At 41.4% G+C, this 144,179-nt stretch overlaps 8 protein-coding genes across 12 annotated transcripts; 4 read left to right on the plus strand and 4 right to left on the minus strand.

The window, feature by feature from the left end:
- Positions 1–6,623: 6,623 nt before the first annotated feature.
- On the minus strand, positions 6,624–14,760 carry edn3b (endothelin 3b). Its single transcript, XM_071516306.1, has 4 exons — positions 14,694–14,760; positions 14,354–14,576; positions 7,875–8,033; positions 6,624–6,678 (listed from the first exon to the last, which is right to left on the minus strand). The coding sequence occupies exons 1-4, from the start codon at positions 14,758–14,760 to the stop codon at positions 6,624–6,626; spliced, it is 504 nt and encodes a 167-aa protein (XP_071372407.1).
- Positions 14,761–29,711: 14,951 nt separating this feature from the next.
- On the plus strand, positions 29,712–33,989 carry ttll9 (tubulin tyrosine ligase-like family, member 9). Its single transcript, XM_071516330.1, is given in 14 exon segments — positions 29,712–29,726; positions 30,018–30,064; positions 30,191–30,283; positions 30,449–30,560; positions 30,697–30,882; positions 31,050–31,118; positions 31,278–31,371; positions 31,627–31,667; positions 31,803–31,890; positions 32,187–32,245; positions 32,396–32,592; positions 33,082–33,195; positions 33,549–33,673; positions 33,919–33,989. Coding segments are annotated over 14 exon segments (1,311 nt in total).
- Positions 33,990–34,564: 575 nt separating this feature from the next.
- fam217ba (family with sequence similarity 217 member Ba) lies at positions 34,565–38,405 on the minus strand. The gene is made up of 4 exons (XM_071516307.1): positions 37,959–38,405; positions 37,776–37,875; positions 37,569–37,633; positions 34,565–37,476 (listed from the first exon to the last, which is right to left on the minus strand). The coding sequence occupies exons 1-4, from the start codon at positions 38,063–38,065 to the stop codon at positions 36,021–36,023; spliced, it is 1,728 nt and encodes a 575-aa protein (XP_071372408.1). The 5' UTR covers positions 38,066–38,405; the 3' UTR covers positions 34,565–36,020.
- A 415-nt stretch (positions 38,406–38,820) lies between these two features.
- ppp1r3da (protein phosphatase 1, regulatory subunit 3Da) lies at positions 38,821–40,886 on the plus strand. The gene is made up of 2 exons (XM_071516324.1): positions 38,821–38,973; positions 39,306–40,886. The coding sequence occupies exon 2, from the start codon at positions 39,334–39,336 to the stop codon at positions 40,255–40,257; it is 924 nt and encodes a 307-aa protein (XP_071372425.1). The 5' UTR covers positions 38,821–38,973; positions 39,306–39,333; the 3' UTR covers positions 40,258–40,886.
- Positions 40,887–41,538: 652 nt separating this feature from the next.
- Positions 41,539–67,176, plus strand: sycp2 (synaptonemal complex protein 2). The gene is made up of 47 exons (XM_071516321.1): positions 41,539–41,613; positions 41,806–41,946; positions 42,048–42,176; positions 42,305–42,409; positions 42,528–42,552; positions 43,074–43,159; positions 43,257–43,351; positions 43,504–43,538; positions 43,621–43,763; positions 43,914–43,966; positions 44,420–44,465; positions 45,293–45,397; positions 45,575–45,635; positions 46,016–46,164; positions 46,560–46,634; positions 46,893–46,982; positions 48,955–49,063; positions 49,617–49,774; positions 49,993–50,061; positions 50,304–50,370; positions 50,484–50,535; positions 50,693–50,772; positions 50,967–51,394; positions 51,512–51,639; positions 51,829–51,865; positions 51,964–52,034; positions 52,139–52,184; positions 52,290–52,330; positions 52,437–52,497; positions 53,027–53,195; positions 53,286–53,371; positions 53,483–53,650; positions 54,492–54,662; positions 55,577–55,735; positions 56,376–56,526; positions 57,782–58,092; positions 58,855–59,145; positions 59,434–59,485; positions 59,612–59,746; positions 59,966–60,118; positions 61,095–61,297; positions 61,588–61,682; positions 62,016–62,115; positions 62,362–62,420; positions 65,926–66,004; positions 66,431–66,487; positions 66,729–67,176. Exons 1-47 carry the CDS (start codon positions 41,590–41,592, stop codon positions 66,798–66,800), a joined length of 5,220 nt encoding a protein of 1,739 aa, XP_071372422.1. The 5' UTR covers positions 41,539–41,589; the 3' UTR covers positions 66,801–67,176.
- A 183-nt stretch (positions 67,177–67,359) lies between these two features.
- Positions 67,360–99,412, minus strand: phactr3a (phosphatase and actin regulator 3a). Its single transcript, XM_071516328.1, has 12 exons — positions 99,307–99,412; positions 81,223–81,387; positions 79,199–79,366; positions 77,803–78,018; positions 76,294–76,522; positions 75,494–75,744; positions 75,047–75,200; positions 69,873–69,928; positions 69,293–69,354; positions 68,895–69,035; positions 68,426–68,502; positions 67,360–67,988 (listed from the first exon to the last, which is right to left on the minus strand). The coding sequence occupies exons 1-12, from the start codon at positions 99,410–99,412 to the stop codon at positions 67,973–67,975; spliced, it is 1,641 nt and encodes a 546-aa protein (XP_071372429.1). The 3' UTR covers positions 67,360–67,972.
- Positions 99,413–100,554: 1,142 nt separating this feature from the next.
- Positions 100,555–109,917, plus strand: pigt (phosphatidylinositol glycan anchor biosynthesis, class T). 5 transcript variants are annotated; one of them, XM_071516312.1, is made up of 12 exons: positions 100,555–100,992; positions 101,789–101,966; positions 102,769–102,896; positions 103,094–103,194; positions 103,381–103,555; positions 103,679–103,776; positions 104,385–104,541; positions 105,452–105,457; positions 105,661–105,861; positions 107,354–107,519; positions 108,220–108,303; positions 108,479–109,917. In XM_071516312.1, exons 1-12 carry the CDS (start codon positions 100,563–100,565, stop codon positions 108,726–108,728), a joined length of 1,974 nt encoding a protein of 657 aa, XP_071372413.1. In that variant the 5' UTR covers positions 100,555–100,562; the 3' UTR covers positions 108,729–109,917. The 5 variants fall into 5 exon arrangements, with proteins under 5 accessions (XP_071372413.1, XP_071372412.1, XP_071372415.1 ...); XM_071516311.1 differs by lacking the exon at positions 105,452–105,457; XM_071516314.1 differs by lacking the exon at positions 102,769–102,896 and having other exon boundaries at positions 101,789–101,927; positions 103,095–103,194.
- A 743-nt stretch (positions 109,918–110,660) lies between these two features.
- On the minus strand, positions 110,661–112,270 carry wfdc2 (WAP four-disulfide core domain 2). The gene is made up of 4 exons (XM_071516325.1): positions 112,126–112,270; positions 111,724–111,867; positions 111,345–111,482; positions 110,661–111,148 (listed from the first exon to the last, which is right to left on the minus strand). Exons 1-4 carry the CDS (start codon positions 112,226–112,228, stop codon positions 111,015–111,017), a joined length of 519 nt encoding a protein of 172 aa, XP_071372426.1. The 5' UTR covers positions 112,229–112,270; the 3' UTR covers positions 110,661–111,014.
- Between the last annotated feature and the right edge of the window lie 31,909 nt (positions 112,271–144,179).

The raw sequence follows: 144,179 nt of genomic DNA on the forward strand, positions 1-144,179 counted from the left end.
ACTATTATTCTAAAATGTGAAAAATAGTAAAAAATAAAGAAAAATGTGTGTATCCAAACTTTTGACTGGTGATGTATTCACCAATTCTAAAACAGAATACACAGTATGCCGAAAGTTAACGTGATATCGCTGTGCATGCAAATGCTTGTGCTGAGCTGTGGGTATTCCCTTTCAATCATCAGCAACCAGTGATGGTTGACTGTATAGCACAAATAGGCCACTAATTTAACGAGCAGCAGCTTGTGAACCTGAACACAAACAATAACCTGGCCGTGCCTTGAACCTACCAACGCACGGCCTGGATGTCTGCACGGAAAATCTTTCCCAGGGTACACTGTGGGAATAAGGCCTTGTTTACCGAACAAGACTATTGGTGCTCACTTCAGAAAGTTCATGCTGAGGCTCCAGGGAGTATTTAGTAGGCTTAGTGGGACATTCCAAGATGATAGGTGGTATTAGTGCTCCAAAGGGTCCAGTTGGTCTCATGTTCTGTCTTTTGAGGTGTTTGTGTGGCAGAAATGAAGCTCTGTGATAATAAAACACAAGAGGACCTAAAATCTGCTTCTGTATAACTTGCACATGATTTTTCATGATCATTTATGAAACCTCAGTCATTTTTCTCAATGAAGAACAAGAAAGAAACAACATTAAACTGAAGATGAATGGAGGATACAGTGTAATAATTGTTTTATTAGTTTGTACAGACATGCCTTGGTTCATGGCAAATGCATTGCTCATTCATAATAAGGCACCAGAAAATCGGACCAGAATGCTAATTGGTTATAATCAGCAAAATACGCAAGTACCATAATTCACTTCACTTCCCATATTATGCACATTACATTCAAAAATCTATTAGATACTGTACAGTGCACCAGCCCACGGGCTGAGGTAGCCTTGAGATTGAACAGCAAGTTTATGACTGGAAGGTGTCAGTTCAAATAGTCCATAGACAGTAAGAGAATGTGGGGTAAGTATGAAACTGGAGTCGTGACAATCACAAACGCTAGTCAGTACCTGTGAATACTAATAAGAGCAAGGCTTAAGCAAGGCTTTTAAGCACCAAATTGCTTAATTAGAGTTACTCAGTTACTCAACAGTCTTCACTGTGGTTCCATCATGCAGCTCCCAGGTAAGAGCATAATTATTCCTCCAGGACGTTGCTGCAAATGTGTTTTTTTGGACATTTTAATCAGGTAAAATGAGGGTTAAAGCACTGCAGTTGACCTTGCATACATCTAACCCTCAGACAGCTTTTGCAATAAAACCCCAGGCTACCCAGCTGTGCAGCGTACTGTACCTCCCCACATGAGACCAGTTTTTTTTTTCCCAAGACCAAAGAAGCTCAGATATACCCATGAAGCAAATTTGCTTCACTGGAGCCCTTTCAAGTCAAAAGAGTACACATATCCCAGTATACAATCAGTTTTCATTAATTATAAAAAAAATAATAGCTTCAGAAAATGTGACTGCAGGAGTTGGGTACTTGTGGTTGGTGTATTTTCTCTGGCTAAGTGGAGTAATTTTAAACCAGAAGGCTGTAAATTATAGGTGACATAAGAGGAAAGAAGAAATATATTAATGTTGTCTATATGAAGAGCATAGTAATGTAAATCAGATGAACTGGTCAAAAATGTTCAGATAAGACACAGAATCACCCATGATCTATTTCTTCAATACGCAAAACTTTAGTATTCAGTATATTTGCATGTATATTCCTGTGGAAGGCATATTCTTGCATTGGCTTCCATGGCTTATATGCTTATATCACAAGACATCAGAGAAATCCAGGAATAGGTGAAGGCCTAGGTACAAACCCTTTCCACTTAAAAGTCAGATATCACTGTATGCCCTGTTCTACAACCAGCCGTTTTTATCATTTATTCCCAAAAAACACACTAGTCACTAAAAATTAGCAAGGAATACTTATTTTGTAGTCACTAGTCAATATTTTGCCTGTTACTAATTTTACTAGTTGCTTTATATAGGATACTAGATCCAATTTAATGAGGCAATAGAGACTAATTTTGTTTTTACTAGTCACTAAAAATTTGGCAGTAGTAAGCTACTTATTTTTTTGTCACTAGTCACTATTCTGCCATTAAAAGGCACTAGTCACTAGTACTAGTTTAAGGAGTCATACTTTTCAAGCGATATGCCTTCTACATGTTATTTCATGACTTGCCCTTTTGCTGCATGTGTTGGTAACTTACTTTGGCTCTGAAAGTCTCAAAACCTTGAATATGAGGTTAACATGCAAAGCAGTGAATAGAAACTATTTGTGCAGAATAAACTCAAAGCTTTTGGGTCTCATATGTTTTTAACCTTGTGCACTGAGTTTTCAACGTGCCATGGCAGATCGAGAAGGCTTTTGTTAATGAACATTCAGATCTTACTGTTTTGAAGATTTAAAAATTATATATTTTTATATAATTTAACCTTATATCTTTTATTGATATACTGTACAGCACATTGTAAAATATAACCTATAGCCTTAATATAGAAAGTAACTGTCCATTCCTCTCCACTAACACTAATGGGTAACACTTTATAATAACCATCATTAATAAATGGTAAATTGATAGTTAATTAAACTTTAGTTAATAGGTATTTTACTGTTAACAAACAATGAAATGATCATTAATAATGTTTACTAATTATTAGTAATGCTATAATTTATGTTATTTTATCATTAGTTTGTGTAATATAAAATCATTATCATAGCTGATAAGAGACGGTAAAAAGGGTAAAAAGCTATGATACAATATATAATTTATAAACAAATGATTTTATATTACACAAACGAAAGATAAATTATAGCATTACTAATAATTAGTAAACATTATTAATGATCATTTCATTGTTTGTTAACAGCAAAATACCTATTAACTAAAGTTTAATTAACTATCAATTTACCATTTATTAATGATGGTTATTATAAAGTGTTACCCACTAATGTTATATTCATTTTCAGAATGTTCTACAAAATGTCTTGGAGTCACTTAAGTGTTACAAAAGTAAAGTATCGCTGCCCCATACAAATACAGGAATACATACACACACACACACACACACACACACACACACGCACACGCACACACACACGATTTGTTATTATTTTTTAGCCTCTGTAAGAACTACTACAAATTCAAAGACATTTTTACAAATTTTCATAAGAATACAATTGAGGATTTTTTCATCCAGTTTTTCTTTAAAATTGTATTTTTTATTTTGTTTTTTCTTTTTCTTTGCTTACAACGCTGACATGTCATGTTTCAGTGGGGGTTTTTTTATAGGATTTAGTCTTCTAAACATGGTTTAGAAGATATGAAACTACAGTTCCTGGCAAAATCTTGCAGAAATCTATACTGGTGGGAACTGAAATGTACGGAGGCGTAATGCATTCACTTGAGAAAAAAAAAAAAGCCCTGTTTTTCTGAATTAACAAGATAATTATCTCCGAATTCTGAGAAAGTTTTCATGAAAAAAAAAAAAATTCTGCTCTGTTTTTCTGAATTAATGAGATATCTCAGTTTTATTTTGAATGGGCTTTCCGTCGGAACAACCGCAAAGTCCTGAGGTGCCTGCACAAAGTCGACAAACTAATAACAATACCATCTATATTACTTAAAGACACAAGTATCTCCCAATGTTTCAAACCAAAAGCAAACTGGATTAAACTAAACAGGCGTTTGCTTCCATGAAATCGAGCTCTCAAGTAGGAATGAGAGCTTCTCTTGGGATTTTGAGATATCTCATTAATTCAGAAAAACAGAATTATTTTTAATCCATGAAAACTTTTCTCAGAATTCTGAGATGATGGCCAAGGCTGTTGTTTTAAAGTGGCATGAGAAAAAGTGGCATAAGAGATCATGCGCGACTCAGATCTGGTAGTGACTCAGATTGGGTAGTGACACTCACCATTTGTTTTGTTCCCAGCATTCTCAGCTGCTAGGTTAAGCTGATGACATCACACAAACAACAAAAACTCTCTCTCTCTCTCTCTCTCATATACACATACACACACACACTTCAATGTCTCTCCGCAGTTATTTCTAGCCTATCCGCCATTGTAATTGGCTCGCTTAAAAATCTTAAGATGAGCACAATACTGCGGCGCTCTAAGGCAAACACAAGTTGTGGGAGTGAGATTTGCGATTCTAGAGTGACATTGTGCTGATAATACTTTAATTTATAGATAGCAAATTTGAGTAAGAACATAAACTAACTATTGTTTCTTGCTGCAACACACTAACAATGAGCTGAAACCAGATGCTCACTTGCAGCCAAAAAAGCTCCAGGCAATACCGTCAATACTAGCCAAGTAGTTGGAGCTACCGTGTGGAGTCATTTTAGGCCTGCTCCTTGGCTTCTCTCCCCGCAGAGAGCTGCGGTGAAGCAACAATTAGCCAAACGCTCCACATAGCCTCAACTGCTAAAGTTAAATTAACTGGATGGACATTAAGACAAGGAAATACACTGTGTTCAAACTGGGACAACCCAAGACGTCTTGAAACTAGGCTCAGTCAAGCAGTCACCAAGGAAAATTCCAATACATTTATTGTATTGGCGATTAAAGTATTTTTTCTGATTCTGATTTTGATTATTTTTTGTCACTAGTCACTATTCTGCCATTAAAAGGCACTAGTCACTAGTACTAGTTTAGGGAGTCATACTTTTCAAGAGATATGCCTTCTACATGTAATTTCATGACTTGCCCTTTTGCTGCATGTGTTGGTAACTTACTTTGGCCACCACCCAAGACCGAGACGTCTTGAAACTAGGCTCAGTCAAGCAGTCACCAAGGAAAATTCCAATACATTTATTGTACTGGCGATTAAAGTCTTTTTTCTGATTCTGATTCCTGTTGAATGCTTATAGATCTCATTTTCCACTCTGCTGTACATTTCTGAAAAGCAAGTGTAAAAGTAATAATTCTAACAAATAAAATGAACACAACTGAGATGTATTTTATTTGTAGCCCACTATAGTTTTTAGAATGTCAAAGTTAATTCTTGATGGTGATTGATTCGCCATCTACTGACCAGAATTGCCACAGATATAAGTGAGTGACAGTGAATGAGCATCCAAAATGAATGGAAGTCAATGAACACTGCTTCCCCAAAATGTCCTCCATATGGACAAATCAACATATAGAAGCTATCCACCTAATGGCAAGCTTAAATAAAGGGAGACTGGGCATGAAATTTGACACATTCAATCTACAGTGTTTTTAAGCCTTTAAAATTTTCTTTTTAAGATCATCAATTTATGTATTTAGGCCTATAGGTCCAATATAATTAACACCACTTGACTGAATAAACATGGCAGGATTAGACTATACCAAAGTCCATCTGTACTGAGCAATTGCGATTTCATAAAATACAGCTCCCCATCAAATCAAGATGTATTCTGCATACACGCTGTCACTTTACATTTCTTTAATTCCTCAACTACTAACAGTTAATAACCGCCCCGCAGCTACTGGACAGGACGGCTCCATGTGCTGCTCTGTATCTAAAATGAACTAAAACTGCAATGGAAAATAGAACTGTGAGAGTCTTTTTTTAATTTCATTGAGATGCATTAATTTGTAAGTAATGTCAGCTTTGTTAGACACACCCATGGATGTTTAGAGAAAACACTGTTTGAAAAAGCCTTCTTACAGCTTAACGTTCAATTCAAAGTTTTGAACGAGGCTGGAACTAAAGTTGTCATACGTAGAGTCATTGCTAGCCAATGGAGATGCGGAAAAAACACATGGTATATGACTGGTAGTTTAATTGCAAATATATCAAGTTTTGAATAGAATGAAGAATATGATTCCCTAAGGAAATGCAACCCTATCAAAATGAGAAGTGAAGAATCTGAAAAAGTGAAAAAAAAAAAAAATTCCAGTTGAATATACTAATATAGAAGGAAACGTATGAGATAAACCTTTTTTGTAATCACTTCTAGCACAAAACAATATGCAAAAAGTCAGGGGGTGAATGCTTTCCAGAGTGACTGTAAATAATCTCACCAAACATCAATAGTGTGTTCCATGATACAGATTGCCAGGAGCTTCTCTATTTTTTGTATTTTGATGCAGGAAGTGCTGAAAGGCATCAGTTATGCTAAAATAAATGCCTTACTCCCACTTCCTATGTCGTTTCATGACTCCAAGATTGTCCTGTTCATCCTTTATAAGTTGATATAAGCATATTCATCTCACTGTATTGAAAGATAGTCAGGTAGGACAACAAAGTGCACAACAACTCTCTCTTACTGTGTATGGATATATAGGGTCTGCTTGATCGTGCCCGGTGGATGTCATGTCTTTGGCTATTATATTACGATAAAAGTAATCCTGATGCTAGTCTCATGAGGGAGCAAAACAGGGGATAGCCTCCAGGGATCTGTATCCAATTTGCTCCGGAGTTCACGAAGCCGCTCGGCCTGATGGAACTTGTTCCAAGATTCATGGTGCCATGGAATGTCGGCAGCGCCGCAGTCCAACGTTCTTCCCTTGAACGTGAGTATACCTGTGGAGTCGCTTGTGCCAAATGGAGAGCTGGGGGCAAAGAGGAGGGAGGGTCCGTTCCCCCGCAGAGAAGAGCTGAGGATGGAGAGCCACCAAGTCGTCACCCGGGGCCGCGGACCCTGGAGATGGTCCTGTGTGGTGCGCTCTGCAGGGCGCTTCAAAGAAACATTTGGGATTAGAAGAATAAAAAAGGACTGCTGCACACTGCTCCTCAGTAGCTGTGTTTCCATCTGAGTATTGCTATGCAAATTATGATACATCGAACTAGAGAGGATGACAAAAAAGATTTACATTAAATTTATTAGGTGGAATTTTGTTTTGTTAAATAATTTAATCAATGAATCAATTTTATTGTTATTATGCCATACATGGCGTGAAAATATATTTGTGGAACAAATAAAGATGTAGCGTAAAGACTCTCTGTATGTGTTTTTTCTGATGCAGCTACATTCTACGTTCAGGCCAGCTGCACACCAGGTGCCATTTCACAAGGCAAACAGTTCGCCTTCATTGATGGTCTGTGAGAAGTGAGTGATGGGTTAGGTGGCAACATGAACCAGGCCCACAATGCAACAAGCAATAGTTGAAAAAGTTTAATATTATGCAAATGAGTAGGCTGCATACAGAGTCACGGTGTGAGAACCAGTCACATTTGGGCAAAAATTGGGTTCTTCCCTGTCCATAAATTTGTGTTGTTATTTCGACTTTGTCTTTGAATGGAGAATGGAAGCGAGAATTATTCTTATAATTATTACTTAATTATTACTACACATCATGTTGATTTTTATACCTTCTATTGTCTCTCCAAAAGTTATTTGTGCAGGAAGATGTCCCATTCGATGTTAATTTTGTTTACATCATGTAGATAGCTATCCCATCACATCCAAATAGCTGTATCCACTAGGGTAAAGCAAAACTTCAAGATTGCCTTTTCAAGACATATGACTAAGGTTTATATTTGGGCAAGATGCAATAAACTGCTAAACTACCAAATAGGTCTACATACACAAATGATGTTAAACAAACTGAGAATTCGCTCCAGTGTTTGACCCCAGAACACGCCCAGTGAAACGCCCACAAGCAGCGGCTTCTCATAGTGAAGGGACATAAAAGCCAAGTGGTTGGGTTTTGTCTACATGTACGGTCAGGAAGACTATTTATTCACTTAAATCCAGTTGATGGAAACTCATCTAACTGGCATACTATTTTCTTTGACATTTCAAAAGTTTGCTTAAATTGGCTTGACAGTTGGATGGAAACATAACTAATAAGGACAGAGATTGAAAAGGATCCAGTGGCTACTAGAAAAAAAAAGAGAATTCCACTGCAGTCATGGGTGAGACAGACTTACCTTGACTGACAGAAGTCATAGCACCCAGGATCTGCCTCAAGCCCAGCACAAACGCAGCGCTGGGTCCTCGCCCCCTCATGTTCGATGGACAGTCCACCAGCAGCACGGCGGAGTCGCTGAGGTCCGCGGTAGCTCGACATTCCATAGGGCACCATGCGTCTAAGAGGCGGAAACATGAAGCAGAAGCCATATTTGCAGGAGTAATGAAAAATAATGAGCCCAACTTGGTCCTTAATTGAGTAACTGGCAACTTTACGAAACCACATAATGATTGCCTTGTGTTTATCTTCACAACACAGATCTCTAAAGAAGTCAGCAACTGAATTCTAGAAGGCAATATCCCACTTAGTTTTAACATGGGGGTATTTGGCACTTGACCGCGATGAAAACCAGAATATAAATTACTCCCCAAGATCCAATGCAGCTGGGATGAGTTTGTAGTGTTCCAATTTTTACTTCCCATTCATTTGAATGAGGCCATGAAAAGCCTGAACACCTTGGTGAACATATTCATGGTATATTGCTTTAAGTATTCAAGGCTTGAAAGGATAGGATCTTATCTAAACAACTGACTTTGGTCAGTACTAGTGCATGAGTGTAAACTAGGGTTAGACCAATATTGTTTTGCTGATATATTGGGTTAATATTGCCATTTTGTGAGATATGGCATTTTTGCCAGTTATGTAATCCATTGATTAAGCTTCCTCCCTGACTACAGTTACATATAAACAAAAATAAACCTACAATATTTTTTTTCTTTATTTTCTTTTAAGGAGCTTCCTGTCACCTAAAAAAACTTATTTACCATGGAGTTTAATGGAGTTGTGTCACTTGATGGTATAAAGGCTGTTTCCACCCTGCCAAGAATACATTTTTGGGGGAAACACTGAATCCTTGTAATTTTCTGCAATTTCTTGGGCATGGAAATGGTCAAATTTTAAGATATTGAATATCGTCATCGGTATGGGTCTTGGCCTTCAAAGGCCCATATCGGACGAACCCAAGTGGAAAGTATTGTATGGGCAGCTTCAGAGAAACATAAAACCTGGAAATGTTTTCCAGTGACCCTCAACAGGTTGCCATTCCTCGGTCCTCACTTTCCACACTATGAAGAATGAAATCTAAACCACATCTGTCTGTGGTTTAGATTTCAAAGGAAGATACACTATACATACACTATCACTGAAACACGTGAATGAAGGCAAAGTGATACATTGTGCCATGATTTGTACAGGGAATCTCTCCCACTTTAACATTAGCTTACATTTAAGATTCAGAAAGTTGTACATTTGAAGTCATTTTAAAAGGCTAAGTAAATTGAGTTGCATCTAGGCCTATATGATCGTCCAGAGACAGTAAAACGGTTCTATGAAATCTGTCTTATACATTTGTTTTTAGTTAAGTGACCATTGGAAAATGGTAATGGAAAAAAGCAGACAGGCAGAAGGTTTGGTAAGATTGAATGATAAGCTTGAAATATAACTTTCAGAGATCAATTTTATTACATCAGAGAAACCATCACACTACACATACAGCCATCTGGATGGCACCCTCTACTCTTGGAGTGTCAGGCTGGCTTCACCTCCCTCTTCTTTCCATCCATCTCTTTGACAATCCCTCAGGGATTAAACTTTGGAATTCCTGTTCTCTCAAAAACAAAAGGTGTTTGTGGCTTTAGGAGTTACAGGCTTAGATGAAAAACAAATGTGGGTATCTTTGTGTTGCTTTGGTTTCCTGAATTGAAACATTATGTCTTCCTTTGTTTTCTATACTTTGCCACTTTTAATTCCCTTCACAGACATATACGACTAATGGATAATGAATTCAGACTTCACCTCTCACGTGCACAAAAATGCTCAGCTTGAGCCTATCTTTATAGTTTATAGTACATTTTATATTGATATTTTGAAACTGAATGTGTTAAATGACAATGTTTGCAAGTTATTGCGGTACATAGGAAAGCTGCAGTATGTTACTGACCTAGGCCAGAGAAGAAATTCATTGTTTTAAAGTTCACTGCCAACCCCCAGGATTATAGTTTTGGTTAGCTGGTTAGCTTGGTTTGGTTGCGTTTTTCACTTTTCTGACCACCATGCACTGGGAAAGAATTTATATTACACTTATAAAGGACTACACAGACTTTTTGGGAGTCTGGCCCGTTGGTGACCTTACCCAACATCTGACGAGAGGATTAGTACCAAAATCATCTCTGCGTCTCCAGTAGATAGCTATGCTTCAATCTCAATCTTCAGCATAAGTAAAGTGCATTACGAATCAACAGCGCAAAAAACTTTAGCTGTCTACAAGTACACAGATTCTCTCCCACTTTAACATTAGCCTACATTTCAGATTTAGCTGACAAGTTACGCAAAGTCTCATGGGAAGAGAGATCCTTTTCCATTCAAAGTGGATTTTTTGTCCAATTTTCTGTCTATTTTACCAATCTCCTAAACAAGCCTGGCAGGTTTAGACATGTGTCATTAAAATGAAATAATCATTCAGCATTAGCGCTACAACAAGTTCTCATTTTCTTACTTTTAGGATAACACTAGTAACAAGCGCTAGCATGCCCACCGGACAGAACTAGCTACTGGAGACACAGAGAGATGATCTTGGTAACAATACTCTTATTATGGTAAGGTGACCAATGGCCAAAAAGTCAAAGTAACAAAAAATTTGACTGCATACAGTATGTAATTGTGGACAGCTTTCAGCCCTAATTATATGTCTATAGTTCCTGAGAAAAATAATTTTTTGGGGGAGAATTTCAGAACTTGATCTATCAGTTTTATAACAAGGCTTTAACACCCCCACTGTACATGTATTACCCATGTGCAATAAGAAAACAAAGTGTGCAGTTTTTCCAAGTCATCTGTATCTCAGAACTTGACTTACAAATTCTCGGTCCTGTGTGTGTGCGTGTGTGTGCGTGTGTGTGTGCGCACGTGTTTGTGTACGTGTGTGTGTGTGTGTGTGTGGCCAAACATTAAGCAATTTCTCTCTTGCCATGTAGACTACGGCCACAGCCAGACAGAGACAAACTGCTCACTTAAATTATATCAATTTCTGCATTGTGCACTAAATTGACCACAAATAGATGATTGCCTGCATGCACACATTATTCTGTCTGGAATTGGATTTGTTAGGTTTGGTTTTTGCAGTGATTCAGTGTTTTTGAAAAAGAAAAAAACAACAGTCAAGACAGAATCCTTCTTACCTGTGGTTTGGCAGGCATTTGTTGTCACATAGGTACAGCAAACAGAAAATGTACACTTGATATTGACTTTTTCCATCTACTTTGAGTGTCCATTTAATAGAAAAAACGGGCAAGACTAAACATAAATCAGCAAGGAAGACAGTTTAATGCTCAATTTGACAAAAAGAACATTCTGGTTCTGGTGGAAATTTAAAAGAGCAAAAATAGAGGGATTTGTGGACAATTCAGTCAGTCTAACAGTTAGGAAGAAGGGAAGATTAAAAGCGTAAAGTAATGGCTACATGTTAAAGCCAGCATGGAAATATAAAGGCTGTGCAAGTATGAAACAAAAATATATATTTTCACCAAAATGGAGTGGCAGCTATTTGGATACCCCTTCAAAAAAAAAAACGATTGGCTGCAGCTTCTCTGGCCACAGTCTCCAGACCCTGAACAGTGAGAGGGGGACACTTGCAGCACTCTGAATTTACAGTGCAGCTGTTCCACAGACTGCTCTGGTGCTCCAATATACATTCACATGTATTTCATGAATCCAATGAGATCCCCTCAGCTCTCGCCTACTGTAGTGCAGCTCATAATGTAGTCCCAGAGGTTTTTAAAGGTTTCAATGAACTACTTTAATCGTCATTAATAATCGTCAACAAGTTATGTTGTCAAAAGGCTTCTGACAGGTACAGACACAGCTCAAGGCACAAGTGTGAGAAGGGAGAAAAAACTTTGACGAAACTGTTACACAACCAGGCAAGCTGGCTAAAAGCATTTTTATTTATCATTGTACTCTGGGGGAGTAGTCACAACAGAAGGGAGAGTGACATATACACACTTACACTAATTACCACAGTCTTTCACTGTTAGCCAGTGAGCAGTTGGGGATTAAATGTTTTGCCCAAGGCGCTTCAGCATTAAGGTAGGTTGCGTGCTCCTCGTTCACTTTCCACACTCAGATTTTCTGAACTAATCTTTGACTTGATACAACCAAATAATTTCATCAGCAGCATATACACACTTGTCATACGTAGTCCTGCTTTCAACATTATGTGACAACACACGTTTGAAAACACTATATGCCCATACGTTAAACTATATGCCACTATACCACTCAGCCTTTAAAGTATGTCAATTTGTCCCAACTTGCTAAGCAGGAATAAAGTGGGCCGTGTACCTGAAACAGCCAACGGCAGTCCTGGCACAAAAAGAAAGAAGAGTAAAGAATGCTTTCCTAGTGTTTTGCCAAGGCTTTTAATGGGCGGTAGGAGTTGACAGAACAAAGAACCGTTCCCTAAATCAAGGGGGTGGAGAGAATGATGTGTTAAGGTAGCATAACTAATCTGTGGTATGTCTGTCTTGAACACAGGCCATGTAAATACAATCAGGCAATGTGAACAGCTGCAGCTAATTATGCTAGTAGGTAGCAACTTATTATGTTGTTTCATGGTTTGTCAACACCTGTAGGTGCAACATAAATCGTTGTGCAGGAACAGTCAGTGTGCCTCTCTGGCTAAAATTTATTGGGAATGGCTAAAAATTCTGAGTCACTTTTAGTCATTTCTAGCAATTCAGTTCCAGTAATTAATTTTACGTACTGACGAAAACCTGCAACCATAGATCAAAATAATTTGACAATAAATTTACAACACAGTGACATACAGTAGTAGTAAAACGTAATTACCTGGAAAACTCCCATGAGGGGACTTCCAACAAACCTAACTCCCAGTGAGCAATAAGTAGACCATTATAGTTATAATCAAGTGTACTATGAAGACTAAGAAGCCTATCCTTCACCTTCTGTAGATCATTACCCAGCTCTGCATGACAGACCTGAAGTTCTCTCTGATCTCTGTCCATTCAGCCTCATGGCCTCTCTGCCACAGACAAATGGTATTTCAGCTCCCTGGGATCCATTAGACCGGTCAGCCGATTTAGTTACTTTCATATGTTCATTGAACAAGTCCATACCACATTCTCTCTTACACATGAATAAATGTATGGTTTGCCACAAAGTGGTGACTGCTTGGCATGAGCATTTGATTATTTTTGATTGTAACAACTTTTGATTGACATGTATTCAGATGTTTATCATGGTTCGCCGATGCCTATTGCGCATATGAGATGCTAGCAAATGAATATGTGCACAACTTCATTAGAATGTTTTTTTTTATCTATAGTGGTAGTGGAAAAGTTTTAATGTGTCTGTCATGCAGATGGATTGCATTTTGGCAGGTATTTCCCAAGTTTCCCAAGATTTAAGTAAGAGTAACATGTGGAGGGCAGCGGAGAAGATTTAAGCCTGGTATCAATAAATGGGTTTTATTGTCCTTTTATTGCTGTTTTTATTGTCCTGTTAATGCGGGTGTAATGCATCCAGCACTTTATTTCTACTTACTTTAGAAATTAAGTGCTGTGTGCTACTTTTTTTCTTTATTCATGTGTGATTTTGTAAGAGCCAGGACACAAGCTTTCATTGTATTGAAATGTATGGACTGTAACCTATTTTGAAACTTGAAAATACCCTTTTCTGTTCTGCACATCAGCACCATGGACAGTGACCATCATAGAAAGCAGTAAGTAAATAATATGACCATACAGTTTGAGCACTCATATAATAACACATGTAAGTAAAGTGGTACATGAGTGACACACACACACACACACACACACACACACACACAGGCGGGACCGAAAATATATAGATCATACATTGTACCGGCAGTCATCAAAATCCCCTAGGAGGCATGAAAGAAGGATGAAGTAGGCTATATGGAGTGAAGAGGCAGAGGGAGAGAAGGAGGGGCAGAGAGAGAGAGAGAGAGAGAGAGAGAGAGAGAGAGAGCGAGCACATTTGCTCTTGCAACAACAAGCACCACTTTGCTTCTCTAATGCAAAGCTTTGGCCTTGCAGGGCAATTATTGCTGTTGGACTTGCTATGACTTGAACTGTGACTGTGTTTGGGGCCTTAGGGGAGCAATTACTGGACATTGTTTCTTATAGCTAATGTTTTGGCTTTGGTGCATAACTCAACTTTGAGTTGCCCAAACCAGACTCCCATTATACTTTTTCTGTTATAAATGTGCTGACATAGGCTACAGGTCAAAGGCAAACACTAAAAGCAGCAATCACTCTTTATCTTTATGGACAATATTGCAGACCCAATATTGCGGCAATTATGCTAGTTATTGGTTTGAGTTATTTGATAGACAGCTGGAGAAATCCTCCTCCAAGCCCATATGGGCTTAAAAAAATACTTAAATAAATAATGTCTTACTCGGGAGTGTTGATCCAGATGATATCCAAGTGACAGTAATAGACACACTCTTTATCCTTGTAGGAATAACAGGTGCAGCGCTTGGACCTTGACTTTGCCTCAGACTGCGGTAAAACCGTGGATCCCCGGGAGCCAAACACACTGCGAGATCGCTCGTTCAGAGAGTCTGGGAGAGCTGCAGGTTTGACTTCGGGTCTGACCAAGGCACCCGACGCCAAGACACCTTGTATAAGAAATGTGTAAAAAGAAAAACACAAAAAACAAAACGTTCTTTAAATCACAAAAAAAACCTATGCATACAAAATAAGATGTGAAAGTTTGTTGTGGAGCTCGTACATACCTTGTAAGAGAATTAATGCCAGTAGTATGAAAAGCATGAGTCTCGGGTCGATGGATATCCTTGCCATATCAGATATTCCCCAAATCAATCATTATGAAGATGCAGCACACATGTTAAACGAATCTCCAATCAGTAAATCGAGTAAAAATCCACAAACTTCTCTGGAGATGTTCATGTGCCGCTCACTCATCTCATATGATCCAGACGTAAAATAACCCCTCGATCAGCGGATAGCTTTCGCACAATTCCTTTCATATTTGGCGTCCTGTCATAAATCCCGTGTGTGACCTGCAGACGAGTGTGAGGAATTTACACTTCCAATAAAGCAGGCTATGGAAAGCGGCTGCTAAAACCCCGAGCCAATTAGTGTGTTTTTGTAAAAGTGACTGAGTGTGGAGCGAAGAGAGGAGTGATGCTCCTCAAAGTCACTCTGCCTTCAAATAGCCCGAATGAAAGATAATACGCTTTGCAGAGGCTATAGACTACACGCCCACACACCCCTCCTCTTTCGGTTGCAGAAATAATATATGAATGGAGTGCAATAGAATGAGCTCATCCAAAAAAAAACAACAACAACAAAGATGTACAAAACAAACACTTTCACAGAAGCAGGAAGATATACTGTCAAAGAGATCTGTATTATAGAGCAGTTAACAATATGGTCCATTAACACTATTCAAATTTGTCCATCCATTTGCTATTTTGATTATGAAGGCCTATCTTAGGGATGGGACCATATCTCACGATACAACTCGATATGCGATATGGGGTTCAGGCTTCGATACAACCACGATACACTGTAATAAATAGAAGTTCCGCGAATTGTTTCTGAGCACATTGCTGGAGAGCTTGTGAAATTGTGAGGGGCAAACTGTCTCATTTGTGATTAGTACTACAGCAGAATAAAATGGAGCTAATATCTCAATTCATTTTTCTGGCCCACAAAACATATTGTCACTTTTTTGCATTGCGATATATTGAATTTCGATATACTGTCCCATCCCTATACTGTATTTACATTGTTTTTATTGTTTGTAACTCCTTCTGTATGTGAAGGCGTTTCCCTTCTTTGTTGTTGTAAGAAGCTTCTAGAAGAAAACAACCACCTACAAAAAAAAACACATGCACGTGCACACGTGCACATACACACACACACACACACACACTGACACACCCTTGAAAAAGTGAGGATCAGCAAAACTTCCTCACATATTTTTCATAATCTTTTTAGGATTTTCATAATCTTTCCATCCTTGGGAGGACATTTGATCCTTACAAGTATAGAAATACAAGTACACACACACACACACACACACACACACACTTAAGTAGCCCCTTGAAAAATTGAGGATTGGCAAAATGTCCTCACCTTGGAGGATTTTCATAACCTCATAATCTTTCTATCTTTGGGATGACATTTTATCCTCAAGTATAAAAGACACACACACACACACACACACACACACACACACATCATGCATAGGATTCTGGTTCAAGGTTAAAGATGGCTGTCTCCACGGTGTGTCATTGAAAACACGGACATGAGGGTTATCTCTGGCCAGTTTATTCTCAGGACAGACAGGAGTGTGGTCTAAACAGAAAAACAACAACCCTTGGTAATAGGTAATCACATAGGTAATCTATCAAGCTGTATAAACTATTATCTAAAGGTGGACTGTATAGTATTTGCTCTAACAATAACACATTCCCTGTATCCAGACCTACAGCAAAATGATTATAATAATTATACTATATCGCAAGAACCAAAATAATTAAAGAATGGTATCTATTTCACAGTTACAATAACAAGATAAATAAATAATGTACTCAAACAGCATCACTGCCTCACTCTCCATGTGACCAGTTACTAAATGGATTGTGATATTCTATCAAAGTTATGCCAACGGTAACAGTTACACATCAACAAATTCACACAGCAGTTTCCATGCAGCAATGAAAATGACACATTACAACAAATATGTCTTAAAAGGCTAATTGGTTACTCACCCTTTGTCACACATGCACACTCTTAACAGAAAAGTAAATTGGCGTTGTATTTACTGTCTGCTCTCTCCTCTCTTCTCTCACTCTCCTCCTGCTAGCACTCTTAATTGGCTAGAGCGGCAGCAGCATGCTGTGAACATGAGGCGTTCACATGCTGCAATTAGTGTGTTAGCCTCTTGAACAGCCGCCCCTCCATTCACTATGTGAAAGTACATCTCAAAGAGGCTATTTAGGTCTTGCAGAGGTAGCGATCTCATTATCTTCAGGGATTGCAGGCAGCTTTATGAGACGGCTACTGCTCGGTGGTAGACCTTATCCCTGACTTGAACATCTGCAGATCGTGTGTGGCCGTCAGAACTGACGTGGACCTCCTTCACCTTGCCGACCGGCCAAAGAGCCCGAGGGAGATGATGGTCGACAATCATGATCACAGTACCAAGTGCAAGGTCTCCTGTACCTGTTTGCCACTTCTGCCGGGACTGCAGGGTCGGTAGGTACCTCTTGATAAAATGACCCCAGAACTGATCGGCAAGCACCTGACTATGCCTCTATCTCCGTCGGCTTAATCTCTCGGATTCAGGGTAGACGACCTGAGGTAACAACGCATCAGGCCGCCCCATCAGGAGATAGTTTGGGGTGACTGGGTCTGGATCCGCGATATCCAACGAAACATAGCCCAGGGGCTTGCTGTTCAGGATCCCCTCCACTTCGGTCAGTACGGTTCTGAGAACCTCTTCGGTGAGGGTTTGAGTGCGGTGCGTTCAGGGGGGTTATAGCAGAACCTTATCTTCTGCTTGGCAAGCTCAGTCTGTAGAGTAGGGCTCATGGCTGTGAAGCTCTCCTGATGCTCCTTGTCTCCTCCACGGAAGTTTGTCCCCTGGTCGGATAGGATCTCGTAGGGAGTGCCGTGGCGTGTGACAAAGCATCTGAGACTCATCAGGAATAAATCACTAGCCATCAAACAGAGGAGGTCAGTGTGAATACAGCGTGTAGTCATGCATTTAAAGACCACCCCCCACCTCTTCTCAGTGTTCCGTCCCCATTTCACTGAATAGGGGCCAGAACAGTCAACCCCCGTGGAGTAGAAAGCAGGCTTCAGAAGACATAGTCGGACTGGGGGGAGGTCGGCCATCTTGGGCACCTTCGGTTTGGCCCTCCACTTCTGGCACTCTGGGCAGTGGTGCTGGTGGTGACGGACTACTACTCCTCTGATAATCCAGAATTGTCGTTGGAGCTCTGCAAAGACCCGTTCAGGTCATGGGTGGCATAGCTTGCTGTCATACTGCTGCAGGAGTCGAGTCACTAGATGTTTTGGGTCAAGTACTATCGGGTGCACCGAATCTGTGCTGAGGCCTTCAGCATGCTGTAATCGACCCCCAACATGAATTAACCCTGTGTGGGTGTCAAACTCAGGGGACAGCATGATGAGGCAACTACTGGAGGAGAAGGACTTGTCGGAATGTAGGGCAACAAACTCCTGTGGGAATCTCTCCCTTTGTGCTCTTTGCAGAATACTGTCTTCCGCTCGCTGGTAATTAGCTGCACTGAGCTGGGAAGCCACCCCATTTAGGGACGTACAAGTAGCCTCCACCAGATCCTGGAAGGTGGATTACTGGCTGACATCTATGGCGGAGGGGTCAACGGTAGTAAACCCACAGAACCCTGAGTTCTGCTGGGCCCTCTAGGGTCACTGCTGTAGGGGTTACCGGCCATAACCCAGGGCTCTGGTACAGGAACTCTGGCCCTTGACTCCATCTATTAGGCTGAGCCAGCTCCAATAGGGTCTTCCCCCAGGTTATGTCATCCGCCGGGTTGCTAGACGACTCAACATACCTTCAGCAGTGTCCAGGAGTGAGCTCCTGGATTCCAGCAATCCGAGTTCCTACGAACACTTTGTATCTGCAGGATTCGGACTGCAGCCACGTGAGGACAGTGGTGGAGTCTGTCCATAACACTGTGTTCTTGATCTCCACAGTTAGCTCGTTGTGAAGAAAGCGGGCTAGCTGGGCACCAGTGAGGGCTGCGCTCAATTCCAATCTCGGCATGGAAAGTTGCCGCTTAGGGGTGACATGGGATTGTGCAAGTACAAAGGCTAGCTGAACTTGCCCTTGCTCATCCTCGGTACGGAGGTATGCCATGGACCCATAGGCCACCTCCGAGGCATCACAAAAGATGTGCAGGTCTCTACTCACTTTGGCTCCATCCAGCTCAGATGTCACATAGCACCGAGGTAAGTGGAGTTGAGGTAAGTGTTGGAGCTCGCCTTCCCATGTCTTCCATGCTTGCAGTAGCTCGGAGGGTAGTGGGGGGTCATCCCACTCTCTCTCCTTAGCCCAAAGACGTTGCACAAGCACCTTAGCCCTGGTGGTAAATGGGAGTATGAATTCACATGGATATTCCAAGACAGAGTACATATTGACTGTAATCTGTCTTGGAATGTCCATGTGGATTCTGTATGCACTAGGATCCAACAGTGACTCTACTTCTTGCGAAGACTCAGGGTGTTTGGGGTTAGACAGAGTAGAGTATTGATGTTATTTTATCATGCTGTGATAGAGAGTATATTATGTTACGGAATCTTAGCTTGCTTCGGTAACATATCAGTTAAGTTAAAATCACAAATAAATAGACTGGTCCACACAGCAATTAAAGTGATGGGGGTGAGGGAGCATCCCTCCCTCCAAATGCTCTTTGAGACTATAGTTAAACAGGCTAGGAAAATTATCGTTGACCCCTCCCATGTCCTGTATTCAGAATACGAACTGCTCCCATCAGGTAGACGCTACAGGGTTCCAATTAAATACAGGAAAAGATACCTGAATAGGTATAACAATTCTTTCATCCCTCTATCAGTGAATCTCCTAAACTCAGGACATAAGGAGGGTGTGAAATGAGGTGCTGTGTTGCATGTACTTGAATGCACTTATGTCTGCACTTGTTTGTGCTATGCAATTTGTGTCTGTTACTGCACTATAATTGTACGTATTTTTAAGTGGCAGCCTTTATGTCCAAGACAAAATCCCCTACGGACAAATAAAGTCATCTTGAATCTTGAATCCGAGTGGATCATACTGGCTTGAGTACACGGTAAATATTCCACATAGTCACTTCTGCATAAGGAGATGGGCAGTGTTTGTAGTGCAGGTTATCTGGAGCACAATGCCAGGTTAACCCAAGTGCATGCTCTTGAGGATCGGCTTGATACTTGGATATCCACAGCTCCGTACTTGCGGATCTCGCCTCCTTTGGCAGATGACTGACCATGGAAGCGTCATTGCTCGCCATTGCCTAATTTCGAAGCCACCGGATGCCAACAACTCTCTTAACTGGTCCACCAGGGTCCGTGCCTCCTCTGGTGTAGTGGTGCTTAGCAGGCAATTGTCGACATAGAAGTTCCTTTCCACTGCATGTCGAACTCCATCCCCTGGCTTGCTGTGACTGAACACATGCCTCTGGAGGGCAAATGTGGCACAGCATGGGCTGCAAGTGGTGCCGAAGGGGAGGAGTTGTCACTCATATACTTCCGGGGGTTTCCTGGGTTGCAGGTCCCGCCAGAGGAACCTCAGAAGGGGCTTGTTATGTTAAGTTATGCCAAAGGTAACAGTTACACATCAACAAATTCACGAAAATTACACACATTACAACAAATATGTCTTAAAAGGCTAATTGGTTACTCACCCTTTGTCACACATGCACACTCTTAACAGAAAAGTAAACTGGCGTTGTGATAATACTAGGAACTAAAACGTAACGTACACTCTTAATAGTATTTACTGTCCGCTCTCTCCTCTTTTCTCTCACTCTCCGCTCCTACTGGCACTCTGAATTGGCTAGAGCGGCAGCAGCATGCTGTGAACATGAGGCGTTCACATGCCGCAATTAGTGTCAGACAGCCGCTTTCTAGAGCCTCTTGAACACATACCACACACCTTGAAAGCGAGAGGAGGGAATTAAGCAAAAGCTACAGAATAGTCAGTCTGGAATTCATCACTGCCAGCCAGAAGGCAGAGATTAAGGCGCTGTCTACCAAGTTTAATTAAAAAGGTTCTGTTGCCTATCCTGGCAGTAGAGGAGAGGGAGTGTGCCCAGATCAGCACCACCATGACTCAGAGGAAATGCTCATAAACCCTTTCTGGAATATTTGAACGGTTACATCAGGTAAAGGATCAATAATCAGCAGCCATGCACGGCCTATAAAAACTGTTGCAGTTCATGCATCAGTCCCCCAGGCTGGCAGTATTCCTCCACTTTATAACTCCAGGGTCTCAGGGCCTCGAGGCCTTGGGGCTACCACTTTGAGGCTTGTAATCCTGCTGATCTGGACAAACTCACCTCAAGGCCACCCTTGCTGCATTTGAAATGAACCAGACCAGCCTGTTAATTATCCTATTATACCAACTCCAATGCCACCTAGCATACAACCCAGCAAAGAACTTACAATCACTTTTTGTTATTTTCTTCTTCAAAAATCATTGTCAGGTGTCTTATTTTTTTAATTTCCCTCTGTACTCCATCTATGACTTTTCTTGCATCTTAGGAAAGCTATACATCCAGTGTTGCAACACCCACAAAAGCGTTTAAATTCAATGTTTTCAGTTTTCCGGGTCAGACAAATTGTAAGCAATTACAGTTAATGATTTTAGTTAGACACTGACACCAGAGTAATTGTGCTCATTGTTTACATTACTGAGAACATAGGCCAACCATTCCTAAGTTATTAGCTCATGTTTTAAAGGTAGTTCAAAATTAGACACATTCCAGCCTATTGTAAAACAAGTAAACAAACAAACAAAAAAAGAGTTGATATGGCAGAAATGTGTACAAATCATTATGCTTATCATCTTGGATGGTGGTTTTATTTTGCTAGTAAATGGTTGTTGATTTTTAGTGTGATTGTCTAAAATGTTCTCAATGACTGATGACAACCATTAGACTACACTGGAATCTGTGTGTGTGGTGTGTGTGTGTGTGTGTGTGTGTATGTGTACAGATGTTGATTTGAAAATGCAGCAGCATGCACAGAGAAGAGTCAGTTTCCCCCCGCCTCTTCTTTACTAGCTGCCCAAGTATATTTCTAAAAGTGAACAGGCCACATTTTCATACAGTATAAAGCAAAAAGCCAAATATTGGTTAAGGGCAATAAAATGATTGGCCTGATGTGCGTATGCATACTTGAATTTTGCCAAAATATTAACCCCAAGGATTACTACTGTTTTACATATGTGGTGCCGTAAAGAGACACTTTTGAGCTTTACAGCGACACCCTTGAGGTACAAACCCATGAGCCAAACCGGGGGCAGGTCTGTGTGGGAGGTAGAGAGATCGGAGCAGACATATTATAAATGTTGGCTGGGCTTGTTCAACTGGATTCATTTCATTGTTCACTCACATATCTAGCCACAGGGGCCCCATTTGGGAATGACTGTAGCTTTATAAGCCACAATCTGACCTTTTGGGGCTTTGAGGCTTAGTTTCTCAGTATATCAATTTTGAGCGGATACATGGATTCTCAGTGGGTATGGGTTTAAGCTTAAACTTAGGGACTTAAATTTAAACCCATAAAAATAAACATTTTGCAGCTTTTTCATTTCATAGTGTTATGTGATGTATGATTTCAATTCAATTCAATTCAGTTCATTAGGTTTATTCACTGTGCATAGTTATGAAAACTATGCCACTGTGGGATGTGTGGTGGTGTGTCTGTTACTAACGTGTTGAGTCGGTAAACACGAAACAGTCACAGTAAATAAATTGTGATTGTTTGGAAGTTATATGGCAATACCTCTGGGAATTCGGGTGAGAAAAGGGACCTTCCTACTTCCTTAGGAACCTTGCTAATAAGGTTCCTTCTTTGACCACAGGTAGCTGAGAAATAAATAGTCTGAGGCAACCTTCCTAGGCAACGTCATGTGACTGCAATTAACATTACACTCCGCCAACAGCCAGTATGATCAAACTGCTTTTTCAAAACACTTTAAAAGAAATTATATTGGTAAAGTAAATACATGTTGGTTAGCTTTGTGTACTTTTGTGTATTTTTTCCGGGCATATGTTCATTTTGGAAAACTTTTTGTCAAATGGGGTTATTGGGAAGTTTCATTCTTCTTTGCTGATGTTGCAAGGTATTGGATGTCTTACTCCTGAGGAATCTTTGTACGCTTCCTTCCAAATCGGCCAAAACAAGGAACCTCAAAAAGATGTGTCTATGTGTCTTACATTGAGACAGTACTACAACTTGAAAATTTTGGCTTCCTACCTAGAAATGCAACCTAAGTAGGAAGCTTCCTCGGGTTTGAGACAGCCCATTGTGTGTAGACAGAAACACTCAAGCAGCGGCAATAAGGCCCACAGGGGATTTTATGAGGGTTTACCTAAAGCTCCCCTTAAATCACTATTATGAAAACATACCTACCTCACTGAGCCTGTAACCCCAATTTCCTCTCACTTGTGTTCCCTCCTGGAGTAACCACTGCTGTCAAACACCAGACTGTCATAAAGTTGAACAAAGGGAAAGTATGAAACCGCCGTATCATTTACTTTGAGCAAAATGAAACTTCTTGTTGTACATGATTTGTAGTGTTTCTGTATGAGTTGTTGAAATAATTGCCCAAAGGCGAAGTAATAACCGTACGATGAAAATCAGTATAACTGTAATTATGTAATAAAAGAGTGAGGCTTTCCGATTGTGTATGAGGTATACACATACAAAGCACGCACACACACACATATAAAACACACACACTCCTAGAGGGTAAAAATGCGACATTTAAGGTGCTCTTGCGTGATGAGCCAAAGTCCCTTACACACCTTTTCATCTCTCTGCAGGTTATATAAGTGTCCTGGACATGTACTTTCCTTTGGAGGTATCCAGTGAACCCTTTTTTTTTTTTTTTTTTTTTTTAAATCTTGACTCATGACCACCCTCTGTTTCCTGCCCAAATTCCCCAGGGCCAGGGTTTTGTGCCATACCCCAATCTCTAGCGCATTCCCCAGGCTGGGAAACAGAGAATTCCACACAAATGAAGACCATATTATGTTTTCACTCCCCTGACCATAGTTGTTGAGACAGAATGCTGTCTAAAAGTTGACTGCATGTGGTTTAGTGGTCACATGACACGTGCATGCTTGCAGGCTATAGTTTTTTGGGGTTTTCTGAGAGGGACCTTTTGGTGATTCTGAGGTTAGAGGACTGTGAATGGATATGATCATGGATGATTATGTACATATAGGCAGTCAAAAATGTACAGCAAATCTCCTTGGATACCTAATTGCTCTGGCATGGCTGATCATGACAACGAAAAACATCAGGTTTATGAGAGTCAAACGTGATAACAAGCCTTATTTAATTTGCTTTTAATTAATGTCTGGTATTTTTACTGTTTACCGCATTGAGTTTTGTTTACAGGAAATTTGCCGCATAGCTTAAATTAGTGTAATAAATCTACATATACTGTCCTGTGAAGTGTTGTGAAGCGGCCCTTGATCTAGAGAGAAACTCACTGAAACCGTGAATCATATGGGAATGTAATCTATTTCAATAGGATTTCAGCTGCCACTTTGTCCTGTTTTTCTTGGCCTCCTCACGTGTTTTATCACAAAACATTTTGGGGTGAAAAGCCAGGAGATTTGCAAGTTCACTAATACTCTCCTCCCACCAAGGTGGGAGGAGAGAAACAACAGACAGGAATCATTAGCACCTCAGAAATGACTTGTTCCAGCAGTGGAATCTTTGGTTTCTGTGCGCACACACACGCACGCACGCACGCACGCACGCACACAAACACACACACACACACACACATACATACACACACACACACACACACACACACACACGCATACACACACAACTGCATTGCGCTGGATGACAGAGGAGATTTTTGTTTTACACGTAAAATCAATATGTTACAAATAGGACCCTCACACAGACACGTAAGTCTCTAGTATTTAATATGATGAACCATGGTGTAATATATAGATCTATACATCTCATAACCAAATATAGCATTAAATGAAGGTGGATTTCAACTAATATGTAAAGTCACTACATAGCCACCTTTTTCACTACAAACAAAAGCCATGGCCGGTGCACACTACATGTTCTCTCTATAAGGCCTGCCCTCCTGAAGGGTAGATAGAGGTTACTCTCTATCTCAGAGGGACAGTGCTGATCATATAGCAAATTATTAAGTGGACGCTTTTATAGACAGTGCCTTAAAGTACCATGGTGTTTTTGACTGTGTGCATCAGAGAGATTTAAGCCCCAAACCCTGGCAGTGTCGGTGGCTTGCTCTACAGAGCCGGGATACACAGACCTGAATGTGAAATCACAGGACTGAGACAGATCCTGTCATGTCAGGATAGCAAGCCTGACCTCAAGCTATATGCATTACGTCATCTTCCCCTACATGTGGGGTGTGGCTTGAACAGCCTGCCCAGACCCTGAACTTTCACATTTGCACGTCCACCAAAAAGAAATGTGTAAACAAAGGTGAGGGTTATCTCTCTAACCGTCGTTCAAGTTCGCCTGGATGTCTCCCTCGTAAAATAACAGCGAGTGTCTCAAGATCCCACAGATTTCCTGGTTTGTGGTCTGTGTTGGGGAGCATCTGGCTTACCAGGTCTGATAAGCATTACCCACTGGAACTTGACAAATGTACGACCTGCGGTATGCTTCGCAGTGAGTGGCGCCATTGAGATTCACACAAAACCCACACCGTGATGAAGCCAGCGTTGCCAAACTGGGCCATTCATGGAAGATCTGTCAAAGAAAAAGTTCCGCATTAAAAATGACAATCTGAAGTGGTGAATAAAAGTGGAATTCAACTTGAGATCCCTAGACAATCTCGGCTGCAGGTTTGAAAGAGACAAACAAACACATGAGCTGATCTTCAAAAACAAATTCCATTCCAAGATATTGGTAATCATAGAGTATTTTTTTATGTTGCATAAGGATAAAAACACATGAGCGGTTAACCAGCAGCAGCAGCATAATAGGTAAAACTTCTATTGGAGACTGATATAAATTCTCAAGAGATGCGACTGCCAAACCAAAAGCCATTGCGTGGACACAAATTGAAGACATCTGCCTTTGCTAAGACAAAAACTTGTTGAGAGGTTGATCCATTATTGGCGCATATGGCTTAACCAGTTATTAAGGCTTAAGAAATGAAATTCTGCAGAGGTAGGTGAACGCCAAGGGGTGTAAGAAAGGCTTTAGGGTAAACGAAATAAGCACGTCTCCCAAGAAACACAGAGCATACATGTACTATACTTGGCAATGGAATTTGTGTTGGTGTGTTATGAAGTAAATAAACACTCTGGGCACAGAATACTGCTTTTAATTTGAAAGGGTACACCACCGTACAGCCAGGAAAGTGTAATAGACAATCTGGCTAAATTGTGTTGATAAACAAGGGGAATTTGTGGTGAGACGAAATTTTACGCAAAACGTGTGGTTTAGATGCTCTGATGCCCTTTAAAAATTAGTCCTGCTGCAAAGGAAAAATATTTATGTACAGAATTACACCTACTTATTTCTGTTTACTGAATTATTTTAAAGCATATTTCTTTATAATGGGCGATGATGCTTTTTGACTGAGTGTTTTTTTTTTTACTGTCCACAATATATAGGCCAATTTAAACACACACCACTAAACAGATCAGTGGACTTGGGCAAATATACTATCATTTTGCAAAAAAACACAAAGTACCTATGAATTTAATCTATATGATTTATTTATGTGATTGTATCATCAAAGCACCATGTGCTATAGCTATTTAGATTTGATTACTAGAATCACATCCTAGTTTATTTCCAGTAGCCACCATTAGATATGTGTTGATATCTGTACAAATTGATCTGGAGGACATGCAATGTTTTATTGACACAGGCTTGGTGAGAGATTAAATGAACACAGTGGCACACCGCTGGAGCACAGCGCAGATGATATGATGTGAGGAAAGTTTTCTTGTCTAAGGCTTTCCCAAGCAGTTGATGTTTATGAAGTTAGAAAAGAAACTTCATACTCTCTTAACCAGTGGCACTGGATGTGACGAGGAAAATTTCCTTGATACTGAAAACTGATGCATCACATTAGAGTTTGTTGTCTACTCTCTGATTTCCCAACCAACAATATTCTAATATGACAGTAATGATGAGGAACCCAATCTATCAAACCATTTGTTCCAACAAGTACGTAGCTGTAATTTCCATAAAATTACATACATACACAACACTCTGCAAAGGTTTGATTCTATAACTTATCTGCATGGCAGGAAGGTGCTCAGCTAGTAGACCACCCCTGTTTCCCCATCTGAGAGACCAGGCCTCTATTGTATAACACTGGGCAAGTTAGCTTTGCACACAAACTCTTTGGTAGCTAGCCAAATCATACAAAAAAAATTCAGGTTTAAGCCCTCTTAACTCTTCCCCTGTTGCAGTTATTTATGTCCGAGTCTAAAGTATGGCTGGATGTTTTACTAGTGGTGGGTGGCTGAAACAGAGAGGGGCTACAGCAAACATCTCAGGAGATGGTAGTCCAGCCATTTATTTAGCTTTGCACAGGAATCTGACTTCTGTGTTATCTCATCATTAAGGCACTTCTTACAGTAATTACAATAATAATGCCCTAATGTCTACAGAGTTTGTTGATGTAGGAAGACAAGATGGTTGAGTTCACTGCATGCAGGGGTATAAGCTTAAGCGATGCCATTCAACAGTGATGTAGAGGGAGAAGAAGATATGGCATGTCAGCAGGATATGTTGCCACCACCGAGAGGAATCCCATTATTAAAGTGGTAATCTGTGAGTTCCTCATCTTGTTTTATTTTGGTGATATCTTCGGTGATAAGCAGTCATCACTGTGGTGTTTTTTCACTGCACTTCTCACTTCGCAATCAAACAGTTTGGTCTGTACTGCAACATCTTTTTCGTTGAATGTTCTGTTGATAAAGTTTCTAGGGTTTCTGGAGTTTCTAGGTACCGGTCTTTCTTTGTCTGTTCAGCCATGGTGGCTGGCGCTGCTCAAGCTGACTATCCAGTTCTTCTTCTGTTTATTCCAAACAAATCGTTGTTGCTGCTGCCAGAAACATAAAACACATCACTTCCTTTGCACCAGAGCACCTACCTGACACCGGGTGTTTAGAACAGTAAATGTTAATGCTTTCATGGACTGAGTATAGGTTGAATCATTATTGTGTAGTATCAATTGGCAATATAATAATGGATATTTATTTACATGAAAATATCACAGATTATTACTTTGTCAGAACAAGACAGCAGTAAATGAGTTACATTCTATGTATGAATGCTGCTATATAAATAAATAAACTTATGTCACCCCCACAAATGATACAGTATCACTCACTGTAATGTCTCCCTTGGGCCTATCAGTGTAGTTTTGAAAATGCTCTAATGCAGCGATGAGAAGCAATTTCCACAACTTTCGTTAAAGTCCGATCAGCGGTGTCTGAGAAACCGTGGGAGAATATTGATTGTATTGTTAGGGGTCATTGAGATGTTTTACAGCTATCATCCATCTCTCCATTTTTGGAGGAAAGCAGGCCTAGTGTACCCTATGTTGAAAAGGGAGTGGGCTGCTGTCTCCAGAAAACACGTGCAGGCTAGATGCAACACATTAATCACTGGTTGATCTGTGAGGTGGTGAGAGGTCAAGATGAAGAATAGGCAGAGCAGTATGTTTTTTCAATGAGCATAAAAGTGTCCCTCTGAAGGCTCACAGCAAAAGGTCACAGGTCAAGCACACTGTAGCTCTCTCTCCCCCCCAGATTGTTTCCCAATACCAGCAGAACTCTAAGAGCCACCATCATTCTACTCAGATGCGTTTTTGTTGCCACCAAGTGGCGATTTTCATTGCAATATTGAGAGTTAAGTAATATGCCTTACGTTTATGATCACTGTATATGTAGGTGGGCAATGCTTAAGATGTCAAAATTAGCTTTGTAAGGCACTAAATAAATAAACAGTGGCTCCCTTTCTTAAACTAATTACAGAAATGTGGATGATCAACATTCAGTTAGAGAACAGTGGGCCCAAACAATTTCTGCACCCAGGCCAATCATGACCTTGATTTGCCAGTGTATGGGACCAATATTCACTCAGTCTTCTGGGAATTTTAAGGCACTTAATATTTCACCCAAAAACCCTGTTAGGACTTTGGGTAAAGAACATAATCTATGGATCCCACTGAGCAAGACCTGTCCATATCTGCAGCCAAAACAAATAGCAATGTCATTCCAAGGCTACTGTAATAAACCTATATGATTATTGGTTGATCTTGTAGATTCATATCTGCTACTTTCATTGTTATTTTTTCCACTGACTTGTTGGTTTTTTTTGTATGTACGGCAAATTGTACCCCAGTTTTGAAAAATGATGTGGAAATAAACATTATTATAATAAGTCACATGAGCAGGCTATTATCAATAATTGTCTAACATTTCATAGAACCTCTTTGGTATTAGGCTATCTTAGTAAAACAAAAAATATTTACACATGTAGGCCTACTTCTCTAACTTCCTTTTCTAACTATTCTTTCTGGTATAGCTGTAAATGTAAAATGCCTGTCTAACTAGGTATGTCCCTCTGTATCTGTGTGTATTTGTAATGATAACCATCTTTTTTTACTTTTTCTACGCTTTGTTAATGGTTACAAGGTCGTGCAGGAAAACAACTCTCGGTAATTTCGGAATAGTAAATACATAGACCATTTTTGGTGGATTTATCGACGCCTCAGACCCTCAGACAGACCATGTAAACAGCACACTGTGGTATTCATGCTCAGATGCTACGGAAAGCGACATAGGCCATTCTTTCTGTCTGTCGAGACCTCGAGACTATGGTTACCATGACAACAGCTGTTGTCAAACTCCATTACGAAGCATGGTGAACCCTCTTGCTAACACAGCCAGCTGCTATTGCGTTACTAACTTACGTGTCTAAATGAAACGTTATGTATTGATTGTTGTGTTATAACCAAGGTGTGACCAACCATGTCAAAGAATAAGGTAAATAAGAGAGCATGGTGCTCACGTAATTTTTTTGTCGGGTCCAGATTTCTGTTGACAAGCTTGCTAATAGTTAAAATAATTTGGTTAGCGTTCACTCTAACCTAGCTAGCTGGTCGTGGCGTTAGATAGTGAAAAAGTAGTTCTACAACATCACTACGTTAGTAATAGTTAGCAAGCAAGCCAGAGGCGTTACTGATGGGTCAGAAGACTTGCAGTTCTCTAGTCCTTATTCATTTATGTTGAGACCATTGTGAATTAGTTCTTGCATTGCTTTCTTCACCTTTGCAGACACCTGGATACAAAGGTCCACATGACTATCAGAAGAGAGGGGAGAGGTGAGTCTGGTGTGCTTAATTTGGATGTAAATAGATAGTTGGTTACAAACAAGGTGAATGTTGCCTCAGTTGTATCGGGATAACAGATAAGGAGAAAAATAAAAAAGTGTCCAAATATCTCTCCAGGGAAGGAAGAAGCAGTGTGCGCTACAAATGTGGCCTTCTCAACACCATTCAGGATGTCCTGCGCCAGAGACCAGGCTGGGTTGAAGTCAAGGAGTGAGTGGCTTGTGTGTAAAAAGTGCATCATCAAAACAGCTCTCTTGACTTCTGTGTGGCTCCTTGTGAATAGTTTATTCACACTGGAAAATACAAAATTTCAAGGGGATATTTTAATCCATCTTGAAAACATCTGTACATGTGTATCCTTTGTTTTCTTAACAGTGATGGAGAGTGGGATTTCAACTGGTGTGATGTGGGCTGGCTGAGGTAGAATTTCGATCATTCCTACATGGAGGAACATGTAAGGATATGCCACTTTCGCAACCATTACGAGGTGAGGCAGTGTCATCCATGCATGTGTTGTGAAACTATAACCTGGAGATTCCACTGTATAGCACAACTAAGGTCATCAACACATCATTCAAATACAAGTCATGCAGTGTCTTTTGTTTCTGTGTTTTATGTTGCAGCTGACACGCAAAAACCTCATGGTGAAAAACCTTAAAAGATATCGCAAAACCCTTGAAAGGGAAGCCGGGCGTATGGAGGCGGCCAAATGTGACTTTTTCCCCTGCACCTTTGCACTGCCCAGCGAGTATCATCTCTTCGTAGAGGAGTTCAAAAGAAGTCCTGGCAGCACCTGGATCATGAAACCGGTTAGCTATAGTGGACCCCAGACTCAACACATTATAATAATGTTCCCTTATGGAGAAGAACACACTATAATATTACTCAAACTGCTAATGGTAGCACACTTCATAAACTAGAGTAAAGTTACCAAGCTCCACTGAAGTCATGAGATTTAACAGGTGTGTTTGTTTAGGTGGCAAAATCTCAAGGGAAGGGTATTTTCCTGTTCAGGAAACTGAAAGACATCATGGATTGGAAAAAGGTAATGTGTGCTACATCCTATTGGTCAAAGCACTGATGTTGATTTCATAAATGCATTGGCCTCTGTTTGTCTCTCACATAACCCTGCCACATACACACACACACACACACACACACACTCACACATTCAAACTAATAATAAATCAATGTGCTTACACAGGATGGCACCCGCTCAGAGGAACAGAAGGATGCAGCAGCTCAAGTGGAAAGCTATGTGGCACAGCGCTATATAGAGAACCCCTACCTCATTAGCGGTAAATAAGAATAATAATAAACTTTTGTTAATCAGTCTTCAAAACATAGTTATATTGTGCCTAGCGATAATAATAATAAATAATAATAAAAAAAGATAAATAATTAAAATGCCAGATATAAATTAAGAAAGGGTTACAGGAGAATTATAACAGGCAAATAAAAATTTTAAATTAATGGCAGCACACTGTTTCAGCATGGATTTTTTAAGTTGGCTGCCCGTCCTTCAGTACTTTATGTACTTTTCCTCCCCACAGGCAGAAAATTTGATTTGAGAGTTTATGTGCTGGTAACATCAGTGAGTATTGAACTTTATAAATCATGATGACTCATACTGTTCTCTTATCCCTTTGGCAAACTAACTTTGGGTGTATGTGTGCGTGTATGTGTGTGTGTGTGTGTGTGTGTGTGTGTGTGTGCGTTTGCCTTTCAGTATATTCCTTTGAAGGCTTGGTTATATCGAGATGGCTTTGCCCGCTTCTCCAGCACCCGATTCTCCCTCAGCAGTATTGATGACCAGTGTATCCTTCTCATGGTGTCATTTTAGCCCTTGGATAAAGCACCATTCATTTGAACACATGGTTTGTACTTACATTACAGTCTGGTCTTGAGTTTTAAGTAGCAGTAGTGTGCCAGTCATTCCCTTAACAAGTCAGAGTTCTCTCATGAAATATTCAAGCGAGTCAGTTTTTAATAGCCTGGTTTGACCCAATTACTGAGGCCGTTGTTCCAAATAGTGTCTCTTTCATCCACATCCCCATGGAAGGCTTGATTGCATCGTGAATGTTCACAAATTCTCCTGAATGCCTCTATTCAGATGTGCACCTCACCAATGTAGCTGTTCAGAAAACAGCGCCCGACTATGATCCTGAAAAGGTGTGTAATTCAGTAAAGCACAAGTGAAGAGTAATAGACCCTGTTATATTTTTTCCAGGTTTTCTGAGAGTTTTTTTTTTTCAAATTTCTGGCCTCTAACCAATCCTGTCTCCTCTTTATACCTCCATCCCTTTATCCGTCTCTGAGTAGGGATGTAAGTGGCAGATTCAGCAGCTTCGTAGATACCTGACTGCCAAACACGGCGCAGAGATGGTAGAAACCCTGTTTAAGGACATGGATAACATTTTTGTCCGCAGCCTGCAGAGTGTGCAAAAGGTCATTATCAATGACAAACACTGCTTTGAACTCTATGGCTATGACATTCTACTGGATCAGAACCTCAAACCGTAAGAGCTCACACAAACACAGACACGCTGTACACACGCATACGCAGTGCATGGTCACCCGCACGCAAATGCACATACAGTATGCACACAAGCATGCATTCACACACACACACAAGCACATGCACACAGCCTCAATTTCCACACACTTGTGTTGCATACTTGGATGGAGCAAAACAAAGCAGTAAATCTGCCAGTGCTGAGCTCCAGAATTTACCATACACTGTCACTAGCTACATAAATCTGCACAGCGTATTGGAAAAACTGGCAGGTACGCAATGATCCTGTTGTAAATAATAACAAACATGTCATTAATGTCAACACCTCAATCTCTCCATTCAAATAATAAAATATTAATTCACTTATTTGTGCTACCTCACAATCCGTACTGAAATGGTTGCTATTTCTGATGGGATCGGGCTAATGCTTGGTCAAAAGGCTAGGTCAGTGTTCGGTGAATGTCATCATCCTCCACTTTACATGTCTTCGTAGGTGGTTAATTGAGGTGAATGCCTCTCCGTCACTCACAGCCAGTAGTCAAGAGGATTATGAGATGAAGTGCCGGCTGCTGGAAGACACGCTACATATTGTGGATATGGAGGGAAGGTAAAGTCCTCTTTCTGCAGAGTCATCATGTCTTTGCCTATATGTAGGTCACAGGACGAGGTATGTGAACTCTTAAGGTAATAATTTAGCGACTTTACACCTATTAGAAACCCCAGAGAAACATTACTTGCTTTATTAAATATGACCAATCTATTATAAATCCCTAATGTAATCTTTTGGAACACAGGTGGCAAGATAAACCGACCGTGTGACAGCAACAATAAATAACTTACTAACATAATTTCCCTCGGGTCACTAGGTGAAAACAATACAACGGAGGATTAGTGAGTTCCTTTTACCTCTTTTGGCCATGCTGGAACTGCGTCCTAATCAGCTGTGGTTTGTCTCATTAGGCTGACTGGCAGGGAGAAGAGGGTGGGTGGCTTTGACCTCATGTGGAATGACGGGCCCGTCTATAGAGAGGACGTCAACCTGGAAACACTGGGCAGTTCATGTTTCACTGCCAACACACACTTAGGTAACCTGAATGTTGCCGCTAACGCAAACGTGTTGAAGCAAGAAGTGTCCCTATTTGAAAATGTTTGAGAGAAACATCATTCAGTGTGTGATGTCAGGCATCGACTTGTAAATGTGCAAAAGTATACGTATTATTTGATTACTGTGGTCTGTGATCGTTTGGACACTTGTGGAAGAGCCTGTGTGGTTCTATTGTATTACGAAATACTTAAATCTACACCTGTGTGTGATTGTTCTCTGCTCCAGGGTGTGTGAATGACAGGGAGAAGCAGCTCCGCCAGCTGCTAAAACCATTTCCAGGCCAGAAGAGGATATGATGATATGCACAATTTCTATATCCTGCCACCATGGTACATGATATGCGGGACATAATGCTGCCAAGATGGCATCTGTGTGTAGACACATTCTTGGGAACACAATAACTCAGGAGCAGTACATGACAGAAATGTCATACTTACACCTCAGGTTCCCCCTATAGGGGAGATGATCTGATTAGATATTGGAGCACCTTGCTGCAAACATTTGCATATTGAGATTAATGAAAAAAACGGAACTGTAACTCCTTAATTCTTTAAGATACAGAGTTTGTTACATTAACATATAAATTAATAAATAAATAGCCCATGTGTTATGTGAAGACAAGTACTGTATGTTGACAGAAATATTTGCTAATATGTTTATTAACTTCATTTATGACCTCATCAGCATAACTGGTTATGTTTAATATATCATGATTTTGGTGGGACATTAGGCAGCGTGCCTCATTAGAAAAGTAATCAAATGTAAACTGTGCATAAGTTCTTTATGTCAAATAGATTTGATTTATCTATCTACTGTTTCATTTTCATGAGCTCCTGATTAAGAATGACAAGTGGACCAATTCCAATTGAGTGCAAAACATATTTATTTCTATGCCTTACAAATACTTGCATTCAACATTGAGAAAATACATACAACAATCTTTCTGCGTGCGTGTCAACATATTGTACACATTTATAATAAGATCGCCACTCCTGTCCCCTGATCTATGGCTTTGATACTTGATACATGAATATTAAGTGAAGAGGTGCAATCTGAATACACATCACAACATTTACATTGATGTAGTTGTTCCCATGAATCAAGTGCACATGATAAATCACAAGAAACTGATAAGACACACTAATGTAAACACGGTATTCTAAAGACTGTTCAAGTATGCGGTGGAATACTAAGGTGATATGTAAGACATTTTCCATGTTACAGCCTAACTGCTATGATGTGGACTGCATTTGAAATTCCACTGAATCACAGGATTGACCAATGGTACAACACAGCAGACATACGGAAAAAGATACATTCAGCTCTTTCACTAAATACTTTTCCTTTTCTGCATGGCAATGTAAACATAACAATGACAATGATGAATACAAGTCCAACACAACACCTTTCATAAATAGAACTATGGTATACAAAATTTGGAAAAATATGCATTTACATTCGTAGCAAACATTACATCGTCTCTCTCAAACAACAGAAAGAGCTCAGCTCTAGGCAAAATATATTGTCATAGACTACAATTCAAGCCTATTCAAACATGATCAGCCCTTATAACGAAAATTTCAAAACCGTTGCACAAGTACATCTGAAAGAAATTACATTACTTCAATACACCATTTATTGTACCTCTTTCTTTTCAGCAAATGATGCTATAATTGAACACATATCTTAAAACATGAGGCACCAAAGAAGAGATGGAAAGCAACATCAAGGAAAAAGTAAGAGCATCTGAGAACAAATACATTCCAACATCAAAAACAATCCACTAGTAATGGCCATGGTCTTACTCAATGACAAAAATGCGATGATCTGTGTTGAACTTCACTAAGGATTACTTAGATTTCTACTGTTGAAAGCTGTCAAAAGGTAGATGTCTATTTTATATTTATTGCAACATTAATAGCGTATACTGACAAAAATGACTGTGCAGTGCAAGAGAGTTTACATAAATGCTGTACTTTGAGGATCCTAGTAGTGTCAAGGGCCATGATGGGTCTTCTCTTTCAAAATGGATTTGTTACAGTGCAACTTCATGATTCTACAAGTATTGTACATCTTGAATGAGATATGTGTATCTGTTCTACGAAAGAGTGTTATAACACTTTGAAATCATAGCTGTTTTATCACTATCGTAGCTGTTTAATTACTACTTGTTCTGACCTTTTGAAGGCTGCAAACAACTGACTGATTTAGACTGCTGTGGAACAGTTATAACATGTTAGTAATACACTGATTACACAGAAAGCAAGCATAGGTTCAAGCTCCTCTACCAAGTAACCACTAAGTAAAGCTCTATGGGTTTATAGGGGTTACTTTGCAACAAAGTGCACATTTTTTGCTTTGCCATTCTGCTTACTACCCAGTGGTGCTTTGGAGAGAGACTGCGGCTCTTTAGCAGCTCTTTTCATGCCAGTTTTAGTGGCCTGACCTCCTGCCTCTGTCCTCTGCCAGTCCTTCTCTACTCTCTTGGAAGTGTTGACCTCTCGCTTACTTGCAGAGAAAACACGTTTCTCTGCACTAGCTGCTTTAGCGCCACCAGGCTCCTTTTTCACATCTGTCTCAGAGTTAGCTCTGACACGGCCCTTCCTCACCTGACCTTTACTGTTAGGGTTGCTTCCTGGTTCCTGGGAGTGCTTGCGGACATTGCCCACTGCCTGCATGTGTTTGAGATGACTCTTTCCTGCCGAGGGGCTAACTGGGGTCTGGGCTCCTCCTCCACCTCCTCCTTGTCCTCCTCCTCCTTGTCCCCCTCCTCCTGTGCCTCTTCCTTCTGAGGAGGTGGCCCGGCTCTCACTGCTGCTCCTCTTGGCCGGTGCTCCAGGTCTGGCTCTGCGCTCAAGCAGCGGGCTGAGCCGTGAATGGCGCTGGTAGGCGTAGGCCGAGCAGCTCCCGTTGCACAGCGGGTAGCGAATGTGACAGTGAGGACAGACTGGGAAGCGGGAGAGCTGGTGCTGGGTAGAGGCAGGTGACGGGGGGTTGTTGACAGGAGCGAAGGGGAAGGCTCGCTGGCTGTGCCGCAGCCCTTTAGGGGAGTTGAGTCGGGTGGGGGGAGCGGTGTGAGGCCTGGGTGGGTGGGCGGTGGTGGCAGAGGGGAAGCCTTGTGGCCTTGTACGGCTCCCAGGCGGGCGGCTACTCTCTGCTTGCACCGTCTGGATCTGGAGCCACTCCAGCTGCAGCAGCCTCTCCAGGTACTTCTCCAGGGGCCCTACAGGTTTGGGCCGGGGGGCGCCGCGGCCCTCGGTGTGGAGGAACACCGCCAGCTGTCGCAGGCTCCAGCTGTTGAAGGGAGGAGGCAGGAAGTCCGGGTAGCTGTAGCTGGGTTTCTCGCTTTCGTCTCCATCGCCCACGGCCCCACGGGGTCCTGGGAAGTCCGGCGGGAAGTCATTACTGTTGATGACCTCGGCCCGGAGGTTGAGGTGAGGAGGGGTGCAGGGGGTGCAGGGCGAGGGCAGTATAGGCAGCCTCTCAGAGTCTGATAGATCACTGGCGCTGTCATTGTCATCTTCCCTCTGGTTGTAGTGCTGTTGTAGTACATCTGGGGTGGGGGCTGGGGACTGGGTTTGGAGGTGTGTTGGCATCTGGCGCAGCCCTGCAATCGGGGAGAGGGGCAGGGAGAGGGCTCGCCGATTTTTGCCCATTCCCCCGCGATTCTGGTCAAGCTCGTTGCAGCATTGCGAAATCCGTTGAGTTTCTCGTTTTTCTTCCTTCCTTTGTACGGATGAGTGTTTGCGGAGTTGAGGTCTCAAAACTCCATCCTCCTCAGGGCTGTAGGTTGAGAAGAGTGTGAGGGAAAGATGATATGGGATTTAATGATAGCAAAGAGTTAAAAAATAATCCAAACCATTCTCCACACATACCTGGATAGTTTGCTTGTATTTCGTGTGGTGCCAGATTTGACCCTGCCCCCTCTTGACTGAGAACCCTGTAAAAAAAAAAATCATCATCATGTGGAAAATGGGGTGATTATCTCTGTCACTGACTTTTATGAAGCTTATAACCCTGAGGACATTGGTGCTGCAATATTGTCTTCCTATAATTCACCAGCCAGTAAGGCAGTCACTCACCCTCTGGACTGCTGGCACTGTGTCCTTATCCTGACCTGGCGCTGGGAGGCCGTTTTTCACTTGGCTCCCTGCCTTCTTCATCTTGTTACCTTTCTTTGTACTATGGAAACAGGAGAGTGGTTCGTCAACCGTTAAAATAAAAAGGCTAATCCTGTCTTAATTATATTGTGGAATTAGGCCTACCTGGTCACTGGTCCGGTATTTTCAGCGTTTTTAACCCGAATCTTCTCTTTAGAGACGACGCGTTTCAGTGTCGTGGATGCTGTGCGCTCCTGCATGATGGGTCCCATGTTGCAGGTCGCAGGAGGGATGTTGTTTTGAGTCCAGTACAAATATTAATAACACTGTAGCTATAGAACCCAACCTACATCTCGAATCAGAGACTCTATTCTTAGAATGAGGCTAAATACGTCCATTTTCTCAAAAGTGCTGCAGTGCATCATGCGCAGATGTCGACAGTCGATTCCCTACTGCACGGATAAACTGTACTCCTTCTCGGGGGTATTTGTCGTCGAGTAGCGTCTCTGTTCAGTCGCAATGCAACAATTTTTTTTAATGAAATGGTGAGTGCAAACGTCCCCGTGTTTCGACTGACATCCTCCTCGGCATTAAAAATGCAAGGCGGTCAAACAGCGCATAAGCTTTGTTTGGCTCGCCGTCCCTGTCAGATAGGTTTGTTTACCTGCTGCTGACTGGCTCGCTGCCTGCCTCTAGAGTAGGATTACAGGGGCATTGTGGGAACTGTAGTGCAAGCAAGCCAATCTCTCTTACAAACGAAATATACAGACCCTTTTTTGATTAATTTGTTAACCGTTTACAAACAGTGGCACATTCAAGAGGGAAAGGGGCAACCCGCGTGCTTTAAAAACTGGAATAATGGGAACAAATGCACCTGTTACATCTTGTATTACTCAATTTCCCATGCAACCTCATTGATATTCTGGTCCATTCGCAACCTCACAGGAACTGCGCGCATGTTTGCTGATCTCCAACGAGACCATGCTGAAAACATGTACGTGTGTTGGATAGGTTTGAGCGATGTTGACAATTAGAAATCAGGTGTGCGTGGAGGCCGCTGGCGGAGGCTTCGTGACGCACGGAAATGCGCAGCTCTAATGAAATAGTACTGTAAATGGAGGATCAGGCTTCGGCTTCAACCTGCAAAATAGATTTGACAATCGCTTCATATCATTTAATGGTGAGGTGTTGCGATGTTAGCTGATATTGCACCATAATAAAGCCAGTAAATTTAGATATACCATAAATGTATACGGAAATAGCGCGATATACATTTAGACACGTAGCTTCCCTGAGTACACGCCCACTCTCTTCCCTACTGAAAGTGACTGTGATGAAGTTGTTGGGAAATTAAGCACCAAGAAGCCGAATTTTGTGGTTAAACTGTGGTTACACTTCATGGTAATCAGCGTGAAAACAGCATCAAATATGCTTGTAATTACATGTTTGTGATCTTTTATGATTTTTTGTGTGATGTTACTAATGATTTATGCAACTTCACCTTCTTCCTAGGTGAGCAGGACACCAGCTATTCCAGAACATGGATAAAGGGTGGTATATTGGACAGGAGAGGATTTCCCCAAGGAAATCTGAGCAGCAGTATTCTAGCTCCTACAGCGGTGTCTCCAGGCCCTGCATGACTATCAACCTGACTGAAATGCTCAGGGCCAATAAACCTGATGCAGAGAAGAAGCCAGTTCCAATCCGGCCCCCAAGCCCCAGAGTCTCTCAGCCCAAGGAGCAAGAGTTGCACCGGAGTCTCTCCTGTGAGCCCATACCCAAACCCATCATCCGAACACGCTCACACTCTCTCCCCTCTGCCACAGAGAAGAAGAAGCATTCCAGAAACGCTGGGGTGCGTTTTGTCGACTCTCTGGGGCTCGACCTGGAAGACATCAAGCTCTTCAAAACTGGAGATGATCCGTTTGTACCACAACATGTCACCTTTAAATTATTGATGGGTGCAGAGTTGGCAGATGGAAGGCACTTGGAGATCTCCTTGCCGTACCTGAAGCCTGTTTTTACCCAGCAGCCTGGCGACCAGCCAGAGTTCCTGAATCGCCTCCAGTGGCAGAAAGTGTGCTTGGAAAGAGTCTTGTGTTTTGACCTGGGTATCATTGGAATCACACAGGTCCTGAATTTAGACTTTGAGAAAGAAGTCAGAGCTCGCTATTCCTTCACTGAGTGGAAGAGCAGCACAGAAACAAAGGCCTCCTGGGTAAATACAGCCACCAATCCATGGGATGGAGGAGGAGGCCAGCTGAGTTGTGATACTTTCCGTTTCCACCTGCCTGTTCCACCGTTTCTGCAGCCTGGGGCAGTGTTAGAGTTTGCCATACAATACAAAGTGTGTGGGGATGAATACTGGGACAACAATGATGGGCAGAACTATAAGTTAGTGTGCCATAACTACAAGCTTACAGTGCCCAAGGAATGTGAGGATAGCATGGTGCACTTCATTTAGGATGCTGAAGGAAGTGAAGAAATATATTTTTTTTAGAGCACTTTATGACTGCTGTCAGCTATTGATAGTTTATAATTACATTGAAACATATGATGTTTGTTCATTTCTATTACTAGGCTAGTGCTGACAGAGGATTTGTTTGAATCAAATTCTTGTAGATTCAGGGTAAATTGATCACTGTGGACTGAGTTAGCCAAAGTCAAAGTACCACAATCCAAACACCACCAGTGCACTGTAACTTTAGTGCCATGCTTTTACTTTGGTGCTATTTGTCATTACAAGTTGCACAATATTTCATTGGAGTCCAGGCTGTTTTTTGATAAAATTGCACTTTATTGTAGGGACATCTAATGGAACTGACACCAGTGAGAATAAAACACCCACTGTTAAATATTCAGTGATATTGAAATCAATACGCTTCTTTCTGTTGTTTCTACCTGTTGGGTAATTTACTTGGAAAATGTTTTTATGAAATAGCCCTACTAGGCATAGCATACTGAACTGTTTGTCTTAAAAGCCAATATTTCTGTACAGTTCAATACAGTTTATTTCTGAGGCAATCTTGATCAAGCCAAATATCCAAACTATGCAATAGATATACTTGTAATATAGTATATTAACTCCGAAATGAATACACTGTGTATTTTAAGATTAAAGCACACTTATAAATAATATTCTTTGTTTGCGTTTCAGTGTCTTCTTGTTTTATTGATTTGCTTTTTATGAAGTTGCTGGTCTTTCAAGGTTTAATTATTATTATTGTTATTATTATTATTATTATTATTAGGCCTACTGCTGTTATTAATGTAGTGATCCTATGGTAGTGATGCGTAGTCCATGCGCGCATGCGTGTTGAACGTGACAATTTCGCGCGTTCCACACTAGACAGAAGAACTAAGGAAATCTAACAGGTAGCTTCTTTATGTTGACTTAATGTCTTGTCTTACGACGTTATTTAATTCCACAGTGAGTATGTTAATCGATTCCTATAATACGTCATCTTTTCCTCAATGATTGTACTCATTCAATGCCAGCTTTTAATTAGTAATATGGTTGGAAATAACAGACATTAGCTAGCGTTGGAAGCAAGCTAACGTTAGCTAGAAATAGGGAAGCTAACGTAGTTACTAAAAATGGTAAAGGTTATGGTTAGGTAGCATCTTTGAGGGATAAATGTGACAATGGTTAGCTCAGAATACCAAAATCAGTCCAACTCAGCCTAGTTGCCTATGTCAGTGATTAGCTAGTAAAGGTGGTATTTGCTCTTTTATTTTTACAGTTAATGTTAGCTTGAAGGGAAGGAAGAAGGGAGAAAGGTTCTCAGCTGGAGGAATGGCACCCGGTCAGGACCAACAGGTGAGAATACAAACTTGAAAATCGCATGTAATGAACTGACACAGCCATACTCTTACCTAGCAGATAACGTCAAGGCTAATTCAGCCACACTAATTCAGCCAAATTATTTTAGATAACTACAACATTTGTTGTTAAATTAATGTTAGTCTTAATGGTGAGAAGCAGATTTTGATTGACCATTTTCATGTGAAGCTGGAGAAACTTGTTGATGAGGCGCTGAAGAGCAGCAATTTCCAAACATTGGATGTATTTTTGCAAGAGGACATTCATGAAGGGACCACCTTAAAATGTTCCAAACAGTTCCTCACCAAATTGGACAAACTTGTCAGCAGGGTAAGATCTGCCCCAGCACACTCATTAGTATGCCATTGTTCTGTATTGTAATTGTATTGTATTGGAAATGGAAAGAAACAGTGTCATTACTTTTTATGTAGAATTTAGATCAAAAGGATGCTAAATCTGCCAGTTTGGGTCTCAGTATCCTCTACAAGTGTGGGAAAAACATGTCGCTATCTGGAGGTCAAGGGCTATCAGGAGTCATAGCTCAGGGCCTTGTCAAAAAGATAAGTATTTAAACACAATCAACAGCCACACACCTATTACTTTAAGGCACACAATGCATGAGCACTGTAGATTTATACGTACAGTGTATGTACTTGGCAAGTTGTTGATAGAAATGTGTTGTGTGCACATGGTACATTGGTTTGAGAAATGCAGGCACCTGTGGATCCAGGGCGGCCCACAGAGGGATGAGACGTTGCTGAACCTTTCGGAGGACTTCTTTGATTCATTAATGGTGAGATAATCTACAACAGTAAAGCACACTTGTTTATGATGAAACACTGTAGAAATTTGCTTCACCAGCCTTGTTAGTGTCTGTGATGTAACATTGTATTGTTACCCCTTTCTTATAGGTTGTTCATGAAGCATGCAAAGAGGGTATGTTTGCACTCCTTTGAAATCTACAATTATTGATTTGCTTCTCTCTTGTTTGTTGATGAACTATTTGTTAGAACTAATTGGATGCTAAAATGAACATGCACCCATTCCATTTTAAATTTTTGAATGTTATAAAAACATAAATTCTCAAGTTAAACTTCCTTGGATTATTTATCTACCAATATGTAAACCACTGGAATCTTGCTGATAGTTTTGTGATAGATAGGGAGAGGGCTCACTTCTCTCCACACTTGTGTCCAAATCGGTGGTTTTGATTCCGCTGATTTTAGTTAAGTCTATGTGCCACGTTTGGATTTTGTTGGAGGGCACTGTCTCCAATGTGTCCTTCACACACTGTATAATCATAGGAACAGTGTGTTGGAATGCTTCATTTATCAGACAAGCCAAGTTTCCTACAACCAATCTAAAATTTTGACATTCATCACAGCCATGATAAATGTCAGTATTGAACAGAGAGCTTTGCTTCTGTGTACAGTGTTGACACAATATGTCTTTCACAGGAACATACGAAATCACTGAATCCCTTCTGTATCCCATTGGCCAGTTGGCTGCGGACCCCAGAATCTACATCCTGATCCAAAAAGAGGTGTGGAGCGGTTTTAATGAATATTTTGTTGCAGTGTCATTAAGTAAGATGGGTCAGGTTTTACTCTGAGATTAAAATGCTAATAACCTCCTCATAGGCTATTCGTAAATTCAACATCATTCTGGACAAAATCCCTGCCGAGCTTAAGAAAGAGAAGAAGATCCTATCATCTCAGGAGGCCTCAGATGTCATGTACGTGGTGGGAATTACTTCATAGAGACGATCTTTTTAAAATGATAGATATTGCCTCTCTATGATTATGATGAACTGCACTGTCATTTTTTACAATAGCCACACATTCTTTGAATTCCCCTGATTCCTGCTTGTTTGTCATATTTTCACAGGCTAAAGCTGGCCAGCCAGATATTGGACGGTGGTGGTAAGTTTTTCTGAACACATCTCTCTGTAATCTGAACCATACTTAAACAAAAACACATGCAAACACAGTCTGTTTGTGTCAGATTATGACTTGCAGACAGCCCTGATGGAGGCGCTGTGCAGAATGGCCTCTCCTGACCAGAGGAAGGAGCTGGCAGACCGCTGGTTCAACATGGAGTATGTGGCCAGCGCCTTTGTCAAGATCCGCGATTCTGAGTTTGAGACGGTAAAAAAAAAAAATGCAGTTCAGCCAAGAGCATCACCTTTGCCTTTGAACACCAGCATTTGCATTTTGTTACGCTACAATGGTATTGTAAAAAATATTCCAACAATAATTCAGTAACACAGAATTTAATGTGAAAGTGTGTGATTTCAGGATTGCCGCAAGTTTCTGAACTTGGTGAATGGGATGCAGGGAGACAGGAGAAGGTATATACATACTATAGTGCATACCTCAGTGCTTCCCAAAATAGGGTCTGGGGAACTCTAGGGGTCCAGAGGGTTGCCAGCAAAATGAGGAATAGTTCAATTTCAGTATTTTTTCACTCAGTAGACTCTAGCACAATGAGAAAATGTATTAATAATGACTATTTTGATCATAGCTTTCCCTCTCTCCCCACTGATATCAACCTACAGAATATACAGTTATATCGTTCTGTGCAAAATCATATGTAACAACATTATCTTTTGCTTCACTATCTTCTCATATGGGGCTCCCTAGGATAAAATTGTATTAATTAGGGGTTTGTTATTTAATGCATATCTGTTTGAGGGTCCTTTTTGGGAAGCCATGCCATAACTGACTCAAGAACACTTTGTTTGCTGTCGTGGTGCTCATGACAGATGTACGTTACTGAATAACACTGTTCTCTCTGCCTTCAGAGTCTATTCCTACCCTTGTTTGGAGGTTTTTCTGGACAGACATGAGGTCAGTATCAGCAGGGATTCCATAGTTACAAAAACTGGAAAAATCATGGAATTTGAAAAATGTGTTTTTCTTGTGTAGAAAGAAATTGACATGATAAAGCCTAGATTGGAACTAGTACAAATTTTGTGCAGTCCCACAGTACATCTGAGGTGATGACATAGACATAAATACATACATGACACAATTAATTAGCATTTTATTTGCTTGGCTTTGTGGTCAAACAGCTGCCTTATTATTTTTTCAACATACATACATAGAAACATTGTATAATTGTAATTTATTATATAATGCCAGATAATGTTGTGTTACGATCATCAAAAGAAGTAGCTATATTGCTATATATCACTACCACAGTAATCCATTCAAACTAATAAATGAAGAAGCCAGACCTAGGTTCTCTATTCGGGTAGTGTCATTAAGTTTTATTTGCTTATGAGAAGAGAATTATGAATTGCAGCTAAGATGTGAAGATTGATAGGTAAAATGAAATTCTCACACTAATACGCTTTTATAAATGAGATACTGCTCAATATAGAACCGAATTGATTTGTAGAAAATTAGTTTTACCACTTTGTGATGAAGTTTGATAGCAGCCAAGTATAGAGGAGTCCATGGCACTGGTGAGAAAAAGCTAGCTTGCATGTAGAGTGAGATGTCATAGAAGTGATTTGATTGCACTGAGTGATGTGGTTACACTTATCCTAACCTGGTCAAGATTAGTCAATGAAAAGTCACAAACGTGGATTTGCCAAAATGTATGTGGAATCCATAATGCACTCTAAAGTTTTTCAGTGGGTGTATTGAAAGGAGTGTGTTTATGTTGTCAGCTGCTGATGCCCTCTGATGAAAAGCTGGAGGAATACTGGATCGACTTCAACCTCGGCAGCCAGAGCATCTCCTTTTACTTCTCTCTGGCTGATGAGGAGGCACAGGTACCTTGTGAAAATCAATATTCAGACAAGGGGCTGGTGATTTACATTTACATAATCAACAGCACAGGTTGAAATAACCTCGGGGCCCTTTGCGTTAGAGACATAAATGGCTGTCATGTCTGATGAAGACTCTAAAGTTCTATAGATAAAGTTTTGTGTGTTTTTCCCTTTACATAGGAGGTCCAATGGGACACAATATGCATCAATGAGAATGAAGTCCACAGCTATACTGTTACAGGTAATCAATGCACAATGATCACTGAAACAGTATTTACTTTATTTACATTTACTCAGCCCTTTAGCTGTAGTTAGCCCACAATCAGGCAATGCAATTATATAGTACCTTCCAGTAGCTTTCCAACAGGCATAGAAAAGTAGGACCTGACTGTTAAACCACAGTTGTAATGATGTATGAATGAACCTTCTAGTTTATGTAACTTTTAAGGCCTTGAGGTTAGTAAGGAAAACAGCATAACAGAGAAGAAAAAAATCAGGTATTTTAGTCTTGACAAGACAGCGTCCTTTTGATTCCTATGTGACTGTCCTTGTGTGCCTGTGTGTGTTTGCTCATGTACGTGTGAGTGTCTAACAGTCTAACAGAGCATTGTTTCGCTCCAGAGGAGGGCAGGAGGCATGTGTTGAGGCTGAAGCTGTCAGAGCTGGTGGGTGTGGGTGTGGTGGAGGGGTCCAACCTCACCATCCACTTCAGCTCCTCCCTGGACATCCTGCAGGCTGCTCGCAGAGTCTACGGACACAGCAAGAACAAAGTAGAGTCCATGGCTTACTCACTCCATGCTAATTGACCACAATGCTGAATGCTGAAGAATATTTCTTCTGTTTTCTTCTGACACAATGCAGTTTTTATTATTAAATGTGAAAAACAAAACGACCATTGAATTGTAGAGATACAGTAATGGCATATAGAAGAAGTTGGCGTCCTTTGAAAAGAAAGAAGGAAGTTTTGACACAACATGTAGTTTAATTAATTTGTCAATCTTACAGTTTTGTTCAGTTTGATGTTACTTGTATCAGCTTGCATAACCAGAAAAAAGCAGCATTCCTGCCTCTGCTCCAAGCAGTCAAGAGTGTGTTCATGTTAAATTTAGTTTTGTTCCTTCAACTCATGTGAAACCGTATCTTAACATGCTTCTCTCCCTATTAGAGCTTTGTGGGCAAGAGTAGTACGTCAGTAGTGAAGACCACAGTCAAGATCATAATGGATGAGAGCAGCTCCCAGGTAAACTATGGCCTCAAGCAACCATTTATATAATGGCTTTCAAGACAGTGCTTCTCAAGAAAGAAGAGTGGTCATTACAGATGTCAAAACATATCAAATTGGCTTCAGTTAGGAATGAGGTTTATATTTACTGTGATTGTACTGTATCAGAAATGCTTTGAGAATTTGGAAAAGCCCTGGAAGTGCAACACAGTATTGCAATTATGAATAGATTGTGTGTTAACAAGAATGCTACGGCATGCCACTGTCTCCATACAGGCTGTTGTTCCAGAGAGCCAGGTGTCTCTCAATGAAAGTGAGGGAAATGACGCCCCCTACTGTTTACCTCGTCCAACTGCACCCTTACAGGTGGAAGAGATTTGATATTTCATATTAAACCAAATATTTGACAATATTTTAATAGTTCTACCATATTGCCTGTGTGTGTATTCAGCATATTATACTGAAATGTTGTTATTTCAGTCACCACTGTGGTTATTCTGCAAGGACTTTGGGTGGAATATTTCATCCTAAAACAGAATTCACAATATTACAATGATCTTGGACAGTTCAGTGAACACATACACTTAAACAACCAGTCCCTCCTGGACTTTTTGATTTTGCAGTTGCAATAATTAATATTAACAGTAATAATTAATTGATTATAATAATTAATTCATAATTAATCAATCCCAACAATATTTACGAGAACTTGCAATTTCCCCAAATTACATAAATTTTTAGCCAATTATCACGCTTTTTTTGCATGAAATGGCCCAATCAAACCATACATCAACAAACTGTCTACCTTGGTCTTCTTATACTACAACCAATGACTCCTCAGTGGAGTGTTTCAGAGGGACGAGATAGAGCATGATTCAGAGGACAATGAGTTGTAGTTTCAAACATGAGTTTTATGAGTTTTATTCATCCCTTGAAGTGCACTTTTTTTAATTTAACCTGCATCATTATACTTTCAGTTTTATCCTGAGCCTTTGGTTTTGCATACTATTAGTCAGAAGAACACAAAGTCTACCTGAAACATAAATTGGCACTTTTTAAATTAAATTATATTACTAGTTGAAGGTGTTTTTTGGTTGGAACCTAGCACAGTATTTTGCTTTGTTGTAACTTATATTATTTCTGTTCAGAAAATAAAAAGAATTAGTACCAATGTTTTTCCAACAGTTTCTGTGATATGCAGTACACTCGTTATCACAGGAAGGGATGATAAAGTATATGACTCTTAATGGGAAGTAGTTATGTATAATCAATTTTTCAGTTCAGTAACTCCCCAACTCACAGTTTTTACAAATTCACACAATTTTCTTGCAAAAAAACACCAATTGCATCACATTTTTTGACAAAAGCCAACAAAATACAGCATTTTTGGTCACAATAATCACAAAAAAACACAAAATCCTGTAGGCACTGAGCCACTAAAGCTAGAACTACTAAAGCTAGACTCCAGAGAATAAAGAGTCCAGTTACAGAGTCCAGTCTTCACCTGAGGGAGTTGTCGCCCTGCATTATGTTGAATTATTAAACCAAAACATGCAGTTAAATGTGTCTGCCAGCTGTTGTAATGGAAATCACTTCTGGGGCCAGTTGCATAAAGCTAGTTTAAGACCAGTCTAAGTCTTAGACTGGTCTTAGATTCTCAGGGTGGACTAGTCTAATTAAGACTATCTGTTACTTAAATATTACAACTGATTTATTTTGAGGTAGGAAAAGTTAGCCGCCTTCCCCCCTGGCTAATCTTGAATTAAGAACTTTGTTGTTATGGCAACGAGTCGGCCTAACTGTCAGAGTGGGAAGTTTAAATACTGAAGCTGTTTCATAAAAGATGGCAAATATTTGTTTTTGGAAAGAGCCTTAAGAAGGGAGCGAGTGTTCAGTGACAGAAACAAGCCATTAGAGATCTACAACAATCAAGAAGTAGTAGGAACAGGTAAATATAAGTGTCTATAGCAAGTTTGACTTAAGGTCACATTTAAGTCTAAGACTAGGTCTATCTTTATGCAACTGGCCCCTGGTGTCTCTGTCGCTGTGATCAACTGTCAAAGGAAGTAGGGGGCGTAGTGGGGAGACTAATTATTTTCGGTTCAAGCCATGTGTCGACCAGTATCTGCCCTGCTAAAAGGTCCTTGTGCAAGAAACTGAATCTGTATTGGCCGCATTGGCTCTGTTCTCTTCTGTAGCCTGTGCTGTGCCTCTCTGTGGAGGGGGGCAAGCAATGAGAGAATTTCCCTATGGAGATCAATAAAGTCACATTAAGATGGTCTAGTTCAGGAGGCCACATACCTACAAATACACTTAAACACTGTGATTCTCCGTCCAGATGGTGACTCCAGCCAAGAGAAGGATCTCAGAGTCCACCACCTTCATCACCAGCAGTGCAGGAGGAAGCGTGCGTGGTGCCAGTCCCTTCTCTGTTGTTATGCCATCAAGTAGGTGACACTAGAAACTGCCTTACAGAGAGTGCTGTAAAATCAGGTCTCCTCATCATCGTCTTATGCTCAGGGTATCTGCAGGTCCTTAAAATGTCTGAAAAAGCTTTAGGTAAATTATCTAAATTTAAGACCTTTAAAAGTATTAAAATGTCCTAAACACAGTTGTAAAGATCCTATTTTAAGAAGAAGGGGAGAGTTGATAGAGCACATGAGGAGCGGTGGGCTGAATCACAGACAGACCCTTCTGTGTCTGTTGGGAACTGGTTCAGTTTGTGTGTTTGTGTGCGTGTGTTGATGTCTCTTCATTTGCCAAATTCACTGTGTTTAAGGTATGTCTATTTCACATTCATCAATATCATTTTCTTATTTAAGTAAGAAGTACCCAAGTTGTTTTTTTAAGATCCTTGGAGTTTTTATTTTTGTCTCAACTGGACAGTTTGTATTTCTTTTCTCTTTGTCATCTGTGTGTGCAAATAAACTAAATCTAAGCTTTAAACAAAGAGCTACGGTTTAAACCTAAACTATCACTTTGTTCTGTTCTCCCTGTCAGATACTCCAAGCAGGGGCAAAGGGAAGCCAGCTCTGCAGATGGTCCATTCATGTGATAGGCAGGGTGAATTTTACCTGGGAGAGCTAGGGACGACTGCTAAGACCTCCGGTCATGGCACAACCCCTAGCAGCACAATGACAGGTGGCATGATAGAGCAGGTAGGACACAGGACACATAGAGGATGCACATACTACATACCGTGAGTAAGTGTTAAAAACACACACACCCTATTTAGTTCTTAATGGCTTCTCGCACTCAAAGAAAAGCACACAATGTGACATTATAATTAACTGTAGACAAGATGTGATATTGTTTGTACTTTTGGATTCATTTGACAGTCCCTCTAAATATCTTCATTTCACTTTCTCTGTCTCAGAGTGATTCTTCTCTGCAGAGCAGAGCTTCCAAACAGGCCACCAAAAAAATGGCTGAAAAATACAGAAAGGTATAATCACCAAATTATCATATTTGTACCCCTAACCCATTCTCCCAGATAATCTTTGCTGACCATGGGTCCCAACCAAGCCTTCGATCAGGATTACCCTTCCAGTTGTCAGAGAATCTGGTGTAAATCATCCCGATAAACCTCTCGTGTGGATAGCCTGACTATTTTAGTGGCAGTTAAGTTGTATTTATCCCGGAATATGTCATGCATCAGCATTTGTTGGTTCTGCGCTCGTCCTACAGAACATCCCAGTGGAAAAAGCAGTGGAGATGGTTCTCGCTGGACAGGGGAAAGAACAGGAGCCTCTGGGTACTGTTTCACTAGACTGACTTTGACTGTAACCCAGCACAGAAACATAGCCATGGTGTTATTGAACCAGCTATGCCTCCTGAACCAATCACTGACCATCTTTTTACTTACAGAGCATAGTTTTGTGCCTGACTCCCAACCCACCATGAAGACTGAGAGAAGCATGTAAGCACTGTGAAATGCCTCCACACTGCTCACAAATATACTGCCATCACAGTAACAGTGTTCTGAATGGTGGTGTGTGCGTGTGCCTGTGCGTATGTGTGTGTGTGTGTGTGTGTGTGTGTGTGTGTGTCCACATGTGCTTGTATTTCTACACTAGATATTCTCACTGGAACAAACTGTCAGTGTCTGAGATGCTAATGATGCCCACACAGAGAATCAATACTCTGCCCAGACCTGGTAAGGAAATAACTCATTCCAGTATTTGACTTGCATACAAGCCACTGATAACACATTCATACAACAACATTAAAGATGTTGGTCCGTTCACAAAAAAATGCTATTTGTCCTGACAGCTAGGTACTTTTTTGTATTGAGGTATATTATATACGTCAATAAACCTTTTCTCTGTTTTTATTTTATTTTATCTGTAGGGCCCCGTCCAAGTTTGGAGCAACAACAGGAGCGTGCATTCTCCTCTGCCCAGAGAGTTTCAGTTCCAGGCTCAGGCCCAATCAGTCGCAAGCAGCTCCACACAGAGCTGACCCAGCGCCTGCAGGAGGTCCTCAACGAGATGAACCAATCTCCTGGGCCTCAGGAGCCAACTGAATCCCAGGGGAAAAGGTCAGAGGTCAGAGAGGAAGGCAGAGGCTCCTCATGGTGTGCTCCCAAAGAGCCCCAACAGCAGCAGGTAGGGAGAAAGGGCCTGGCCAAAGGGAAGAGCAAAGATCAGAAGTCTCTGGAGGCAGATCCGGCTCCAGTCAAAGCTCCAGTCAAAGTTGCCCCAACTCAAGTCCTGCAGGAGGGAATAACAGCCAACCTCAAGATTAAAGCTACTGGGGCCCTCTCCAGCAAAGAGAAGGTATGAGTTGTATAAGTGTTTCAGAGAAAAGTGAGCAGCTTAATATCCACGTGCAGCTTCTTAATGTTGTATGAGCATCTATATGGTGTTTCTTATGTCTCTACTGTCTCCACCCAGAGAGATGCAGAGGTTGCAGGCAGCATGGTGCAGCTCATCTCTAGCCATTATGAGAGTAACACCTACTCCACAGCTAAAGCCACAGCAGACAGCATCCCTTCATTCTGGATCCCTCCACCTGTTAACAAGTAAGTACTTTGACGATCCAAGGGTCACATAATGTTACACTGTAGTAATATGCTGTAGTAAGTGAACAGAATTTATGTCTAGACAGACAATGGCAATAGTCGACTGTTGGAGTGTGTATTCTTGGTCAGAATTATGACCTTGCTATATACACCTACAATATAATTCCTTCCCTTGCTTGTTTGTAATAGGTCAATGTTTGATAAGAGCTGGTTGCCAACTGCTAAAGTAAGTGATCATAAGTTGACTCATGCTGTGTAATACAGTAACTTGAAGTTCCTATTCCTCTGCTTGATTTACTAAGGATGTGTTTTTATCTGTTGTAGAAAGAAGTATCTGGAGCTGCAAGCCTAATGAAATCCCACAACAAACCCAGAAAAATGTCTTTGGAGCAGAGGTAATATAATTCTGCAAAACGATTTGAGATATTTGGACATTTCAGTTGCTCTCAGTGCATTTTAGGGTTTATCTCATGCATTTTCTGTTCTTTTTGCTGTACAGAGAAGACATTTTTGCATTCAACGTTGATACACCGTTGAGTATTGGGGTAAATAATACTAATGTCAGTTTTTTATAAGCCTATATCTATAATGCTTAATTAATTGGCATGCCGTTGCAGTGGTGTATGAGGTCTGTTTTCATTGCTCTTTAGGGAAAAGGCAAAAAGACTGAATCCTCTGTGATATCGAGCAGGTAGGTCTAATGGTTGAGACTGGCCCATGGGCTTACAATGTTGAAACAGCTCCATGTTGTGGTATTAAAAACTGTTTAATTTAATACTGGCTACATTGTTTAACAGTGGCATCCATGACTCGTGGACACACCCCAGCACGACCAAGAAAGGACAACCTGTGGCAAAAGTATACTTTTACTATAGTAGTCTCATAATTAGAAGGTGGCGGAGACTACGTTTGTCTTGTTTGTTTGTGTGTGTGTGTGTGCGCACATGTCCATGCCTGTATGTGTGCGTGATGTGCATGTGTGCATATGCTCCTGTGATTCTCATGTACAAAATCTTCCAATGTGAGTTTTTTTTTTTTTTTTTTCAAAGGTGGTAGCCAGTAGACTACTTAGCAACTGTTGCTATGTTGCCATAAAAAACCTAACCAAAGCATACTATGTTGCACATGGCAGTTAGACAGAGTTCAAATACAAGTTGCACATTGCAATGCTCCCAATGCTTGTGAGGAGTACCGGTTACACTCTACATACATAAATGTGCGTTAGCATTTCCACTTTGGTTTGTCATTGTGGTCGCTACCTTGAAGTTTGAATGTTGAACTGGTGAAGTTTAGGGTTAGTTTATAGAAAATTAATGTATAGAGTGGAGGTCCTCACAAGGCTTCCTATACGTACCTCCCTTTCCCTCATTCTCTCCCTTGTGTGCAGCAGGGGAAGCGATATGTGAAGAAGCACCTGTTCAGTGACACAGAGACAGACTATGCTATGACAGAGGTCAGCTGGTTGAGGGAGTCCAGCAGGAAGCCCAAACCCAAAGTTACCAAATACTCCAGGCAGGCGCCTGCCAAGCCAGAGCCTCTTGCTCCTGATACTACATGTAGGCTTTACTGTAGACAGAATATTGATATAATCATTATTTAGAGAAATGAGAGTTTCCATAAAGAGAATTTGCTCTAATTCATTGCAGATGAATCCCCAGATTTACCCACTCTCCCTCCAAAACCAGTAAAGGAGAAGACCAAACCCAATAAGGTAAGGCAGTGTAGTTGTTCTGTAATGTTGTGTATTGTCATCTGTACATAATGTGCCACAAGCCTGAGATGCACTATCCTAGTCAGCCACAAGATGTCATTGTTGTTTTACCAGAAGAGGCCCTTTATGAAGGAGGCAGTGGAGCAGCCAGAGAAGACAGTGAAGCCAGCAGCAGCCCCCAACAGACCAGCAGCAGCAGGCAGGAGGCCCCAGAGAGCTGCAGCCATCACTACCAAGAGCTACAGGGAGCCCGACACTGATGACAGCCAATCAGAATCAGAGCAGCCTCCTGCTTCCAAGGCAAGAGCTTTCCCTCCCCCTTATGTCACCTACATATATCTTTCAAAAGTACATGAATTCCTTACCGTCTTTTGAAACAAAACTGAAGTAATAACTTACTCCTTGATATGCACATGCATGTTAACATTGAGTATTTTTGTTTTTTTGTTTAGACAGTTGGTAATTTGCAAGGGAGACAGAGTAGTTGAGATTAGGAATGTCCTGATCAAATTTTTTTGTCTCCAATACCGATCCGAGTTATGAAGTACCGAGTACCAATCGGATATTTAATTGAAAAATTGTTATTTTTACACCACACTTTGTAAAGTAAAGCTCAAATTAATCCAGTGCGTGGTCAGATTTAGCAGTGACCTGGAGCAGATGTCTGAACTCCAAATGTCTGTAGTGAAACTAATTGTGGCCACATCTTTCATGCAATCCAAGCGGTGTTCACATACTTTGCTGTATAAGTACTTTGCTGCTGTTGCGGGAGGCCAGTCTCTGAAAGGTAGTGTCAAGAGGGCAAACTACAGCGTGGCTCCAAATGCTCCATTAAACAGTAAAACCATTCATTTTCCACCATCAAGAGAGCTGGTCATCCAGTGCAATAAACAATAATCTTCTCTGTTATTTATTTTTTATTTATTTTAGCTTTCTTGCTGCCGTGGGGTAATTTATCTTGTTTTTCAGCGCATGCTCTAATGTTTGCAGCTTGGGTGCAGATTTCCTCTGAGCTACTGTCTGTGAGAACTTGTTGTACTCCTCCGAATGGTGTCTCTTGAAGTGCCTGATTAGTTAGTAGTATTGTAATGACAGATAATGCCAATGCTACAACAGACTAATTTTCTTTTTCCTCAAATAGAAGTACTCCTGTATTGATCAGCTGCAGAAGACTGAGAAAACTTGCCATGAGGCTGCTCACATGAAGAAGAAAAAGACTGCCCCCAACAAGCAACCCACCAAAAGCTTTAGGAAGCTAGAAAGCGACCATCATAGCAGCCAATCAGAGACAGAGCAGCAGCCTGCTCCCAAGGTGGAAGTCCTCCACTTTTCTCATGCCATGTACTTTAAGCTTTTGAGAAGCATTAGATTGTTAGATTGAGCTGATATCTAATACTATCCTGATGAAGTGATTATTATTTTACATGCCGCACCGCATCTGCATTTGTGACTACATCAAAAAATATGTCACCGTGTGTTTTCACTGCAAGCCACTTGGTTGATGGGTTGCTCTGTTCTGACTGACTGTGGGCAGTGCAAGAGGCTCTGTGCATCTATGTAATGATGTCGTCCAGCTACAAAGTTTGGAACAGGCAAATCATGTATTTTTTGTTGCTTTTGCCTTTAGTTGTTATTGCCTTTCATAATGTTACATCATTTTAATAAGTTAACATAGCAAGCTAGCCAGTGCTAATTAGGTTGCATTCATCAAAAATAAACAGAAAAAAGTTAATAGAATTACTTCAGAACTTACCATCAACGCCAACGATGGATGCAACCGCTCTCCAAGCATTGTGTAATCTTTCAAATAGAAGTTGTAGAAAACTGGGAAGCTTTGAATGGCTGTAATCAACTTCTCGTCCAATTTGCAGTTGCCAGACAGAGCAATTGTTCATGAAACAAAATCACATTAGTAGGGAAACGAGTGGCAGAAATCTGTTTGGCTGTTGGTGGCCGTGAAAAATTTAGCCATGGCCAACTTTTCTTGACTGAAAAGCGTGTTGACTGTCCATGTATGTGCCAAGTTTCCCTGGTCACTGAGCTCCATAGGAAATTAATAAACTTCTGTTGAGTTGCTGATTGTGTGGCTTGCAGTGTGAATGCACGGTAAGGGTCATTTTTGCGCATGCTTTTTTTGGGAGGCCTTTACACATTATAAATGTGTTGATAGGCAACTGTTGCAGCACATAATGTCCCATAATGACTTTTTTGTTTGTCCCCTTATAGAAATATTTTGTGGGCCAGCAGAGGAAGAATGAGAACACTTGTCAGGAGGCTGCTGAGATGAAGAAGAAAAAAAACGGTTCCTCCAAGCAATTCACTGAGACCTATAGGGAGCTGGACAGCGACAACCAATCAGAATTGGAGCAGCCACCTGCTCCCAAGGTGGGAGCCCAGCCCTATTCTTATGTCATCCCATTTTACCTTTTGGAAAGGATGAGGCTGTATGAACGAAGCACTCCTGAAGATAGATAGATCATAGACTGATGATGATGTATAAACTCTAATGGTTCCTGTGGGAAAAGTGGGGTATTGGGTCTGCAGAGAAAAGGATAGAGAGGAGAATACATAAGAAGAACATATAGATAAGAATAGAAACAAATAACAAATATTGCCTATAATACAAGTAATTACAACAAAAAAAACATATTATATAACAGATGTCTGTTATAGGGTCTTTAAGCTATACAGAACTCATATGGGTTTGCAAGAATTCTCATTATGTTGACAACTGACAGATTTGCAGTTTAGCAGATCTTGGCAGTTTACAGATTTACAGCAAAAGAGCAAATATGTACCATTGACTCTCAACATAAGACTCACAGAGCAGCTGTGTAAGTGTGCCTTGGTAGCTGTTCACATTATCAGTTATACAGATGGAAGAACATATGCATCCCTGAGAGTGTAATGATGTGGTGATTAATGTTGACCTTACCAAGTAATGAATGCCATACTACATTTCATCTGTAAGCATTATTATGGAGTAAATGTATTTTTGTATTTCTATCGTTATGTTGTCAAGCAGCACAACACTGAGAAGACTCGTCAAGAAACTACTAAGTCAAATAAGAAAAAGTTCACCCCAGCCAAAGAACAGATGAGTGTACCAAAGGATCCCTGGGCGGCCTGCTTGACCTCTTTCTCTCCCTCCCCTCCTTCCATCGAGAGGATGAGATGTAAGACTGTTTGTGGAAAAACACACATACCAACGTCAGAGTTAGATAATAGTCATTTGACCCCGTTGATGTCAGCTATGGCCAATTTACTGTCTGCTAGGCAATTCATGGTTGGTTACATGGTTTGGTTTTCTATCACAGTGGCCATAGATATAACTGAATAGCCCTTGTGACACTTTGTTGTATAGGAAAAGCGGGGATTTAAGTTTCCCACCACTAAAATGAATTTCCAACGCTTGGATTGCAGTAAACTATATGAGGTTGTATGAGGTACAGAAGAATGAAGACACCTCCATCTAAAATACGAAGCTTATTCCATTTACTTTGCAGACTATTCAGGCAGGCGGAGGGTCTACCTGCCCACATTCATCTCGAACAAGCCTAATGACTGTCTACATATCTAGACTTGTACAACATATATTCCCAGATGAATTAATTCTCTAACATTTTCTTTGGGCCTATATTTTATGTAGGCTATATGTTATGTCGGCTATACTTTATGTAAGCTGTTGTGCAAGATGATAGTTGTCATGGTCAAACCCCAATTGTGGGTATGGCAATAAAACAACTTTTTTTCGTTGTCCCTGTCTCACCCTCTGAGTTGAATGCTTGGATTTTCCGCCGTGAAATGGTGGAATGTCACCAGTATTACAACAGTATGCAAGAGATTAAGTCTCTGCAAAACACTGATAACTGCAGGTTATTGATCTTATTAACTGAGTTGCAGTGTGGTTCTTTACAGTCTACTGAACAAGCACATTGTCATTTCTTTCTCTTGGCCAGTAACTGATTGTTGCAGGCTGCACCATGTGGTAGGTAAAGTTAAGCCCTGCTGTAAGAGAATAATAAATTATCTGTTTAAATGCCCGAATAACTTGAATTGGTCAAACCCGCACTGGAGTACATGTACAAAAGAATCTTCTTGCCAAAAATCCTAATGGTCACGCCTATTTTATATCAAAGTGGAGGTTTCAGTCATGAGATTGTTTTTTTGCTTTAACCCTAAAAGCTTGACGCATGCCTGTAATCTACTTATGTGCTACATGCATTTTTACCCTATTTCTGAAAGATTTCTCTAATCACCTTCTCACAGTAAACTAAAACAAAAATTGAAAATTGTTATATAAACGACCTGATTGCTCTCCAGCCTCTTTACTGTAAACTGATATGAAGAAAAGCATGTATATATCGACCTCTATCTCCACCTCCTGAGGCCAGCTGTCTGAACATCTGTGCTTATTTTGGCCCCTTACAGCTGCTGAGAGGTCGGCCCCAACCTTGGCTCTGACCCGCTCCCCTCTCCTCACCCCGCGGGGATCCCCTCTCCCTGTCTCCCCCATCCCCCCCTGCCAGGACACCCCCTCGCCCATCCTGCAGCTACCCAAACCTCCTCGCTCTGCAGTCAGCGGTAAAGGAAACTTCAAGCCCTCCTCCTTCTACAGTGCAGAGATGAAGGGCAGCGCATCCAAGAACCTTTCCCTCCACTCGCTCCCCTCTCTCCCTTCGCTCACCCCCATAGGTCAAACCCCTGCACCCTGTGCTGCCAAGAGACCAAGTGCACCTGAGGTAAAATAGCACCTTACTGTAACCTTATTTATGTCTTGTGGCCTTGGTTAGAGTATGTATTTGGGGTCAGGGATCACTTTTAGCTTGAAAGGTCAGAGATATATTGAAGATTCAGGGAAAAATTAAATAACATGTCCCCTTTGATTTACCTTCCCATTATATAGCCTAGAAGTAGCCTAGAAGTTAGAGAAGCAAGCTTGGGACCAGAGGATCGCTGGTTAAAATCTCCAGACCAGCTGGGAAAATGTGTGTGGGGAAAGTTCAGAAGTAATGCTCTCCCCTCCCTTAACAACAACAGATGCCTTGAGCAAGGCACTTAACCCCCAGCTGCCAACAGTAGTTAGGGGTAATAGTAGAAGACTTGTACTGGGCAGCTCCCAGGTGTGAATGTATGTAACTGTATGCATGTGAAGTGAACATTGATGAAAAAGAACAAGTGTGCTCATTTGACTTTCCCTGGATAAACGCATTATATAATTATGCATATGATGTTGGAATTACACATTATGTTAGGAAAGATTAAGTAGCTTGATTGAAGTGACCTATTTAACACCAGGCAGAGCAGAAAATAGCGTCGCAACTCTCCATCTGTCCCTCTTAATGCATTGTGGAAAATGTCTTTATCATTTAACCGTCACTAATCGGTGACAGGCATGGTGATTAGATAATCGCTAAATGGGTTGCCACATTTCTCCCTGTCCATCATTCTCTCACCAATCTTTCTGTCCCCCTCCATTTCTTCTTCCTTGTCTCTGTCTCCAGATGAGTCCAATCCAGCAGCCCCTCTCCTCAGCACCCCAGTCGCCTTTATCCCTGTCCTCTCAGCACCTGTTGACCTCCACGGCCCTGGAGCTGGACAAGTCCTCCATGCCCTCCCCTACCCAGTTGCAGACGCCTGGGGACACCCTCAACCATGGCCTCTGTTATGACTCCATTAAAGTGTCTCCAGTATCCCGGGTGTCGCTGAGCCAGTCCTCCACTAAGTCATCGGTGCCCATCGCTAGAGTGAAAGGCAGCGCCACTGCTGCCCTGGTTCTGGTTCATAAAATGGAGGTATGGAGGACTTTGCTGCACCTTTACTTTTACCTTGAAGAACAAAATTTTAAGGTAGCTACAAATATATGGGAAACAGTGATCCTGAACAGTGCTTGTAGTACAAAACGCATCATATCTGCTTTGCATTTGAATGCAATTGAACTTCACGTCCCTTACAAATTAATTTTGAGTTGTCCTTTTTTTCATACCACCCTTTTATTTAATTTTGGTTTGCTGAGTTGAGTAATTCTGAAAAAGCTCTAGCCATCAGACAAATGACTGATGCGTCACTGTCTATTCTGACAGAACACACCATCTTCAGACAGAGAGCTAAAGCCTCTACAGCATCATATCTCAGGTAAAAGACATTTTTCTATTCAACTTGATGCTTAAAGCCATTTTCACAAGCTGCTACCAAGGTAGATGTGTAGTATAACAGATAATATATTACAACTTACTTCAAAATTAACGGTTCTTGTTACAGGACCCAGTCGCAAGCGCCACATCTCCCACCCCGTGTCCAGTAATTCAGAGGAAGATGAAAAAGAAGAAACGAAGAAGGACAAAAGCAGAGGGCAACATTCTGCTCGAATGAGGCCCAGGAAACTGTTCAAGTCCTGTAAGACATTGTAGATGAATTTAATAAACCACAAAATCAGTCAAGAATATCTATTAGAGTGGAACAGCATCTATTGAGAAAATTGTACGTGGAGTGGTTTGAATCACGCCAGCCTAGTAGCTAAAAGTATTGGGTTAAAGAACCTTACTATTTTAACTGTTTCGTCCCTATTATTAGAGATAACTCATGTGGAATAATATGTATACTTCCTCATTTCAGCAATCAAAGGTCATGGTCAGGCCCAGACCTGGGGAGAGCAAAGCAGCTTGGAAGAAGAAGATGAGGAAAAGAAGGAAACCAGGCCAAAGGATAGTGCTTTCAAAACTACCAAGAAAGGCTATCAGAGCATCAAGAAGACAACTCGTGGCACAGGTACCCATTACCCCAGTTTTTACTTTACATCACCTTCAGTGTCAAGTGACAAGGTGATTTTTATTTGGTGCCCTCTCTTTCATTTCCCATACAGGCAACCTGACATATCCCCAGTATCCAGGTCATAGGTTTTTGGGCCAAAATGTGTCCAGAAAAAGAGAGCAACCAAATAATTTTCTTTTGAATTTTCTTTAATTTCAACTTTATGACATATGAAATACATCATTTGAATGTAGAATCCAAAACTGTTTAAATATCTCAATATTTGAAAAAAAGATTTCGAAAAATATAACTTCTAGCAGCAATGAACAGGTTACCACAGCAAAGAATGCACTGAGTTCCCTGATTGCCCCACAAGGCATTATGGGTGTTAGAGTTGTTATCATCACAACACAACAGAAGTTCAAGTGGCTGTATTTTCTTTAAATTTCAACATATCGCAACAATCTCAACATATATCATACGGTGGCCAAAAAGTTATGGAAGTTTGTGGGTTTTATCCTGTAATGAAGGGCAACTCTGGATAATAATATGTTTGATCTTATGAGCTTCTGCACTGTATTTGGTAACAAAATATAGATTATATGTAGTCTCTTGTGGTGTTTCTAAAAGATCTTACCGTTCAAGGTGTTGGGCCTTCAGCTTTGCATTTTGTAAAACTTCACTTTTGTTTCCTTTGCTCAAGAATTGAGCCTCCAACTCATTTGGCTGTACATAAAAATCATTGTCATCATTACATATTCTCTGTTTTCTTTGATACTGTCCAGATGGGATATTTTCCATCTTGTTCTTCATGCAGTTTGATGTGCTACTCTCTGATGAAGGCCACAGCATGGCCAAAATGCATTGGAGCTGGTTTTCTGTTCTCTTCTGTTGAGCTAGGCATTTTTATGTTTTTGCTTGAAGAGTGCCTTGGAGAACCTTTTTCATGACGTGTAATCAAAATTTGTCTCTTGACTGTCTACGTCGCCATCAGTTATTGAGGTGTCTCCTGAAGGCGAGGTGAGCCGGGTGGTGTCCTCCTCCCACATGGTGAGCTCCAGCCACTGGGAGGCAGAAGTGGAGGACGGAGACGTGGACTTGGACGAGGATACGGAGCTGCCAGACATCACGGTCAACCCCAGTGACATGGGCTCCATGTGTCGGCAATTCAGCTCTGAGCTACAGAGGAAGTTCCAGGTTGGATGCCCACACACACACTGACACTCATTCAAACACAGACAGCCAGCAGGGCAGGAAACACTGCAACAAAAAATGCATTACCGCCACATTTATTCTATATTTGGCATGTGGCCTATGTGTGTTTGAGAAAGCATTCAGATTTTTTTTTTTTCTTCAGACTATTCTCACCTGAACCTCTCGGAGACTAAATGTGCCACTCATTTCAGGTCTTTTTTATACTCCTGAGCCAGGAAAATTCTATGAAAGGATGTCCTTACTGAACTTCTTTTGTATGTGTTTGTATTCAGAACCGTTATAGGCTGATGGAGGTTTACAACAAGCAGGCTCTGAAGGCTGCCCAGCAACATGTGTCCTCCCTCAGCATGCAAGTCAACAAGTACAGGTCCGTTAGTATGCCAGTGTTGTAAGAAGAGCAGGAAGCTATCTTTTCCATCCACTGGTCTCAATGGCTAACAGATTCCAAAATTAACCTGCAACTTTCAGTTTATCCACCATCCAAAAACGACATGAACTGGACCTCTGAATGGTGGCTGGTGTTAAATTCCCACCGTAGTTGCAGGTTTACTCTATTATCCAAGTACACATCTATTTTATGGGCTCCAAATCTGACAATGTTCTGTTTTCCTGTAATCTCAATCCCCCCCCATCTCATCTGTCATTTTTGTTTTCTACTTCATTCCTCTATTTTCTCTCCTTTATCTGTCTGTCTGTGCAGGACTCAGAGGATGGAGCAGGTGCGGGGAGCCCTCGTGGAGGAGATCCACAACTTGGAGCAGGACAATAACACACTGAAGAACATGGAGAAAGACCTGACTGTAGGTATCCCCCTCTCTCTCTCTCTCTCTCTCTCTCTCCCTGTTGGAATGTGTCTTTTGCCAACCAATTGCTTGGCTGAAACTACCATTTGTATAAAATCCAATCACATTTTGGGAGTGAATGTTGTGTATAAAACACAATATCTTACCAAGCAATATTCTAAGCATTAGTTGAGAATGTTGTCCTATATTGTGATAATGATTTGACCAGTGTCTGATCAGTGTTTTGTCTCTGTTTTCTCACAGATATACTGGAAAAAGCAGTCCATGGCCTTTCGTTCTTACCAGGAGAAGGAGACCAGGAGGTGTGTGTGTGTGTGTGTGTGTGTGTGTGTGTGTGTGTGTGTGTGTGTGTGTGTGTGTGTGTGTGTGTGTGGGTGTGTGTGTGGGTGTGCGCACACACGCACACATGTTTATGTGTAGGGCTGTACTGAAAGGACCATGTTGTTATTTTGATGCTTTTGCCGTGCCACACTCTAATCATTGCAGTCCCCACAGGCCAAACCCAAATACTCTCTAAAAGGTTGAATAACACATATCCTTATCTTCAGAAACATGGATTAAAACAGCATGACTGGAAAATACAAGTTTCCCTTGGGCTTATGATCATAAGTTGGATATGCACCCTAGAGCATAAGCTGTTTTTGTAGAAGGATGTGGTTAGTGCATGCCTCTTCATATGACTGAGCTGAGTTCAACTGGTTCAGTATTCTTTCGCAGGGTTTCTCCTACCAATCTCCAGCCATGGTGGTGCCACCCTGACTACGAAGGGGCCACCCTGGCTACTAGGGATGGGAAGATATATCGAAATTCAATATATCGTAATGCAAAGTGATAATACGGTATTGTGGCGATATGGTATTACATATCGTTATCTACATTTTATTCTGCTGTAGTAATCACAAATGAGATGGCTTGCTCATCACAATTTCACAAGCTCTCTATTGAAATTATATTATTTGCACTTTGTAATGACATTTTTAAATTGTTGTTTACATTCTAGCAAGCCAGTGCCATTGCTAGAAAGATTTGCGGAACAGAAATGTGCTCAGAAATGCAATTCTGCACATAACTTTTATATATTACATTGTATTGTGGTTTGTGAACCCCCATATCGTGTATTGAATCTTATCGTGAGATAAACATATCGTCCCATCCCTACTGGCTAATATACCCAGGATTGCCACAATCTTTGAAAACTGGTGAAAGTTGGTGGGTTTAAGAAAAATAAAATAAGGCTTTAAAGGTTAACTAACCCTAACCCTAACCCTTTTGAACATGAATGGATGGCCTTGAAAGCACTTGATTTTTTATGGAAATATAGCACCCAAATTCATCAATATATAGCTCTCTCCATTCTGGAATCAACACTTAACACCCTGAGGAAAACCGTACGATGGTTGTTTGGGTTGTTATAGCAGCAGTGTTCAGCTTTAAAATGAATGATTTCACCATGATTTCTTTACCTGACAGGGTCATGAGTAAAAAAAATGACACCTGTGATGTCTGATTTTGCCCAATGTCATGTCTTATCCCAAAACATGCCAATTTTGAGTCCTTGAATTTACTAAACAAAACATTGAAAGTCCTTGAATTTGATGTCCAAGTGAGTGTGGGAACGCTGTATACCTGTACACTCTCCCATTTGTTTCCGGGATTCTGGTTATATAACTCTTTCTGCCATTGTGTTCCTATGATGTCGTTCCTCTCCGTAATCTCTCATATTTCAGAGAAGTTCTCATTTATAGTTAATCAGGCTTTGCACCAGTCATTTGTGCTCAGAAGTCATTTGAGTTGTGCATCACGTATGCTCTTTGTTCGCAACATGAATTTCCCGCGCGTTCCTTCACACATTCCTTCCAACTAAAGGATAATTGAGACTGGGGACATGCCTAAATAAAGTCTAATAACCATCAAAATGTGATCTTCAGGAGAAAGTTAGTCATTAGATTTATTGAGTCACAAAACTGCCTGAAATAAGACTCACTTTGTTTGCCTTTTTTGAACATTTTATTTTGCCTATTCATTTTATAAGATAAGAAGCTAGGAACCACACTGAGATCCCAACTGTGGAGTAAAATAAAGTATATTCAGCGTAGAAATTGGCATTCTCTCATATCTAAACGTAAATAAGGCCTCCATTGTCACAAAAAGTGCTACCAATATCCCATTTACAGCTACAACAGTGATCTCTATGTGTGTGTGTGTGTGTGTGTGTGTGTGTGTGTGTGTGTGTGTGTGTGTGTGTGTGTGTGTGTGTGTGTGTGTGTGTGTGTGTGTGCAAAATGTCAGCAGATATGGCTTTGAGTCATTTTCAATTAATCTGTTAACATTTAATTTTATAAATAACCTGTAAATAAAAAATCCACTTTGAGATTATGGGATATTGTGTGTAGATCAGTAACAAAGAATCCTAATTTAATCAATTTTGAATTCTGATTGTAGCACCGCAAAACCTTTTACCTTAACATAAAAAAATGTAAGAACTCACCTTTGCCACATCAGACAGTGTTGCCACTTTTCTCAAAACGTTGGGGTTAAAGTTTTGTGGAAAACGAGTATTGAATTAGCTGACGGTGTGCTCACGATCAGGTTATGCAATGCAAAGGAAAACAAACTCCTGGATGGTAGTCCAAGAGACAAAGGAGTGTGGCCTCTATCACTGAGGTCATCAGTGAATCATGCTCCTGATATAGTTTGGGCTGGTGATGTGGTTCCCCCGTGACCATCCTCTACCAGTAAACACACTGACTCATTTGTGATGTCATTGTAAGATCTCCATGGGTTTTTGATGAGCGGCAACTATATGGGTTGAAAAACACTCACCCCACACTAAAGGTTGTGTCATATTTTTTTTTTAATTAAAATCTTGTCATAGCTATCTTAGAGGCTTTTATTAGAGGAGCCTTAACCTGTAAAGTTGGCTGTGACAGTAAGTGCATAAAAGGAAGTCAGTATTTGGAAAAATCAGGGGTTTGACTTGGGGATCTGTATTTGATGAATAGATCAGGGTTTGATAAATATTTTATTGTTGGTTTATAAAAAGCAGAAAATAGCATTCACGTTAATGTTACAGGCAGAGTGAGATGATATATCCATTTGCCGATATATCCGGCCGATATTGACCTTTTATTAAATATCAGGTATTGGCCAGTAATGCCGTCCACTACCAACATGACTCAGGTTGCTCCTTGGCTGCAGCAACATAAAAACAATCTGTAAAACCTGCAATGAAATGTTCTTAGTTTTTCATTTCAATTGTTCAGTATGTTTTTTTGTAGATTTGTACATTGAATAGGTGAGGTGGGTCACTCTGCCTTAAGGAGCTGCTAACCCACCTGAAAGAATTTAATTAATAAGGGTTCCAATGGAGAGTTGTGGTGTCCAGTGACCAGTGGTCCCATTTAAAGATATTGAATGTCACCTCAAAATATGGGCTAGCGGCAATTTCAGTCTAAAAATATCATCTGCTTTCAAAAACCCTTTTAAGTCAAAACCTAGTTACAGGTGACATTTCCTCCTCACAGAGCATGAAAAGAGCTCTGTTTGATGTTTTGCTCTTACTACTTCTTTTTTTGCCATTCATCACATTAGATATGAGAGACTATAAAACATTTTGGCTGAGTAATCACTGTAATCAGGTGAAGAAAACATCTAATGCGTTGAATGTTTATCCGTATCTTTTATGTTCCCCACAAACCCAAACCTTTTATGTTCCCTTTTCCTTTACCTTTGGCTTGTTTGCTGTCTCAGCTTCTTCGCCTCTCCTCCTTTCGTTGTGTGACTGTTGTTCTTTCTCCTTCCCTCCAGATTTGAGACCCTGAAGAGTGCTTTCCAGAACAATGTGTGTCACAGCTTGGAGTATGAGGAGAGGATATTCACATCCCAGGTGTGACCCTGAGGCCTAAACCTCACAGTTAACATCCAATATGCCCTCCAGTGTGTTGCTTAGGTGTTTGACTTCTAAGTCAGCTGTGTAAATTAACAGTTCTGATAGTTTTGGATGGAGAATGGTTAAGTATAGAGCATGCTGCGTTTTTGCATATGATGTGCATTCTTCATTTGGCTCTCCGGTCAGTTTAGCAGTCAATTTCTAATCTGAAAGTGGAACTCAGCCGGACTTGTCTGGTTTTTAAATAGAGCACTTCACCGCTGCTCGTCAAGCCGTCTGTCCAATCATTTTGTGCTGAGTGGCCTTTAAAACAATTTGCTTATCTCATTGTCTCGTGTGTCAATTCGCCCCCCGGTTGTCCTGACTGTGGCATATTCTCTGTTCCAACCCATAAAACCCTGCGGTGCCGCCTGCTGTCTTCAGATGTGCCTGATGAGAAAAGACATGAAGTCGGTCCAGGACAGGCTCCTCAATGAGATGGTGAGCTGACACGACACCAGTGACCCTTCAGCAAAGCTTACAACAAAACAATTAGGCCGACATTTTTTCCCTTTCATTTATAATGTTTTTCACTGTGTCAGCAAAAACGGGGCCTCCTTTGAAAGCCCTCACACAAAGTGCAGTCTTGAGAGGGAGAGCGCATGACCCTGGTGATGCTGTATGAGGCTTTAAAAGAAAGTGTGTTTATTATATATGTTCTTGTGCTTGTGTACCTTTGTAGCAAGAGGAGGAGATGCAGAGTGTGAGGAGAGGCCTGCAGGCTCTGTTTCTGCCTGAGGGAGCCCGGTTCTGACTCCAACAAACCTACGCCAAAGGTCCCACCCCTTTAAACAAGGTTATGAACTATGCCATACTGTGTACACTGTGCTGTGTACATCAGCTGATTTCAAAAATATTTCTCTGATGCGTTCATGTTTCCAGGTTCTGCCTTCATTGTATGTGGATGTGTTCATTTTATGTACACCTGGATGTGTTGTTGCTATTTGTTAATTTTTTTGAGCAATGTTAATTTATTCTGATATGTAATTCAATTCAGGTGGTGTTTTACACCAGTATTTTATAATACTGTTATAATATTATATTACTGTATAATATTTTTAATGCAAATTATTAACTTATTCATGTAGGTCAGTTGAGCACTGAAAATGACCTACTTGTTTTGAAAATTTTAAAGCAATAATAAAAGCTGTTTAATGACCCACCAAATATATTTCAAATGTGAAATGATGTCTTTAAATACCTCTTTAGCCTCAACTTCAACCTGAATGCTTGTGAGTCTGATCTGATTCTTAATTGAAATTATAAATTATTTATAAAAAAAAAATAGGGAGACAAGCCATTCTTAAAAAAGACCTTGTATTTTGAAGACAAGTAGTGCTTACAAAGGTATTTTTCTCTTTTCAGTGAAGACATTGACAGTCCCATTCAGATTGACATACTGTATATACAGTTAATATCAAATTCATTCCCAACACCCCCTCCCCCAGACTGCACGGTCCCACAGAGTCCAAGTGACACATTATTCATCAAATAAGAAAAGGTGAAGCTGGTCACATGCACAACTTCCTCCCACTATACGGATTCACACCGCCTTGTCAAAGGAGTCCATGAAATAATACAAAAAAAACAACACTGACTGAATGACAAGATTGTTTTTCCTCCGCTCTTGTCCTGAATCAGAGGTTTCCACTATAGTCCTCTTCCTCCAGGCAGCTTCCACATGGAGACATACAGCAGTCACCCGGGACACACTGCCACAAACATTACCGTCCACCTCCCTCTCTCTCTCTCTCCCCCACCTCTGCCCCCATATTGATGAGGGCCCGGGGTGCCGGAAGAATGCTAAGGACACCCTGAAGACGAAAAGGCTCCAGGCTCTTTGAACTGTCACCGCCGAGCAGCTTCTAGCAGCCCGAGAAAAATTCTAAGCTCAGCATTTCTTCACAGAAGAAACTCCCTCCGCTTTCACGGCCGGTGGAACCTGCAGCGACAAACAAGGGGAGGAGACAAAACAGAGGGGGAGGAAGTACAAATCGTGAGAGCAGAAGGTGCCTTTGTCATCGTACCAGTTATGATTGCAGCTATTAATCAGCCAGCGGAGCTATTTTTAGCACAGCTATTAGGTGCGCTGGAGGGGGTTGGAGGCTTACTCTCTTTTCCATCCTCCCTCTGGGTCACTGTTACAGAGCACAACAAGGACCCCTGCTTTCCAAACAAGCTTAGCCAAGGACACCACAGCATTTATCATTTCTCTGTGCATAGCAATACGGGCTCTCCAGAGGACAGCCTCCCCCTTCCTACCCATCTATCTTTAGCTCCTCGGTCTTCTCTGGATGAACACAGAGAGCTAAAATTAGACCGCCGCGGCCCGGAATAGCACGCACATACATTTCCAAACACACACTCCAGGATACTGACCTCGTTAGGTGTTTGCTTGAGGCATGCACTTCCATCTCGGTGCTTTTGAACTCGTTCAGCTCTTTTCGGATTGCAGCCTGTGGAGAGGTGGCGGGGGAGAAATGGCATTAGTGCATCCCTAAGTGCATGCAGCGCCATGGGGTACTGTGACCTTTGAACAGCAAAGTGACAGCAGTAGAAAAGAGAAAATGTAAACAACCTGAATGCCAAAGGAGAACATGGATTTTGTGAAATGAGCTGATAACGGCAACATGTGATGCTGATAGTATTGATGAGCAACAGTTCAAATAATTTGTGGAATTTTGTTAACAGAATGACTCAAATAAACAGCTTGTTTTGATGAGTCTGTGGGTAAATGGTGGCAAGTCATGGATTTTGACGGTTTGATTTTACTCAACATGGATAATGGGTGTTCTTTTCAAATGTGCAAAGACTGTCTGACAAGTACAATTTCACATGTTCCACACACCTTGTCTGCTGCTGAGAGCCGGGTCCAGGGCTTGTCTGCTCTCCTGTCATAGTCCTGAGCTTTGGCCACTTCCACATAGTCGCTGAAGCGGATCAGAATCTTTCTGTCGCGCAGCTCGTCTACCGTGGGCCGCTGGTTCAGCTGGAACACAATGAAATAAAACAAATATTACAACTGTAACTGGTTTTAAGTCTGGATACACTAGAATTACCATATGCTCTTAAACTGTCCATTCTTCATACCTATAGTGTAATACTGGTGTATCTTATGGTTTTGGTTTTAATCATCTGCTGCATCAGAAATAGCACTTGTGGTGCTTCCAAGTACATGGAAAATACTGAATTCATAAAAGGATGATTCAGCTTGTAGGAAAAGGTTCAAAAACTACAATTTTGTACCTTTCTGTTTAGCCGCTGTTTGATCTCCCTCCTCTCCTCTTGTTCTGTCTGGTCGTTTCTCTCTGAAACAAAAAAATTGAACCATTAGTCAGCCATTAAGAGATAAATGCATGATCTGTCAGCAAGTAAATGACCAAATTAAATCTGTTTTCATTACTAATGAGACTATATAGGGTATTTGTTGCCACTCAGTCTGAGCAGTTGCAAAATTGTGACAAATCTATTTGTCATGTCATCCCAAATGTAAATTAATGAGCCACAAAAAATAAAGTGATATAAATGGCTCCGTGAAAATATGTATATCTTTATGATGGAGAACCTTTATACAAATTTAATTTCCACCAACTTCTTGGGGGGTTACAGAGAAAAGAAATGTGCACTCATGCGTTCTTTTGCTCCTGAATGTTGCATGAATAATGTACACATGGCAATTTATGCTATCATTAATGCATCATCTGCCATGTTTTTAGTATTTTTGATCTGGGCATTAATTTCACATGATTTTATAAAAATGGAAATGACAGTCTATTCAGGTCAAGAGATATTAGTTTGGAAAGAGAACTGAAGTGTCTCAACTCACGTTTGAGGATATTCCGACTTTCCAACTCTTCTACATTCGGTCTCTGGCTCAGTCTCCTGCGGAAAAACACCAAAACCACGTTTTGAACCATTTTGGTTTGAAGTTTCAACGTCCTGTCCTCTTTAAACCGGCTGTACTTTCTTCACTGTGCGCGTTCTCGAGAGGAACCCCCTATGTTTCCATCTCGCATCCAAACCCCGGCTGTGATGCTTTGGCAGAGGCGCTCCCCACATCTGGAATAGTCAAAGAAGCGCGATTCCTCCTATTGTTTGAGAAGTCTCCAAATTATTTCCCGATGTCTAGACGCTGCATCTCAGGTGAAACTGCCGTATCGTTTTACTTCACACCGCTGCAGCTCGAGCGCTTCTCTGCCATCCGCTACAGACTACAGCCGCTTTTGAATTGGGTCGTGATGCGCTGCCTGGGCGCGCCTCCCCTACTCTCCCTGGCTACTGCATGCATAATTTGTAAGAGGCGGCGCATAACAGGCTCCTACTCACACGGTATCCCCAATCTCCCTCTGATGTGCACTGGGCTACTGGCACAATAAAATTACCCACATTGTTGCACCAACCCATTTTAATTCTGGTCACATAAACACACTCACGCGAATATTTTTCGTAACATACTAGAATCCCTGATTGGTTTGACATTTTTATGATTTATTATATTTCCAGTGTAATCTACTATTTGGTTTAAATTTAGCCTACTCTAATGAATATGTTCAAACATTCAGATTACACTTAATACACCTGTTTCATTAAAGATTTCATGTGGTTATGTTCCCTCACCATCAAAGCATCCAAAAGGTCTCCAAAATCCAGTATTTTCTTCACCTGTGCATGTGAGCTATTCAGTCTTTGTATCAATAGTAAATGCCAGCTGCCTGACAGGGCTCAGCTCCAGACAGCATGTGGCAAAACCCACAGCGCACCTCCACCTAGAGGTGGAAAGGCCAGACAGTGCAGAATGCCGCCGCACAGCATGACTCTCTTCATCCCCACACCCTTTTTAGTCCACAGCTTAACATTGGACACTTTGTAGTTCTGTGCTATAAAGACCAAAGTTAGGTCACACACACTGAGAACCAGACACCTATAAAGCAGTCCTGATGGACCAATGTGTGTGTGTGTGTGTGTGTGTGTGCGCCACTGAGTGGGTTGGCAGTCCCACATGCCCACAGTTAGCTAATAATATAATAATTTTGGGCAGCTGATTCTTGATATTGCTGGTTAAGTGGGACTTAACTAACTGCAAAGCCAATTAGTGTAATAAATGCCACTATCTAAAATCATCAATACTCCACTGTATTATGTAATTAATGAGCACAGTATTAGCCTTCAATTTGTTTCCTTCATGTTACCACTAAAATATTGATAACATTGACAGAGAAGCAGGGTTCACAGAAGCTTACTCACACTTGTAGATATATATATAGTATTTCCAGCCCCTCCCAAACACTGTCACTAGTCAATACATGTCCTAATGAATACAGGCAAGCAATCAGTCTTTGTAAATTAGCACGTGTGACTAGGAATCTAGGAATAGTGTGTGGAATAATTCATTAGTTTAGCATCTCCAGGGAATTCTCCTGTGAGAAATGAACTTCCAAATGGAACAGAAACACCAAGGAAATAGCTCTGGAGCGATGTCAGCATTTTGCACATAATCAGAATACAGTAATACAGTATACAATACAATATACAGCTACTGTAACACAATATATTGCTCCTGTTTGCAATTTCATCCTAAGATTTCTGATATCATTTAAAAAAGAAACAAAATGATTCTTGTTCCATTGTGATTTTTGTCTTTTTTTTTTTTGCCTTTGTTCAGAATTTCCCATTTTGACTGAAGTAATTCAGATCAAATCAGGCTTGGGAGATAATCTACTGCACTATCTTAAAATACTATCTTTAAATCCAATCAGTCAGAGATCCACCCGACATGACCAACTCTCTTGCCCCTGCAACCTCGGCACAACTGAAAGAGAAAGCATTCCAACATTTGTGACTGTATTAAATTTTCAACAGATGAAATGGAGAATCACTTCCCAAAGCCCCAACGGACTCAACATCCACTATGTTATTGACCTGGTCGCCGAGTTGCTTAGCAACAACACTTGATATCTTTGAGACAATGGAGTCTTCCCGCAGAAACCCTCACTTCTCCCTAGCAACACACTAATGGGGATTTCACTATTACACACAGAGCTGCATACAGGGAATCTGTTGGTATTTTTAGCAACAAAGACATTGATTTTTTTTGTTTTGTTTTCGGTGAGCTAAATTAATCAGGGTTCACTGTCAAAATCTGATGCTATTTTGGCAACAAAGTCTTTTTTCTTTCTTGATGAGCCAAATGAATCAGGAAATATAGTCCTTTACTACCCTAGTTTGTTCTCAGGCGATAAAGGTTGATGGTTTATTTGAACCTTTAGTGATAACTGACTCGCTCTACTAAAGCAGTACCGAAATACTGCATTGTTTTCTCAACCACTGCTTTTCTATGAACACCATTATGACGCAGAAACCGCTTTTGGCATAAGAGTTTCCATTTGCTTCTCTGTTCTACAATAAAACGAGTTAGAATAGAAACTCTAACTATGCCAGCCAAAGGAAAAATGAGAAAACCTTGAGTGGGTGGCAGAGAGGCATTTCCTCTCCTTTCTTCTCTATTCCAACTACCTACTGCACAGAGACAGAAATGGCCATACTATAAAGCACTCTTCCCTTGCCAAGTACCGTAGTGTGCCCCCACCTGCTCCTCCCCCCATTATTTCTGCTGATATAACTCCCCAACAACACACATTTGTGGAGAAGGGCGGGGGGGAGAGGGGAGCGCACAGGAGATGCATTATTCAACAGTCTCAGAGGCTAAGATTAGAAACAGTGGAGCGCCGCTGCAGCACAAGTGCTGGGTGGGGAGGCTCTATAGATAGAAAGGTCATCTATCACTGACATAATGGATAGACAAGGTGTCATTATCTGCCATAAGTCCTGATGGCATTTTCTGCTTGCTCTGCAGCAAATACAGCAAGAGTTTCCCCTTTGAGCTGCAGATAGGAGGAAGAAAATAGGAGATTGAATCTAAGCTGGGAGTCATCCAGGGAGATCCAGAGGCATTTGTGATGGACTGTTTTGTCATTCAGTTTGAGTACCCAGGGAAATGAGCTTTTCTCCGCCTGTCTCAAGTGTTCCCTCCTCTTCACCACTTCAGGGCTATATTTAGCCAGGATTTCCCTTCACCAAAACGGTGCAGTATGCCACCAATTTATGTGTCAGTGTATATAGGATGAGAGCGCACCTTCTTATGTCAGCTCGACACTGTAAATCAAACAGCCAACCAAACAGATCTTTAAATAGTCACAGATCGTTTTATCTCTTCTAGATAAGTATAGAGCTTTACATTTTATGGTGGTGATAATGACTCCAGACAAAACAATGCAGCATTGTGAAGCCATTTACAGGTGTGTACTCCTCGCTACACATAACATTTACACAGCCTCTCAAAATTCTTGAGCAGTGCAAAGGTTTTAGTTTTTTTCCAGCAATGACATCATGAACCCTCCCAAATGGAGGGTTGTGGATGCTAAAGAAACAAGAGATTAATTGGTCAGTATTGTGGGATTACTTAATGTAGTCATTCATTTATTCGGTACAAGTACAGTGGAGCATTTTAAATGGCTATAAACCAAAAAGAGTAAATCACATCAATATGTTATAGGGTGTAAACATTCTGAGATATCTTCTTTCCTCTGCTTGGTCACCTGTGACTTCATGCACATGAGCCATAAATGACCCCAGTGGTGTGACTTTGAGGAACTAGATCTTTATAAAGAACAGATGCCGTTAGCCAACAGCCTCTCGCACCACTGTGCTAGAAGGGCAACCTCTGCCTTCAAAACACTGTCGCTGACCGTGCAAGCTCTTATGCAAGCCAGAGTCATGCTGCATTCTCGCCCTTATATAAGCTGTTTGCTCGCAACTTGTTGTGAATGCCCACTTGTTATTGAACGACAATATTACATTTTCTCGTGTCGTCGAGTCGTCGTGGACCTAAGAATAGATCCTGTAGGCAATTATTCCTAGTCGTCTCAGAGACAGACGATAGATCTCATTCCCTGAAAGGTGGGCGGCACTGTGCGCTCGGCTGTGAGTTATTGCTCTGCGGGTTATGTAACGCTATAGTGCACCCCTGTTTGATACACTGGTGTGAAGTAACCTAGGTCTTGTGATACATTCACACACCAGACTGCTGCTGTCTGTCACACTTGGGACATTAATGCAGTTTCTCAGTTATTTTTAAAAAGCAAAATGTTCTATGAATGTTCTGGCATGGACGTGCAAATACAAACAGTGTTGCTTCTTGTACAAGGAGGGTTCCTGGAAGCAGTGTCTGTACTTGTTGCGTTCCAGAAATGTTCCGGGCCCATGCACTATGAGAATGATTGATATTTTGAAGAAATTCAGGAATCTACGCAATACTGTATCGTGCATGTTCTTGGTACCAAAAGCAGCTTGGTAGCGGATTTCACTCCAGTTGGCCATCTCACCAGTTTAAATGGTCGTCCCACTTCCCCCACTATGAAGCAGTTCAGTTGAGGGCTTGATTAGTTAAATCAGGTGCTAGGCTGGAATAAATTCCCACCCCAGCACAATAGAGAGGCTTTCCAGTATCAGGATTGGCCTGGAGGAAAGCATCACACCCAAATAGTACGCTCTGAACAATGGCAGATTATGTAATATAAATCAAGTCAATGCAAAACATGGAGATAATCCTTTTAGATCAGATTGTCTATCTCACCTCCGCCTACTGTGGAGTGTTGTGTAACTAGAGCCATTAAGCTTATAGGTTTTCCCCGCCCAAGCATTGCCCAGATCTGTGTCGTGGGTTTGCGCTGTTGTACCATGAATTAAACAGGAAATCATTATTTAATTGCAGATCTATGCGATATTACAGGGATTGCAGCTAGAACGATACAGTATTTGTGCAGGGACAAAGTGAAGCTCTATTACCGATATTATTATAACATACTTCATATTTCCATCACAAGACAACACACATTATCCCAAAAAAATGGTTTATTACAGTTAATGTCTATTATTTCAACAAATAAATCACTACCACCCTGGAAACACAGATATCCAAGTAGTGAAGACATCATTGCTTACTTGGCAAGTTTCATCTCAATCTGCTGGCGAATTTCCTGGCGCTCCTGGTCGCTCCTTGCTGGGAAGATATTCCTGTCCTCTAGCTCCTGCTTGCTAGGCCGATTTCGTAGTTTGACAGCCAACAGCTCCTTCCTTAGCCTGCGAGGAAGTGTGCCTGCACCCACGCACGCATGCATACATACATACACATGAACATGGGTCATGAGTGATCAGATGGACACAGGAAACTCAAACTTATAAGCATCTTTCTTAGACTCTGTTTCTAAGATGCACAAAGTTAGTGTTCAAATTCTTTTTTCATGTCCCACCAAAACAAAGACATAAACCAAAGAAGCCTTCCAATCCCTCAGTCCCAAAAATGCCAATGACCATTTAATCTCAAAACAAACATCTAAACCGAGATCAATAACTACAAACACATTTTTTGGGTTCCAAGAAGGGACCCACCAGAGATGACGGACTCGTTCCAGCCTTCCAGGTCGGTGGGGAGGCCTGAGGTGTTGGAGAAGTGTTGGTCCAGCCGCACATTCTCCTTGTTCTCCTCTGCCTCCTTCTTGGGCCAGTCGGCCCCTCCGCCCCCCCCACAGCCGACCCCTAAGGCGGATGGATGTTGGTTCTCAGAGCTACAGGAGCGAGAGAGCCGTCCGTCAGAGCACCACGGCCGCGGGGGCGAGCCCGGCTCACACCCTTCATGCACACTGAGGGGACAAGGAGAAGAGGACAGGACAAAAATGTAGGATTAATGTGGTAAGGGAGGCAATGTGAAGGCTATGGGGGTGAAGGGGTAACAAGAGTTGGATAGCATCTGGATTTAGGGTAGAAGATTTGAAAGATTTCAGTTCTTAAAGCTATATATCCACTATCAAAATTAATTCATTCATTTTCAACCAAAATATGAACAACACCTATGATTCTATCCTCAGAAACATTTGTAAGCAATTTTCATAAAATGACTCATAACATTATTAGTAACCCATAATCTGCTTTGCTTTCATGCCAGCAATCATTTTGAAAGAATAGCCATAATTTTTTGGTGGTGGTTACCTCATTTTTAATAAAGCTCAACTTTCAACATAGAAATGAACATCAAACTAGATGTGAGCGTTTGATCAAAGCCAACATTAGCTTTGATATCAGTGACAGAGAACACAGTGATATATTTGGATTTCACAGAAAGAAACAGTCCCATTACTTCTGAATGGGGAGGTTTGTATGAATAGATGGATGGGTCAACCTGACTCGCTCACCTCTCCTGTCTGTTCTTGGAAGCGAAGGCTCTCTGCAGTTCCTCCATAATGCAGCTAGGGGGCATGGGAGGGTGCATCATATTGCCTAGATGGGGGGACCCTGAGGGGTTGGAGAGGGGGCCCCGGAGCGGCAGGGCCATCGGTGCCAGGCTTTCTGGGGCCCTGAGTGGAGGCTCCTTGGGGAGGTAGGAGTTGGGCAGGTGAGTGGGGAGCGACACTGGGCCTGAATCTGAGACGGAGAGATAAACAGAAAAACAGCAGAGGTTAATTAACATGAGTATCTCAATTCATTCATTTTTTTTAACCGCTTATTCCTTTGCAGGGTCATAAGCCTGGACATGTTGCCAGTCCATCGCACACACATTCATAATTATGGGCAATTTAGAGTCTCCAATCCACCTTGTCTAGTCTAGTCTTGTTTATTTATAGTCCTTTATCACAAGAATGTCTCACAGGGCTTTACATAGCATCATATACAGTACATGTCAAATATATACTACATCACATATACATACTACATACTGTATATACACATAATATACATCCTATACTATGTGATATACTGTACATACTTCATATACATCATTAACTACATCATGTACATACTATACATCATACGTCATATACATCATTTTACTAGATTATATCCATCATCTATCGTCATATACCATACTACACAAACACACTCATGCCTATGGGCAATTTAGGGTCTTCAGTTCACCTGACCTGCATGTCTTTGGACTGACTTGCCTGACTTTCATGTCTGTGAAATATGGGAGGAAAGTCGAGCACCCAGAGGAAACCCATATGAACACGGGGAGAACATACAAACTCCACACAGAAATTTGCTGAGAGGCAACAGCGCTAACCACTGAGCCACTGTGCTGCCAATAGAGTATCTATGCATGTGAATTTGATTGGGAAAAAAACATTCAGCTCCATGAATGTGCACATAACTGTCTGCAGGTTACAGCTCAGTTTATTTCACTTTTGGTTTGAAACAACGTACGGACACCAAACATTCCTCCAGCTTGATTTATAGTTTCTACTGTACTCTACTTAAAGAGATTAGTGCCAGCAGAGATTGTATTTGAATTGTATAAATATGAATTTGTCATGCCCATATTGAACTGCTGAATTAAAAAAAATGAATTTGTTGAATAAATTCAAAAATTGAATTTGTAAGGCACAAGTTGAAATTGGAATACAATGGCTTGAAACTTAATTAGATTATTGCTGGATGTAAATTATTAACTACAATTCTAAATTTGATTTTCCTGATTCAAATTCTGTTTTCCAAATTCATAATTCAGATTGAGACACACCTCTGGGCAAGGCTTCCAACAGTGTACTAAAACAAATTCAGTGCTTCAATATGAGCATGACAAATTCAAATTTATGCAATTCACATACAATCTCTGGTGACAAAAATCTCTTCCCATTCTTATTCAATATGTGTGATGTATAATTATGTCAATCCATGACCTCCCTTAAACTGTCAGCACTCACCTTCTCCAGTGCTCAGCTGGGGCAGCAGTTTGGGAGGTACTTGTGGTGGGGAGGTTCCTGGAGGTATCTCCTCCTCTGGTCTCTCTTCCAGCTGCTCTCCTGCCTCCTGCAGGCCCTCAGGTAGGTCTCCTGCAAGAGCCGCCTCCTCCTCTCCCTCCTCCTCTGGTTGCAGCATGTTGTCCTCGACTCGTTCACAGTCCTGGAGAGGGGAAGCTACTGGAAAATACATCAACAAAGGGAGAAAACATTTTAAAATTCAGGTCAGATATTTATTATTGCACAAAATGGCAGAGTTCATGCTGATATGAAAGGAGTGGCATCTGGTGGAAACAAATGTGATGAAGTGAAGTTTTGAGTATCAGGTAGCTTATGCTTTAGATACATCACAGTCAAGGTTATAATTAACTGAAACAATTCTCAAAGTAGAACTACACTTGCAAAAACGCATCTTAGTAAAATGAATTTTGTTCCAAAATGAACAAAAATGAAAACATAAATAATTATTTTCAGTAATAAATTTTTGTGTTTTGATTATTACCATTATGTGAGCTTGTATGGATAAGCAAAAGGGGTATTACAAACACATTCTCACAGAAATTACTGCTGAAACAAAGTCAAATAAAAATCAAAGCAACATGTCTAAGAAACAAACAAAATAAGACTTGCAAACTTCCAGTAATAAAACTGAACAAAATGAAAATCAGAAATGAAAAAAACAAAAACTGATGCACATTGTAAAGTTGTGGCAAGGTGATCACACTGATGTTAATCACATTATATAATGTCCATCATGGACATGTTACCATATTGTACATTAAATTATCATGTGCCTTTCTGTCAGTGGTCTGGTTTTCTACCAAACACATACAGTACATATCCAGTGACTAGACTTGTTACATGGCAGATGAGGGTGGTGCCAATCAATGTCATTGACACGTTTTTACTGCCCTCTAATGGTACATGTGTAGAACATATGATTCAAACAAAAATGTCTTTCCATTTCATCTACCCAAATAATAGCTTGCATTATGGATTGCAAATATAATTCATTACAAAATGAGCATAACAAAGTCAGACCTTACACAGTACATACATATCATTAACTTAACATGGGCAATACACCAAGGTTTTTAGTATGCATCAGTTGTATGAATTGAAAATACAATAAAAAGCACTCCCATCTCATTCAGTAAATAGATTGTTGCTGGAAATTTCATCAAATTGCTCACAGCGATCTTATACACTCCCGTAATCGATCTACTGAGATTCATGACTGAGGCTCACACACCCAGCCACTTACCAATCCATTTTTCTTCCTCATCCCTCTATTTCGCAGCTCCAAACTAAAACGTCCATTGATTAGTTGTCTGTTGAGTACAGTGCTGGAACGTCCTACCTGGAGGGGGGTGTTCCTCCTCAGGACCCAGGTATTCCACACTGCTGACTGTGAGGTTGGGGGTCAGAGGTCCCCCGAACCCTCCGAGCAGGACGGTCCCGTCTGAGCAGCAGCCCTGGGAGGGGGAACTGGGGTCGTGGCATAGAAGACCGCTGGATAATGCTACATCTGTGGGAGGGGTGTAGGTGGGGAGGAGTGGGCTGTTGTTAGGCGTTATAAACTCACATAATACACAAGAAGATTTGTGTGTTGTGGATAAACAATGTTACATGGCATTCATTCACGTCAACTCCAATACGGCTGCTGTACCTCTTAATTTGATTAATCTCTTCTATTTTCCTGTACAGTGCATTGGGTGACCCTAAACCCTAGACCAGTGTCTCCCAATCCAGCCTGCAAGTACCGCCTGTCCTGCAAGTTTTTATTGTTACACACCTGATCCAATTAAGGCTTACACACTGGGTAAATCCTAAAGTCTTGTTTCTACTCCTTCATTCCTCCCATCCCTCACCGCCAGGAAGTAAATGGAAGGAGAGGAGGAGAGGTATGGGAAGAATGGAAGAGTGAGGGAAAGTGGAGGCCATTTGGGACAGATTATTTGCTACTCCATCATCAAAAATGGACGTCTGCTATTGATGAAGTGGCCCTATCATAACTGATGTAGGCCAAGCCTGAAATACGACTTAAAGGCTATCAAAGTTTTTCTGCACACCCAGCGCAAATCATGCGTACATTAACCTGAAGCTGCTGATGTTAACTAGTAACGTCACAAGTTAGAAAATAACACTGACTGTAATGTTATCTGTGAGTTATGTTAACTGTTTTACTCACATTTATGAGCTGGTAATTCCCCTGACATGTTTGTCAATGATGTCATATTGTGGGCGTGGTCACAGTTAGGTTGACCCCCCCAAACTGAAAAGACAGTATCCTCCCCGGGAGACTTCTGGAGTGGCTTCTCTTGTCTCCACTACTGGTACAGCAAGCAAACATGGTGGCACCATCATCAATTACCAGGTCACATAGGAAAGGAGGAGAGATTTTCGGAGCTGTGGGATTCACCCACTTTCATGCTGGCCCTGTTCAGGTGGAACACTTTCTACTGCTCAACCAGTAAGCATTAAGCCCTTTGGATCAGGTGTACAAGAGCAGAGCTGGAACAAAAACTTGCAGGGGGCGCTTGAGGACTGGAAAGGGAAACGCTGCCCTAGACCTCTTAACGTGACCAGCTGTAATTGCCCTCGGCGTCATTCACTCTTTTAAGTCACCTTGGTTCAATAGCACTCTCCATTACTGTGACAGCATCACATTTAGCCTTGTGTTCAGCAAATATCACATTATGCACAGGCCACTGCACTGTATGCCCTCTATGCTGTATTTCAGCTTTTTAAACCTTTCAACGGCACCGTGCCACTTGCGGTTTACAATGAACTACAATTCAATCGCTTTACTTAACCGCAGCTATTATTCCCAGTGAGTTCATAAGTTAAAGTTCAATTAAAAAAGCACTTGTTAGAATCCAAGGTGTGTGTATCAGCAGTAAGCCAGGGCTCATGCTTGCTATGGAGATGAGATTTTTAAATTGTACACAATGTTGAGCTATGCACTTTTATGGCTTCAAAATAGTCTGAATATTTAAAACACTTCTCTGGGGTCGTAATGAATTGATGAGGACAGACTTAATTCAAAGGGTTGGAGCATGACTAGCCCTGTCTTTTTACTCACACCCTCTCATTATCTCTTCCTGACCTAATTCTTGAGAGGAGATGAGGGGGAAATGTGTGTGTGTGTGTATGTGCGTGTGTGTGTGTGCATGTGTGTGTGCACGCGCCTGCTCGTTGGTGCATTTGCTCGCCTGTGCACATGTGGATATGAGCCTGGAAATCTGCAGCTTTTCTCCACTCCGCGCCACGTGTGTGTGGCCTATTAGCACCCGCCCACACACCCCACCCCACACACACTCCCCCCACACACACACACACACACACACACACACGCACACTCTACCCAGCCCAGCCTCCTACCTGTGGAGCTCTGCTTGAGCTTCTCGTTTTTCTTTTTCCTCCACTTCCAGGGCTTGAAGAGGCGTCCCAGGGTGGCCAGCTTGCTGTTGCGTCGGATGGGCGGAGTGTGGACCCCCGTCACCAGACAACCCGTCCTCAGCACCCTCTGCTGGTCCATCACCTCCACTGCAGCGGAAACAAGAGATGGAGATGAAGCCCGGAGAAGGGTGGAGGGTGTTGGACGAGTGTGAAACAGGAGGAAGGAAGGCATGGGGGGGGGGGGGTGGAGAGGAAAAGGATTGGGAGCGGGGAAAGAAGGCGAGAGAGAGGGTGAAGGGGAGAAAGGATGCAGAATGAGTGGTTGAAAGTAGAGAAGCGGGGATAAAGACAAGAGAACAGAGATGAGCAGAAGGGGAAAGGGAAGAAGAGAAAGCAGAAGACAATTAGAATGCCCACCTTACTGAATAAACCATGATGGACTCCCAGCGCTGTGAACTGATTGAATTAGAAAGACTGATTTAATCAAGGCAGACTCCCTCGAGACTGTCATTTCCCTACGAATCCTTTCCCTTTGAGCCGTACGTCACACATCAAAATAAATACATCTCACAGAAGAACACACGGACACAGACAGCATCGTAAGACTACAAACGGCGCATTTCCCCGGAGACCAACAGGTGCGCCAACCTCCAGAAAGAAACGCATTAGCATGGGCCGCCTGTTAAAACAGGGCCTCTCTGATTGTTTCATTGTGTCGTCCATTTTTTCCTCTAATACACTGATCCTCTGCTATACGTTCTCTGTCCCAGCACTCAAGTCATTATAGCGGGATGGAAAACATACCTGGTAAGTGAGCGGTGTTTTCAGATGGGGTGAATATCAACAACCTGTTTTTGTTTTCTCTGGAATATGTTCCATAATGCCACCAAACAGGCGAGCAACACTGGCTGCGTACAGTGTATTTTTGTTATTCCCTCTCATGTTGGTGGTGATGATGGGTGCGTTCATGTCTGTGTGTCTATGTTGTTTGTGTCGGTGCATGTGGTTGCACACATGAACGTGCACATGTGTTGTTCTGCATGCAGGCAGATAAAGGGAGAGCAAACAAAGAGAACAGCATGTACCGATCTATGAAGAGTACAGTGCATGTTATTTATTTATTTACTTATTTATCATAATGGATGAGCTGTCCCCAACCACCACTGCCATCCCTGCACAGACAGCCCTTCTCTCTCTCTCTAAAAAGGAAACTTGGGTATCAATGAATGGCGACTGTGACTCATAGCAGGCAGTGTGTGGGCCCACAGCGTCATGTACGTACATCGCTGCTGTGTTTACACCCGCTTCTAGTCACAAAGGCGGCCGAGGAAGAGGAAATGTACAATAAATGAGATTTATTTAAGAGGTACATACGTCAATGTGAGAAAACCGGAGCGATATGTGCCTTCAGGAGGCTGATATCTTTGTTCAGATATTCAGCTGAGGAGGCAAGGATTTAAAAAAGGGGGGTGGGGGCGGGGGGCAGTGGTGGGGGGATTTGCAGACTGGCTCTGGGTGTGATGTAGAGTGATGGAGGAGGGAGGGCGGGTACAAGCTACTCCTTTTCATGCTTTTTGCAGTCCCTTGCTTCTTCCCTAAAGCACATGGGCAGGCAGTAGTAAGCGGATGGTGACTGATTAGAGAATGAGAGAGTGAAAGAAGAGGACAGAGGGGTGGGGAGGGGTGGAGGGAGAGAGCTCCAGTTTGGCATTTGACCCTAAAAGCGCCTGGAAACAGGTCAGTTGACCGCACGCACCCGTCCGCCCAAGTCACCATCACAACTGTCACACACACACACACACACACACACACACACACACAGTGTGGCAGACGTAGCGGCGCACGCAGAATCCAGGTCAAGCCTGAAGGAAACGCACCCAGTCGCGCAGAGAAACAGAGAGAAAAAAAAGCTTAAGAGAGAGAAGGGGAGGTGGGAGGGGTAGAGGCGTATGTCTATGTGTGTGTCTGTGTTTGTGTGTGTGTGTGTGTGTGTGAGAGAAAGAGCGAGAGAGAGAGAGAGAGAGAGAGAGAGTGTGTGTGGAGGGAATGGAAGGGGGGGGAGGTGGGGTCAGGCCCGCTGCTGTTGCCATGGCGACCACATCCAGATGCTGCCGCAGCAGTGCGAGCCAGCGGGAGGAGCAAGTCAGTCTGTAGCTAGAGGAGAGGAGAAGAGCCCCCTTCACAGACAGAGCCACATCTAAAGCCAGTGGCAGCCCCAGTGCATTGTGGGTAGGGGGTGAAGCCGCATGGAGGACGAGATCTGTCTGCGTTTTGAAAAAAGAGGAGGGGGTGTTGGGGTGGGGGGGTGGGGGGGGGAGGAAAGGAGAAGGGGGATTCCAGGGAGGAGAGGAGAAGAGGAGAGATGGGAGGGGGCTGTTGCTATACGGAAGAGCTCGCAGGAGAATCTGGGCTCGTCCAATCAGGGGGCGGCTATTTATAATGTATATCAAGTAACTCTCCATTTTTCATAGAAGGGGAGGTTGTACACAGAAAATGACAGGAGTCTGGGTGGAGTACAGGAATTGGGTGAAAGCTAAGCACATGGAGATTTCTTTTATCCACAGGATGAGGATGTATCGAAATGTGTGTCAGATAAGCATGAATGGGCTACATGCACCATGTGGTGATGATGTGCTATTCTGATTAATATGCTAATGCAAATAGGATTTATTAAATCCATGTGTCATGTCGATGCAGTGGACCATTAGGCTCTTTGCTGCATGCCCGTAGTCCCTATCAACAGAAGTCTGCACACACTATAAGTCAAGTTAGTTGGTGTGTGCTTCAAGGCTTTATGCAAGATTAAAGATTAAAATAATATAAATAAATAAAATAATATACTTCATAAACATCATATGCATGAACAAACACAGGCAAATATACGGCACTAATGTTATACTCTTCTGTATATATGCAGTGTAAACACAAAAACGATTTAAGAGTGGAATAAAGTATGCAGTGTGATAGTTATTTAGCAAGAAAGCTCAAGCTGAGCTTCAAAGCCCATCTGTGTGCCACCAGGGACCCCACCCCGCTTAACCAGCCTGTCAGCACATTCAGAAGCTGAATATTTCTCCCCACATGTATACAGTGAGCATAACGCTGCCATGCCCCCCCCCCCTCCCCCTCCCCCTTCCACACTACAGTACCTGAGCTGAGAGCTAGTCAATGGGAAATAAACGTAGGGCTGGGCGATATTAACAAAATCAAATATCACAATATTGTAGACCGAATACCTCGATATTGATAATGTGGCGATTTTTTGGGGATGAGTATTCGTGCTTTCATAAGATATTTACACACAAGGAAATTCTGAAAATTAGTAATGATCATCAGTAATCAGTAATGCGTAATCAGTAATAAGTCATGTTGATATGATGAGCAGGTAAAGCCAATTATTGTTCATTTTACTCAGCCAGAACAGGCTAATAAGTTCAGAAAATTGTATCACTTTACTATAACTCAGACTTTAAGACCAGGAAGAAGTAACATTTAAGTTATTTCACAATATTACCATAACCAAAATCCCAAACAATTAATTCCAGTAACCCTGAATGAGTCATTTTATCATTCAAAAGTGCTTTACCAACAAATAAGTGCAACACAGTCGATTTTGAGATTATATAGCCTTGTGTAAATATGGCCGCTACAACAAGGCAAAGAAACACAATAGTGAATGTTTATATGACCTTCTCAGATTATGCCGTGAAAGGGCTTCACGCTGAGTACTAGGATGACATCGACGTCACACTTTAGACAGTGTGGCATTGTAAAAAGCAAAGCCTTGCTCTCTCGCTGCTGAATCACCTGCTAGGCACATCTGATGAGTGGGTGTTTTTAAAGTTTCCTCTGTGGTAATAAAGCACGAATCAGAATTGAATATTACCTTGTTATAAATCTAGTGCACTAGATTTATAACAATATGTAATTCAAAAATAACGTCAATAGCTTGTTTGCACCTTCTGACTGCATTACAAGGCCGTGACATGTTTCAAGTATTCTTGGTGTCACAAGTCAGTCTTTTCTATGTTGGCACTAAATCTCAAACACACACTCATACACACATACACACACACACAATCAGTACACTGATGCCGCAGTGAAACAGCTCATAGGAAACCAACCAAGGACTAGCAATAAAAAAACACATCATGGTGTAAACTCACATGTGCACACACACATGCATTCCTACTAACTACACAGAATATCTATTTGTGTCTCAGTGCTCCCATCATCACGGCTATAAATAACAGCAGACCCGTGACTCCCAGCATCCCTCCACATCCCACAGAGCCTAAGTTCGCTGCTCCAGTCACCCTGCTGTCCTCCACACAGGGACTGACAATGTGCCCTTGAATGGACCACCTCCTTACCCGCTGCCATGCCAGCTAACCTCCTCGCTTTACCCCCCTGGCACTGCAACTGTGCTGCCATCTGTCTGTAGCCCGCTGCCTCGGGGGCCCTGCCACAGTCAAGACGCACAGCTACCAACTAGCAGGGAGACAATGAAAAGGAGAAGGGCTGAAGCAAAGTAAGACGGGAAGCTGAAAAGGGTATATGAATGAGAGAAAGGCCGATATCAGGACTGAATGAGAAAATAGCCCCATCAGTGTCTCACAGTGGCCAGCCGCAGAGTGATTTATTAAGGGGGAAAAGAGTGAGAATAATGAACAGCTTCACAAAATGACTCTATTCAGCCTCTAAGAAGAGTCCACATTAACAACTTGTTGCCTGGATTGTCTATTGGCATCACTTTCAAGCCTTGTGTCATAAAGCTTTTTTCCCGTCTATTAGATTTATCTTGCCATTGTCCTGAACCTAATCTCATAGAAAACTACCCTCTCTATGGTTATTGTATCACTAATATTCAGCCATCAATACTGTGCTTTACCAACACGTAAATGATAAAATTACTAATGAAAAGATCTTTCTTATTCTCGTCCAAGACACTTCTGAGCAATTCTATATAACCATATTGCACAATTTTGCTACCATAAATGCATTTGTCCATATAAAAAAAAACACTGATAATTCTGTTCTGAAAAAAACAATTTGGTGAGCGAAAGTCATAAGATGGCTCATAACACTGATGGATGGATGATGCATAACTCGTTTGGGAAACTCTTTTTTTCTTTTCTTTTCTGGGAAAACAGACTATCCTGATATGAAGCCACAAGAGCCTGCAAAGGTCAAGCACTAGATCATCAAAGTGATTACAGAACAAGTGTGAAACTCCGATGTGTGGGCTACATGCCGTTGAGCGAGTGAAATGATGTCAGTGAGGCCAGCAGCCAATAGGAAACGCCTGAGGGCCTTGTTTGTTACCATATGTTGGTGTGGAGAATGAGGACTAGTGGGTGGCTTCGCTTGCAGACCGCCTAAGCCGTGCTGCAGCACTTACTGTAGAATCTAGTTCATTCTCAGCACCTCATGAAAGGCTTTTTTTTTTCTTTTTTTACTTCTGCTAAGGAGGTTATGTTTTATGTTAGTTTGTCTGTTTTTGTCTGTCTGTCAGCACGATATCTCAAAAACCTATGAAGGGATTTCCATGATTTTGGTGGTGATCCAGATCTGGGATTTCCACCATTAGACGATTATAACTTCTTAGCCAAAACTAAGACCGTTTAGCCATAACTATTTTTAGCCATAACAGAGATAGAGATTTGATTACAAATCCTGTGAATATTTTTGCAGGGTCAAGAAATCAGTTTAACTTAAAATTGAAGTCTTTGGGTGTAACAGCAAGTTGGAGAATTATACAGCGTTGATGGAGGTTTGTGTTCTCCAAGTGCCTTCTAGTTTTTTAAATTGTTTTCTGTCTGGACCATGATTGAACATAAATGTTGCAAAAGCTTACAGCTGCTTGCACAGTATGTATGAATGATAATACATAGACACACTCACACACACGCAAGCACACATATAATCACACACACACACACATGCACAAGCATACATACACAAAATACACAAACTCACACATAGACACGACTCTCCCACACATGGCATTTCACACCAAAAGCAGACAGGCTCTCTGACCGCTGTGAAAGCCTTGCGGCAGCCATCAGATCCACCCAGTGGGCTGAACATGTTCCTGCTAAAAGTGCTTTTCCCGTCACCCACACAATAGGGCCAGCCTAAGAAAAGATGTGTCATTACAACCAGCTTCTCAATGCTTTCCCAGCAACAATCACCAGAAGAAGACACTGAATGTATCTAGGTACTTCCAGACTACACAAGCCCACTGCTTAAGTATTGGGCTAAGTTCCCGCTGTAAGAAATCTGATCCTATTCCATCAAAAAGCTCTCTCCAATCAGGTAATGGAAGTCTTGGTTCACCCCGCCTATGTCGGCCTGTTCCTCCAATCTATCACATTAATCTAACAACTGCGAGATTCATATTGACTCATTCAGCTCCTTTTCTAACCTTGCAAGTGCTGCTTGCAAGAGATTCACTTCTTTATAGAGATGGTTTAATTATAAAAGTACACTCTTGCTGACTACAAGGTGGCAAGTGGCCTAGTATTTAGAGAGACTATCCTGTAACCGAAAGGTCACGGTTTCAATCCCTGCAATAGCCAATGTGTCCATCAACAGTTTTCAAAGTGTCCTTGAAGAAGACATAGAACCCCTACTTCCGGATAAGAGCCTCAGCTAAACGCCTAAAATGTAAATATACTTCAATACTTTCAAAGTGTAAGCACAAGTGAGTTAGCTGTGGGTCTGTACTGGGGTGTGGGTGTGTTTGGTCAGCGAGGCTAGTTATAGACTACAGCAGCAGGATCAGGTGGGTGTGCAATGGTGTGTAATTTATTCCTGTTATTTCCACTGATTTAGGTCAATGCCTGAAAGATTTATATAAAGCATACTGAGTGTGTGCATGAGAGAGAGAGAGAGTGTGAGTGAGGGAGGGAGAACAGAGGAAGAGAGGAGTTATGCGAGAGTGAATACTCACTGCACCCACAGTATGTGTGAGTGTATGAGTGTGTGGGCCTCTGTATGTGTGTGTGTGTGTGTGTGTGTGAGTACATGTTTGTGCGTCTACACTGGATAGCTGATAGCTCCATTCCATTGGGCCTCCTCCACTCTACAGGGAGGAGAGCACATCATGGTCTCTAGGCAGGAAAGACAATGGGAGGTACACAGAAGAACAGAACAAATCACCACTGTTAGCTTAGTAATCTCCAACAAGCCCCCTCACTAAGGACACCACTCTCATTTGGATTCCCTCAAGTGCACACCACTACAAGCATGGGACGAATCGAGCCTATTAAACACAATATGATGTAAGAGTCCAAGCAATAGCTGGGAACTTAAAGTCTAGAAGTCAGGGAGCCATAGTATAGTGTTTGTTTGCAAAGCTGCTGCTCCTCAAGGGAAATAGAAATGTGTCTCCTGCTCTTTTGATGACATGTCTAATGTTATTATAGTGTGACAATTTTCTCCATGTCAGTGTACAATAAAGCAAGTCCCTATATTTAGGACCTCACATTGAGTCCGGTAACCTCACTTATATAGACCAGATGTCAAGTGCATGGTCATGTTTGTCATTATACGCTGTAATAACCAAGTCGATAGCCATGTCATGCATGTTATGCCAGACATACTGAGGACATGGGGACACATGCACACAGCTTCTATAAAAAGATGGAGGTAACCAACATTATGTGTGTTATAATGACACTGGTACAGTCACAACTACAGCTAAACTAAGGCCATAAGTTACAGTTAAGACAGAGCTTCTGTTCCCATCTTAGTTCCAGAAAGTGTTTTTCATTTTTAGCCTAGATTTCAAGAATAGTTACAGTCCCATGCATCCAACTGATTAAAAAAGAAAAAAAACCTCAGGTGATCAGGGTAGTATGACAAGTTAGCTTGTGTATCCTTTGCTAGAAATGATGTAGAAAAAATCACATCTGATTGTTGTTTTGAAAATTCAGCATCATGGTTTTTTAATTAATCAAAAGGGAGCAAAAATGAGTCTGCTCTATAGTAAACTATGGGTTGGCAAAGACTGAGAAGAGGGTTTAGGGCTGTCTGGAGCTGATGGCAAACAGAAGCACTGTCTGCAAAGGGTTGTGCCCAGTTGCAGAAACACATTTACTGGGGTCACATAAGCTTGCAGGGGTGCTGAGGTGGTGAAAAACACACTGTCTGGCAGTACAGCAACAGGCCCGAGCAGATCATGGATGAGGGTTGAAGAAGTTGTTGCTAGAAGCCGCTGCTCATTAATCATGCCTATGAACTCTGTACCACAGGCTTGGCCACAGCTCTAATAGCAGTTTTAATGGAATTGGATTGGAGCTTTTGGCTTTCATGAATGTATGGGAGGATTAAATTAAATAGAATTTGTGCCTGGATCTGCACATTGTGCTTTCCTCATGAATGTGTCATCGGTGCGCAGAAAAATAGCCCGGCCTCTTCTTCGCCAGCGAATCGAGAGCCCGGTTGAGTCGAGGCATTTGTCAGGCCGGACTTATCTGTACCCCGGCCACGGCTCCTCTGGGCTCAGCAGCAATGCAAGCCAGGCGCACTGTCCATGGTGCTGAAATCCATTCTGATATAACACACTAAACTCTCTCTAACCCTTCACTCACATTCCTGGATACTCTCTTTCGCTCACTCTCTCTCTCTCTCTCTCCCTGTAAAAAGAGAAGCACAAACAGGTGCTTCGGCCCACACAGTCTCCCACACGGCGGTCCAACAAGACAATGAAAAGCCTCGATTCATTTCCTTTTTACTACTGTATTCCTTCTAGTGCCGTCATCTGATCTGGCTATGTATTTAATTTAGCATCTCCTGAGAGGCCCTAGCGGTGTTCAATAAAGCTCCAGTGTAAGTGCCTATCAAGCCAACAGTCGCTCTAAGAAAGGCCTCTCACCAGCCTCTCTCAGTCTGTCAGTCTGCCTCCTCGTACCTCATCTGCTTTGGGCGCACGGCTCTTCTCCTTTCTTCCCTGCCTCCCTTCCCCCCTCTCTCTCTCTCTCTCTCTCTCTCTCACTCCATCCCTCCTCCGTGTCTCCTTCCTCCCTCCTTCCTCCCCCGTCCCAGACAGGAGCGTTTATCGGTGATGGGGCCTGGGACTCCCCTCTGCCCTCATCATCTATCTCTGACAGAATCTGGCAGGTCCACCAAGAGGGAGGGACACTGCAGCTAAGAACAGGTGTGTGAGGATACAATATGCTGATATATATTTGTCTGTGTGTGTATGTGTGTGAGAGAGAGAGAGAGAGAGAGAGAGAGAAAGAAAGAGAAAGAAAGAGAGAGAATGAGTGTGCTTGCATGCATGTGTGTCTTATTTGCCTTCTTGCAACCTCACTGATTGGGAGAGGTTGCAAAAGGGAGAAATAAGATGGATAGGGCTTCCCATACTTCCAAGATGGCTTATGGGATTCTGTCACATGGTCTTACTTAACCAATTAGAAATGGGAAGAAATGAGGGAAATGAGGCTTCGATGGACAGGTGAAAAGGGGAATATGGCCTCCTCTGTTTTATTAGTCCAGGTGAAACCGGGTACGTACTGTAGCTCATGCAAAGGCTTTCCACTGCCTCTTTGTTAATGGTCTCCCACAGACTATCCATCATCCCACCGTGGCCGGTTAGCAATTAGGACAACTTCTTGGCTTTCTTTCAACGAAAAGACCGCCGCCTCCTCATCTCTTTCTCTCTCCGCTCTGTTTCCCTCTCCTCCATCTCCACTCTAATTTAGTCTCCTCTCCTTTTCTTTCCAGCACTTTTTCGTTCTCCTTTCCTCCAACATGGGTCTTCTCTATTTTACAGTCTCAATGCCCAGAGGAGTCTTCCCTTCTTAGCTCTCTACCCCCCTTACAGCATACTGCGTACAACTTCCTGAACTCCATTTAACCTCAGCCGTTAAAGGCTAAATAGCTCCATTACATACTGCCTTTACGCCGGGGTCTTTGACAGGTGTTCGGAGCTGCTCGGGTCCTAGTTCTCTGGTCTCCGAGGGCTGTCTGCCCAACTGCCTGACTGCCTCGTCTCCTCGTTCCAGCACATTCCGGCTGTGATTTTTTTTTTTTCCTTTTTTTCCATTTCACAAGCCTGCACAGACCTGCCAGTTCTCCAGCAGATCAACGCACACATGGATGCACAGGCCAAAATCACACAGACACGCAGGTGCAAGCACATACACACACACACAAACAACAGCAGCAGCAGCAGCAGCAGAAGCAGCAGCAGAAGCAGCAACACATGGCTCAAACACTGTCAAATGCCTAATCTGCTCCCACATCCACAGGGACCAGGCATGATGTAGGCCTTTTGTTGCTGTCGTCATTGTTGTGCTCCCATTTTCATGGCCGGCTGAAAGACAGTGAGGGTTCCTACAGAGAGAGCGGAGCCACGCGAGGCGTCCAGATGCAGCTTATCCCCATTCACCACTCAATGGTCTCGGATCCACAATGAGACAGAACAACATGCAGAGACGCTACAGACAGAGACGAGAGATGAATGATTTCTTATGTTGAGACTCGTGTTAACACAAGCCTTCTGTTTGTGGTGACATTTGGATCAGAGCAGAGAGAGAAGTACCTGACAAATTGATATGATTGCATCACATTAATAATCATTAGCTCCCATTGCTCTCTATCCTTTAGATCAGTGATTCTCAACCTTTTTCATATCAAGGACCCCTAATTCAGTACACATTAGTGCCATGGACCCCCATTTGAACAGATTTTGTCTCTCGGACGCAAATCTGAGAATATTTTTTATTGTTATAGATATGATTTAGTCCAGATATGATTTAGGCAGAGAGATAACAGTGAAACTATGATCAAAATAGTCATTCTTCTACATTCTCCAATTGTGTTCTTGTAAATGAAGTAATGGTGAACTTTAACACTTCACCAATTTGCTGGGGACCCCCTGGAACCACCTCAAGGACCCCTGGTGGTCCCCGGACCCCATGGTGAGAACCACTGCCTTAGACGTACACAGGACTTCATGACAATCTAGCAGATACACTGAAGGTTATCTATAAAATGAATGAATGAATGAACAAGTGAGTGACTAGAAGATGCTGCTCCTGCTCATGGACTGGAAGTCTCACTCAAAGATATGTATCACTGTGTCTAAGTGACAGCTTTAAGAGACACAGTCGTTCCTTTTGCAAGACTTGCTGTCCACCGTCCTACCTACATCAATGAATAATAAATAAGAGTAAAACTTTCATGATGGTAAGAGCAGATATTTTGTCAGGCAACCAGGAAACAACGCTCAGCGTTACCTCTCCAGATAGCTAAGTGTGTCTTCCCAGCCTCTATGGGGACAGTGTATCGTTGAAGCAAGAAATGAATAGCTCTCCAGTGGCTACTACTAACAGGTGGCCTTGACTGGCTCACAGTCCCTTCAGGCCGGCCATGACGAATGAGTCGTGATCTGACTATGGCATGAATTACAGCTCCGCTACTGAAAATAGGGAGTAAGAACTTAATTAGACTGGGCTTCACAGTGGTGCAGGTGGCTCTTGTGGAGACCGAATCCAACTATATCCCGACTGTATTCAGCTACTGTATGCTTACTTACATCTACCTCCTGTGTGTGTGTTTCTTTCAGTATAGTTTGATCTGTTCTTGTGCTTTCTTGTGTGCTCCATGATGCGTTTGACGACCAAAGTACGATTCAAAAACAAAACAACACAAGGACGGAGGACGCATAAAGATCCTGGAAGTGTAGTTGCCATCCAAGGATGCATCGGATGGTGATTTAGAACAAATGGAAAGCCCCATGATACTTTGCAAGAAAGGTGCATCAAGGAGCCGATTGAAACAGCTGGGAAAATGAACATCGGTGTGTCTCACAGTAATTCATCACATGACTTCAAGCACACAGCCCATCTCAAACTGTAAAGATGACCTCTCTGTGCTCACATTCTTGAGAAGTTTGTTCTCTCCAAGACAATTTAGGATGAACGTTCTCCGCAAGGACACAAGTACTGACTTGGCATTCTTGGTTTTGATAATCATCTTCAAGTAGAAAACACTTTATCACTGTTTAAAAACAGCTACTGGCGATGTGCATTGCATTTCTGGGGCCATTTTGTTGTTTGGTGGTCTATTTTTTCTTTTTCCCGCAGATAACTGGACAAACGTCATGTCAAGATATTTCCAGTGCAGCTATAATGGAGTTTAATAGCAGACACATTTTTCTTTTTTTCAACTAAAACATTCACAGTAAACTTAAGGTTTTGATGTCAGTCCCTCAGAATCAAAGAGCAAGAGCTTCTGTCTAGATTCACCATTTTGCACCAACAGTAGCCTCAATGGACCATAATGCAATGCAATGATGCTGCGTTTTTGAGTAAGGGGCTGGAAAAACTCGCTGTCACTATCGTTATCGCTCTCTCCACTTACATGTATAACCCACAGCTGAATGCAACAAGTTCACGCCCGTTCTCTGGAGGATGTCAAAAGTAATTCTGGGAAATGTAGGAAATCACTAACTGAAGCAGAAGTAGACAAGGCAGGTTAAGGGAAAGTGGTTACACACACACACACACACACACACACACACACACACACATCCTCCCACCACCCCACCCCCAAGCCACACTGAGCCTGCAATGAGAGGGCCAGTGAGGGAGAGAGGGGGGATATGATAGGGGCAACTCAATCGATGATAAAAGAGAGAAAGTGAAGACACCTAAGAGAGTGAAAGTGAAGCACTAGCAGACCAATAGAGATGGCTGGAGGAAAGATGAGGAAGGAGATGATATATGTAAAGGAGAGAGGAACCAAAATGAATGAAAATGAAAATGAAAGTGAACATAGATAGATAGATAGATAGATAGATAGATAGATAGATAGATAGATAGATAGATAGATAGATAGATAGATAGATAGATAGATAGATAGATAGAGATTCTGCACAGTCTGGCAGCCAGCTGGATGCAGAACAGAGGCAGACTACAGTGTGCACTGACCCAGCTGGATATCAACACCGCCTGCATGTAAGGTCTGCAGAGCCACAGGTCCCCCTGTCATAAAAATGTAATGAGATTCACTCATATCATTTTCAGTGAAACCGCACCAACCAAACAACTTTCCACAACCTCAGACTGTCGACTCTCGAGAGAAAGGCCACAGATGAGAGCATCACTGGATGAGAAATGTTAAGCGTAACTGGAAATGTAACATAACTCTTCTCCTTGGTTTCCACATGCTTTTGTCCCGTATCAAGTTGTCTAATAGATGGAGTGCCCGTCCTTCAACCACACTACCTGGGTTCAAGCACCCATGTCGGCAACCGCCTGCGCTGCTGAAGTGTCCTTGAGCAAGACACTGACTCCCTACCAGCAGCTGTTCTGAAGCTGACCCTGACCTCTGACCTCTCTGTAGAGGCGGGGAAAGGAAAAAGAGAATTGCACTACGGGGATCCAAGTTTAAAGTCCCCATGAAATGAACTCCCATTACTTTTATTTCCTGGAAAACAGAGTATATTTAATGGTGACCTCTTGCTGCACCAGTAGGCCAATAAAACCATCACCAGATTTTTGAACAGTCCCGCCCCTCCGCCTCTCCCATCAAATTAAACTGCCTTTCTCTCCCTAACGAATATCCCATTGGCTTACACTTTTGAATGATTCCTTCACTGCGTTATGTCACACCCCAACAACATCGGGTCTTTAACCGACCTGCAGGCCACCAGATTTGTTTCAATTTGTTTCAAGGTTCAGCAGCGTAAAGCATCTACCTACAACAGCGGTGAAAAGCCACACCAGGCACAGCACCACTTCCGGCTCTTCTCTATCTGTCTCTCACACACCGTTGAGCGTACTTGACTGCCTCATTACTGGGAGGACAAAAAAGATTCTTCTTGTTCAGTGCCTGTCAGCTCCGGGTTGGTGTAAAGACTCCCCTTTGTAAGAATTTTTTCCACATGGCCAGCTGCCACTGTACCATCTACCTCGGCCTATAGGTCTTCACTTCGGCCCTCCAAGGTCTGTGTGTTCCTGCTCCCTCTCTTCCAGCCTGCTTTTTCCACTGAAACACAGGCTGATTTCCTTCATTCAGATTCTAAGATCTCTGAACGCTGAACAGTAAGGCAGAGAGGAGATGCTGAAGGATGTTGACATGTCCGGAGGGATGAGGCAATTAATTGCTTGGGGTATAAATGTTTTGCAAGATAATTGAATGCGTGTATTTATGGTGGGGTAGGATTGGTGCACATGTAGAGCGATTTCATTTGCATCTATGTATGTACGCTTGTTTGTGTGTATATAACTGTGTATATGCGTGCATGGTACAGTATATACATGGAATAAGCATTCTATCATGCTACTACTCTATGTAATCTAAATAAATATTTGTTTTTTCATGTGGCACTAATACCTTTTGCGTTTAACATTACTTGCTCATTATAAACAAAGCTTTGTTAAATAGGGAGCACATTATGTAAGACACTCTGAGTCAGAATTTCCCCCATTTATTCATCAAGGTCTGAGCATAGTGTAGGCATTATCTATAAGACCTTGCTCTGGGTTAGAGTGAGTCATCGTCGAGGCTCAGTAACAGCTTTTAGAGGGTTTGATAACTCCTTGTTCATTAGGGAGTTCCACTCATACCTGCTGTCCTTGGAGCTGCTGTGCTGATTCTACTGATCTCAGATCTGAAAGGATTATCCAGGTATCAGCCAGATTGGTGGAGGAGGATGAGACGTTTGAAAGACACTGATCAGTTTTTTGGGGAGGCGGCAGGGTGGCCTAGTGGTTAGAGAGGCGGTTCTTCGACTAGAGAGGATTCGGGTTCACAGGTTCAACCCCCCTTATCGGCAAGCATCTATGGAGCTATATTTCCCCCAAAACAAATCGTATGTAAACTCAAGATTGTAAAATGGTTCAATTGTTAAAAAACTAAATTGAAAACCAAAAGTCAGTTCTGTAAATCTATAAACACGATTGTAATCCATGTTTTACAAATTAAATCCTTAAATTACGACTACAAATTACTATTTATGGCTTTAGTTCTCATTTTGCATCCGGGTTTATATGTTTACAGATATCTTTTTACGTTCAGACTTTTGGCTGTTTGTATCCTCACTCATAAAACACGTTTCCGCCTTGACATTTTCAAAATAAAAGTTCTGGTTTAACCGAGGCACTTGCATTAATATACGAGTACACCAGAAAAACTGAGGCAAAAATTAGACTTTTACACTGAAAAATCCCAGCATTTTCCTTTAAGCTTATCATTAGTTCCTGTTGTCGTTTGGAGTTGTAGGCTAAAAGCGTCTTACGAGTTACGCTTCTCTTATAGCTCAAAACTCAGAGCCGTAATCAAGTCTTTCCAGTAAAACACAATCCGTGTCTGTCTGTGATTCGTAATCGTAAACTGAGGATTGTACCTGCAAAACACAGACTACAATCCTGTTTATAAATTCACAGAACTGACTTTGGGTTTTCAAATCACTTTTATACACTTGAAGCATTTTACAATGTTGAATTTACATACGATTTTGTTCTGGGGGAAATATTCTGTAGCTCCATCTGCATCCACCCTGCTGAAGTCTGAAGCAAGACACTGACACCCTTCAAGCTCTAGGGGCGTCGTTCTGTCGCTGAGCCTGCACTCTGACCTCCCAAGAGGGGGGGCAAGCGAAAAGTGAATTTCCCTATGGGGATTAGTAAAGCATCTTATTTTTGTTTTGCAGGGTATAATACTATAATACCTATAGGGAAACCTGTATTCACTTAGGGAATAGTTGTTCATCTGCACCGTCCCCTTCTAGGAAACAATTTGTGCGTTTACATTGGGTTAATGTAGATTATTGGCACTGATATTTCTGTTCAAACTATCCTGATGTGTGTCTGGCCCGTTTCTCGGCAGTATGTAACTCTTTCCGAAACTTTCTGCCTAAATCTACATCGCCAGTGTCTCTCAAGCTGTGCACAAGGATACTGCTATGAGACAGAGGAATTGCTACATGGAAGGGAGCCACAGGGACAGCCCGGCCTGGACACTCTCCCTGTCCGCTAAGCTTCAAGGTGTCCTCTCCACACCATTACCTCGGTCGACACTCTGCGATGACTAAGTGGGACTTTGAGTGAAAGTGACGTTTTATTAGCAGGAGAATCTAAAGGGCTTTTGCCTGAACAAACTAACTGAACAGTGGGAGGTTTTTATACCGCTGCTCCTGTTGTCAGACTTATGTTCCCCAACCTGCTTTATGATAATATACCTCTAAATCAGAAGCTCTAAGAGGACGTCTCCATCCGAAAGCTGTGCAAAACAAAGTCTCGGAATAAAAAGGTTATAGCAGCGATAAGAGAAAACATTGCTCTGGTTCTCAATGATGGTCAACTGCGGCTGCTGTCTCTATTGACTCTTCTCTCCAGTGTTGAGTAAGTGGATGAATACAGTGTCAGCCTCTGCAGCTGCAAGGGCCACTGTGTTGGAAAAAAAAGCCTAAGTAATCCTTTGGCAAAGACTGGTGCCCCAGACGCTAGCACAGTGACAATCCACACAGAGAGGGCGGGCAGTGTGTACTTTGGGTCACCAGACACTGTCACTGTCCTTGCACTGGCAACTGTATTTACTGTGTCTTTCATTTGCATAGATGATAGACAGTATATTCACATCCTGGACAGTAATGCCGTTGTGCATATTCAAGTGTGAGAGGCCGATTTTCATATTCCCAGATGGCTTCGGCTCTCATCACCGCCATAGCGGCTCTGTCAAGGTTCTATGTTGTTTAATCAGGTGTGTCAAGGGCCCAGTGTGACATTATCACATCCACCTATGTGTGAATTAAATCATCCATAGGAGGCTTGAATTCAGCAAGCGTTCATTGGAAACCGCGCTATGGGTAGTTGAGGAGTGCAGACAGGTGTGAATTCAGAGATGTGAAAAACACGGGCCTCATTAGAGAGCGGTTGAAAGGTGAATGGCATTGTTTTGTTTCTGAATCATTCACTCAAGCATCCTTCATGTGTGTCTCCATGTGTGGGAGAAAGCAGTGACTGGTTGTAAGCCCACACAATATGACCATATATAGCTTATATCAAACTACATAGATGTATTGAAAACCTATTGTGATCATAATGATTACAGGTTAAAAATAGAAATATCATAACAAAAATATGTTAAGTCTACTTGCATGAGTTCATCAAAAAAAAGTGAAGAACATGACTGCTCCCTGGTGTTCTCCTGTTATTAATGGAAGATGAATTCATTATTCCTTATGCATAGGGATGACTAACAGACCAGTGAGAGATAAACAAGGGATCCATGTTGGAAAGCACACCTGCATGATCCATGCAACGGTGAATCGATCCCCTCTGAGTACATGGCTGCACTGAATTGGAGGTCTTTGCACCTATAGGCTACATCACGTGGAAGGCAGCTAGGTCATTGATCATAACACTGATCGGTACAGCATGGGGGCCAGTTGACGCTGTCAATGCGCAGTGACCGGGCAAGGCTTAGGATAAGATATGCATGTAGCTCTAAAATGAGATATGCAACACCCAAAGCCCCATGTGGCTCCTGAATAACGAGGGATATAGCTGTGTATCCGCCACCAATGCTGAGATTGATGATAGACCAGCGTGGTAAATACGTCTAGACATTTAGCCTGAAATGATGGACCACACCACATGCGGATTTTGTGACGATAAATATACGCGCCAAATAAAGGGGGAAACATTTATGCAAAAAGCAATAATAGACTGGTGTTGTGTGCATTTTTTGTTCAATATGGCCTAAGCCCAGATTTCAAAACAGTATAGGCTACTTGCAGCCATAACAGCCCAATGGGCTACAGGCGTCTTTTTAACGCTCAAATCTGGAGGGGCATGCATCCATTCATGGACGCTGAAAGGGGATATGGCACATTACTTTTCAATTTGCATCCCCACGTTTCAATATTACAGCCGAGCTATATTTTCCTTCCAAGGTTGGAAGCATATGCGCTAATTATCCCTTGGTGTCCTAATATCCCACCGAGCAGGGAAGGATGCCTTTTGGAAACCGCTGCATCGCCAAAGAAGTGGCAGTGAAAGACTATATGGCAAATACAACACCCAGACAATAAAACATTTCTCTTACCTGTGCTGTGCACCAAATCGATGCCAGATTCGGTGAGTATGTTCGGGTCACTTTGAGATCTGCCTCGTTGCAGAACACAGCCGTCTATTCCATCCGATGTAGCCATGGGGAGAGAGCACAGGAATCCTGAATAAAATATTGAAAACCCTACCAGAGGCAGGCAAGGTCAGAAGTAAGCAGCGAGCTAGTGCCGATTTAATTCGCTCTGACAACAGCCGCTTTGAGCATCTACCAGGGAGCCATGGTTGAGCAGAAATTCCTAGTGTGTGTGTGTGTGTGTGTGTGTGTGTGTGTATGTGTGTGTGTGTATATGTGTATGTGTGTGTGTGTGTGTGTGTGTGTGTCTGGGCTGAGTGCGCGATGTGTGGATGTGGGAGGGGTGATGTGCCCCCGATGATGCCCGTCCCTGTCCAGCAACACGACCAGCCAGCCACACACCAACCAGCATGCTGCACACATCTATGGGGCTTTTCGGGTATTTAGGGTATTTAGGTCCAGCGCCACACCGATATGACAAAGCCTCTGTGCCAGGTCTCCTCCTTGCATCGTTTATTATGGCGTCAAATTGATAGGTTTAAGCGTGCAGGCCTACATAGGGAGGGTGGATCCATATGCAATGTCAGATAGAGACGAGCAAGCATCATGATAGTGATAAATGAATCGAGAAATTATATGGCATTGCCTAATTGGTTAATTAGGTAATATAATGCACCAATGGGTTATGACACTGGGTCAGCAAGAGTGAGGAACGTTTGTTGGACTCACAGCATACAGAAGAAAATTAAATGTTATTAATAAACCGGTAGCTCTTGTTAGTGACAATAGGTGGATAGCCTAGACAATTTATTATTAGGCTATAACAGCAACCTCTTACTATTTTTTCTCCCAGATCTCCCTAAAATTTTCCTAACTAGACTAGGTGCTTATAATCTATCTTTGTTTGCTTAGAAAAATATATATGCTTGCCAGTTATTATGTGCAAAAATGTGGTCTAAGTCGGCATATTGTTAAATGTCCTATATGAAATCCCCAAATCCAACCCAGTGCAAGGAAAGCGACACTAAAATATTATGTTATGCTGCTGCTTTCGCGTTAAACGCTGGCTTGTAAATTGTCTAGATGAGGAAAATCTGTGCTTAAAACAAAGCAGATTCAGTTCAGTGCGACAATTCTCCATACGGATGAAGCCCATTGGTCGGCTGGACGTATGACGCGCCAATACGGAAGTGGAGGGTCGTCGTAGGAAGGAGGAAAAAATGGCAGCGCACAGGTGCAACTTCCCGGCGCTGGTGTTTATTCTTTGTTGTTTGTCAGTGTTTATTGTCGCAGACGTTCAGGAAACAACCCCTGTTAGTGAACCTGATGGTACCGCGGTCAACAACCCGCAAACTGTGCTTACAAGCGACCCACAAACAGCCGCCGACACCGGGGAGGAGACGCCCGAAGAACCGTTGGTGGAGGAGAAGCGATGGGAAGCAACCGAGGTTGAAGCAGCGACTCCCGATGATGCTCCAAGCGACAGCCAGGCCGCCTCTGATCCTGAAACCGTGGTCAGCCCACCAGTACCACAGTCTAAAGACGATTTTCAGGAAGAGTTGGTTATCAGGCCGCTGCATTCAGACGATATTTACGCCAGCTTCCAGTTCCGCACCCTGTGGGATACAGACTTCATGGGAGGAAACAAAGGTACTAAAGCTGCTGTTGACCGTGATTAAACATGATACAGCATTTGTCAAAAACACAGTAAGCCTATTCACCTGATGCTAGAATGTATCTAGACACCCGTATCCTCAATTCCTTGGTTATTTGCAACTGGAAGCAGGCTTTTGTTCCTGCATGCATGCATCACGCAGTTATTGATGATTGTATGGGATTAAAGTGTCTATTCATGTATAAGTAATGAGGGAGAAAGATAGTTCAATCAACCTCTTTAACCACCACACTTCACAGACATAGGCACTGGTAATAGATTATAATATAGAATAGACCTGTAATTCCAGGATTACCCAGTATTATCTGTTGTTAATCCATATTCACATTGTTAGACAGGAAATGTATTCACTAGAGCTGCAACGATTAATCGATTAGTCAATTAGTCGTCAACTATTAAATTAATCGCCAACTATTTTGATAATCGATTAATCGGTTTGAGTAATTTTTAAAGAAAAATAAGACAAAATTCTCTGATTCCAGCTTCTTAAATGTGAATATTTTCTGGTTTCTTTACTCCTCTATGACAGTAAACTGAATATCTTTGGGTTGTGGACAAAACGAGACATTTGAGGACGTCATCTTGGGCTTTGGGAAACACTGATCGACATTTTTCACCATTTTCTGACATTTTATAGACCAAACAACTAATCGATTAATCGAGAAAATAATCGACAGATTAATCGACAATGAAAATAATCGTTAGTTGCAGCCCTAGTATTCACCATTATATCAAACTTTAAAATGCATGTTGTTGTGTTATACTTCCCAGTCTCCCACTACCGGCTGTTCCCCAAGTCTCTGGGCCAGGTGATCTCCAAGTTCTCGGTGCGGGAGCTGCACATCTCCTTCACCCAGGGCTACTGGAGGACCATGCAGTGGGGGCAGCCCTTCCTGCCGTCGCCCCCCGGGGCCGAACTCTGGGTCTGGTTCCAGGACACCGTCACTGAGTGAGTACAGGCCGCTGCCCAGAGCTTCAAAGGTGAAATGAATGTCCTGCCTTCCATGTGGGAACTTAAAGGAAAATGCACCATGAAACACTTAAACACTGTTAAAAAAAACTGATGTTGGTGATGTATCTTGCATTTCTGGGTCCATTGGTGTATTTTTCTTATTCCTGTGGATAACTGGACAAACATAGACAAGGTGACATCACGTCCAGATATTTACAGCACAGCTACAATGGAGTTTGATAGCAGAAAATGCTTCAGCGATCTGTTTGGTGTCAGTCCCTCAGAATCAAAGAGCAAGGGCGTCTTTCTAGAGCCGCCATTTTGCACCGACGGTCAGTCATCAGTCTTCAATGGAGATGTTAAAGGTGTTATAATATCTTGTAGGCCGAATCTATATTCTAACCCTAAACCACAGAAATTAAAAACATAAAGTAAAGAAATAGTTTTATTTTATAAACAGAAAGAGATGACAGAGATGATATAAGAACTGCAATAGTCAACTGATCTTTAATGTATTTTGAAGCTGACAAAGGCGTGTTTATATGTGCATGAAAACATTGGGATAATATACCCTTTTTTTGTTATTATGAAGAAATGAAAATGCTGCGAAAGGCTTATTCCCCATCTCTAGCCTTGTAGGAAACAAAGCATAAATAACTCTCCCAAATCCCAGAATGGGGTTTAAATGTAATCTGCAGTCTCTGCATATTTTGCAGTAGTACTGTAACTATGTGCTTTGTCAGGCATTTTAATATGTCTGTTTGTATACACTGAACCATTTTTGTACCCTTTTTTTTAGCGTGGATGGAACATGGAAAGAGCTGACTAACGTTTTGTCTGGGATCTTCTGCGCCTCTCTCAACTTCATTGACTCCACCAACACTGTTCAGCCCAGTGCCTCCTTCAAGCCACTGGGTTTAGGCAATGGTAAGGCTCCTTTGGCTTTGTTCAGTACTCACATTTCCAGAACCAGAGTACTTTATAAGGCTTTCCAGTGATCAGCTGTTGTAAAAGCTAATTGCGTGATCGGTTACGTAAAGCTGCTGCAGCATGGAGCTACTACTGTTAATGTCCAGGTTGCATTGCGTTACATATTGATGGATTATTTTGTGTTTTCCATGAAGTGACCGACCACCGCTTCCTTCGCTATGCCACCCTGCCACGTGAGATTGTGTGCACTGAAAATCTGACCCCCTGGAAGAAACTGCTGCCCTGTGGCTCCAAGGTGAATGTCTGTTTGGGATAAGGCATGTAACGCATGTCTCTCCCATCATTTGTGTCTCTCTTTACAGCACACTATCAAATATAGCAGAAACACCTTTAAAAATCATATTTAAAAATGTTTTCTTTATGGACATGTATATTCTCTTTGTAATGAATCCTGTTTTATGTGACCATCTCGCACTTTCAGGCCGGTCTGGCTGTCCTGATGAAGTCAGAGAAACTCTTCCACAGCAGCTTCCACTCCCAGGCGCTGCACATCAGGCCTGTGTGTCAGGACTGGCAGTGCAAAGACACATCATGGGAGCTCAGACAGACACTGAATGTGGTGTTTGACCTGCACACCTCCGGACAGGGCAAACGAGGTGAGCAAAAAGCACCAAGGGCTTCTTCAGGCTTCATCTCCCATAGATTCAAGTTAATAATTTCCGTATTCAGCATCATTGATTTGGGTTGGTTGTGTTTGAGGACTCTGTTTCTTCCTGCAGAGTGGTCTCTGTTCAAGATGTTCTCTCGGACACTGACTGAAGCCTGTCCGCTGGCCTCCTCCAGTAAAATCTACATCGACGTCACAGACAATCCCCAGGTTCGATTTCATTAGCTTTCCTTTATACTGCGCTATCTTCCACTCTGACTGTCTGTCAGAGTGGAAGATAGCCCCCCCCCCCCAAAAAAAAAAAAAAGAATTCCCTAAATGCAAACTTTAAAAAAGAAAGACGTACCCGCACACTGGAAAGATGCTCCCTTGGTGTTTAACTGCAGCAGCAACATGCGGGTAGTTGTCTTTTTTTTATGGATTCATGGTTTAATACCAAGCACCTGGCCTACTTTTTTGGATGTGCATACACTACCTTTCTGCTCTTTAATGCAAACTTCACAGAAATAAGTAAAGGAGGACTAGTCAAAGTAAAATCAAGGCGGGGTTTAGCAGACTGCAGTTAAAACCACCTGCTTGCTACAATATATGTTGCAAGGTTCAAGTCTATTTTATGAAGATCTTGCATGTCATCCCCTCTCTTTCTGCTTTCCTGTCATTCTCTACTCCTCACTTTCCAAGAGAACAAAGACGCTTAAACGGTTTTAAAGCAGATATAATGGATTAAGAACTTGAGCGTTTTCTGTAAAGCATCTTCAACAGTGTGTATAGAGATCTGTAACAGTTTAGACTGAGAGAATATGCATGTGATTTTGCAGGGGGAGCAGTTTGAGCTGAGCCCGGCCACCCCCCTGCTGAGCCAGGCTGTGGTGCTGGGCGACAGACGGACCTATTCTGTTTACGATCTGACCCAACAAGCCACCTTTGGCTCAACGCGCTCCCTCAACATGCTGCTGCGCTGGAAATCCAATGATGGTGAGTGACAATCACACAGCTTTGTGTGCCATGGTATACATTACACAGTTTGTAATCTACACCCTGAGTCTGACGGGACCGGGCCCGAGCCTGAGGGTTCGGTTCGGTTCGGCTCGGCTCTTTCATTTGTACCTTGAATTTAATACAGCAGTATTTTTTCTCCAAACAGCTGCTAATATGCTTGTAGTTTTGCTCCAGTTCAGTCCAGTAAGCTTTATGGTTTCAGCCTGTGTGTCAGCATTCGGGGCAGATGGTGACAGTCGCAGCGTGCGCTCAGTAAAAATCGGGTTCTAGTCAGGCTTGGGCTTTCAAAATGCTGCTAATGTGTCTGTTGGTTAGATCAATGTGGGCTCAGGTCGGTCCGCCCTTTAATTTTTGGGCCCAATTCAAGCTCTAGCAGACATAGTCTTAATTAAGGGTGCGATGAGTAAGACTGTAAATGACAAAATGACCACAATATATCTGCGTGGGTGTGATAGAGCTTGAAAGGGGTGTTCAATATCAATGAATTTGTGATCAATATCAATGACTCAACGATTTCTTCACTAGCTTGATTGATAGCCAGATTTCTGGCTTTCAAAATTCACTTTCTGGCCCGCACTCTGTTTTGGAACAAAAACTCCCCACCCATTGGCATGTCATTGACTCCCACCCAAATCATAGATTACTTAATGCCCCTTTTTAAAAGTTGGCAAAAATTAGGATGGAAAATGTTCAAGAACAGCCATTTACAATGAAGACAGGAAGAAAACTAGACTAGCTTTTTGGTTTGCAAATGGAGCACAGATTTAGTCTTTCGTGCGTCATATTCTTTGTCAACTCTGTACTTTTTGAGTTAAATCACCCTGACGAAGGCCATGTAGCAGAAAACATGTGGTGAGATAACTAAAGCACGGAACTAAAGGGGAAGAGAACAGTGTGTGACTTGGATTTTCTGTAAGTGGAAGTATTATAAAAGCCTCCTGTCTGCACCTGCTGGGTATGCGTTTTTTCCACTGAAATGTACTTTTTGAGTTAAACCATTAGAAATGTTTTGTTTTCAGACTTCTTGTCTATGTGGAGAAGTTATCCAGATAGTTGACCACCTTGTTCACCCCCCTCCCTCTCTCCTCCCCACAGGTGATATGCTCCGCCCCCTCCTCCACAGTGAGCGCTATGTGGCGGGGTACGGGCTGCAGACAGGAGAGATTCACACTCTGATGTACAACCACCACCCCTACAGGGCTTTCCCTGTGCTGCTGCTGGACACGGTGCCCTGGTACCTGCGCCTGTACATCCACACACTCACCGTCACCAGCAAGGGGAAGGACAACAAGCCCAGTGAGTCACCTGGAAAGCAGACAGGATGTGTGTGTGCACACAGTTGCACTCAGGGTTTGAAATTAACACCTGCAAAAGCGCCAAATGCTGGCAGAATTTGTCTTTGGTGGATAAATCAGTCAGGGTCACCTGGCATACTGAGATGATAACATAACGCTTCAAAATGCTCTCGTGCTTTGAATTATGTTGCACTTTATGAAGAATTATAATCCTGATCTGTTGTATCCGAGTAAGCAATCTAAGTTAACAAAGTACCTGATTTTGCCAGTAAAAAATATTCTAGGCAGGGCAGTTTTTTTTTTAGTTTCTTGGAGATGAGTTGAAACGCACACCAATATTAATGGGGTGCTGGCCCAAAGGAACAAAGATTCAAATTAAAAAAATTGTGGCCGCACTCCCATTGCTCCGATGCAGAAGACAGTGGGTGTAAGGCAATAATGAATTCTGCATCGTGACTATGGCAGTGCGGCTACAATTTTTTACTCTGGAATTCTTTTAGTTTACCAGCTATTGGCAGGTGAGCCAAAAAGTTAATTTCAGACACTGCTTGTGCTGTGCATGTAGAGGACACATAAATGCGTAGTAGAGCTGTCTGTCACTTTTCCAAAAAATGTTCAAGCAAAACCACTATCAGGAGAAGTCTTTTTCAAATATCTCCCCCTGAAAATTACAACATCAAGTCAGAGTTTGTGTTGCCTGTTGCCTTCCAAGGTCTTATTTTTACTGTGGGTAAAAAAACATCAACAGCTTCATGAGTATAATTGCCTTGCAAATTCCTATATGCAGTGGCAATGAAATATGCTGCTTTAAAGAGAGGAAGAGTTTGCATTCTAAATCCAAATGAAACTACAATGAAAGTGTTCACAGTAAAATCTACTCTAACAGTGATGCACCTATGCACCAGTGAATTTGGGGGAAATAATAATATTTTCGCTTTGTTTTTATGTCATCTCATAGTCTTTTAGAGTTATAGAATCTCATTTTCCAACATCAAACTTCTCATTTTTTCTTGGGGATTCAAAACAGTTTTTTTGTTTGTTTGTTTGTTTTTAAATCAGAAAGGTAATGGCTGGACACAGACACATACAGGTACTGTGTTGTATGAATCAAACATACTGTATGTGTATGTCTGTAGTAAGATACTTTCCCAGTTTCCCCACAGGGATCATTACGGTTTTATCTAATCTCTGTGTAAATGCTGCTTTTCACCACAAGGAGGAGTACATGAGTTGTATTTTCTATCTTGAAAGCTGTGGTGTTTTCTTTTCTTTTGTTGTTTTTAGTCTTGATTTTTTAGTCTAACCCTTTTAGTCTACCTTTTTGTTTTGCTCAAACAATAATAGTAACAATAATATATTGTTACTATATTTGTATTGCACTTTTCTTCTCAAAGTTACAAAGGGCTGTAGAGTAACACGGATAAAATAAACATTAAAACTGTGTATACACCGCACGTGAAGCCACTCATGTCTCTGTACTTCTCTCCTGCCAGGCTACATCCACTACCAGCCGTCTAAGGACCGTGTGAGACCCCACCTGCTGGAGATGCTGGTCCAGCTTCCTCCCAACTCCGTCACCGAGGTCACGGTGCAGTTTGAGAGGGCGCTGCTCAAGTGGACTGAATACACCCCCGACCCCAACCACGGCTTCTATGTCGGGTACGCATCTGGGGTCAATTTTCAGAGAGATTGGGTGTTTTTATTTGAGTGCTTGCCTCGCATGCAGTGTAAAGAATATATATTATGTTTGATTATAGAATGTTTAAAGTCACAAGGAAACTGCATTTCAGTGGTTTCTTACTTTCATAATTCAGTATATTTCCAGGGAGTGTTGGGAGTGACATAATGTGAGGAGGGACTGTTCAAAATTTGGCGAGTTGGACCAGAACAAACATGGAAACATAGAACAAACGTAGAATGTGACTCAGTGCTTTACGCTTAATTCTTAGGCTGTGACAATTTCCAGATTCTTTAAAATTAATAAATTCCAGCGCCCAGGACACGACCATGATGTCTTAGGAAATGTTTTTGGGGGTGAACACACATAAATGCACCGCTATACCATGTTACCACTCATTTCACTTTGAAAGTTGTGAAGTTGCAGGTTTTATATTATGGGTGGGGCCGACAGGGTTGAAATTTTTATGTACACCATGAAGTAATCACTGAACAATACACTGTCTTCCAGAAAGTAGAAGTAATGGGATTTTTATATAAGAAGATGAGAAGATAACAATTTCGTTGTTAGGTATATGTTATGATGTGGAGAAGTAGCTGTCAAGGTGAAAAAGTCATTGCAAAGTCATTTCATTTCATTCTGACTTTCAGAATGACTGAAATCTGTTCATTTCGCCCTCAGGTCTTCTGTCATCAGCGCTCTTGTGCCGAGTGTTGTTGCCATGAACATAAACGACACTCAGGAGCGTCCACTTTTCAGCAGCTTGTGAGTATACAGCACTTTTTTAGCACTTTTTTAGCACTTTTTTAGGCCTGTTGTTGCTACTCTTTCAAGTGTTGTCCGACTCACTGTTGAGGAGCACATTTCTATGGAAGACAGAATGAATTTGAACCCTGACAGCTTCCTTACTGTGCCTGTCCTCCATCACATCTCCTTTCAGCTTCCCCTGTAAAGAGGAGTCCAGTTACTTTGTGCGAGTCTACACTGAGCCCCTGCTGGTCAACCTGCCAACCCCAGACTTCAGCATGCCTTACAATGTCATCTGCCTGACCTGCACTGTGGTCGCCGTGGGCTACGGGTCCCTCTACAACCTGCTGACCCGAACCTTCCAGGTAGAGGAGCCCAGCCCGGGACTGGCCAAACGGATAGCCAACATCATCCGCAAGATGAGGGGAGTACCGCTACTCTGAGCCTGGAAACTAATGACAACTAGCTTTGTTTTTGCAAAGGAAATTAGCCTTTTGGTGAAACCACTGGTAAATATGTGATATTCAGGGAAGAACTGGGTCAAGCACTGCTATGGATGTTTTTAAAACGGTCAGCTTGAAGGTTTTTGTTTTTAAAAGGAAGAGCATGGGAGTTTAAAGGATTCAGGACAATTTCCTGCTCGCTAAGGGCAAAAAATGTATTTTTTTTTCTACATGGATGGAACGTAAGGGCTTTGTTATTGTTGAGTAGAAGGAACCAAAGCTGTGCCGTATCTGGCAGTAGTAACTGCATCAAAGTGGATGTTGTTCACTGTTTTGTACATTTGAAGCCATAACTCTCTTACATGATAATATAGTTATAATGCTCCTAAGGGGATTTTGTTACTGTGATAAAACTGGTAAAATTAGGTTCCCACAAAGATGACACTGATATTGCCTCAGACAGAGCATTGTAAAGCCTGAGGGCTCAGACAGTAAAGGAACATCAAGAGTGTGGAGGGCTACCTGTAATCACAGTAAAACATGCCCTCACTGGTATTGTAGCTTTTATACATCAGTAACCAATGCATGTCTATTGTCTAACAAGTTTCCTTTAACATAGTCTACGGTAGAGGAAAAACATTGCTAACAAATTTTCTGTTTTCCACAAAAACTAACAATACAGTGTTGGTTCTATTTTTCTGAAAGCACAGCTAATTTTTTTTAATGGAAATTCTCAGAAGAGTTTGGAACCTTTCTGAGTAATCAGATTACTTGACTGGAACTATCTGTTGTATAAAAAAAATGGACAAATCACCTATTAACCTATTCCATTTAATTTATTTTGCACTCAAACTTATTGAATGCATGCTTGAATGTTGAATGCAATAATCTGCAGATCTCCATAATTGCCTTTAATTTTTTTTTTGTTTACACATTTCCTCATCAGTTCAATGCAGTTTCACCGTGTATTATAGGAAATTCAAACCTATCAAACATTGTTAAGAGTGCCATGCATTCTTATAACTTTTAACCAAGAATAACACTATCCTTTGTTATGCTTATCTGCATAGAATGCCGCTCTGTTTCACTTGCTATTACAATAGTGAGCAGTATGGGAATGTGTGAAGAACAGGTATGGGGGAACTGGGATATTTATTATTGTATTTTCAATAAAGTGATTAAAAATCAACCTCTTTCAGTAGTTTTCTTCAGATCATTATCTGTGGAAAAAAGCACACTGTTCTGAAATGCAGAAGAGCTGCAGCTACATTACTTCCCTCTGAGTGCCTACTTTTCATGTAAACAAACTTGGCCCCACTTCTGGCAAGCTAGAGAGAACAAACACAGAAGTCTCTGTATTTGGCCAGTCAGCAATTTCTCCCCCCTGCACATGTTTGGCACTAGTGTGGAACAAAAACAACGAAAAAAAAAAAAAGCTGCATTCCACATCAGTGATGCTCATGTCTGGTTAGCTGTTAACTATGTTTTTTTCTCAAGTAGGTATAAGAGCATAACACTGCTAGCACAGTCCCCATAATCTGTTTGTGTTTTTCAAGGATGCATACCAACAGCTCCAAGAATTCACAATAAAATAACCATCAATTTATTTTAACAGAGAAGTCTGTGATTTGCTTTTCAATTACGCAATTTTATCACTTTAAAAAGAAAGGAAATTCAGCTCTTATAAAGATAGAAAGATGTGAGGAATGTCGCATTTGAAGATGTGGGGACATGGTGCAACAATGCTGAAATGTTAAGGCAGCAGTTTTTCTTGGCCACATCTTAAAACAGAGTCTGGTTTGCTGCCAGTAAGCACTTTCCATTCTTGGCATATTTCATCATTTGTTATTGCAGCCAAGCTCATGCCTAAAAAGCCCATAAAAGGGACCTCTGTGAAACTCAAGACACATAACCAACAAGGCCATAAATGCACAAGAGTATATTTCTAGGTTCTGGAGACATTTTTATTGGTTGAAATACAAAGTTGACACAAAACGCCCCATACCTTCAAAACCCACAAGCATCCGATATAAAGTACAGTACATTTCTTATCCATTTAAGGATGAAGCTTAAAATGTCTTTGACTGTGCAATCCAATGCTTAAAATATTGCGCCAAAGTGTGCACTTGTCACCATGGACTTTTGAGTGTTGAGAAGGTATTACAGTAAGATAAATGCCATTTTCCCATTGCGGGGTTTGATTACATGAAAGAAACCAAACAAGAGCACACTTGGGATCAACGGATGGAGAATGCAGATGAGTCTCAGTCATCGCTGGTTGTCCAATCAGCAAGGCTCACTGCAGGCGTGGCCACAGGTTGTCCGGCAACACTTCTGCTCCCCGGGACACTGGCCGTCATGGTAGCAGTACTCGGCACACATGGGCGTCCCCTGGGGCAGAGCGCAGCGACCTGGCTTCACTGAGACAGCCGAGAGAGAGAGAGAGAGAGACAGGGTTACAAGATCTTAGCACAAAATAACAGAACTTATATCAGTAATTAAAAACTTCTGAGAAATCCCAATCCTCACTTGAGAGATCATACAGAAGTTAAAGACCGCTCAGTCATAGCAAATAATACAAGAGGAGTATTGTGAGATTTTTGTCCCATGTCTAACCTGTGTATGGTGCAATGCACTCGTGTCCACATCCATTGTGGCAGCATTTCTCATTGTTTGGGCAGTCGCTGTCATTGGAGCAGTATTCAGCACACATCCCCGAGCCCCAACGCCTGCGAGGACACACTCCTGGCTTGGCTTTAGGGAAAGAGATCAGAAACACCAGAGGGATCAAGATATATAGAGAGAGCTAAAGCGAAAATATACACAGACCCTGGATTTTGACTGGAAGGGACCCTTTCTGTTGCCCTTCAATGCACTTTCCAGAAGGCAATCCCTACAGGCTTGATTTCCATGACAGATTAGTAACATCAGCAGAACCAACTGAGAACCCCTAACAAAGCTGCTCACTTTAATAAAATAAACACTAGGCTCTTACTGAAAGCAGGAGGGACACAAACGGCTCCACAGTCAAAGACACAACATTTGTGGTCTGCAGGACAGTCTTCATCACACTCACACCCCCTGTGTGAGGGGACCACATTCAGACGCCGTGGGCAATGACCTGGTTTAGGGAGAATCACTGAGGGAAAGAGGCAGTGAGGCAGAAAGAGAAAGAGAGCAGCAATGTGATGATCATGCCATAACTTGCATCATGTTAATGAAGGTGTCTGGCAACAGGTTACAAAAGTTATTTAATCAAACCTGAGTTTTTCTTCTGTAGAAAACAGCCAACTAGCCTATTATCAAATGAATACTATGAGCAAAACAAAACAGCAGACTTTCAAACAAAGTTACCATTTCAATGAAGCAGACATGCATCATTCAGAACAAAACTCACCTGTTAAATTGCCATCAGCTTCTGCAGCAAAAACTATATTCAAATTCACAAAAGCACATAGTGCTAAAATCAATGCACAAAGTACCAACGAATGTGTCTCCATGTTAACTCTGAACACAGGAATGTAGTTGTGTGTGGACAAATATCCCAATGCAACCTGTAGGGTGAGCAGCCCAGAGGATGCTGGGTCCTTGTGCCTCTCAATTTACATTCCCACCTCAACTCCAAGTTTGTTGGAGACAACATGTGACACCAGACCCACTTCCCCCAACCAGCTGCTTCCTCAGTAGAGAAGAACCTCATCTCTTCAGTATTCAACTATGTCCCACTGGGGGCCAAGTGTATGCAGGTTGTCATTCCAACCAAAGACAGCACCAAGTGATTTCACTGATTAGTTCCTCTTCTCTGGTTGAAGGTGTTAATCAGTGAAATCTCCTGGTCTAGTCTTGGGTTGGAATAAAAACCTGCATACACTCGGCCCTCCATGGCACATGGTTGAATAGTAATGGGATTCACTTGGAAAAGTGAGATGTTTTCATGATTGTTGTGCACTCGCTGAAATAATGGGCTGCAGTTTATGTGCATTCCACGACGGTCTATACAGCCACATTTGCAATTAAGGATGAAGGAGTGTTTCATTCTTATGACAGTTTGTATTACTGACAGATGTGTTTTTGCCTGAACAGTGAAGTAAGACTATTGAGTGGTATTTTTAATTGAAATGGCATGAGGAAGATATAAAATAAATGCAACAAGATGTTATCCATCTTTAAGTGTCAGTGAATTAAGGAATTTTGCCATAGAAAAAGCTCTGCATGGTATGCAGGTTAGGTATAAATAGGTATACACATTCATCCATACCTAGGGCTATTGCCCTACTTAATTCAGGAATGAAGAGATGATAGGGTGACAGTGTTGTTGTCGTTGATGATGATGATGATGATGATGATGATGATGATGATGATAATGATGATGATTATGATGATGATGATGATAACTACCTTGAATGCATCCACTGCACTGGGCCACTGCACAGTATTTTATTATTTTAGCATTTCACTATTTTTCTATTTTTGTAGTCTGTGTTTTGTTGTTGCCATGCTGCAACACCAATTGCCCATTTGGGACAAATAAAGTTGAACCTTGAACCTTGGATCAGAGCTAATTGGCAATTCTACACAATCACATCAAATTAGATTTTTTCCCCAAAAAATATACTGTATCTGACACAAGACACACATACTGTTAAAATTCTGCAGTTGGTCCTGTACAGCACAGAGCTTTGCTTATTATTCCCTATGGTTATTTCTCACCCTATATTGCCACCTATTGGCATAATCATGAGTTACATTTCAGCTGTTATATCCCAGAATTTTCTCACTATCACTTAATGTTGAACAACACAAAACACCATTTAGTAGCAAACACCTTCAACAGCCTGGAAGGCTGATATTGTGATGTGCAAGAAGCCAGAAGTTCATCTGATTGACTCACTGGTGGCACATTGGACTGTAAAAGAAATAACATAGTCTGATCAGGGGATTATGTTCTGCAAGCATAAACTTTGATGTAGGACACATATTGGATATATTTGTACCAAATGTATCACAAAGGAAAATCTATGAATAATTCAATGTATTCTTACTAAGGAAAAGAGGCAGACAATTAGGGCTCACCTTGACTCCCTGTCTCTCAAGAGTAAAGACCAAGCTAGGAATCTTGGTGTTATTATGGATGCTGACCTCAATTTTAACAAACATATCAATACCATTACAAGATCAGCCTTTTATCATCTTAAAAATATAACCAAAGTACGGGGTCTTATGTCAAAACCTAATTTAGAAAAGCTGATACACACTTTCATTACCAGCAGGTTAGACTACTGGCTGACCAGAGGTGTCACCAGTGTGAGAGTGACTGCTCAATATCTTTCTTTCTTTCATTTTTAATGTCATTTTATGTATTTTTTCTTTTTTATGTGAAGCACATTGTATTTTCCTTGTGTATGAAATGTGCTATATAAATAAAGTTTGCCTTGCCTTGCCTTATGGAGACACTGAAAATCACAATACTGCTACAGTCTTGATCTGCTGGATGGCTGTCTGTCTTCAGGCTCCAATTGATGCAATTGTAAGAGAGTGCATAAATTAAAATGATAAAAGATCAACTTGGTAATATCTTTGAATAAATGTTCATTATATCACACCTCATTGCTGTCTTTCAAAGATATCTTTATGTCTCTTTGTGTCTCCCCTGTCTGAGTTTGGTGCTGCCATTAGTTTATGGATGTTTGTTCAGCTGAATTGTTGTCATCTTCCCACAGTCGCTGGTGTCCTTTGAGTCTGTTGACAGCCTTTCATTTATTTGTCTGGCCATCAGTCTGGAGAACAACTGAATGATCTCTCTGCAAATATATGAAAGAGGATTAGAGCAACCTTGACAAGTTACTGTGTCACTGGAGTTGTTCCTTTATCACCAACCAATCTTTATCACCCACCAATCTTCTCCATGAGTGTGGGCATGTCAGTCTTGGCAGCAGCTATTTCTCTGGTTTCAGATTGGAGTGAAGAACTGGCGCTGTAACTTTTGTCTACTAGGTTTCAAAGCATCGATGATCTCTGCCAAGACTTCAGAGGAGAGTGAGAATGGATGGCTTTCAGAGGAGGCAGATGCCATTATGCCATCAGGGAAGATAGTGTCGCAAGTGGATGGTGGCATCCCCTTGTAAGATGAAATGGTAGATGACGATGGCAAAAGGTGAGGATGAAGTGGCTGACAAAGTGGATGATAAAGCAGCCGGAGCGTCAGTGTAAACTCCACTGGACACAATTTCTTCATGGGAGAGAGATGATTTCTCCATTTTTACTGCATTCTGCTTCTCCGGTGCAGTGGCAAATGAAGGTACAGCCTTCAAGGTAATATCAGTGACTAATGTGTGGCGTGGGTACAAGAACTTCTGTACCTTCATCTTTGTATTGTGGTAAAAGAAATCTGGTTTTGTCAAGTTTTGACTCACTGCCAGTTTGTGCCATTCTGTGTCATTCTCAGATTTCTTCAGTGTGTTACTGGGATGCATAAACAAATCAACAACTCCAGCTGCAGTCTCTGTACTGTTTTCTTTGTTGCTTGATTCGTTGATCATCGGATTGAGTGAAGGCCTGCTTTTCAATGATAGAGAGAACTTGTAAATAGGTGGAATCACTGGCAGACCTAATCAAAGTCTCAAAGTCTCAAAACCTTTACTGCATTTGACTGGAGCTCAGGTACCAGGACACAAAATTTGACAGTGGACAAACTTTCAGTGTTTTTTCCAGTGATTATATATCCAATTACATCAGTCTCCAGGTCTTCAACAGTAAGGAAATGTGAGCGCAAAGACGTACCAGAGATGGAGGAATCACCTAGATAGGACAATGTGTCATCCACAAACAATAAAATCTCAAGGGACATGTTGGATGAGATTTTGGATGATATGGTACTTTGATTGCTTGGTCCACTGAAGATGTGCAATAACTGTCTTCTGTCTACTTCAACAATATTACCAGATTCAAGCGACTGGTGAAGGCTGATCTTACTGAGCTTTTCACACAGAACTGAAGCCATCAAACTTGTGTCTAACAAGTTTGATGGGCCAGAACACAAACTTTCCCCTAGTTTCCCTTGATGGTATCTGATAGTGGAATAATGTAGGCATCTTGTCATGCACAGTTTTGTACATGCTGGACATAGCTGAAATCAGTACCACCAGAGCAGTCTTGCTAACTGAGGCTTTCTGTGAAAACTCTTGTAGATAGACGGCACGGTCTGAAGAGTCACCATTTTCACCATGTCAAAAGTCTCAGAAGTTGTTTGGTAAGGATTACAATGCAGATCTGTACCACTGCTTCCCGGCTGGCTGTGTGAACCAGAAGCTCACTGACAGCATGAGTGGCCTGGGTTAAATCCTCATTGGACAGCCTAGCTCCTTGTAGACGAGTGCTGGGAGGAGACCCGCTGCTGCTGACAGCGATTTCTGCAGCCTGTGTGTCTGTCAGTTCACAGATGGGATCTGGAACATTTTCAAGCCCCACTATCCTGCTGTCTTCTTGCAAGTTAGAACTCTCATGATGTCTGCCAAAGTTCGTAAAACAGATCTGTGTTGAGTCCTTATCCTTGATGTTCCTGCTGGAGGATTCCATCAAGCTTCCAGCAATAGTGACAGCCGCATATCCAGTAACAAGGATGAACAGTGAGTCCACCACCTCTACATTTTCCTTTCCATATCTCCTCTCTCCTGAAGCAGTAAGACTCCTAGGTGTTTCCAGACTATCCTACCAGCCTATGAGCTCGGCTGTGACTGCTGCCAGACACCGTGCAGTGGTATCAGAGCCAGATGTTGTGCATTAGACAGTTAAATTCTGTCTAATGCACTCAGACAGGGACGTACCTATGGGCTCCATAACAGCCCTAACAATAGCCATTGCATGCCACTCAGATGTTTGGTTCTCTGAGCCTACCTCCTGCAGTGTGACTAACACACTACCCAGCATGCTGAAACAGAGTCTCCTCAGTGATACCAAACAGCTCCTCCAGAGGCTGTGCTAGGAAGTGGATGCTTGTGTTTTTTTGGTCATCTGATGTGTGAGCAGCACTATCATGGTTCTTGATTTCTCAAGGAATGCAAAGCATTTGGGATTGACAATGAGAGGGGGATATTTGTGGTAAATGACAAGTATGATAAAATTTCAGTTGTTTTTGGCCAAAATTCAGATATAGCGGTAAAGTGGGCATTTGTTTCCTTGTGTGAAAAGCAGAGAAACAATAGGTCTAACTGTAATTTGAAACTTAAATTACAGTTAGACCTATTTACATTTTTCCGTTCCAGATCTTTTCTTTTTGAATATCCACCATGGATATCATGCAATTCAAATGGCACTTTCAAAGTTTGCACCACACTTTTCTTAAGACAGCTTTTAGGGTAATGAGATATGGGGGCACTCACCATTTGCGTTAATATGTAAATATACTATACGCCTTTACCAGTGAAGGAAAACTACAATCTAGTCAAGTCAAAATATACTTACCCTTTTGAAAGTAAGGGGATGGTGACAAAGAGCCATTCACCCAAATTATCCATCTAGGGAATGGGATTTTTTCTTAGCTGTATACACCTTTTTTATGAACTGTTTTCAAAGCATAGAAAAGTGTGATATATTCCTCTGGGTAGTGTTGTGAGTGTGGTGTAAACAGAAAAATATGGCAATGACAACACAGTCACAAAACAAGGAAAACATGCTCTCTTAAATAAAGGGAAGGGTGTTGCTCTGTGTTTTCGGTTCCAGCCCACTTTGGCTCAGCAATACTTTCAAATCAAACAGTTCAAGACAGTGATTTAGTCTGCAAAACCTCTCTGCTTGATGCTGTCTCGCTCTTTTCTTCTTGGACACTGTCTGCTTTAGATGAGGCCTGGTTGTCGTCCTCATCAGCATGAAAAACAACATGGTGTCCTTAAGCCACAAAATGTAAAATACAGATAGTGACATGGTCTATACACTTACTTTTGTTTCTATGTGAGACAGCACAACAGCTTTGCATGCTATTGGATTTCAGATGAGTCTGGCCCAGCTCTCTTAGCTGTGAGATTGCCCCGTCTATCTGATTCAATCCCCTGATCTTGATAAGGCAGTGCCTACGCAGGCAATCTACTGCACTCTGTCATGGTGTACCAGCCGAAAACACAATATGTCACCATTACAGCTGTGGTTTAGGCCTACATAAAACAGCAACGGATTCATTATACCAATAGTAGGCTCTATTGAGAGACAGACAGTGAGAGAAACGTAATGAAGGTGTACACAGTAATTGTATGGGTATTCAATAGGTTTGTTTTGAACACAGCCATAAAAAGCTATCATTATGTGACTGTAAAGGTTTTGCCTATTCCTTTTCTGCTGGCTGTAACCATGCACTTTAACAATAACGTCCTCATTTCCATAGGCAGGCATGAATATAGCGTGTTGTGCTCGATGTGCAGTACCATTCATCCCCTCTGGGTGGGTGTCTCCACTTGAGGATGTTGCCCCGGGCCTGGCTGCTTATCCTCCCACCAGGCCGTTCTTTATTAGTCTGGTCAAACTAGCGCTATAATGAAACATGATTAGAGCTGAACAGATATTACCTTCTAACAACAGACATGATTTAATCTCAGGCTTTTTTTTAAAGTGGATCTTTTTGAGAAACATGGATTTGAAGTGTCTCTCAGATGTTGCAACGAATTGTAACTATGTAAATGTATGCTGTCTGGCTGCATTTTGATTGACAGGTATCCCCAAAACCCTCAAACAGACAGAATCCAGAGGGTTATTATACAGGGTGCAGTGAGGAGTAATTTTACCCCCAGGAATGGGAAGGCCATGCAATTTACATGTCCAAGAAGGTGTTGTACTGCATTGCTTATAGCGAGCTCAGCAGCCAATGAGATCTTAGCTGTGGGCTTTTTAACACCGAGATCTCTTGTTCCTTTAGAGGGCTGATGGTAGCTCTCTCATTTACTTTAATGTAATACACTATCTGACACATGCAAGGGTGCCTCACAACACACACACACACACACACACACAAACACACACGCACACAAGGAAGGTTATAGTATTTATAGAATTTTACTATGCATCCTGTTTTACTTTGATATTTTCCTTAACATACATTAAAAAGTATAGCAGTGCCCTACCATACTGTGCTGCAGGCTACACACACTGGTCGCATCTTTGTAGTCTCTCGTCTTGTCATTGGTATTTCTATACAGATTGTGTTGCATTCTCGCCACACCTTACAAATTCCCCGTTTCTGCTGCTGCCACCTCCCCTCCACCTCCCCTACCCTTACCTCAATGTTTTTTCCTCTTTCTGTCCTTGGGAATTCAATCATGGAATAGCTGGATACCCTTCCTCTATGCATTCATGTAACAAAGCTTGGCTAGTAGGTTTTACTGTATGTCCTTGAAATGATAGAGATGGTATCGGTTTCACGACTGGTTGTGAATGTTGAGCGTGTGAGTGAGGGGGAAAAAAATGATTGTTGAGCATGACTGTAAGTATGGATTGGATGAAAGTGGAAGTTGGAACAGGTATGACAATGGAGGCTGGAATCGTGGGAAATGTTGAGGGAGCTCCAAAGACTGTTATCTGTAATGAGGCAATCAGGCTCTTTTTGGCTTCCATGTGCCTTTTCTATTGTTACCAAAGACAGGCACGCAGGTGGGAGAGGGAGGCGAACAACAGAAAATTGATACGCTTGCATAATGGCATCACAGAATAGGAAAATATGGTTGACATGAAGTGAAATGAAGACACATCTGCAGATATTAGCATTCAGGCTTTTGAATGTCCAAGTCGGCTACATTCCTTCAGCATGGCTTGCCTTCCAAAATTAGATATGCGCACCACTTAAAAAAGGGACACCTACTATTACAAAACAATGAATAGCAAATATTAAAACAAATTAGGATTTATTTACAAGGATACAGGCAACTTAAGTCCTTGTTTGAGACAAATGACAACACTTTAAAAGACTGGATCCTCCATATTTTAGAGATATTGCATGAAGATACTTAAGGTCATGATTTCTTTTCCAAAAATGTAGTGTTTTGGAAACAAACTCTTCTTTTGAATGCAATTGGAATTTGTGTGTATGATTCTCGTGCAGTAATATGGCTGAGAAACTATAATCATCATATAAATCTCTGTTGACAAAGTCATATGACAAACATGATAAATGACCATAATTCCATACTTCTTGCTCATATTGTTTCCAGACTGACCCAAAACAAGTCTGAACGCAACCCGCTGACCTCAAGCCCCTCCCCCCAGGGCTCCCATAGTCAATCATGTATTACATTGTGCATTAACCTGCCTTTGACCCCTCTATGCTAAACCCAATTGCCATATTATCTCCACCTTAATGTTCTAGGCCTAGTTATCTTCCTGGGACTGAATCAGATTTTGTGTCCCACTTTACCCTCAGGCATCCTCAAATGACTGTTAGGCACTATGGAGGGTTTTCTCATCTAAATCACCAAAAATGGGAATTGTGGGTATCAGGAATGTATGGAGCTGCACTGGTAAGGATCAGTCTTTGAAGAGGAAATTTTTTTCTGCTGCTGGAAAGGAAAGATTCAGGTTAAGAAGCAGTTGTTTTGAAGTTATTATTATCATTCCATTAGAAAGGCCCCCTAATGGTTGAAATTACAAATGTAGCTCTTAAGAAAAGTCACTCTTAAAGCCTGACATTTTTAATGTCTATAATTATCACTTATCAGCCAGAACAATTATTACCATTGTTATTAAAACCTATACGCTTGACCAATACTCCCGCAAATATGTCTACTTATCCCACTAATACCAAGAATAATGATAATCCTATGATAATATTTGGGAGTCAAAATAATGCTAACGCCACTAATGATGAAGCATGCTCAGAAATCCCTTCCGTCATCCCATTGTCTCCTATGGCGGAGGAGCTGGCCCCGCGGCCCCATGGGAAATCTCTAATGTATTCAGCCAGGCCTTGGGAGTAAAATGAAAACAAATGTGGTGTAATAAAGGAGAGAAGATGAAGCGATTCTGTGATGATGCTCTCCACCAGCCCTATAAATCAAAATAAAAGTGGAGCAGGTCATATGTGGCCCTATCAAACCCTCCCCCCCACTCCACCCCCTTGCCCCCCCCCCCCCCCCCCCACATGCATACAGATATGGGGGTGAGTGAAGAAGGGGAAGACAGGGGAAGGTATATGAAGAAAATCCATATCCCATCTATTTGTATCACAAAAAAACAGACATGTTTGTATCCCCTCTGATGACGAAAATATACTTCATGAGATACTGCAGGAGATACTATGAGTAATTTATATATTTGTTTATCTGAAAGTCAATCATTCTTGTAGATATCATATAACTATGTAAGATTGTATATATTCAGAATAGATTTAATATATTATGTATGTTCAAAACTGAGCTGAGACACATCAATTTCTTTCCTGACAAATTCCCCTCACCCTCTGGACTAAATGTTAATGCTGCCCCAAGAACTACATTCATATGTGGTAGATGCTGCTAATTATACAAGAATGAAGCTGATGGCCGTGGTAGTACTGCCATCCACCTGTAGGGGCTGCTGTGGTGTCAACGTACTTACGATGCCAATGGTCCCAAACAGAGAGACTGGAGGCTTGATGATGTCAATGGCAGTGCTCATTATACGGGGAATTAAAAAAAAAAACACACACACATACACACACTTGCAAACAGCTGGTTATCTTGGTCCATATTTTAAAGCAAGGCAATTGAACAAGGTTGTTGAATGAAAAACAAAGATCCAATGATACGGGAATTAGAGTTGATCTGAAAAATGTCACCCTCAGATAGGCCAGTCACATTTTTTTTTTCACCCATGGCAGTATGTATTTGAATTTAAGGTCAATAACGAGAGCTGAGGTTTTACTCTTTAGGAATACTTCTGCATTAGCGTCTAGCTGGGAGAGAGAAGAAGCCCCTTCAGTCCCTTTCAAACCAGCTGACTTTGAAGATGGATTTGAGACTTTCTCTGACAAGGTGTCTGCTTATTACACAGATAAAGAATCGTAAACAGAGAGTACAATAAATAATTGATACCTAATAAGTTGAGGGAGCGCGCACCTTTTTTTTTTTTTTCGGGCCAAGAGGAGAGAAAAGCCTCCTGAGTTGTTTATTTTCTCCCTCCCCTCTTTCTTTTCATGTCCTTCTCATTTTACGAGCCATGAGTCAACACAGCACACGTAAATGATATTTTGACACAGAGAGCCATGAATAATGCATTTGAATTTACTTTTATGCCAGAGTTAGACCCCTCTCTGCACCCTTTCTCCCCCCTCCTTTTCTTCCTCTCTACTTCATTCCCCCTTCTCCCCCTCTTTTTACCCCACCCTCCGCCTCTCTTTCTCCTCCTCTCTTCACTATTCTCCATGATCAGCCCTCCTCCTTGTTGTCTCCTCAGTTAGAGTTAGACCCCATCTCTCTGCCCCTCCCTCCTGACCCCCCCCCCCCTTCCTCATCCAGCCAGGGAAACAGTACAAGTACATTGGCAGAGGGATCAGAAACTGAGGGAGGGAGCTCTCTGACTTCTATCTATCAGTGTTTCTCATTCGGTTCCTGCTCAGGTACTGGCTCGCTGACGCATTTTTTTTCCCCCGATCACGTGATCAGGAATTGCAAAGGAAAGACACAGCGACATATTTTCTCCAAAGTTACTGAGAACAAAGATGAAGAAATGAGTGTTTGACCGTAGCAGGAAGGCTGTGATTTGACCTAAAGGGACTCTTCTTCTGTGGTAAAAATGGAACATGTTCAATGCTTCCTGTTTCTGTGTTGCTTGATTGTTTTGTTTTTTTGGGGATTAGACCGTATCTAAAGAAGCGAGGAAGCCTTTTCAAAATGCCACTTTTCACTACCTAATGTAGGGCCTCTGAGGTCAGAAAGCCATTGATGAAGCCAACGGCATCCATTGATTCAGTGTCTAAACTAATCATCCATAACTTGATCTGTTCCAACAGAGTCATTATCAACAAGCATACTGCATGATCAGCAACAATCCTTCCTCCCTGTTACAGCACAAAAGGTAAATTCACAACATTTATTCTGTTGCTATGGAGCTCGCTTGTAGTCATGACAAACAGAGGAAGTGAGGCTTGAGGAAGTGATGCTGAAGTTCATCATCATCACTGTCATGTTTTTGCTCCTCCTCTTCCTCCACCTACACATCATAACTGTCGTCATCTAGACCACCGGTTCTCAGCATAGGGGTCAGGACCCACCAAGGAGGCGCGAGATAATTTTAGGGGGTTATGGGATTATGGGATAGGAAAACACATATTTCTATTGTACAAATTTATTATCATGTGTATTTTTTCTAATATTTTTGCTTTTTTCTTGTGAAATACTGAATTGTTTTAAGCCTCAAGTCCTCCTCTGATAATCAAATGAAACAACCTGAAAAGGGAAAATCATTCTTCGGTAAAACTGCTTTGTTTTAAGGGATCATGAGGAAAAAAGGCTGAGAAACACAAGATCTAGACGAATGGTTCCCAAAGTGTGGCCCGGGTTACCTTCCTGGGTCCCTGATGGGGCTCCAAAAGGTCCCCAGAAAAAAGAAGAATAGTTTAATTTCATTATTTTTTCCACTTTCTCTGAGTTACCGCAATGAGGGAATGCACAGTGATGATTATTTTTGATCCTAGGTTTCACTCCCACTGCTGTTATCACCCCACCTACAGCATAGACAGTTATGCAACTCTATACTAAATGAAAACTAACGACAAAAATCTTCTCAGCTGGTGCTCCTTGGGATAAAATCTTATCAAAATGGGAGTCCGTGGTCGAATGCATATCTATTTGTAGTCTCTTTGACATGAAAAAGTTTGGGAACCCCTGATCTAGACCACATAATCCAGACTCTGATACTAGTCCCAGGCCCCGCTGCCCATAATCTACTTATTTTCCACTTTTGAGTAATTCTGCCCTCATCCCTCTGGTGTGAAATCCCTCTGCTGAGAAGCGGTGCTGAGGGAAGTGGGGATGAATAATCTACGTCATCCTCATTCGCATCGTCCTCAGAGTGGTTCTTCATTCATAATTTACCACCCCCCATTACATTTGATGAAAGCCACTGACCTGAAAATACAGAGAGAATCAGCTCTCTCAAGTATGGCGTTAACATTGTATATGCCCGTCCTGTACATGTTGCCAGGAAACATCAATAGCTGTGTCCAATATCAACACTGGGATCTTGTGTCTGTTTTGTTCATCCCCATGGGAATATGACACTGACAAAGTTTCCACACAGATATCTTGTCTTTTACTACACAGCGAGCGGAGTAATGTTTCCTCAGATCTAATGTATATTCATGCATCCTATATAGGGGATACACAGGGAGTAACTGGATGTTTTATACCAACATGCACAATATTAAACTGAGATATGATCAAATGTTTTAATAATCCTGTAAATTGAGACTAAAAGACCACATGTGGGGTTGGTTTGCAATTAAGAAAACATTACAAACATCAGAGTGCTTTCCATTCAAAGGGCAGTTTAACCAAACACATTTTTTTTTTTTTTTTTTTTTTTTACATCATTAAGTATCATATATGTTTCCATGCTTTATTGGAAAGTCAAATGTATGACTTATTTCTCTAAGGCTATGCATTTCCCCCTGCTATGACCCAGAAAATGCATTTTCCCAAAGGTATTTCAAAAGTGCAAACACAGACAATATGCACTCACATGTTATTTAAAGTGTGGTGTGTGTGTGTGTGTGTGTGTGTGTGTGTGCCACATGCACTTATGTACCTGTGTTTGAGTATGTGTGTATGCTGGAGCGGGTTGCACAACAATTGAAAGTGCAGCACACATTAACATTGTGTTTCCTTTCGGCCATACATTTTCCTGAGCTCAAACCTCCTTCAATAGGTATCCCTTTGTTCTATAATTGGGTTCTGGGGAACAATAGAAAACGCTTACCATAACAAGTAATCAGTACATCAGTGCATCATCCCTTTCCCACAATGCACTGCCCCGTAATGAAAACACAAGAAGGAAGGCCAAGTGTTGTTTAAGTGGTATGAGCTATTCAATAAACTTTGGGATTTTTTTGGCTCGTAACTGTCAAAATAATATTACATTTTATCTTTTTTCTGCAAAAACAACTTTGATGCGCTCCCTTTTTTACTTGTAAAACATGACTAGTTTTCACATTAAATATATAGGCTGTTTAATCGTAGCTAAATGCATTAGTCAACGTGTTTGCCCGAGGCAAGGACTGTGTTCATAGCGCATCATTTGCTGTGATCTAAAGCTACCATATCCCTTTAAGCTAGTTTCACTGAATGTATTACTTGCTGCAGTAAGTGCATATTTAACAGACTTTCTAGTTTCTCCAGCACAGTTATTCAGATCAAGCTTTTCCGAGATAAGCTAGTCTCACAGCACAATTGAAGAACTTCCACCCTAAAAAACCGGTGATCAAAAGTGGAGCAAGAAAGGAGGCTCCAACTTCCTCAACACTGAACCATCCTGTATCAGCATGGAAATCAGGGTACACTGAGAACCTCACTGTGACTTCAACACACCACATGAGTCATCTGGGATTATGAGTCATTTTCTACCTCATTCAACATGAGCCCCGGCTTACCACACACCTACAGACAGGGAAACTTTTCACAGAGTGAAGTTACCAACTCAGCATGCCTGCAGTTGACTACAGTAAAACTGGGACAGTCTCTTTCTGTAGTGCAGTCCAAATGTTCAACAGATGTGATTAGATCAGGTTTAAACAGAGTTGAGTGGTGAAATGGAAAGACATTGACCCAATTCAAACTGATCATTAGTTTCAAAATTGATCGTAAGTTTTTACTGATTACTTTCAAAGCATATAGCTCCTGAAGAGGACCTTTAAAACCTGTTATTAGGATTATTAATGATCAGACTTTTGACATGAACTCAAACAAGTAAAACCATTATCATTTTTTAAATCACTTCTTGAAACTTTTGTGTGTATTATGTTTATATGCTCTTTTATTATTATTATTATTGTTATTATTATTATTATTATTATTATTATTATTAGTAGTAGTAGTAGTAGTAGTAGTAGTATTAGTAGTAGTGTTTTTATTAGTATAAATGTATACAATTTGGATTTATTTAGTTGCCAATAAATAATTAAATAAATACATACATAAATAAACAATTAATCCACTCAGTGGTATAAATAACATCATGCACACACTGAATCAAACATAAATTGTTGCAAACATTTGCATGCATATTCATACATGCACAAACAGACACACAGACACACACACACACACACACACACACACACACACACACACACACACACAAACACACACAAACAAAGACACTCGACTCAGGCTTAATCAAGTAAACTTCATCTGAAGTTGCAGCCTCTCTTTGAAATGGATGCATCTGTGCCATTATAGGGAAATAATTGTGGCCACTTTCATCCCCCGCGCAATTAGTCTCTCTTCTGTGAAGTCGTTCGTCAGATAAAGGACAAGAGCAGACAGAACCTTTGTCACTTTAATCATTCCTCTCTTTTTTCCCAGATTGGTTAGGACTGAGTCCCCAACAGTTGAATGTCAACAACTCGACATGTCCTTCAGGCCTGTTTTTTTTTTTTTTTTTTCATAATTAGTCTACTCTTCTTTGTGTATATACTGTGAAACCACCAACCTGTACTGTATGTTTAAAGGGACTAGAAGGACTGTGCACACCCTTCAAAAAGACGTGTCTTTTTCAACACATCCAGGAAGCTTGTTTGAGACGGCAGACATTTGTGTTACATTTCAACACAAATCACTTTAATTACATCATCATGCTGTATGAAGAGTTTCATTCCAAAATTTGCAAAAATGGATGCCCGCTCTTACAAAATGATCACTGCAGTATGAAAGTAAAGCACATTATAAGTTACATTTTAAGTTGTGTGTCATCTTAAGACCTTTACTTACAAAATAGTCATGCTTTAGAGGATGGAATCATCTGTGATTTTATATTATTGACTTATGAATGTCAGGCACCAAATGCTTTTTGCAAAATGGTGTTTGGAAGAAAAGTCGTCATGCTGTAACCGGAGACATGGATTTGTTGGAGGATGACGCATCGTTTTTAAGAGTGTAAACTAGATTGAGCTGTGATGTCACATGGAGAAAACAGAGAGGGAGTGGTCAGAGAAGAAATAATACTCGATCAAGTCGTTTTTATTTTGAGTCATACTGTAGCTTTGAAACCGTTTGGTGATCTGGACAAGAAAAGCAAAGGATTATACTGTAAGTGAATGTACTATGTTTAACAGCCAGTGGACATTGTTGGTTCACTGACACACGGACATGTTGGTTTGATAAGAGTGACACAGTGTCTCAGGTTGCATGGTGTTACTTTACAAAACACCGGGCTGGATCATTTCCAGATCGCAGCGTACGTTCTTACTTGATAAGGGCTTTTCAATTCAGACCCAATCTACAGTTTCCCTGACTTTGCACTCATTGTTTTGCTAGTAATCAGCAGATAAAAGTGACTTATTGTCTTATTGTGGATCGGGTTAGCTTTGGTGCACAGTCACCCTCTTTGGCACTGCGGTAAAGCCGAGTGAGACTAGGCTACGGTTTGATTCCCCACCCCACCCCCTTCTAATAAAACTGATTTGCTCTGGCATGTATTGTTTTGGAAAATAAATCAGTCGGCTCCTTCCACTTCATGCACTCATGACATCATTTGTTTCCCCTCTTAACTCAATTATTGTCACTTAGTTCATCTGTGGGGCAACAATGACCTGTAGCTACAGTATATAGGGCCCTTCCCACTCTGTACTGCTGTACATACGATAAAAAAGGGATTTGGAGCGGTTACGCCTTGAGCCTGTAAGTTTGTCAAAGTTGAATAAAACAGAGCATATTATCCCCCTCGTTTTTCCGTCGCCCAATCCTCCTGTTCCCGCCTTGAAAATAAGCTTTAGGGTAATTGTGTCATTGTGTCATAAGGTGCAGGAAAAATGATAATCCAATAAATTGTATTCCGTTTTCTCTGTTGTTTTTGTAGTGCAGAACGACACCACAGGATTTGGGAAAGGTGAATTATGAATAATTGCCTTTGATCCAGAATGCTTGACAAGTAATAACATTTAATGGTATAGCTGATCAATGAAACCGAGGCCTCCCGTTCTTTTGATGTCAGCTGAGATACAGCAGTCGGTAAATTTGTCAGAAGGTTCTAGCTTCAGACAAATTTTGCTTTAAGCCGGCTACTGTGGCATAAAATCATGTATTCAGTTTAGTTTAGTTCTGACTTCAAATCAGTTGAGTTTATCTTATTTTAGCATAGTATTTACAACCTGCCCTATTTATATATCATTACAAAGAAACTGGATATTGGTCACCTTTAACCTTTGTCACCTGATGTGTTCATCAACATTCAAATATCAGCAGCTGAAATGTTAAGTTACAGCTAGTTTGGATGTAAAAAGTCAGCCTCGTGAATAATTTAGCATTAAACATGAGAGGGCCAGATGTTATTGAACACACACATTAGAAAAGGTCTTTGTTGTGTCAATTAGTTGATTAAGTATCATCTACTCCCCTGTTGTCACTGGAAACCCGATCTGTTTTTAAATGGATTCATATTACAGGGCCAGCGGAGAGCAAGAGAAAGGGGACATTTTCAATTACATGTCAGCATATTTGACTGACAGTCAGGCACCATTTGATCAGGCTTTTACTTTAATTGCTTGCATTTCATTAAGTATAATCATTTATCATGGAATTTAATCGGCGAGGATTCGGCGACACACTGTGTTGGTTCAGGAAAGGCAAACAGACATTAGAATACATTCAATTATTGCATGAGAGGTTTTAGTCAAGCAATGCATACACACAGCAAAATTTTGAGTTAATTTAACTCTGAGGGTGTAAAGATCAACACTATGCCAGTGTCTGTATAAGTCAACACCCATCACAGTTAGTTTAACACTTTTAGATAGTTTTGAACAGCCGCCCCAAAGCCATATCAGCTGTATGAGAGGACAAACGACGCTCCAGTCAACACTTGTCAACTCCAAATAATTGTCATTGAAAAATCAACACTTATTAACACTGGGAAAATTTGCTTCATTAGTCAACACTGTAGGAAAGTGGAGAGTCGGAGAGTCACTCCTTTGTACAAGTAACAACTGATGGGTTTAAATGAAACTTGAAACACTCAGAAATCCTTTGGGAGAACTGAAGCCCCTTGTTTTTAAAATGACATTTCTTCCTACACAAAATACTTTGAAAATCTCTGGGATGTCTCCTAACTTCAGATGTGATCATTTGCAAAAGAGAGAACGACAACAGCGAATTAGAGGAGTGAGCAACAGAGAGAGAGAGAGAGAGAGAGAGCAGAGAGACTTTTGACGTTCTTTAATTAAACATCATGCATAAAAACCCACAGAGCAAGGAAAAGAAACACCATAGATTTGCAATAAATACATGGTATAAAAAAAAACACCCATTCCCACACTTACTTCTCCCACATACACAACACAGTCTCTCTTTCTCTCTGTTGCTCATTCCTCTAATTTGCTGTTGATCATCACATAGAATATTTCTGGAATATTTCTGGACAGTAACAACAATAACGGTGATGATTACAAAAAAGCAAAGTTAAAGAAGAGTTTACAGAGTTGATGTGTTTCTTAGATTATGGCATGACATCACATACTGAGCACAGAGTTCTAGTGTTTCAACATTTTCTCCAAGCAGGATACACATTTTTTCGTTGATACTGAGATTTTGAAAGTTCTCTATTCTTTCAGAGATTTTTTTAAAAGTATGTGTTCCTGATGTGTTCATACTTGGTACAGGAGAGAGGGAAGTGTTCTTCACTTTGTATTTCTCCTGAGTCGCAGTGCACACACACTCTTTCTTCTCTTCGCAGCCAGGTTCTTCTGTGCCTGCCCGTCTCTATAGCTAGCTGCTGGTCTCTCCTGCCCGTCTCTACAGCTAGCTGGTGGTCTCTCCTGCCCGTCTCTATAGCTAGCTGCTGGTCTCTCCTGCCCGTCTCTACAGCTACCTGGTGGTCACTGAGTCTGTACATCATCAGCAGTTTCCTCTGTCTGGGCTGCTTGATTCTGATCAGATACTGGGCCAAATTGTAATTTGTTTTAAGGTTTTGGAAGCATTTAGTTTTGTTTATAAGTTTGATTTCTTTTTGCCGATAGTGATAATATTCTTCTTGTGTTGTTTCTCTCTCTCTCTCCCTCTCTCTCTCTCTCTCTCTCTCACACACACACACACACGCACACACACACCCAAACTTATAAAAATCTACTTATACCTGTATCATAAAAACTGGAAATACAGTAAATACGGAGACAAAAAAATGAACGGACCCCTTTGATTATATACATTCAGACTTAAAAGAGAAGGAGAGAGAGACAGAGAGAGAGGCTGAGAAATAAAGAGAGACAGAAAACGAAGCTCTAAGCTGAGACGAGCGCCTCGGCCCAGCAGGAAGTCTTCATCCTTCTAAATATTTAGCCAGCACCTGATTCTCAGCTGACGGTCCAGACCCGGCCATATTAGGTCAGGAACATCACAAGACCTCATCATCCACCCGCTCTGCAGACCGGCCAACAGGACACACATCAATAGCTTGCCTGTGACACCATCACATTTCTCTGGTTCACCTGCAAAAGAGGAAATTGTTTTGCAGAGAACCAGATTATCCCCACAACTGATGGAATATAGGGTTATGTTACCTGTGGATTTGTTAAAACCGTTGGGTTTGCTGATCAAACAAATTTTAAATCCAAAATCAGAGTGCAGATAAGACTGTTATGGAGAATTCTTGTCTATCAGCAAAGCAGGGAAGCACTCAGGCTTCATTTAATTGCTTAACAGTTAATTCTGTCCCAGAATAACTGCACAAGGATGCCAAATACAGTTCTATGACAGCTTTAATTAACTGATCGCTGGATTTCGGTCAGTTGAGGTTGCTTCTCGGTCCATTCATTTCGGCCTTTGCCACAGCTGACACAGACAAATGCTTTATCTTTTCCTTTAATAGGATCATATCCATTGTTGTGCTGAGCGACATACTGAACACACGCTGCCTTTTAGTCAAACGTAGAGTGTTCAGCTTCACAAAATCCATGATGAGGGGCTGGTTTCACCATCAGAACCAGAATGGATTTGGCTTGTTATGGTTTTGCTCTGAGACAATATTGTTGGGGCCTGTGCGGTTCTCACCCCGTGTCATCTCAGTGCAAATCCATTCATTTTGGGCAGAAACCGCCACAAATGAACACAAATAGAAGGCATAACTGCCAGAGACAGGCATACACAAAAACCTCTCTTTGACTGCCTTCTCTGACATTGTTTTTCCGTGAGATACGGGGAAAACCGTGAGGCGGACTCATTCATCCTATATGCATGGTGGTGCCGTGCGTGGGCGTGCACCTAACAGATGGACATCCTGATCTAAATTATAATCAGGTTATCCAATGAGAAGAGGGACAGCTCATCATTGATGGGCATGTAATTTGCATGAAAGTACACACTGCTGTGAAAATCCCCATCGCCTGAGACATATGCCATCAGTTCACTTTGTGTAGGAATGCACTGTGCCAAAATCAGAGGGTGACAAGAAACAGGCTGAAGAAAAGAAAGAAGATGATTCACAACAATGGCAGGAAAAACTGTTCACTCCTCTTGTGCCATTTGTGTTATCATCAATACCGTAGCTGTGAGTGTTGTTAATACTTAGTGTATCAGATTGTTCTTGCTTGGCAGACAGTATTCAGTAGCAGCCTCCAGGGCTTGTCTACAGTCAAACAGGCTTTCAGTTCTCGCTCTCTGTTTTCTGTCAGTTTTAAGTGATAGAAGACAAGGGTAAGGAATGTCAGCAACAAGCAATTGTACAAGAGTGTGATGTCTGTTGATGTTGGTCTCTCCTGGCACCTGTAAAGAGCTGTCACTTTTGCTCTCGATCCCAAATCTGCGGTGTCAAAACACTGAGACTGAAATAACATTTGCAAGCACGAAAACTTTGACCATAATCATCCTAAAATTCAACTCTAATGAATATTATCTGAAACCTTAAAGTTGTACAAAATTGTCCACACCAGAACAGAAGGAAGTTAAGTCGGAAGATGTGTGCGATGCTTGCTTCATGAAAGCACATGTATCAGAATAAAATTGTAAAATTAGTAAAAATCTTGCTTGTGTTTATTTTCTCGATTTCATGTGCTTACTCTTTTGTATCGTAATGGCAATATTTTCACAATGTTCCCCACCATCTGTGGGAATGTGATACCTTTCTATAGCTGAGTGAACGGAGGGGGGGAGAGGAAGTGGTGTTCTCTAATCCCAGAATCCCTCACATCGAATCATGCAAATTTGGTGCACTTTGAAGCGAATCCAGCTCCTACCATATGCAGAGTGAAAACAACAATCTATTATGCATGCATTGCACCAAGCTTATGGTAATGTTATTTCACTGCTATTCCTATAAAGTCAAATTTGCAGATGCACAACATATCTAAAGTTACTTTTAAAATGATATTTGTCTCATTGTGTTGTGTATTTGTGAATAACAAGCAAAGCATTTTGAGGTAGCTGTTCAGATCTGTTTGCGTTTCAGTAAGACAGTGATGCTTGAAAACTGGATGGGTGATGTTTTCTTCTTTAAATCTCTGCTTGAGAGCTTGTATTTTTCCCATATTCACAGTAAGTACGTTCTCATAACACTCTTCAAAGACAACAACACAATTGGAAACTTCCTGCAATACAATGGTGTTTGTTTTTCTGGACCCCCCCAAGAGGCTAGGTAGTGACCATGATGTCACTATTATGTCATTAATTTGTAAATAGACCGTGTTATCCTATCTGAAGAATGTGACAATGTTCGGCATCTGCATCAGCCACAAGTACACTTTAAGGACCAGGTACGTGTCTGAGCTCATGGACAGCTCATAACAGCAAACTGTTGGGCTCTCTTACATTATATTTCGCAAGCCAAATAGCTGTCAGTGCGCTTTGTTCCTCTCTGTATAGTGGTGGATTAAGAACACAACATTAATGATATTTCCATTTGTTCAATGGATAATTAGGGCCCACGACATGCCAAGAATCATTTTCCATCTCGGCTCATCCTAATTTGGGGGAGGAATCATGCAAAGTGTAATTGGCAAGACGAGATGTGACTGGTGTCTCCCAAGCGGATCCGTGCTTTGTTACTACATGCAGTTCTTAATGAAGAGACTGGCGGCTCGCTTGATTATGTTGTGTTGTAATATAAAATTGTATGCGTAAGCTTCCAACACTGTGCAAATAAACTAAATTAAAACTTAACTCATTACCTCGTGTCTTTGTCAATGGTGGGTTTTAGAGGAATCTTAACATTAAGCTGTGACAGGGCATGCCAAATAACAAAGTAATGCCTCAGGCTCATCTGAACATAAGTTTTATATTAAGCATAACTATTATTAACTTTTATTTGTATAGTAAGTTGCTCACCTGTTTATTAATATTTTTATTCTGTTTATTCACTTTACTTATTTGCTTACTTGGCATAGCCTAAATCTTCTGTATTCAAGTTGTGTTTCGTCTTTCTAACTCAAGCAGCATGTTTCCTCCGAGTAGTTTTGAAAGAAGTTATTTTACTGACAGCAACATCAGCAAGTTTGAGGCTGTCTGGGTCAGTGTGGGTGGTGTTCAAAAAAAGATGGCATACAATTGAAAAGACACACACAAACATACACACACACACACACACACACACACACACACACACGCATGCACACTTTGCGGTGTACCTGTTACAGCACTGTTATGAGAGAGACAGAGAGTGTCAACCATCTTCTTGTTGTTTATGAAACCTATTTCACACACTGAAGAACTGTTTTTGTGCAATGTGGCCAGAACTTATAGGCATTTTATGGTCGAAGTGCAAATTTCATTCTACACACATATAATTTACTTGTAAATTGACTGAATGCGAGTCTGTGTGCTGATGATGGTAATCATTCTGAGTAATCATTCTGAGGTGGCTTGAAATTTATTTCTTCACTGTTTTCATGGAGGCAAAAACATCAGGTTCTCTTAAACACTACTGTTAACAATGTTATGATATTACTATTCTCCAGTTTACTGATATGCCGCTGCGATGGAGTCAGTGAAGGCAAATTCATCACATCATCCTGTGTACACTCACACACCCATCTTACACACAAAGCCGTACATCGCAAACATACATCCAGCATGCACCTCATAAGTCTGCGGGATTTGAGGAATAAAACTATGTTAACCTACCATTGAGAGCGAGTGGCCCAGCAGGGGCGGCTGCTATCATGCTGTATGTGAGAAGGGACGTGGGGCGGCTTTATCACCCAAACTGGCCTCATGGAGCCCGCTACTCTCTGCCAGCCAGACTCCAAGTTATTCTATGCCAGTGGAGCATTGATTTTCCACACTGTTAGCTCACATTATTCCCCCTTTCCTCAGAGGAAAATTGCTGGGATGAAAAAAAAAAGAACTCCCTGTGATCGATTGGTCCACTGCGCTACTGAATTCAGGTTACAAGCTGAGGGAGATGAGGAGAGGGAAAGAAAGGAGGGAGGGAGGGGGTGAACGAGGATGAAGACAGTGCACAGTGGGGGGTTTGCATGTTAGTCTCATTGAGGTGAATATGGACTTGTAAAACTAGGGCTGAGGAGGAGGAATGGGTGCAGCTGTAATGCAATGTGTAGCAGTTTGCAATACTGCAGTGCCCAGGTGTTTGTTTTGTTTTTCTTGTTTGTTTGTTTTTACTTACTGGAAATAATGTGTTTCATTACTTTTTATCTGATAACTTGTTGCTAAGTCCTTATATATCCAGGCTGTTTGCGGTTGGATATTTATGCTTAAGTTCCTAAAGTATCTGTGAAAGAGATCTGTGAAAGTGATGTGTGAATCTACAATCAAAAGGACTCATTGTACGAAGGCCTTGTCAGCTATACAGTTTATATTTGTTTGATACAGCGGTACACTATATTGCGTTTTTCACACAAAGAAGCCTCTAGGAAAAAGCCAATAATTATGCAAAAGCATTGCACACAATGCCAACAGCTCTAATTAAAACGCAATTTGATATTGTTGTTTCCTTCCTTGAGGCAAAACTTGGCAACAAAGGAAGAACATCAAGTGTATGGAAACGGTATGAAAATAGCCCATGCCATCAACGGCCAGTCACTTAGCCATTTCCTATTAATAAGTAATGCTCCTTCTTCCACTCAGCCCTTGTTCCTACTAGTTTTAAATGGTATACATTTTCATTAATGTCAATGGGTTCTTCTTTTATATGTCATGCTGCATGTTAGGTGAGCCTTTCTCTGTGCCTCTTAAGACCATTATGTTAGCAGTGATGCATATGAACTTATTTTCCCATGATGGATGTCAAGCACGGGGAAATTCTTCAAGGGACAATGGCCCATAGCTAACCTGATGATCCTCTCCCTCTACTGTATGTATGAGCAGCAGAAAACAGTCACAGAGTGTTTTATCATGGACAACCATGCATAGAATATTTGTAAGATGGAGTAGAAAGAACATTGTTTTTTGGAAGGATAAGACTTTGCATTTGGAAAATAAGCACAGATATTGAAAAGTTTTCTGAGAATAAGAGTGCTGGTAGATATCACTGCCCACATGATATGACCACAACAACATCATGGTCTCAGTTCTGCATTATGTTTGAAAAATAATTTATGAATAAAGGCTCTGGAGGAATACTCTTACAGCTGTCCGTAGCAACATTGCTCAGTCTATGGCTCTTCCTACACCTATGCTTTCTCACACGCTGTAGTCCTGTTTAGCTCAGTGGGAAGAGCACAGCACTGCTAAGGTTAAAGGGTTGAATCCCATGAGGGCCACCCATACTTAAAATGTATGCTTTCATTCAATTCACAGATGCTTTGGATAAAGGCGTCCAGCAGATAGTGTATGATCTGATGCCAGCACTACCTGCATGACAAAGGCCAGTGGTTCTCAACCTTTTCGGCTCGTGACACCTTAAAACGAAGCGATGCCTACTTGTAACCCAGCCACCACCACACACACACACACACACACACACACACACACACTATTCCATATTTCACAAGAAAAAAGCAAAAAATTGAGAAAAAACAGACAAAATAGACATGATAAAAGATTTGTGTAGTAGAAATATGTTTTTTTCCTATCCCAAAAAACATGTCACGACCCCCTAAAATGATCTTGCAACCCCCTGGAAGATCCCAACCCCCAGGTTGAGAACCACTGACATTGGCTATGTTTGCATGCACGGAGTAACCCAGCTACTCTGGTTAAGGTCTTATTTGGGTTAAGCACTTTACATGAGCCTTTGATATCCTGTGATTGAGTCTCCCTGTTGCCATGAATAAACCAATTAACAGAATATTCCTGTCCACCTGTGGTGTCCCGTCCACCAGCAAAAAGTATGAAAATATGGAGTGGTTACTTCTAATACAGGGGAAAGAAATGATGATCCCTAAACTGCTCGCCGGCATGTTTTTTGTTGATGTCAAAATAAACCGATAACTCTGTGCCAGTCAAAAGTGAAAAGAGTAAAATGTTTCCATGCCACAGCAACCTGTTAAATATGGAAGTAAACCAGGCATCTTAACCGGGTTTCTCATAATTGGTGTATGATCTTAACCGTTTTATTCTAAACGAGTTATGTTTACATGCATCAACCCAAAACCGGGTTGCTTGAGTAACCGGATTAACAACCGAAATCTCCGTGCATGTAAACACAGCCATGGAATCTGCACAATTGTCACTTATCATAATATTATACCAATAATCTCATGACACAACAAATGCTGAATTTATATCTCATCGTCATCTAAAAGGCCAACAATTTTTGTTTTCATATTTATCTAAATAGGGCAATTTCTTTTTTTGGGGGGGCAGAAAGGGGTGATAAGCATTGTCACTTTAATTACATCAAAGTAAATATTTCATATTGGCCAAATCAGATCGTGTGGCTGCAACATTCTTGTAAATGGAATTTTATCTGTAGCTCGGGACCATTAGTGGCACTGAGTTCTGAGGCAGACTAGAGGACGGTAATTAAGTCCACTCAGCCGTGACTAAACATTTTTGACGTTTTTCCTAGTCCGGAATGAACTGTCAGTGCGCAGAGAGAGTAACCATCTTGTCACATTGTGTTTGTATAAGAATAGCAGAATGCTGGGTGCTGTGCTGCGAGTCCAGAGTTTCATATCAGACATTTTTCATTATCAGCAAAAAAAAAAAAAAAAACAGCAAAAAAATAACATAAATGCAGGAAAAGAGAAAATGATGGTGCCTTAAACATGGGTGTGTCAGTCTGTCTGTACAGTATGTGTGTGTGTGTGACAGAGAGAGAGAGACAGAGAGAGAGAAGAAAGAGACCCATTTCTAATGAAGCTATTTCATTTCAGAACATTACTGTGAAGGGGAGACGGGCCTAAAATATGTGTAAGAATTCAGAAAATGTTTTGACAAAGAGTTCTGTTAATGCAAAGAAAACTAGGTCACATTTGACTTCGCTTTGCATCATGGTTTGCTGATGGATCAAAGCTGTCAGAATAGCCCAGTTTTTTCATGAGTGCTGTTGTTCGATTTCATATATATTGTTTGGACCTTCAACCGAGGTGTATGCATTTGTGTGTGTGTTTTTGTGTGTGTGTGTGTGTGCGTGTGTGCAAGTGCATTCATTATCAGAAACTAAGGTGGATTTCAACAAAGTTACTGTATTGTAATACATTTTGCATCTCATTTCAGTAAGGTACTAAGGTACTAATATGTTCCTCCTCTCGTTTATACAGATATAATGAGTTACAGTGGTATAGTAAACAAAATCCAGAGATAACAAGGTGACTTTGAACTTGCCTCTGAAGATATTCCACTGGCATTCTTAAGAAGAAGAAAACAACCAATGCCTTAATAGCCAATACAAGCATTCCATCAACTTTGGTATGCTTGAGTAAATTGAATACCCTGCGTTGCCTTTTGTTCTAGAAAATGCATCAAATTGATTGAAAGAAGCAATTACGGATCCAGGGAGTGGTATTGATTTTATGAAAGTGTGCAATTACTTTAATTGGAATAACCGTGTCTCGATTAGACATTCGTAGTATGTTAAAAAAAAAAAAAAAGTGTGCATTTTACATGGCGGGTTTTGATTTTGAGCAAATTTCATTTCCAGTTCAGCCCCACCTTTGTACCTGATTAGCCTGTTCGTTTTCTGCTGTAGCCATTTTCTCCTGGGATTCAAAGACATTCAATCAACATGGGTTCAACGGTAATGAAAAAAAAAAAAAGTCAGAAGGAGCATTAGTGAGAATTCATTTCAATGTCACATGTTTTCAGTGATTCTTCTGCAAGTTACTGGGTTTGGGTTGTGCATCGCAGCAGAAACACACAGTGCAGTGAATGCCCCCCTTTTTTTTTTTTAACAAATAAGAATTCTTTTTTTTTTTCCCTGAAAGTGTCGGTTGCCAGGTACGATTGAAATGCATCTTCTGTTCCAGCAATAGTGAGTTAGACCCAGTAAAAATAAGGGGAAAAATGAACAGTGAAGTCAAGCCTTAAATCTGGCTGCATACCATGTGACTTGACATGGAGCGAGCGAATGAGAGAGAGAGAGAGAGAAAGAGAGAGATAGAGAGAGAGAGAGAGAGAGAGAGGGAGAGCAATACCCCCATAAAACCATCTCTGCTTTCAGTTCAAATAGGTCCTATCATCTCCATGACAACAGTCGTAATGGTAACATGGAAATATATTAATGTAAAACCATGGCAACGTTCTCCAATTGAATTAAGCAGCACCTGTGCACATTACAGAAGAAGATAAAAGACAAAAGGAGCCAGCTTCTGCTTGCCAAGCAGCTGTGGCTTTCAGACCTTAAAAACCCATCTACATTTCCTGAACGCATTTGTTTTCCAATGTTTCTGTGCGGCAAATTACCGTAGCGTTGAGCGTTTTTTGAGGGGTTTTCTGTCGTATTTGTGCAAACAGATGAGAAACTGAATAATTATGCTCCTTCTCCATCGTCTATAGCCTGGGTTTCTGTGCCAGAGCTGTGTAGCTGGATTAAGAGTATATGTGTTTTATCATTAAATCATATAACGGCGGGGCAATCAGTGTGATAGGTAAAGGGCACAGTGTTTGTGCACAAAGAGACTTGTCAGATGTACGAACCCGGTACATTGTGCTCCCTTTCATTCAAAACAGAGGGTGTGAGAAAGTGAAAGTGGTTGTGTTGTGCCTTCTTTTCTCTGAGCCGGGCTGAGAGAGAAAACATTATCTACATCACCATGCTATCAAATCTGATGGATTTTACCCCCTCCCCCTCCCTCCCTCTTTCTTCTCTCTCCCCCAAGCCTCTGTGTTCAGTGGTAATGGCAATGTAACATTCTCTCACCCTTGAAAATGTATGTCTTTGTGTGTGTGTGTGTGTGTGTGTGAGTGTGTGTGTGTGTGTGTGCGCGTGCGTGCTTGGGTCTGTGAGTGAGTGTGACACTTGCGTATATAAAAAGGATATAGAGGACATGGAGAAAGAAAGAAAGAAAGAAAGAAAGAAAGAAAGAAAGAAAGAAAGAAAGAGATAAGGGGCAGGCTGGTGAGGAGAAACAGCCTAAGTCAAATTACTCTTAAAAGGATATTGTTGTTCCCACAGAGTGTTGAACAACATGTCCCATTGCCATATTTTATTCATGCATTTGTTTTACTGGCAGTCATGTCCAACACAGAGAACCATATATCTACTTTGGCTCAACTCTGTCTGGCTCCAAGAGAAAAATCCTCATCCTGTTGCAAGGTGGTGTCAATACAGCTCTAATCTCCAATCTCTCAAGGGATCCAATGAGAAACTATTTTCACCATCCCGCTTTCCATTGTTGCGATGATGCCACTCCTTCCGGACTGATATCAATGTCTACAAATAGAGAGGCAAACACTGTCAGCATTAAGTGAGCTTATATAAGGCACTCAGGCCTCATGCTACCTTCCCTGCAACGGGCAAAAAAAAAAAAAAAATTGCATAACCATCTCTTTAAAATCTCCCAGTTGTTTAATGCCAGGAAGAATGAGGGGAAGGTGGAGATTCACGAGAAATCAACACCGAGCGCGAATATCGAGTCTAGTTTGGCTCTCCATCACACATGCATCAGAAAACATAGATTAGTGTGCTGCTAGGTACGCACTTCTCCTATGGGGGTTTCTACTGAGAGCAGCAAAACCTTGGATTGTTTGATATAAGTTGTTTTACAGTGACATTGATGCTTGCTTAGTGAAAAATTGCCATAATTTGTCCCTCACACTACCAGCATGAGAACGAGCAGTTAGCCTAGCCTTCTATTTAAATTTGACCATTGAATACTTTATCGACCTATCTCATAATCAGTACCACTTCTGACCACAAAAATACACTTGGGGAGTTAGATTATAATGTTATTGTCCATTATAAAGCAACTGTGAACCCCCCCTTTACCCCCCTTTGATATTTTAACTGCAGAGGCAGAACGAGAATGTGCCTCAGGAACACGGCACTGATTTGTTTGACTGTTAAATACTAAATTCACTCTGCATTCGAGTGACTTTTGCAGCAAAGTTTCGTTTCAGTTTCGTTTATTCAAACTTCAATAAATACCGGTATCTTTTCAGGGTTAACTGACTTCTTTCATGAGCTTTGGCATCTGAAAACCTTAATCCAACTGGTTGTCCTTCAGAATAGCATTGAGGTTGAAAGTACTTTCATGAATTGTTTTAAAAAAAATCATGCATTTCTGAATCAAGACTCTTGACCTTGCGCAAATTCCTTTATATTTAACTTTGATCCAGAAATCAATGGGGGGAAAAAAAAAGTCTGCTCTCTTCGCTCTCGTCTTGCAGATCAAACAAGCGATGGACTAAAGTGTAAATACTGTTAGTTGGTTCACTACCGGCCGTCTGGACTGGTTGACTTTTCGCCAAACTATATTCACTTAGCATTCCCTGGTAACATGGAACCAGGGCCATGGAAATAACAACACAGACTTCACATTCATTCCCACTGATTAACACCCAGCATATTTGGATTAAACACACCTCTGCTTCCCAAGGTTTGAGGCCATCCAAACCATTTGAATGTCCCTAATAAATTTCCCCTGTTTTTCTCCTTATTTTATAGCCTACAGGACCTGGATAGAGGCCAGTGGAGGCATCATACTTCAGCCCGGATAAAGATCAAGCATGCTTCATTTAATCAGTGAATGGAACATGAGAAGCAAAAGCATCGTTTCACCACCATGCATGATAGAGATTGCATAGGATCTGCATCCGGACTGTAGATCATGTCTTGAATTTAGAAGACAGTGAAAATGGATGGGGTTTTTAGAGAAAACGATGCTAGTATTATATCTAAAGATCAGCACAAATAGAGGATTTTAGCATCAGTTTACTGCAAGGCTGTGACGGCATACAGCTAATGAAAAAGGATGATACAAAAATAAAACGGCTGTAATAAATAATAATATAACAAAACGTCTGACCTACTAACGCTATTACAGTTAGGTCACATAAAATGATGCCTGAATTCAAATTAGACTTGTGGTGTTTTTTTCACTGGGTAAAAACATCTATAATTTGAGCTACAGTACTCTCAAAAAGACACCTAATTGCTCATCTGAAAAGGGCCATGATTGGATACTCAGATTTCTTTATATAGGAATGAGCCACAATTCCTCTGCTTGAATGACAAACAATTTTCACTAGCAAATGATGCCATGCGCTTTGTCTAGTAGAAATAAGAATAGAGCCTGTTTTCCTACATGTGCACAAAACATGCACTGATTGATATGCATTTGATAAATCATGTCCAAAATGCAAAAGATCAAAAGCAAATGTCACTCACTTGCTTTTGATCATGCATTGTCCAAACACAGGCAATCAAAACAACACTCTTTCCCAGGTTTATACAAACAGTGTTCAAAAAATGAAACTTTAGCTCACTTGACATTATCACCATGTGTAAATGTTGGCCTTTTTGATGATATGAAAACATTGAGCTAAGCTCCTGCAGACTGCAATACATTCTTCCCCAAATGAGAGCTGAAATGCTATAGGCAATTAAAGGAGTCTCTTGAATTTCCTTGAAATGAAGTGCTAAATGAAACGTGGTCAGACTGACAAGTCTGCTCTCTTTTTCACTGTGCTTCTCTGTCTTCCTCAAGCCCTTCACGCAGAGGGGAAACGTATACACTTCTCTTTTACCAAATCAAGAGTCAATGCATGCAAGCCCTTTGGTGATTTCCATTAATTATGCTTGAGGGTGATTTGCAAGGTGGATGACACAATGAGGACATGATGTCACCCAAATAACATCCCAGCATTTTCATTGGATGTTAGGTCAAAATTCACCGGCATATCTGACTTCTGTCTGGAGTCGGCATTTTCCATGTATGGAATAAATCAAGAAACGCCACACATGGACGTAATCTCTTAGTGGTTCAGATGTCAGAGGCTTAAAGTCCTACACCAGCATGTCCTGCAGTGGAGTATGGGAGCGGCTGCTGACCTCTGGGGAAACTAGGCCATGACCTCCTTGTCTGTCGAGCTGCATTGAGGACATTATAGGACCATTACATCTGTTCCAATAGGAATCCAGAAAGAGCAAAAGAAGATTGGCCTATGGTTCATACTGTACACTACCACACTTAACATGCATGACATTCAGGATTGCAGGGGAAACGCAGCCGATTGCTCTCAGTCCTCAAGTGAATGTGCGATCCCAGAAACATTATCTCAACCACTGTTTGTCCTCTTAGACCAGAATGTTGACACACTCGAGCCACATAACTGGTTCCCATGCCCTCTCGAAATAAGCAGGGTCGCCATGACCTGGCACAGGGGGTCAAGGGTCAGCTGGCCGGCCCAGACTACCGCTCCTAAGATCCCCTCAGGTAATTGGGAGATTCAGAGTCTGTGTTTTTGGAAATCCTAAGGTGCTTCCATCTGCCCTTTACATCCCAAACTGATTTTTATTTCAACTCGTTGCACCAGCAGTGGGCTGTAAATCTTATTTTTCATGCTTATTCCTTGACTCCATTCAAGGAGGCCTATTGACACAAATTCACTGACTTATTTTATTTTTTTCTCACATTATTCTAAATTCATGAATAACCTTTGACTTTGAATAACTTTGCCTTCACATGGCCCTCAGAAGAATTTATCTTCAAATGCCCTGCAGAGTTATTATCATTATCGTTTTTTCAACAGACAGGTAGTGTGTGATTAGTATTATATAGAACTCGATGATTACAGATTATAGATTATAGTATTATATAGAACTCAGTGGGTTGTTATGTTTTGAAAATGCACAGCTCAAATATACCTGGAAGAGACATACAACCAAGGCAGCATGCTGCTATCACCAGCTAACTGCTGTATGAGGAGTGAAATCATAAAAATCAAACAACCTTGTGTATGCTATAGACTTGTTAAACAAAAAATTGATAAAACATGTGTGTCTATTTCTAAAATTGTATTATACAACGTTATACTGTATGCACTAAGGATTGTGTAACTCATCATTCTTATTTTAAATGGGAGGAAATGTGTTTTTGTAATGTGTTGACAGAGGGAGAGAGGGAGAGAGAGAGAGAGAGAGAGAGAGAGAGAGAGAGAGAGAGAGAGGGATCAGCATATGGGTATCATTTACATATCCCTTTCCATAGCTGCCTATAGGTATGTAGTTTGCATGAACAGAACAAATTAAGCTGGGAGCTAGATGGCATGAGTACATTATGACTCGTACAGCACAGCTGCTATAGGTGTGTCATGTACATCATGCAGAAAAACTAGTTTGACAGAATGTCAGAGCATTTATGAGCGAAAAGGCAAGCAAGAACAAAGCGACTATTATTTTTGTTTGATTCATATGATCTACAGACCATGGAAGAGAAGATGAGGGACTCTCCATTAAAAAGTCATCTTTATTATTGATATGATTGAATGCAAATACATCTACAGTCACCGTGTCATATTAAGATAACATAATGACTGTGCTACAGTTGAACTCACTGCCTTGAACTTTTTAAAAAATACACATCAAAACCTGATACATATTCATGATCTTGGATACTGTAATCAGCTACTTTAATCAGCTACTTTGAAAGTATAGTTTTACAAGCTACTATTTATATCAGAAGCTGAACTACAGCAAAGCTAACCTCAAGAGAAATACAGTTCTGTTAGCTAAACTTACTTTAAAAAGTAGTGCAAACCACCTTGTAAAAATGATCATATCATACATCTGCAATGTCATATAATCACAAAATCATACTGTATGTCTGCAAAAATACCACTGATAAGGATGTTAGCAAAACCTGTATTTTATTTGAAGTGTATGAATGTTCACGGTGTTTATAATGCCCACACTCCAACAGCTGGCAGCCAGAAACCAGACTCTGGACGTAATTGC

This window comes from Centroberyx affinis, unplaced genomic scaffold, assembly GCF_046629955.1.
Source record: "Centroberyx affinis isolate AG114_WGS23_722 - 3 ecotype Tasmania unplaced genomic scaffold, CSIRO-AGI_Caff_v1 ptg000398l_1, whole genome shotgun sequence".
In the NCBI taxonomy this organism is placed as follows: Eukaryota; Metazoa; Chordata; class Actinopteri; order Beryciformes; family Berycidae; genus Centroberyx; species Centroberyx affinis.

Bases quoted from the DNA above. Each gene is read 5' to 3' on its own strand.
- edn3b (XM_071516306.1), bottom strand. From the start codon at position 14,760: ATGGCAAGGATATCCATCGACCCGAGACTCATGCTTTTCATACTACTG. The intron at 8,034-14,353 runs GTAAGACATTAT...TCCGCCTCTTAG, and splicing joins ATCTGGATCAACACTCCCGA to ACGCATGGTGCCCTATGGAA. The intron at 6,679-7,874 runs GTAAGTCTGTCT...GTTTCTTTGAAG, and splicing joins TATGACTTCTGTCAGTCAAG to CGCCCTGCAGAGCGCACCAC.
- pigt (XM_071516312.1), top strand. From the start codon at position 100,563: ATGGCAGCGCACAGGTGCAACTTCCCGGCGCTGGTGTTTATTCTTTGT. The intron at 101,967-102,768 runs GTGAGTACAGGC...CCTTTTTTTTAG, and splicing joins TTCCAGGACACCGTCACTGA to CGTGGATGGAACATGGAAAG. The intron at 108,304-108,478 runs GTGAGTATACAG...ATCTCCTTTCAG, and splicing joins CGTCCACTTTTCAGCAGCTT to CTTCCCCTGTAAAGAGGAGT.
- sycp2 (XM_071516321.1), top strand. From the start codon at position 41,590: ATGGCACCCGGTCAGGACCAACAG. The intron at 53,651-54,491 runs GCAAGAGCTTTC...TTCCTCAAATAG, and splicing joins AGCAGCCTCCTGCTTCCAAG to AAGTACTCCTGTATTGATCA. The intron at 55,736-56,375 runs GTGGGAGCCCAG...GTTGTCAAGCAG, and splicing joins AGCAGCCACCTGCTCCCAAG to CACAACACTGAGAAGACTCG.
- phactr3a (XM_071516328.1), bottom strand. From the start codon at position 99,412: ATGGCTACATCGGATGGAATAGACGGCTGTGTTCTGCAACGAGGCAGA. The intron at 69,929-75,046 runs GTAAGCAATGAT...GTTTTTCCGCAG, and splicing joins ATTGAGATGAAACTTGCCAA to GAGACTGAGCCAGAGACCGA. The intron at 69,036-69,292 runs GTACAAAATTGT...ATTGTGTTCCAG, and splicing joins AACAGCGGCTAAACAGAAAG to CTGAACCAGCGGCCCACGGT.
- wfdc2 (XM_071516325.1), bottom strand. From the start codon at position 112,228: ATGGAGACACATTCGTTGGTACTTTGTGCATTGATTTTAGCACTATGT. The intron at 111,483-111,723 runs GTAAGAGCCTAG...CTTTCCCTAAAG, and splicing joins TTGTGTCCCTCCTGCTTTCA to CCAAGCCAGGAGTGTGTCCT. The intron at 111,149-111,344 runs GTTAGACATGGG...CGGCTGTCTCAG, and splicing joins GTGCATTGCACCATACACAG to TGAAGCCAGGTCGCTGCGCT.
- fam217ba (XM_071516307.1), bottom strand. From the start codon at position 38,065: ATGGGACCCATCATGCAGGAGCGCACAGCATCCACGACACTGAAACGC. The intron at 37,634-37,775 runs GTGAGTGACTGC...TTTTTTTTACAG, and splicing joins CAGTGCCAGCAGTCCAGAGG to GGTTCTCAGTCAAGAGGGGG. The intron at 37,477-37,568 runs GTATGTGTGGAG...CTCAACCTACAG, and splicing joins AATACAAGCAAACTATCCAG to CCCTGAGGAGGATGGAGTTT.
- ppp1r3da (XM_071516324.1), top strand. From the start codon at position 39,334: ATGGATAAAGGGTGGTATATTGGACAGGAGAGGATTTCCCCAAGGAAA.